The sequence below is a fragment of the Lagenorhynchus albirostris genome, chromosome 2 (genome assembly GCF_949774975.1).
Source record: "Lagenorhynchus albirostris chromosome 2, mLagAlb1.1, whole genome shotgun sequence".
Classification (NCBI taxonomy): Eukaryota; Metazoa; Chordata; class Mammalia; order Artiodactyla; family Delphinidae; genus Lagenorhynchus; species Lagenorhynchus albirostris.
Genome location: NC_083096.1, coordinates 71,666,762 through 71,810,940, shown reverse-complemented (window position 1 = coordinate 71,810,940; position 144,179 = coordinate 71,666,762). Strand labels below are relative to the sequence as shown.

The 144,179-nt window shown below is 38.2% G+C and overlaps 2 protein-coding genes and 2 pseudogenes across 6 annotated transcripts; 1 reads left to right on the top strand and 3 right to left on the bottom strand.

The window, feature by feature from the left end:
• Nucleotides 1-38,033: 38,033 nt before the first annotated feature.
• LOC132515442 (olfactory receptor 10Z1-like) lies at nucleotides 38,034-38,958 on the top strand. The gene is given in 3 exon segments (XM_060141860.1): nucleotides 38,034-38,517; nucleotides 38,520-38,612; nucleotides 38,615-38,958. Coding segments are annotated over 3 exon segments (921 nt in total).
• A 5,573-nt stretch (nucleotides 38,959-44,531) lies between these two features.
• On the bottom strand, nucleotides 44,532-110,529 carry SPTA1 (spectrin alpha, erythrocytic 1). 5 transcript variants are annotated; one of them, XM_060142275.1, is made up of 51 exons: nucleotides 110,293-110,529; nucleotides 109,093-109,218; nucleotides 107,282-107,422; nucleotides 106,042-106,188; nucleotides 104,133-104,266; nucleotides 103,429-103,573; nucleotides 100,712-100,866; nucleotides 99,631-99,766; nucleotides 99,428-99,529; nucleotides 97,804-97,941; nucleotides 97,098-97,208; nucleotides 95,693-95,770; nucleotides 95,392-95,547; nucleotides 93,848-94,052; nucleotides 92,210-92,391; nucleotides 87,049-87,292; nucleotides 85,647-85,769; nucleotides 83,841-84,058; nucleotides 82,923-83,015; nucleotides 81,070-81,207; nucleotides 79,698-79,849; nucleotides 78,875-79,061; nucleotides 77,620-77,721; nucleotides 73,130-73,221; nucleotides 72,095-72,239; nucleotides 70,387-70,568; nucleotides 68,318-68,417; nucleotides 68,006-68,203; nucleotides 67,003-67,146; nucleotides 66,364-66,467; nucleotides 65,753-65,915; nucleotides 65,359-65,490; nucleotides 64,708-64,845; nucleotides 64,418-64,522; nucleotides 63,159-63,367; nucleotides 61,862-61,982; nucleotides 61,139-61,260; nucleotides 60,511-60,643; nucleotides 59,892-59,999; nucleotides 58,975-59,137; nucleotides 58,291-58,367; nucleotides 55,532-55,741; nucleotides 52,874-53,170; nucleotides 51,934-52,046; nucleotides 50,764-50,781; nucleotides 50,243-50,294; nucleotides 47,661-47,848; nucleotides 46,715-46,768; nucleotides 46,183-46,329; nucleotides 45,254-45,398; nucleotides 44,532-44,715 (listed from the first exon to the last, which is right to left on the bottom strand). In XM_060142275.1, exons 1-51 carry the CDS (start codon nucleotides 110,527-110,529, stop codon nucleotides 44,590-44,592), a joined length of 7,236 nt encoding a protein of 2,411 aa, XP_059998258.1. In that variant the 3' UTR covers nucleotides 44,532-44,589. The 5 variants fall into 5 exon arrangements, with proteins under 5 accessions (XP_059998258.1, XP_059998259.1, XP_059998256.1 ...); XM_060142276.1 differs by having other exon boundaries at nucleotides 58,975-59,142; nucleotides 59,897-59,999; XM_060142273.1 differs by having other exon boundaries at nucleotides 59,901-59,999.
• A 6,450-nt stretch (nucleotides 110,530-116,979) lies between these two features.
• On the bottom strand, nucleotides 116,980-125,317 carry LOC132515441 (olfactory receptor 6K2-like; annotated as a pseudogene).
• A 1,887-nt stretch (nucleotides 125,318-127,204) lies between these two features.
• On the bottom strand, nucleotides 127,205-128,170 carry LOC132515906 (olfactory receptor 6K2-like; annotated as a pseudogene).
• Nucleotides 128,171-144,179: the final 16,009 nt, after the last annotated feature.

Below are 144,179 nucleotides of genomic sequence, written 5' to 3'. Positions count from 1 at the left end.
GAATATTGAAGAATCCTTGCATTCCTGGGATAAACCCCACTTGATCATGGTGTATGATCCTTTGAATATACTGTTGGATTCTGTTAGTACTTTGTTGAGAATATTTGTATCTATATTCATCAGTGGTATTGGTTTGTAGTTGTTTTTTTGTGACATCTTTGTCTTGTTGTGGTATCAGGGTAAGGGTGGCCTTGTAGAATGAGTTTGGGAGTGTTCCTCCCTCTGCTATATTTTGGAAGAGTTTGAGAAGGACAGGTGTTAGCTCTTCTCTAAATGTTTGATAGAATTCGACTGTGAATCCATCTGGTCCTGGGCTTTTGCTTGTTGGAAGATTTTTAATCACAGTCTCAATTTCAGTGCTTGTGATTTGTCTGCTTATATTCTCTATTTCTTCCTGGTTCAGTCTCAGAAGGTTGTGCTTTTCTAAGAATTTGTCCATTTCTTCCAGGTTGTCCATTTTATTGGCAGATAGTTGCTTGCATTAATCCCTCATGATTCTTTGTATTTTTGCAGTGTCAGTTTTTACTTCTCCTTTTTCATTTCCAATTCTGTTGATTTGAGTCTTCTCCATTTTTTTCTTTGTGAGTCTGGCTCATGGTTTATCAATTTTGTTTATCTTCTCAAAGAACCAGCTTTTAGGTTTATTGATCTTTGCTATTGTTTCTTTCACTTCTTTTTCATTTATTTCTGATCTGATCTTTATGATTTCTTTTCTTCTGCTATCTTTGGGTTTCTTTTGTTCTTCTTTCTCTAACTGCTATGTGTGTAATGTTAGGTTGTTTTTTGAGATTTCTCTTGTTTCTTTAGGTTATAAGCTTCCCTCTTAGAACTGCCTTTGCTGCATCCTACAGATTTGGGGTCATTGTGTTTTCATTGTCATTTGTTTCTAGATATTTTTTGATTTCCTCAGTATTCTCTTGGTTATTTAGTAGCGTTCTGTTTAGCTTCCAGGGGTTTGTATTTTTTACAGTTTTTTCTTGTAATTTATATCTAGTCTCATAGTGTTGTCGTCACAAAAGATACTTGATATGATTTCAATTTTCTTAAATTTACCAATGCTTGATGTGTGACCCAAGCTATGATCTATCCTGGAGAATGTTCCATGAGCACTTGAGAAGACAATGTATTCTGTTGTTTTTGAATGGAATGTTCTATAAATATCAATTAAGTCCATCTTTTTTATTAATGTGTCACTTAAAGCTTGTGTTTCCTTATTTATTTTCATTTTGGATGATCTGTCCATTGGTGAAAGTGAGGTGTTAAACTCCCCTACTGCTTGTGTTGCTGTTGATTTCCCCTTTTATGGCTGTTAGCATTTGCCTTATGTATTGAGGTGCTCCTATGTTGGGTGCATAAATATTTACAATTGTTATACCTTCTTCTTGGATCGATCCCTTCATCCTTATGTAGTGTACTTCTTTGTCTCTCATAGTAATCTTTAAAGTCTATTTTGCCTGATATGAGTATTGCTACTCCAGCTTTTTTTTTTTTTTGCAGTACTCGGGCCTCTCACTGTGTGGCCTCTCCTGTTGCAGAGCACAGGCTCTGGACGCGCAGGATCAGCGGCCATGGCTCACGGGTCCAGCCTCTCCTTGGCATGTGGGATCTTCCTGGACCGGGGCACAAACCTGTATACCCTGCATCGGCAGGTGGACTCTCAATCACTGCGCCACCAGGGAAGCCCCTCCAGCTTTCTTTTGCTTTCAATTTGCATGGAATATCTTTTTCCATCCCCTCACTTTCAGTCTGTATGTGTCCCTAGGTCTGAAGCTGGTCTCTTGTAGACAGCATATATATGAGTCTTGTTTTTGTAACCATTCAGCCAGTCTATGTCTTTTGGTTGGAACATTTATTCCATTTATATTTAAGGTAATTATCAATATGTATGTTCTTATTATCATTTTCTTAATTGTTTTGGGTTTGTAATTGCAGGTCTTTTTCTTGTCTTGTGTTTCCTGCTTAGAGAAGTTCCTTTAGCATTTGTTGTAAAGCTCTTTTGGTGGTGCTGAATTCTCTTAGTGTCTATAAAGGTTTTAATTTCTACAACAAATCAGAATGAGATCCTTGCTGGGTAGAGCAATATTTGTCATAGGTTTTTCCCTTTCATCACGTATATATGTCCTACCACTCCCTTCTCGTTAGCAGAGTTTCTACTGAAAGATCAGTTGTTAACCTTATGGGGATTCCCTTGTATGTTATTTGTTGCTTTCCTTTGCTGCTTTTAATATTTTTCTTTGTATTTAATTTTCGATAGTTTGATTAATATGTGTCTTGGTGTGTTTCTCTTTGGATTTATCCTGTATGGGACTCTCTGCACTCCCTGGACTTGATTGACTATTTCCTTTCCCATGTTAGGGAAGTTTTCAACTATAATCTCTTCAAATATTTTCTCAGACCCTTTCTTTTTCTCTTCTTCTGGGAACCCTACAATTCGAATATTGGTGCATTTAATGTTGTCTCAGAAGTCTCCAAGACTGTCCTCAATTCTTTCAATTCTTTTTTCTTTATTCTGCTCTGTGGTAGTTATTTCCAGTATTTTATCTTCCAGGTCACTTATCCGTTCTTCTACCTCAGTTATTCTGCTATTGATTCCTTCTGGAGAAGTTTTACTTTCATTTATTGTGTTGTTCATCATTGTTTGCTGTGTCTTAATTCCTCTAGGTCCTTGTTAAACGTTTGTTTTATTTTCTCCATTCTATTTCCAAGATTTTGGATCATCTTTACTAACATTTCTCTGAATTCTTTTTCAGGTCGACTGCCTGTTTCCTCATCATTTGTTTGGTCTGATGGGTTTTTACCTTGCTCCTTCATCATCTGCATATTTTTCTGTGTTCTCATTTTGCTTAACTTACTCTTTTTGGGATCTCCTTTTCTCAGGCTGCAGTTTCATAGTTCCTATTGTTTTTGGTGTCTGCCCACAGTGGGTAAGGTTTGTTCAGTGGGTTGTGTAGGCTTCCTGGTGAAGGGGACTAATGCCTGTGTTCTGGTGGGTGGGACCAGATCATGTCTTTCTGGTGAGGCAAGGCTGTGTCTGGTGGTATGTTTTGAGATGTCTGTTAACTTAGTATGATTTTAGATGTACTCTCTGCTAATGAGTGAGGTTGTGTTCCTGTCTTGATAGTTGTTTGCTATGGGGAGTCTAGCACTGGATCTTGCTGGATGTTGGGTGGAACTGGGTGTTAGCATTGAGACAGAGATCTCAGGGAGAGTACTCGCCAATTGATATTAGGTGGGGCCAGGAGGTCTCTGTTGGTCCAATGTCCTGAACTTTGCTCTCTCACCTCAGAAGCTTTGGCCTGACATCAGCCCAGAGCACCAAGACCCTGTCAGCTACACAGCTCAGAAGAAAATTAGAATAAAAATAAATTATTAAAATAAAAAAGTAATAAAAAAGAGAAAAAAAGAAGAGAGCAACCAAGCCAATAAACAAATCCACCAATGATAACAAGTGCTAAAGACTTCTGAGCTGTGTAGCTGACAGGGTCTTGGTGCTCCGGGCTGATGTCAGGCCAAAGCTTCTAAAGACTATAATAAGATAAATGTAAAAATCAGTAACAAGTCAGTCACAGACAGCAAACCCCAAGTCTACAGTTGCTTCCAAAGTCCACTACCTCAATTTTGGGTTGATTTGTTGTCTATTCAGGTATTTCAGAGATGCAGGGTACCTCAGGTTACTTGTGGGGATTTAATCCACTGCTCCTGAGGCTGCACAGAGAAATTTCCCATTCTCTTCTTTGTTCACACAGCTCCTGGTGTTCAGCTTTTGTTTTGCCCCACCTCTGCTTGTAGGTTGCCCTCAGGCTACTTTCCCCACTGAGACAGGACACGGTTAAAGCAGCAGCTGATTAGGGGGCTCTGGCTCTCTCAGGCCACGGGGAGGGAGGGGTAAGGCAGTGATAATTGGAATGCGGGGTGAGCCTGTGGTGGCAGAGGCCAGCGAGATGTTGCAACAGCCTGAGGTGTGCGGTGTGTTCTCCCAGGGAAGTTGTCCCTGGATCACTGGAGCCTGGCAGTGGCGCGCTGCACAGGCTCCCAGGGTGAGGGTGAGGGGCGCATGTAGATAGTGACTTGTGCTTGCATACAGGATTTGGGTGGCTACATCCTTAGAGTTAATGTTTCATGCCTGTCTCTGCTGTCCGAGCTGATAGCTGTGGCTTGCACCTGTCTCTGGAGCTCATTTAGGTGGTGCTCTGCCTTCTGTTGGCAGACAGGGAAGGAATCCCCTATCCTCACGTACCCCAAAACAATGGTCTCTTGCCTCTTAGACAGGTCCAAATTTTTTCCCAGACTCCCTCCAGGCTAGCTGTGGTGCACTAGCTCCCTTCAGATTGTGTTCACACAGCCAATCCCAGTCCTCTCCCTGGGATCTGACCTATGAAGCCTGAGCCTCAGCTCCCAGCCCCCACCCACATTGGTGGGTGAGCAGACAAGCCTCTCAGGCTGGTGAGTGCTGGTCAGCAGTGATCCTCTGTGTGGGAATCTCTCTGATTTGCCCTCTGCACCCCTGTTGCTACGTTCTCCTCCATGGCTCCAAAGCTACCCCGCTGCCCATCCCCTGTTTCCACCAGTGATGGGTCTTGCTAGTGTGTGGAAACTTTTCTTCCTTCACAGCTCCCTCTCCAAGGTGCAGGTCCTGTCCCTATTCTTTTGTCTCTGTTTTTTCTTTTCCCTACCCAGGAACATGGGGAATTTCTTGCCTTTTGGGAAATCTGAGGTTTTCTTCAGCCTTCAGTAGGTGTTCTGTAGGAGTTGTTCCACATTTAGATTTCTTTTCTTGTACTTGTGGGGAGGAAGGTGATCTCCCCATCTTACTCCTCTGCTCTCTTAAAGGTCTCTCCCCAATTAAGGCGTTTAAGTTACTACATTTCTCTATAAGTACAGCATTGGTCATATCCATTATTTTGTTCTGTTGTTTTTTTCCTTCCTAACAGTTTTGTAATTGTTATTTATTGACCAAATATTTTTTTGTTATTTATTGCCAAATATTTATTTTTTTAATTTTTTTGCAGTATGCGGGCCTCTCACTGTTGTGGCCTCTCCCGTTGCAGAGCACAGGCTCCAGACGTGCAGGCTCAGCAGCCATGGCTCACGGGCCCAGCCGCTCCGCAGCATGTGGGATCTTCCTGGACCGGGGCACGAACCCTCGTCCCCTGCATCAGCAGGCAGACTCTCAACCACTGCACCACCAGAGAAGCCCCAAATATTTATTATTTACTATAGATATTTCCTTGCTGATACCTAAATAATTTCTGTTATTTATAGTTTTTTTTTGGTGTGTGCTAATGAGAGAATGATTTATATAAGTTCTACTTTTAGAATTTATTGGATTTCAATTTTTTGTTTCTTTCAAATTATTTCTTGCAAAGTATTTGCATTAAATTAATTTTCAGAGTGCATATTATTTTTTATTTTCTGTATATGGGACCCATCATGGTTTAATGGTACTGAATCCATATACTTCACTGCATATGCAAATTTTCTTTTTATTATATTTCTAGCAATATTTACTTACTAATTTTGTTATAGAATCTGCTTTTAAATTCTAAATAAATCTTTTGGAATTTAACATATATATTCTACCCCTAAATGCATCAAAATTACAGCAGGAGTATTAAAAACATAAAATCACTCACTAAGAAGTCAGACAAGAAAGGACAACACACAGGAGATATTAAAAATTTATAGAAGCAAAAAATTTATTCCAAGTAGAAGAGTGAGTGCTGAAAATAGAACAGCACAAGGTGGGAAATAAATGAAAAGCAACGAATTCAGAGCACAGAACATCCTCCTCTCAAGTGAGTTTCTCAGATGACACAAAATGAGTAAGATTGGTTTAATGTCTTCCTAAGGAACACAGCTTCTCAGACAGTGCTTCTTAAATCATCTGCCATGAAGGACCAGTTAGTTTTCTTTTTCCATTTGATCACAAGCCAATACTTCAGCAAAGTGCAATAAAAATGAATTGTTAGAAAAAAGAAATGAAAAACATAACTGTTCTATTCTTTGTTCCAAAAGATGTGTCCACTGATTAGATGTTTCAATAACACCAAATTATATAAAAGTTGCTTAATACTTACAATTTTTTTGTTTGTTTTTTTCCTTTTATTGAGGTATCTTGGATACAGTACTGTATAAATTTAATGTGTACAGCAAAATGATTTGGCTAACATATATCATGAAATGATTATCATATTAAGTTTAATGAGCATCCATCACCTCATATACATACAAAATTAAAGACAGAAAAAGTTTTTTCCTTGTGGTGAGAAATCTTAAGATTTACTTTCTTAACTTTCTGATATATCATACAGCAGTGTTAATTATATTTATCATGTTGTACATTAAGTCTCTGTTACTTATTATCTTATGACTTGACATTTGTAGCTTTTGACCACATTCAACCAATTCCCCCTCCTCCCACCCACCAACTCTGGTAACCACAAATATGATCTCTTTTTGTATGTGTTTGTTTGTTTTTTTAATTTTTAAAAATTATTTTATTTTATTTTTTTTGCGGTACACGGGCCTCTCACTGTTGTGGCCTCTCCCGTTGCAGAGCACAGGCTCTGGACGCACAGGCCCAGCGGCCATGGCTCACAGGACTAGCCGCTCCGTGGCATGTGGGATCCTCCCAGACCGGGGCATGAACCCGTGTCCCCTGCATCGGCAGGCGGACGCTCAACCACTGTGCCACCAGGGAAGCCCCTGTTTATTTGTTTTTGAAGTATAAATGACCTACCACACTATGTTAGTTACTGTTACACAACATAGTGATTCAATATTTCTAATAATTTCAAAATGATCACCACGATCATGTTGTATGACACCAATGATATTACACCATACAAAGATACTACATAAAAATTGACTATATTCCCTACACTGTACATTTTCCTACAAATTCCCAGAGGAAATGTAAAAAAATGCATAGAATAGAAAATATTATAATTAATATACTCATATAAAATATATTGCATCCATGAAAGTACAGTATATTATGTTCACATTTTATGGAAGTAAAATACACTGATAGGAAAGCCGACAAATCGTGATTGACATATTGATAAATTATCACAAAGTGAACATGCATGGGTCAAAAAATAGACTATTACAAACAAATACCTCATTACTCATTCACTCTTCTTCAACAGAAACAACACTCGTGCCTTCTAATATCATGCATTAGTATTTGCCTAGTTTAAAAGTTTATAACAATAGAATTCTAGAGAATGTATCCTCTAGAACTATTTTTATAGTTTTCTCCAGCTTTTTTTTCCCCCCTCTTCCTATCTGCTTTTTTTGTCATGGCCTTGTTCATCATGTTTATTCAGTCTTATTTTTCTACAGGTTTACACTTCATTTATAAAATGGTTTCCCTTTTTCTTTTTGAGACTTCTTCCATTTGGTACATTATAGTGATTCACAATTTTTATAGGTTATATTCCTTTTATTATTATCAATATTAAAAAATATTGGTTATATTCCCCGTATTGTACAATATATTCTTGTAGCTTAATTTATGCATAATAGTTTGTACCTCTGAATCCCCTACCCCTATATTGACCCTTTCCCTTTCTTCTCCCCACTGGTAACCACTAGTTTGTTCTCTATATCTGTGAGTCTACTTCTTTTTTGTTTTATTCACTAGTTTTTTGTATATTTTAGATTCCACATATGAATGATATCATGCAGTATTTGTCTTTATCTGCCTGACATTTCCGTTAACAGAATGCCCTCCATGTCCATCCATGTTGTTTTAAATGGCAAAATTATATATATATATACATAAAATGTATATATTATATGTATATATATATATTTTATACATATATATATACACCACATCTTTTTTTTCCCCATTCATCTGTTGATGGACATTAGGTTGCTTCTATAACTTGGCAATTCTGAATAATGCTGCTATGAATATTGGGGTGCATGTATCTTTTTGAATTAATGTTTTTGTTTTTTCCAGACATACACCCAGGAGTGGAATTCCTGGGTCATATGGCAGTTCTATTTTTAGTTTTTTGAGACACCTCCATACTGTTTTCTATAGTGGCTGCACCAACTTACATTCCCTGAAATGGTTTTACTTTCATTTCTAGCTGCTTCCTGATGTTCCTCTGTTTCCCAAACTTCTCTTTCTCTGACCACTCATAACTGAATTATTTTGAATTATGATCTTTGTTGTTATTTCACATATTCTATCACTTCTAAATTTCTTTTAGCTTATTTTGAAATATTTGGTTAGTTTTCACTAATTTTATGAGTATATCTTCCCGGCTTTTGCAGGTTGTGTTCCCCAGGAAGCACACACCGAGAGCCCTTGGCATGTAGGATGTTTATTAATAAACGCCTGGGATTAACACCTGTGGAATGAGGGGGATGTATTGGGCAGGGAGAGAAGCTAAGCTGAAGGCACTCCTAGTGTCAGCCTCAGCTGGACCGACAGCAAGCTCTGTAGAGGTATCCTGAGTTGGGCCAAGATGGCCAAGAATTTAAAAACCTGCATCAGTCAGTGTTCGGGTGTGGGCTGCTACAGGTAAGGGCAGTAATTTGGGTGAGGTGCCTATGTTACTTCCAAAAAGCCTGGAGAGGCAGACAGCTGAAGCCGGCCTACCCACAACACTGCCATCAGTTGGGGCAACAAGTCCTTTGTTTGCAGGAGAACCTGCACAGTGCATCTTAGTTTTCACTACAGAGGCACAGTTATTTCCTATAGGGATATTCTGCTGGTTTTTTTTTTTTTCTATAATAACTTTGAGTGGGATCTGAGCATGCTCTTTTTCTGGGTTCATGTTTCTGTGAGACTGATTTTCTTATACTCTTAGAAGGGGAGGGTGGTCTAGCACAGTATTCCTCGTTTTGTAACTGTAGGGCTCTCTCTTGTGTTGTCATTAGAATGTATGCAACTCTTAATTGGAGCATGTGCACTTTCCTTGTTTTGGCTGATGTTCTCAGATTGGCCAATTGATGTTTAAGCTATTGCCTTTGGACATTGTTTTTTGTCCTTGATGTTCTCCTGATATTAGGACTGCCGGAAAAATTGCTCTTTTCCTCTGCTTTCTCTTTCATGATTCTTAATACCATATTTTGAGTTCCTTGAGTATATTTTGTTGATTTGTTTTTGAGATGTTGCCTTGGGGGTCTTAATTTACCTTTTGCATTTACATTTTTCCTTATCTTACTTTTAAATTAAGGGATAATTTGTGTAAATAAAATTCAGATATTTTAAGCGTAAGTGATTTGTGAGATTTTACAAATACATTCACCCATTTAACCACCACGTCAATCAACAAATACAAGATTTTTGTCACCCACAAATTATTTTATGCCATTTCCTAGTTGACCTACCTCAACTAGTTCCCTACCTCAGGAAAACACAATATTTATTTCTTTTATCCAGCTTTATTGAGATATATTGGCAAATAGCATTGTGGAAGGTTAGGGTGTACAAAATGATGCAAAATGATTACCAGAATAAGGTTAGATAACATTACCATTATATCACATAATTATCTCTTTTTTTGTTGGTGAGAACATTTAAGATCTGCTCTCTTAGCAGCTTTGAATTATATAATACAGTATTGTTAACATAGTCACCATACTGTATATTAGATACCCAGAACCTATTCATCTTATAAATGGAAGCTTGTACCCTTTGATCAATATCTCCCCATTTCTCTCAACCCCAACCCCTGGCAACCATCTTTCTAGTCTGTATGTCTATGAGTTCAACTATTTTGGATTCCACATATAAGTGAGATCTTATAGTATTTGCCTTTCTGACTGACATATTTCACTTAACATAATGCCTTCAAGATCTATTCATATTGTTACAAAAAAGGCAGGATATCCTTCTTTTTTTAATAGATGAATAAAAAATAATTTTTACAATATATTTTATAGGGAACTAATATATATATATATACATATATTTACTTATAATTTTTTCTATCTTTAGCTCTTTTTTAATCTGTGGTATTTCTTGTGTCTTGTCTAAGAAACACTTTCCTAAACCAAGGTTAAAGAAACTTTCCCTTATACTTACTTCTAGAAGTTTAATAGCTTTAGCTTTTATGTATGCTGTGAGTTTAATTTGTTTATGTTTCATCTCTTAACCAAATACATTGAAGCATAATTAAATACAATAAGACACCCATTTAAAGTATACAGTTTGATGTGTTTTGAAGAGTCTGTACACCTGTGTAACCACCACCATGATCAGGATACAACACATATCCATCACCCTGAAATTTCCCTCATGCTCCCTCCCTATCAGTCCCCTATATCACCACCAGTCCCAGGAAACCAATGATTACTTTTTGTCACTAAAATTCTTTCACAGTACTAGAATTTCTTATGAATAGAATCACATAGTATCTACTTTTTGCTTTTTGGTTTCATTCACTGGATGTATTTTTGAAATTTATCCATGTTTGGTATGATGTAGTAGTTCATTCTTTTTGTTTCATTTTATAAATGCACTACACTCTGTCCAGGCACATGATGATTGACATTTAGTTTTTTCTCAATTTACAGGTATTAGGAATAGAGCTACACAAATATTTGTGTACATGCATTTACATAACTGTATGGAGATATTTTTCATTCTATTAAGCAAATATCTAAGTGTGGAATTATTGATTTATATAGTAAGCATATGTTAACTTTACAAGAGATTGCCAAACAATTAGGCAAAATAGTTTTGCTATCTTACACTCTCAGCAGCAATGTATGACGGTTACCAATTACTTGACATACTCAATAAAAATTTGCCAATCTTAATTCCATCCCTCAAGTAGATGCACAGTGGTGCTTAATTGTGGTTGGAATTTGAATTTCCTTGATGACTAAAGATGCTGAATATCTTTTTGTGTGTCAATTGGCCATCTCTGTAGTTTCTTTAGTTAAGTGCCTCTCAAATCTTTTATACATTTCCTAATTGGAATGTCTTTCCAGTTTTTAGATTGGATCATTTGTCTCTTTATTGATTTGTAAGGTCTTGTATTTTCTAGGTATAACTTTTTTGTTACATATATATTATGCAAATATCTTTAACATGCTGTGATTTGTTTTTATTTTTTTATCAGTGTCTTTTGAAGAGTGAAAATGTTTTTTTTTTAGTTTTGCTAAAGTACATTTTATTGACATTGACTTTTATAGTTCATGTGTTTTGTCTCATATTTAAGAAATATTTGCAAAACCTAAGCTCACTAAAATTTATCTAATGTTATTTTCAAGAAGTTAGCTCTTGCAGGCAGGATATAATATACTTCCAGTTGATTTTTTTATAGGGTGTGAGAAAAGTGCAAGGTTTTTTTTCCCCTATCCAAATGCATCATTGTTGGAAAGATTATCCTTTTGAAACTGCAGAACACATTTCGGGACTTAGTATATCATAGGTTCTGGTTCTTCTGTCTCCACACAGAAAGAATTCATTAAGAGGCAGAGTGACAGAGAAAAGAGGAAAGAGTTTATTAGTATAGGACACTTGTGAGAGCTACAAGCAGGTGGGCAAGGGAGTGCTGCCCCGAAAGCTTAGTGGGCTACATTTTTATAATCAAAGGAAAAGTGGATAGGGAAAGACCACCTTCTTCCTTATTCTTGAGTAGATGTCAATCTTCCATTATTAGCTCCTCCTCCACCTCAGGCAGGGGAGTTTTCTTGCCCTTATTTTGTCTCATTATTCTGTCCCTATCACTTTCACCATTGAATTGCCTTGGCAGCCTCATAGAACATTAATTGACTACATCAATGTGGATCTATTTCTGGACACCATATTTTGATCTGTTTGTCTACATTTATACAAAAAACAAACTGTCTATTTAAACGGAACTTTATAAATAAGTCTTGTATTTCCCTCTGGGTTCTGCTTTCTTGGTTCCTGGGGAAAGCTATCTATGAGAGGGTGATATATTTCAAAACTTGCTGGGAAGCCACCCTCTGGGGTCCTGGAGGAAGCCATCCATTCAAAGGTGCTTCAGTATGGAAATCTCTGGGAAATGCCTGTGGGGATGCTACTGCTGAAATTGAGAGGGAGTGCCACTGGGTGTGTCACATGATGCTAGTCTCCAGGCAGAAGCAAGCACACCAGAACGAGGTAGAGAACTGTCTTCTAACTCTGGAGTCCTTTTATCACCTTCTACTGACAAAGCTTAGTATAGTGTCAGCTGGCAAGGGAGAAATATTCCAGGATCCCAGTTAGAGCAATCAAAAGAAATTTGGAACTGAAATGCAATTACATTCTTAATTTTCACAGTCTACTTAGAGTTAATATTGTATGACTATACCTGAAATGTAAAAGCTTTGGAATTACATAGATCCACTTACCCCTATTCTATTCCTTATTCTAAAGTGTATTACATCTCTATACATTAAAAACCCATAAGAAAATGTAATAATTTTTGCTTTATTCATACATATTCTAAAGAAATGAAGAAAAAATAATCTTTTATGTTTACTCAAATATTTATGATTTTTTTAAACATCTTTACTGGGGTATAATTGCTTTACAATGGTGTGTTAGTTTCTGCCCCATAAAAAATTGAATCAGTTATACATATGCATATGTTCCCATATCTCTTCCCTCTTGCATCTCCCTCCCTCCCACCCTCCCTATCCCACCCCTCCAGGCGGTCACAAAACACCGAGCCAATATCCCTGTGCCATGCGGCTGCTTCCCACTAGCTATCTACCTTACGGTTGTTAGTGTGTATATGTCCATGACTCTCTCTCGCCCTTTCACAGCTCACCCTTCCGCCTCCCCATATCCTCAAGTCCGTTCTCCAGTAGGTCCATGTCTTTATTCCTGTCTTACCCCTAGGTTCTTCATGACATTTTTTTTCTTCTTAAATTCCATATATATGTGTTAGCATACGGTATTTGTCTCTCTCTTTCTGACTTACTTCACTCTGTATGACAGACTCTAGGTCTATCCACCTCATTACAAATAGCTCAATTTCGTTTCTTTTTATGGCTGAGTAATATTCCATTGTATATATGTGCCACATCTTCTTTATCCATTCATCCGATGATGGGCACTTAGGTTGTTTCCATCTCCAGGCTCTTGTAAATAGAGCTACAATGAACATTTTGGTACATAACTCTTTTTGAATTATGGGTTTCTCAGGGTATATGCCCAGTAGTGGGATTGCTGGGTCATATGGTAGTTCTATTTGTAGTTTTTTAAGGAACCTCCATACTGTTCTCCATAGTGGCTGAAACAATTCACATTCCCACCAGCAGAGCAAGAGTGTTCCCTTTTCTCCACACCCTCTCCAGCATTTATTGTTTCTAGATTTTTTGATGATGGCCATTCTGACTGGTGTGAGATATCTCATTGTAGTTTTGATTTGCAATTCTCTAATGATTAAGATGTTGAGCATTGTTTCATGTGTTTGTTGGCAGTCTGTATATCTTCTTTGGAGAAATGTCTATTTAGGTCTTCTGCCCATTTTTGGATTGGGTTGTTTGTTTTTTTGTTATTGAGCTGCATGAGCTGCTTGTAAATTTTGGAGATTAATCCTTTGTCAGTTGTTTCATTAGCAAATATTTTCTCCCATTCTGAGGGTTGTCTTTTGGTCTTGTTTATGGTTTCCTTTGCTGTGCAAAAGCTTTGAAGTTTCATTAGGTCCCATTTGTTGATTTTTGTTTTTATTTCCATTTCTCTGTGAATGGAAAGATCCACTAAAAGGATCTTGCTGTGATTTATGTCATAGAGTGTTCTGCCTATGTTTTCCTCTAAGAGTTTGATAGTTTCTGGCCTTACATTTAGGTCTTTAATCCATTTTCAGTTTATTTTTGTGTATGGTGTTAGGGAGTGATCTAATCTCATACTTTTACATGTATCTGTCCAGTTTTCCCAGCACCACTTATTGAAGAGGCTGTCCTTTCTCCATTGTACATTCCTGCCACCTTTATCAAAGATAAGGTGTCCATATGTGCATAGGTTTATCTCTGGGCTTTCTATCCTGTTCCATTGATCTATCTTTCTGTTTTTGTGCCAGTACCATACTGTCTTGATTACTGTAGCTTTGTAGTATAGTCTGAAGCCAGGGAGCCTGATTCCTCCAGCTCCTTTTTTCGTTCTCAAGATTGCTTTGGCTATTCGGGGTCTTTTGTGTTTCCATACAAATTGCAAAATTTTTTGTTCTAGTTCTGTGAAAAATGGTGGTAGTTTGATAGGGATTGCATTGAATCTCTAGATTGCTTTGGGTAGTAGAATCATTTTCACAATGTTGATTCTTCCAATCCAAGAATCATATCTCTCCATCTATTTGTATCATCTTTAATTTCTTTCATCTGTGTCTTATAATTTTCTGCATACAGGTCTTTTGTCTCCTTAGGTAGGTTTATTCCTAGATATTTTATTCTTTTTGTTGCAATGGTAAATGGGAGTGTTTTCTTGATTTCAATTTCAGATTTTTCATCATTAGTATATAGGAATGCCAGAGATTTCTGTCCATTAATTTTGTATCCTGCTACTTTACCAAATTCATTGATTAGCTCTAGGAGTTTTCTGGTAGCATCTTTAGGACTTTCTATATATAGTATCATGTCATCTGCAAAGAGTGACAGCTTTACTTCTTCTTTTCCGATTTGGATTCCTTTTATTTCCTTTTCTTCTCTGATTGCTGTGACTAAAACTTCCAAAACTATGTTGAATAAGAGTGGTGAGAGTGGGCATCCTTGTCTTGTTCCTGATCTTAGTGGAAGTGCTTTCAGTTTTTCACCATTGAGGATGATGTTGGCTGTGGGCTTGTCATATATGGCCTTTATTATGCTGAGGAAAGTTCCCTCTGTGCCTACTTTCTGCAGGGTTTTTATCATAAATGGTGTTGAATTTTGTCAAAAGCTTTCTCTGCATCTATTGAGATGATCATATGGTTTTTCTCCTTCAATTTGTTAATATGGTTTATCACATTGATAGATTTGCGCATATGGAAGAATCCTTGCATTCCTGGAATAAACCCCACTTGATCATGGTGTATGATCCTTTTAATGTGCTGTTGGATTCTGTTTGCTAGTATTTTGTTGAGGTTTTTTGCATCTATGTTCATCAGTGATATTGGCCTGTAGTTTTCTTTCTTTGTGACATCCTTTTCTGGTTTTGGTATCAAGGTGATGGTGGCCTCGTAGAAGGAATTTGGGAGTGTTCCTCCCTCTGCTATATTTTGGAAGAGTTTGAGAAGGAAAGGTGTTAGCTCTTCTCTAAATGTTTGATAGAATTCGCCTGTGAAGCCACCTGGTCCTGGGCTTTTGTTTGTTGGAAGATTTTTAATCACAGTTTCAATTTCAGTGCTTGTGATTGGTCGGTTCATATTTTCTATTTCTTCCTGATTCAGTCTTGGCAGGTTGTGCATTTCTAAGAATTTGTCCATTTCTTCCAGATTGTCCATTTTATTGCCATAGAGTTGCTTGTAGTAATCTCTCATGATCTTTTTTATTTCTGCAGTGTCAGTTGTTACTTCTCCTTTTTCATTTCTAATTCTATTGATTTGAGTCTTCTCCCTTTTTTTCTTGATGAGTCTGGCTAGTGGTTTATCTATTTTGTTTATCTTCTCTAAGAACCAGCTTTTAGTTTTATTGCTCTTTGCTATTGTTTCCTTCATTTCTTTTTCATTTATTTCTGAGCTGATTTTTATGATTTCTTTCCTTCTGCTAGCTTTGGGGTTTTTTTGTTCTTCTTTCTCTAATTGCTTTAGGTGCAAGGTTAGGTTGTTTATTCGAGATGTTTCCTGCTTCTTAAGGTGGGCTTGTATTGCTCTAAACTTCCCCCTTAGAACTGCTTTTGCTGCATCCCATAGGTTTTGGGTCGTTGTGTCTCCATTGTCATTTGTTTCTAGGTATTTTTTTATTTCCTCTTTGATTTCTTCAGTGATCACTTCATTATTAAGTAGTGTATTGTTTAGCCTCCATGTGTTTGTATTTTTTACAGATCTTTTCCTGTAATTGATATCTAGTCTCATGGCGTTGTGGTCAGAAAAGATACTTGATATAATTTCAATTTTCTTAAATTTACCAAGGCTTGATTTGTGACCCAAGATATGATCTATCCTGGAGAATGTTCCATGAGCACTTGAGAAAAATGTGTATTCTGTTATTTTTGGATGGAGTGTCCTATAAATATCAATTAAGTCCATCTTGTTTAATGTATCATTTAAAGCTTGTGTTTCCTTATTTATTTTCATTTTGGATGATCTGTCCATTGGTGAAAGTGGGGTGTTAAAGTCCCCTACTATGAATGTGTTACTGTTGATTTCCCCTTTTATGGCTGTTAGTATTTGCCTTATGTATTGAGGTGCTCCTATGTTGGGTGTATAAATATTTACAATTGTTATATCTCCTTCTTGGATCGATCCCTTGATCATTATGTAGTGTCCTTCTTTGTCTCTTCTAATAGTCTTTGTTTTAAAGTCTATTTTGTCTGATATGAGAATTGCTACTCCAGCTTTCTTTTGGTTTCCATTTGCATGAAATACCTTTTTCCATCCCCTTACTTTCAGTCTGTATGTGTCTCTAGGTCTGAAGTGGGTCTCTTGTAGACAGCATATATACGGGTCTTGTTTTTGTATCCATTCAGCCAATCTGTGTCTTTTGGTGGGAGCATTTAGTACATTTACATTTAAGGTAACTATCGATATGTATGTTCCTATTCCTATTTTCTAAATTGTTTTGGGTTCGTTATTATAGGTCTTTTCCTTCTCTTGTGTTTCTTGTCTAGAGAAGTTCCTTTAACATTTGTTGTAAAGCTGGTTTGGTGGTGCTGATCTCTCTCAGCTTTTGCTTGCCTGTAAAGGTTTTAATTTCTCCATCAAGTCTGAATGAGATCCTTGCTGGGTAGAGTAGTCTTGGTTGCAGGTTTTTCTCCTTCATCACTTTCAGTATGTCCTGCCACTCCCTTCTGGCTTGTAGGGTTTCTGCTGAGAGATCAGCTGTTAACCTTATGGGGATTCCCTTGTGTGTTATTTGTTGTTTTTCCCTTGCTGCTTTTAATATGCTTTCTTTGTATTTAATTTTTGACAGTTTGATTAATATGTGTCTTGGCGTATTTCTCCTTGGATCTATCCTGTATGGGACTCTCTGTGCTTCCTGAACTTGATTAACTATTTCCTTTCCCATATTAGGGAAGTTTTCAACTATAATCTCTTCAAATATTTTCTCAGTCCCTTTCTTTTTCTCTTCTTCTTCTGGAACCCCTATAATTCGAATGTTGGTGCGTTTAATATTGTCCCAGAGGTCTCTGAGACTGTCCTCAGTTCTTTTCATTCTTTTTTCTTTATTCTGCTCTGCAGTAGTTATTTCCACTATCTTATCTTCCAGGTCACTTATCCGTTCTTCTGCCTCAGTTATTCTGCTATTGATCCCATCTAGAGTACTTTTAATTTCATTTATTGTGTTGTTCATCGTTGCTTGTTTCATCTTTATTTCTTCTAGGTCCTTGTTAACTGTTTTTTGCATTTTGCCCATTCTATTTCCAAGATTTTGGATCATCCTTACTATCATTATTCTGAATTCTTTTTCAGGTAGACTGCCTATCTCCTCTTCATTTGTTACGTCTGGTGCATTTTTATCTTGCTCCTTTATCTGCTGTGTGCTTTTCTGTCTTCTCATTTTGCTTATCTTACTGTGTTTGGGGTCTCCTTTTTGCAGGCTGCAGGTTCGTAGTTCCCGCTGTTTTTGATGTGTGTCTCCAGTGGCTAAGGTTGGTTCAGTGGGTTGTGTAGGCTTCCTGGTGGAGGGGACTAGTGCCTGTGTTGTGGTGGATGAGGCTGGATCTTGTCTCTCTAGTGGGCAGGTTCATGTCTGGTGGTGTGTTTTGGGGTGTCTGTGGCCTTATTATGATTTTAGGCAGCCTCTCTGCTAATGGGTGGGGTTGTGTTCCTGTTTTGCTAGTTGTTTGGCATAGGTTGTCCAGCACTGTAGCTTGCTGGTCGTTGAGTGAAGCTGGGTGCTGGTGTTAAGATGGAGGTCTCTGGGAGATTTTCGCCGTTTGATATTATGTGGAGCTGGGAGGTCTCTTGTTGACCAGTGTCCTGAAGTTGGCTCTCCCACCTCAGAGGCAGAGCCCTGACTCCTGGCTGGAGCACCAAGAGCCTTTCATCCACACGGCTCAGAATAAAAGGAAGAAAAAGTAGACAGAATTAGTAGAAGTATGAAGAAAGAAAGAAGGAAAGGAGGGAAGGAAGGAAGGAAGGAAGAAAGAAAGAAAGAAGCAAAGAAGGAAAGAAAGGAGGGAGGGAGGGAGGAAGGAAGGAAGGAGAGAAAGAAGGAAAAAAGACAGAAAGAAAGAAGATACAGTAAAATAAAATAAAGTATAATAAAGTTATTGAATTAAAAAATACTTATTTAGGAAAAAAAAAGGGATGGATAGAACCTTAGGACAAATGTTGGAAGCAAAGCTATACAGACAAAATCTGACACAGAAGCATACACATACACCCTCACAAAAAGAGGTAAAGGGGAAAAAATCATAAATCTTGCTCTCAAAGACCACCTCCTCAATTTGGGATGATTCGTTGTCTAAAGGAGGGAAGGAAGGAAGGAAGGAAGGAAGGAAAGAAAGAAAGAAGGAAAGAAAGAAAGAAAGAAAGAAAGAAAGAAAGAAAGAAAGAAAGAAAGAAGGTAAAGTATAATAAAGTTATTAAAATTAAAATTAATTTTAAGAAAAAAAATTAAAAAAAAAAAGATGGACGGATAGAAACCTAGGACAAATGGTGGAAGCAAAACTATACAGACAAGATCTCACACAGAAGCATACACATACACATTCACAAAAAGAGGTAAAGGGGAAAAAATCATAGATCTTGCTCTCGAAGCCCACTTCCTCAATTTGGGATGACTCGTTGTCTCTTCATGTATTCCACAGATGCAGGGTACATCAAGTTGATTGTGGAGCTTTAATCCGCTGCTTCTGAGGCTGCTGGGAGAGATTTCCCTTTCTCTTCTTTGTTCTCACAGCTCACAGGGACTCAGCTTTGGATTTGGCCTTGCCTCTGCGTGTAGGTCACTGGAGGGCGTCTGTTCTTTGCTCAGACAGGACGGGGTTAAAGGAGCCGCTGATTCGGGGGCTCTGGCGCAATCAGGCCGGGGGGGAGGGAGGGGCACTGCGTGCAGGGCAGGCCTGCGGCGGCAGAGGCCTGCGTGACGTTGGACCAGCCTGAGGCGCACCGTGCGTTCTCCCGGGGAAGTTGTCCCTGGATCCCGGGAACCTGGCAGTGGCAGGCTGCACAGGCTCCGCGGAAGAGGGGTGTGGATAGTGACCTGTGCCCGCACACAGGCCGCTTGGTGGCGGCAGCAGCAGCCTTAGCGTCTCCCGCCCGTCTCTGGGGTCCGTGCTTTTAGCCGCGGCTCGCGCCCGTCTCTGGGGTCCGCGCTTTTAGCCGCGGCTCGCTCCCGTCTCTGGGGTTCGCGCTTTTAGCCGCGGCTCGCGCCCGTCTCTGGAGTTCCTTTAAGCAGCGCTCTTAAACCCCTCTCCTCGCGCACCAGGAAACAAAGAGGGAAGAAAAAGTCTCATTCCTCATCGGCAGGTGCAGACTTTTCCCCCGGACTCCCTCCTGGCTAGCCGTGGTGCACTAACCCCTTCAGGCTATGTTCAAGCCGCCAACCCCAGTCCTCTCCCTGCGCTCCTTCCGAAACCGAAACCCGAGCCTCAGCTCGCAGACCCGCCCGCCCCGGCGGTGAGCAGACAAGCCTCTCAGGCTGGTGAGTGCCCGTCGGTACCAATCCTCTGTGCGGGAATCTCCCCGCTTTGCCCTTCGCACGCGTTGCTGTGCACTCCTCCTCGGCTTCGAAGCTACCCCCCCGCCTCCCACAGTCTCCTCCCGCTAAGGGGCTTCCTAGTGTGTGGAAACTTTTCCTCCTTCACAGCTCCCTCCCACTGGTGCAGGTGCCATCCCTATTCTTTTGTCTCTGTTTTTTCTTTTTTTCTTTTGCCCTACCCAGGTACGTGGGGAGTTTCTTGCCTTTTGGGAGGTCTGAGGTCTTCTGCCAGCCTTCAGTAGGTGTTCTGTAGGAGTTGTTCCACATGTAGATGTATTTCTGGTGTATCTGTGGGGAAGAAGGTGATCTCTGCGTCTTAATCTTCCGCCATCTTCAAGGTCCCCCCCAAATATTTATGATTTTAATGCTCATCATTTCTTCTTGATGATAGGTTTTTAATGTCTATACTTATTCATAGTATCCTGAATGTAAAAATGAGGTTTTGGAGCAAGGATAGATTATTATTATTTACAGCAATAACTGAATATGTTTCTACTGACCTAATCCTTCTGAGGTTATGTGATGAGAACCAGATGTCAGCCTACATATATGAGGGTCTGCACTATATAATAGAAATCCTGAAATTAGAAAGCTGGAGCCTATGTATGAATTGAATTGTTGTTAACCTCTCCCATTGAAATATAAACACATAATTATGGGAAGATAAATCTCTCACTAATTATTTAGCTATATGTTAGGTTTCAAAACTTGTCATTTAAGCTAGATCTCAGGTTTCTTTACTCAGAAAACCTAACTAAGAGGAAAAATAAGAATGTTCACTTTATGACACCTAACAATTTGCATTTCTGTCTAGTATAATTTCCCTTTTCTTGAATAATTTCCTTTAGTATTTCAGATAACACAGATCTGTTTATGACAAATTCTCTTTGTTTTTTAACTATATAAAGCTGTCTTTATTTTGCTTTTAACCTCGAAGAATATTTTTAGTGGAAATATAATCCTGAATCGGTATTTTTATTAATTATTTTTCTTTCATCATGTTTAGGATTGTGTTCCACAGTTCTCTTGCCCCCGCGTTTTCTGGTGAGAGCCAGCATTAATTTGACTCCTATTTCACTCCTTGTATGATGCTTGTCCTTCATCTTTTTTTCTTTCTTTTGTACTTTCAAGATTTTCTTTTATCCTTTCTTTTAAGCAGTTTGACTATAATGTGCCTAGGCATGATTTTCTTCATATTTATCCTGCTTGAGATTTGTTGGGATTCTTGAATCTATAAATTCATGTCTTTAAGAAAATTTGTGAAATTTTTGACCATTATTGTTTTCAAACAATTTTTCTGCCTTATTATCTAGCTCATTCCTTTCTAGAACTCCAATTACATGTGTGTTACACCATTTAACATAGTTTTCCAGGTGCTTGAGGTTGTTTGCATTTTTTTCATTGTTTTCCCATCTTCTTCACATTGGATTCCTTCTTCTGATCTATCTTCACATTCACTGTTTCTTTACTCTGTTATCTCCATTCTTCTGCTAATCTCATCCAATAAATTTTCTTTTTCCAGATAATGTATTTCAGTTCTATCATTTTCTTTTGTTGTTGTTTTTTTGTGGTTTCTATTTCTCTTCTAAAATTTCTTATATGCTTATAAGAAAGCACATTTTCCTTTACACCATTGGACATAGATATCAGAGCAGTTTTAAAATCTTAGTCTACTAACTTCAAAATTGAATTATATATAATTAGATCTACCCTGACTGCTTTATTTCTTGAGAATGGCCATGTACTCCTGGCTCTTTTTTTTTTTTTTTTGCGGTACGCGGGCCTCTCACTGTTGTGGCCTCTCCTGTTGCCGAGCACAGGCTCTGGACGTGCAGGCTCAGCGGCCATGGCTCATGGGCCCAGCCGCTCCGTGGCATGTGGGATCTTCCTGGACAGGGGCACGAACCTGTGTCCCCTGCATCGGCAGGCATATTCTCAACCACTGCGCCACCAGGGAAGCCCTCCTGGCTCTTTTTATGTGAAATAATTTTGGATTTAAACTACAATCTGGTGAATACTATGTTGTAACAACTGTTATATTAAGCTGACAATCATTGGTCTTTTTAGTTTTAGCAGGTAAATAGCTTGGTTGGACCAAAACTAAAAAATTTTTCCCTTGGGTAGTAGTTCAAATCTCTGTTTCTTTCTTTTTTTTTGCGGTACGCAGGCCTCTCACTGTTGTGGCCTCTTCTGTTGTGGAGCACAGGCTCTGGACGCGCAGGCTCAGCAGCCATGGCTCACGGGACTAGCCGCTCCATGGCATGTGGGATCCTCCCGGACCGGGGCACAAACCTGTGTCCACTGCGTTGGCAGGCGGACTCTCAACCACTGCGCCACCAGGGAAGCCCTCTGTTTATTTCTTTTGTACTTCTGGACTGCTTTGAGTCTTTCCACACATGTGTGCTTCAGGAGTCAACCAGAAATTTGGGCAAAATATATACAGAGGTTTTGAAATTATCTCTCTGGCTCTGTCTTTCCAGGATTTGCTCCTCCCCTTCCAGCAGTTCTAGTTACCCCAGACTCTATTTTCTGGTTCTTCATGCCAGGAAGTCTGTTGGTTTTCATTTTAAATTTTAAGCTTTTCACAAACAGTGGTGGCTGTGGTCTTCATTCAAACAAAAACTCTATCAAAGAGAAATCATCCTGTGTATTTACCTTCTTCCAAGTGTTGAATGCATTCTAGATCTGCCTGCTTTTATTTATTTTAAATTTTTAATTTTATTTTATTTATTCATTTTTTTGGGCTGTGTTTTGTCTTCATTGCTGTGTTCAGGCTTTCTTTAGTTGAGGCGAGCGGGAGTTACTCTTCATTGCAGTGCACGGGCTTCTCACTGCGGTGACTTCTCTTGTCATGGAGCACGGACTCTAGGCGTTCGGGCTTCAGTAGTTGTGGGGTGCGGGCTTAGTAGTTGTGGCTCACGAGCTCTAGAGCGCAGGCTCAGTAGTTGTGGCACACGGGCTTAGTTGCTCCGTGGCATGTGGGATCTTCCTGAACCAGGGCTCAAACCCGTGTGCCCTGCACTGGCAGGTGGATTCTTAACCACTGCACCACCAGGGAAGCCCCTGCCTGCTTCTATTCTATCTCCAGTGCGTTCAAATAGCTGCTGTTTTTGTTTTTTTCCAGAGTTTGTAGTTGTTATCTTTAAGATGTTTGACACACCTAGTACTTAACTCATTCAGACCAGAAGCAAAATTCCTACTTGCCTTTACCTTTATGAAAGTTACACCCCCAAATTTTAATAAAATATTTTATGCAATTTAAGTATTTTTCTTAATTCCTACTGAATCATTGATTCAGTTGAAAATTAATGCAGGAAATATAAAATTATATAGATGTCTTAAGAAGAAAATTTAATTTGAGAAATTGTGTGCCTACGAATTATTGGAAAGTTTGAAAGAATCAGAAGTCTGTCACTGGAATTATTGATTTAAGAGAACTTGACCAAGCTGAAATCTACAGGTCAAAGAAATGCTGCTGCTGCTGCTATAATATTTTTACTGTCTTCTCACAATACTCACAAAAGTAGGGAGCAGAAACTGAGTCTAACTCCTACAGTATACTCTCAGCACTCAGGTTCTTATTATTTTTGCTTCTCTATAAAAGCAAGATAAAAGAAAGTTGACCTCAGTTTTGCCTTCCATTTTACTACCATGAGGAAAACTGAGAAGAGAATGAAACTGAAATAGAGAAGAAAGAAGAGCTAAGAAAACAGATAAATTGAGGCTGTGGTGATGTCATAGCCTGTTATTCATAATTTGCAACTCATCATTTGATGTTCTGATGTTTGTTCAGATATGGGAGTGATGACATGGATTCCTTTTATCTACTGAGTCTAATATAACTTGAATTTTTTTCACTTTTTACAGTACAATAGACATAAATTATACAGGAACCATTTCAAGTGTATCAGTCAAGGGACAAACCCTACCTCCTCCATCCCTTGCCATATGTTGGGTGAAAAGTCCTGTGAAATCAATCATGCATTGCTCCAACTTCTATCTAGAAAGAATATTGATTAAATTCAAGATTTAGCTGTGTGAGACTGAAAATCTTTTGAATTGTATGGCTAAGAGTGGAGTTTTAAGAATTTCATCTTCATTTTTTCCCTGTTATTTGGATAAAGCCAGCTTATTGCAAAATAAATCTAGCACAAAGTGTGAAGCTAAGTAAGTGAAAGACAGAAAAACTATTCATTTATTCAACAAATATTTATTGAATACTTATTATGTATCAGGCAATATCCTAGAGATGAGCCTAAAAAAATTAGCAAAACAGGAAAAAATTTCCCATGGAGATGGAAAATAGAGATATAAATGAAAAAAATATAATTTAAATGCACATAAAATTGTGATATATGTTAAAGAGAAAAAGTAAATTATAGATGAGGATGTTTTTCAGAGGTTGACTGAGTTGCTGAGTCAAGACTCAGCATAATGTTGTAATGCAAGTCTCTGAATTGAGCGATATCTGATGAGATTTGTCTTGAACTTCCCAGTGATTTAAGCTAATAGATTTTCTTTCCTTATGCTGGATTGTATTGTGCTTCATTCACAATAAAATCAAAGCTACTGATTAACACACGACAGTCTTCTTTTTATAATTTTTAAGATTTCTTCTTTACACTTTTCCATTTCCATTTCTATCTATCACTTATGTGCAGAGTATGCTTTGTGTATTGGTCTTGGTTCTCCAGAGAAACACAAAGAACAGAATGTATTCATATACATTCTATTCACAGGAATTGGCTCATACAGTTATGGAGGTTATCTTAAGTCCACAATTGTTTCAAGAGGTGATTCTGAAATGCGACTAACTGCAGGATTTTTCAGATTTATTTCTGCTCCAATACCTTAGAGGTCTTTGAACAGATTTCTTTAAAGGCTTATGCAGCCCCAAGGCTGAGGACTTGGCCAGCACCCCGTGGGGAAATGTTTATTTGGGAAGATGCACTGAGAAGAACAGCTGTCCAAGAAATCCAGGAATTCAGCAGCTATTAGGAGGGACTGTTGTGCACATTTGAAAATTTCTGGAAGCAGCAGTATCTACTGTCATATCTCTGTTGGTAGCCTCTGAAAATGGTATAACTGGAAATAAAAAACTGAGTCAGTAATCATCTCACTTGGGAGTTTCTGCTGTTCTGAGAACAAATGCTGTGGACTGCCAACAGGTACTTCTCTGCCCGTAGCCACTGATGAGATCTGCAACAGAGTCAAAGGCAAGAAGACCTTGATGCTAAGATCCTGCAAGCCTTTCTGACCTCTCCCTGTGAGTCGCTCTTGACTCATGAAGGAGGGTAGAGAGGGTGAATTTTTCTTCATTATCTCACAGAAGAGGAAGAATAAAGATTTCTAGAAAATTTAAAGGTCTAGAAATTGTGTTGGCTGAGTCCAGCAACAGAGAGCTTGACTTTAACTTCATTTCAAATACAGGATATGAAAACTGTGTCACACAAATGTGGAACAGGCACTTAACTGTTTTTCCTTCAACCCCACAAACTCTCTCATATGCTTTTGGTCAGTCCAACAGAGAACTGCAGGAAAGAATGAGGATAATTAGGAGACTAGCCAAGCCCTCTAGGATGCTACTTAAGATTTTTTCACCTATTCCCTACCCTTGAGGCTGACATTTGATTGGAGGTCTTTTCATCTCCATCAAGCTAGGAAGAAGTAGAGTATCATCTCTGTGACCTGCACCTGAACAGTCCACAGCTTTCCTTCAGTCCTCAAACCTGTTCTTTGCCACTGTTCTTCAGGGTCTCAGTTTTGCTAGCTAAGATACCGCCCTTCCTCATCCCTCACACTATGCTCCTATGCCCCTATCCTTGGTGCAGAAACTGAATTTGTAGAGTTCAGATGAACTTATACTAAAAAGAAGAACTTTGCTTCTTCTTTTGCAATGATAAAGCAGGTTTTACTTGCCTTGATGAAGTCCAAGGAAGAAAAGGTCTTCTCCCTCACCTAGCAACCTTAGAAAATACAGCTGTGTGTTACCTCTTATAATATGCAACAGCCTTCAGTTTCTAATGAGCTACCAGGCAACCTGGGACTAATTGCCAATTAATTGCCAGTGTCAGTTTTCTCCTGTTCCCTTTTTAACTTATTGGACCTGTGAGATTTAGGATCCATGTTGTTTTCCGCATCCTCTTTACTCATTGAAAGGATTGGAACTGTGCCAAAAATAATGTTGCAATAATAGCTCCCTGGAGTTTTGATAAGTATAAATATAAACCAGCATGTTGGGGCTACAACTAATAGACAAAAGAAAAGTCCTTCAATGATACTTTAGGGGATACTTAGATTTCTCAGCAGAGAAGGTAAGAATACAGAGTTTGGGGGTATTGAGATGTCAGTAGTAGAAAGAAATAGAATTGAGTCATTTCAAAATAGAAATTATTGTAGTAATATTAATTTTTGACTCCTATTTGATTAGATTTCTAGGTTTCACTGACTTCTAATAGCTTTGTGCTAGGGAACTTAGAGAAATCAGCCCTGTTGGGTTATTTTATGTGAAAAATTGAGTAAAGTTAGTGTTTGAGTCTAGTGATATAGAAGTGCCAGTCACCAATGATAATTTTAGAAATGTTCTAATTATCCCATGAGCTTTAGTCTATCTATTAATGATGGTTAGAAAAGAGCATGTAGGGAGAGCAAGGCACAAATATATATGATAGACTTAGAAGGTGGAGGATAGTACACGGCTTTGGGGTGATAAACAGGGCACCACCAATGAACTGTGGTAGGCACAGGGATGGCTACAAACAAGCGTTATGAAATATACTCCCCAACCCCATGGAACTGACTCCCTTTCTATCGACCATCTCTGAAAGACTGATTTCTTTCGAAAGGTTTTCCTGAGTGATTGAAAAAGAAAGGACAGAAACTGCTAATTTCCTATCAAGAGTGAATTTTCTACATTTACTTCATTTAATGTCCATTCTCGAATGTCACATGAAACTATTCTCCGGTAAAAATGGTGTATTAGAAAAGTCTAATAAGCAATGAGGAAGTAAAATAAATGAATGCATAATTGAGTTATCTTTCCTTACATACCTTCTGCTGTTTTTAGACCTCACAATTGTAGCATTCTGTGGACAAATAATCTACTGCATAAGCCTCATAGACGGGAACTGAGGAGGTAAATAAATTACATTCCTCGGAATATCCTGGTGGTTTGTTTTGTTAGCCATCTAGTGATGCATTAAGGTATTTTGAAGAACCAGAGTAGTAGTCATAGTAATAATAATAATAATAATAAAAGCAATGGTAGGGACATTCATGAGAACTTGGGTCTGGTTAATGTTCTACAACTTCTTGGTTGTGTGACACGTTATTATGTAGGTAACATAATTATAAGTTTGCAGTATGATCTGGTAGGTTGTGAGCTGAATCTCTGTTCCCAGATTCTCCATACAAGGCTTAAAATTCCACCATCATTTTCATGAGCTTAGATAATGCCTTTTACAGCTGCCATCTTAAAAAAAAATAAAATATTTAGTCATCAATTAATTAAACAAATAGTTCTTAAGTAGCAATTTGTATTCACATGCTATGGGAAATACAAAGCTGCTCCCAAGGCATTTATACTCTGGTGTATGAAAAAGTAGAGGTTGGTACTTTCATGATACATTTCATACACAATAGAAAGTAGCTAAATAATTTAAGAGAAAGGAAAGTTGATATCACTCTTATCATTGGAGACCAGATTAGTCAGAAGTTGCAGCTTCTATTTGGGTGATCAAGAATGAATAGAAGTGAATAAAGGTTTTCCAGGTGAAGGGGAAAAGATGAGCAAAAGCACAGAGGTGAGTTGCAAGATGAGAAGACATAGTCTTTCCATTTGTTGAAGAATGCAAGGTGATTTACTATTATTTAAGAATGGTACTTTACTTAATGGCACTTTACTTATACTAAAATAGATATGTATTGGGGTGGGATGAATTGGGAGTTTGGGATTGACATATATACACTAATATGTATAAAATATATAACTAATAAGAACCTGCTGCATAGCACAGGGAACTCCACTTCACTGTACAGTAGAAACTAACACAACATTGTAAAACAACTATACCTCAATAAAAATAATTTTAAAAAATAAAAGTAGATATGGAGTAAATGGAAAAATAATTTAATTTATGAACAAATTAACACATTAATGAATAAATAATTTGATAGAAATAATGACTTGTCTACTCAGAGAACCTGTCAAATCTACCCATTAGCCTAATGGTCAGTATGCTCCATTCAGATAGAAAAATAAAACTGATACTTCTGCTTCTCTTGAAAGTGAGGGACCCTGAAGTGAAATCACATCAAAGATGGTCTAGATTTAGAAATATACCTCAAAAATGTAGGATTAGCAGTCAGCTGGTTTCTTCAATTGAGCTATTATACATTAGGTAAAAATGTTTCTTTTTGTATTCCATTTCTGTGCCTTATGTTTTCCAACTATTTGGTTGCTTTGATGTTTTTTATTACTTTACAAATTCAAATTTGATTTTAGTTGAATTAAAGCAGAAAAGATTTGCTCATCTTTTAGTAAGGAGTAATTGGAGGAGCTGAAACTCCTTGTGCAAGTTTGACATAATTCACACTCTAAAAGTTTGAGAGAATCTACTAGTGACACTACAGGACCTAGACATTCTTTAATGTGAAATATATTAATTAAAATTAAGTTTCTCCTTATGTCAGTTTTAGTATGTATTTTATGGAAAAATTTCCACTTTTTCCAAATTTTATGTGAATTCTCAAATCTATGTTCATAACATCATTCACAGAATTCTTTCATTATTAATGTCTGTATGACCTGAGAAACATTTAGATTTGCCATCCGCATGATTGTTTATTTGTGTCTTCTGTCTTTATTTCTTCATCAAGATCATCAAGGCAAACATAATTTATTAATATTTTCAATATTCCAAACTTTGGCTTTTTGAACCACTCTATTGAATACTATTATTTAATTAATTTTGGCTCTTATATTTTTATTTCTTTTCCTCACAATCCTTTTGTGCTTAGTTATTTCTTTACTATATTTTTGAGATGAATTTTTATCTTGTGAATTTGCAACCTATGAATGTTTCAAATATGGATTTTAAAGGCGGTATATTTCCATCCAAACACTGAAAAGCTGTATCCACAAGCTTTGACTTGTAGTATTTTCATTTTCTCCAGTACAAATCATTTTTTCTAATATCCATGGGATTTCTTGATTGATTCATTGTTTATTTAGAAGTGTGTTTCTTGACTTATAACCATATAGGTATATCCAGCTTCCACTTACTCCCAGTTACTTATTTTTAGGTTAATAATGGATGTGAAGTAGGCACCTAGCAATCACTGCCACAGTCACCATGTCAGATATATGCAGGTTAATTGGTGCAAATCCAAGTTCAGGAACTTGAGTCTAGACTTAATGTCATACCTACTACACTCACCATGAGCAGATAAATTGTTAATATTTACATACAACATTGTATGGTTTCCTTAGATTGAATAACCAGTTCTGAGGGGTGGAATACAAGCAGAAGAAACATTCTTTTTCACTGAGGCATTGACCACAGATGTAGAGGGAAAATATTCTGCCTACACATGTGTCACAAAATGTCAAAGGGAAGAAAATAGAGTCATGGCAAGAGGTAATTTTAATCAGTGTAAGTACATAATAATTTCCATCCATTATCTTACTTATCTTTATAACATCTCCATAATTAATATAGGTCAGAAATTATTCCAACAGTTTTCATATGTTTTATGTACTCCAATCCTCAGTACAGTAGTTGTATCCTTCATGAGAGGACATGTTAGCAGCAGAACTGAGAAAAGTATTCAGAAGAGCCCTTAGGCTTGTATGTTGGAATTTACAGAAAGACCACTTGCTATATATCTATGATATATAACCGCCAAAGTACTTCTTATTTTCTTCTGGGTAATATAAAAATTTGATGTTTTGTTTATCTGGTTTCCTTCATTACACATTGTATGTCTGCCAAAATTAATTCAAAACACCTTTTATTGTCATATCCATCAATAGCATGACATGATTTGTTTTTTAAACATTTGCTGTTTAATACATTCATCTTATAGAAAATGGAGATTATTTCTAGCCCTCATCATGGATTTCCCCAGTCATAAAACATTCAGGCTCTACTGTCTTGTTTACTTATTTAAATCAGTGTTCCAAAATATCCTATATATTCAGAAGCTAGCATCTGAGAGTCATTGAAAGACACCATCACGAACAGTGTTATTAAAAGCTTTTAAGAGTTGTTATGGCATGGAAATAAAACAGTATCAACTCTGATATGCACAAATATACAGCTGATGATTACTCCATAGTGTATCTCCTATCAGAAATGGTTTATGTTATGAGAAGCACAAACCAGTACCTCACAACATTACCTAGAAAAATTATTCAACTTTTACATCTCTAGATATTTTAAACCATCTCTTAGTGTAGTGGTCATAGGTGTTGATTTTTCCTTCCACAATCTTGCTTTTCCCACTTTATCTAAGATGCAGAACACCTAGTTGTTGATTGAAAGAAGCCTAAAATCTGCAGGGACAGATGTAGAAGTTGTTGGACAACTTCCTTAACATGCTAAGTAAATGCTTGTCAAGGCTTAGGTCCAAGACTCAGTCACTTGATTCCCATATGCCAGCCTCTGGATAAAGGCAAATGGTACAGATGTCACAGGGTAAATGCTTCACTGACTTCAGTGTACAATCAATCATGCAGTGATAATCCAAGATTATTCAAGGAATTTGTCTTTCCAAGTACCTTTCTGAAACCATTATTCATGTCTTTATTCCTGAGGCTGAAAATGAGAGGACTGAGGAAAGGAGTAATGATAGTGTAAGGGACTGCTATGAGTGTGTCATCTCCTCCTGATGCTTCTGGCTTCAGATAAACAATAGATGCAAAACCAAAGTGGATGTTGACCACTGTGAGGTGGGAAGCACAGGTAGAAAATGCCTTCTGCTTGCCCTCAGCTGATGGGATCTTGAGGACAGTGGAAAGAATGAAAACATAAGTGAGGATGATGAGCAGGAAGGTGCCCATCAAACCTGACACTGAGATCACTGTTACAATGAATTCTGTGAGGTCACTGTCTAGACAGGACAACCTCACAACTGCCCGCATATGACAGAAGTGTTTGACAAGGTTGGAGTCACAGAAAGAGCCTCTGAATATCAGTGTAGTCTCTATCACAGAGATAAAGAAGCCAGCAACCCAAGCAGAGGCCAGAAGTTTTCCACATACCATGTTGGTCATAAACAACGTATATCTGAGAGGGTTGCAGATGTCCAGGAAGCGATCTAATCTCTCAGGGACAGTGGAGCCTGATAGCTGATCTTTGGCTAAGAGATATGCAACTTGCCCTGAGCTCTGATTTTTCCTTCAGTGCTCTGCATAGACTCACATGAAAAAGGGCTTGTGGAACGGTGTTATAGATACAAGGGATTATTGTTGAGCAAACTCTTTCTTATTCTGTATTCATGTTAGTGTCCTACAGTGTCTGAGAAGAGTTATCATTGTTTGGGGGAAATAATGTTAGATTAGAACTCAAGTCACTTCTTCTCTGATCTTGGCTTTCTATGACTTCAAGGAAGTCACTTTCCCATCTTGGCTCTGTTGCTTAGTCTATAAAATAATATCCATCAAGCCACCCAACCTCAAGTTCTAACAGGCAACGTGTCTGTGTCCACATGTGTATTATGTGGCAGTGTTGTGTACGAGGTTGGTATGAATGTATGTGTGTTGTACATATCTACATAGGTATGTGGTGTCTGAAAATACATGCATTTACAATGTATGTGCACTGTAATGGTAATGTAATACTACCATTGATGTAATATTAATAGTAAATATGCAGTGCAGAGTTTTGGTTTTTGTTTGTTTGGTTGTTTTTTTTTATACTGCAGGTTCTTATTAGTCATCAATTTTATACACATCAGTGTATACATGTCAATCCCAATCGCCCAATCCACACGCCACCATCCCCACCTCACCGCATTTTTCCCCCCTTGGTGTCCATAGGTTTGTTCTCTACATCTGTGTCTCAACTTCTGCCCTGCAAACCGGTTCATCGGTACCATTTCTCTAGGTTCCACATACATGCATTAATATATGATATTTGTTTTTCTCTTTCTGACTTACTTCACTCTGTGTGACAGTCTCTAGGTCCATCCATGCCTCAACAAATGACTTAATCTCATTCCTTTTTATGGTTGAGTAATATTCCATTGTATATATGTACCACACCTTCTTTATCCATTCATCTGTCAATGGGCATTTAGGTTGCTTCCATGACCTGGCTGTTGTAAATAGTGCTGCAATGAACATTGGGGGGCATGTGTCTTTTTGAATTATGGTTTTCTATGGGTATATGCCCAGTAGTGGGATTGCTGGGTCATATGGTAATTCTATTTTTCGTTTTTTAAAGGAACCTCCATACTGTTCTCCATAGTGGCTGTATCAATTTATATTCCCACCAACAGGGCAAGAGGGTTCTCTTTTCTCCACACCCTTTCCAGCATTTGTTGTTTGTAGATTTTCTGATGATTCCCATTCTAAATGGTGTGAGGTGATACCTCATTGTAGTTTTGATTTGCATTTCTCTAATAATTAGTGATGTTGAGCAGCTTTTCATGTGCTTCTTAGCCATCTGTATGTCTTATTTGGAGAAATGTCTATTTGGGTCTTCTGCCCATTTTTGGATGGATTGGGTTGTTTGTTTCTTTAATATTGAACTGCATGAGCTGTTTATATATTTTGGAGATTAATCCTTTGTCTGTTGATTCATTTGCAAATATTTTCTCCCATTCTGAGGGTTGTCTTTTCATCTTGTTTATGGTTTCCATTGCTGTGCAAAAGTTTTGAAGTTTCATTAGGTCCCATTTGTTTATTTTTGTTTTTATTTCCATTACTCTAGGAGGTGGATCAAAAAAGATCTTGCTGTGATTTATGTCAAAGAGTCTTCTTCTTATGTTTTCCTCTAAGAGTTTTATAGTGTCTGGTCTTACATTTAGGTCTCGAATCCATTTTGCATTTATTTTTGTGTATGGTGTTAGGGAGTATTCTAATTTCATTCTTTTACATGTAGCTGTCCAGTTTTCCCAGCACCACTTATTGAAGAGACTGTCTTTTCTCCATTGTATATCTTTGCCTCCTTTGTCATTGATTAGTTGACCATAGGTGGGTGGGTTTTCTCTGGGCTTTCTATCTTGTTCCATTGATCTATGTTTCTGTTTTTGTGCTAGTACCATATTGTCATGATTACTGTAGCTTTGTAGTACAGTCTGAAGTCAGGGATTCTGATTCCTCCAGCTCCATTATCTTCCCTCAAGACTGCTTTGGCTATTCGGGGTCTTTTGTGTCTCCATACAAATTTTTAGATGATTTGTTCTAGTTCCGTAAAAAATGCCATTGGTAATTTGATAGGGATTGCATTGAATCTGTAGATTGCTTTGGGTAGTATAGTCATTTTCACAATATCGATTCTTCCCGTCCAAGAACATTTTATATCTCTCTATCTGTTGGTATCATCTTTAATTTCTTTCATCAGTGTCTTATAGTTTTCTGCATACAGGTCTTTTGTCTCCCTAGGTAGGTTTATTTTTAAGTATTTTATTCTTTTTGTTGCAATGGTAAATGGGAGTGTTTTCATGATTTCTCTTTCATATTTTTCATCATTAGTGTATAGGAATGCAAGAGACTTCTGTGTATTAATTTTGTACCCTGCAACTTTACCAAATTCATTGATTAGCTCTAGTAGTTTTCTGGTGGCATATTTAGGATTCTCTATGTATTGTATCATGTCATCTGCAAACAGCGACAGTTTTACTTCTTCTTTTCCAATTTTTATTCCTTTAATTTCTTTTTCTTCTCTGATTGCCAGGGCTAGGACTTCCAAAACTATGTTGCATAATAGAGGTGAGAGTGGACATCCTTGTCTCGTTCCTGATCTTAGAGGAAATGCTTTCAGTTTTTCACCATTGAGAATGATGTTTACTGTGGGTTTGTCATATATGGCCTTTATTATGTTGAGGTAGGTTCAACATAATATGCCCACTTTCTGGTGAGATTTTATCATAAAGTGGTGTTGAATTTTGTCAAAAGTTTGTTCTGCATCTATTGAGATGATCATATGGTTTTTGTTCTTCAGTTTGTTAATATGGTGTATCACATTGATTGATTTGCATATATTGAAGAATCCTTGCATGCCTGGGATAAATCCCACTTGATCATGGTGTATGATCCTTTTAATGTGTTATTGGATTCTGTTTGCTAGTATTTTCTTAAGGATTTTTGCAACTATATTCATCAGTGATATTGGCCTGTAATTTTCCCTTTTTGTAGTATCTTTGTCTAGTTTAGGTGTCAGGGTGATGGTGGCCTCATAGAATGAATTTGGGAGTGTTCCTCCCTCTGCAATGTTTTGGAAGAGTTTGAGAAGGATGAGTGTTAGCTCTTCTCTAAGTGTTTGGTAGAATTCACCTGTGAAGCCATCTGGTCCTGGACTTTTGTTTGTTGGAAGATTTTTAATCACAGTTTCAATTTCAATACTTGTGATTGATCTGTTCATATTTTCTGTTTCTTCCTGGTTCAGTCTTGGAAAGTTATGCCTTTCTAAGAATTTGTCCATTTCTTCCAGGTTGTCCATTTTATTGGCATAGAGTTGCTTGTAGTAGTCTCTTAGGATGCTTTGTATTTCTGCGGTGTCTGTTGTAACTTCTCCTTTTTCATTTCTAATTTTATTGATTTGAGTCCTCTCCCTCTTTTTCTTGATGAGTCTGGCTAATGGTTTATTGATTTTGTTTATCTTCTCAAAGAACCAGCTTTTAGTTTTATTGATCTTTACTATTGTTTTCTTTGTTTCTATTTCATTTATTTCTGCTCTGATCTTTATGATTTCTTTCCTTCTGCTAACATTGGGTTTTGTTTGTTCTTCTTTCTCTAGTTCCTTTAGGTGTATGGTTAGATTGTTTACTTGAGATTTTTCTCATTTCTTGGGGTAGGCTTGTATAGTTATAAACTTCCTCCTTAGAACTGCTTTTGCTGCATCCCATATGTTTTGGATTGTCGTGTTTTCATTGCCATTTGTCTCTAGGCATTTTTTGATTTCCTCTTTGATTTCTTCAGTGATCTCTTGGTTGTTTGGTAACGTATTGTTTAGCCTCCATGTGTTTGTGTTTTTTAAGTTTTTTCCCCTGTAATTCATTTCTAATCCCATAGCATTGTGGTCAGAAAAAATGCTTGATATGATTTCAATTTTCTTAAATTTACTGAGGATTTATTTGTGACCCAAGATGTGATCTGTCCTGGAGAATGTTCCGTGCACACTTAAGAGGAAAGTGTAATCTGCTGTTTGGGATAGAATGTCCTATAAATATCAATTAAATCTATCTGGTCTGTTGTGTCATTTAAAGCTTCTCTTTCCTTATTTATTTTCATTTTGGATGATCTGTCCATTGGTGCAAGTGAGGTGTTAAAGTCCCCCACTATTATTGTGTTACTGTTGATTTCCTCTTTTAGAGCTGTTAGCAGTTGCCTTATGTATTGAGGTGCCCCTATGTTGGGTGCACATATATTTATAATTGTTATATCTTCTTCTTGGATAGATATCTTGATCATTAGGTAGTCTCCTTCCTTGTCTCTTGTAACACTCTTTATTTTAAAGTCTATTTTATCTGATATGAGTATAGCTACTGAGCTTTCTTTTGATTTCCATTTGCATGGAATATATTTTTCCATCCCCTCACTTTCAGTCTGTATGTGTTCCTATGTCTGAAGTGGGTCTCTTGTAGACAGTGTATATATGGGTCTTGTTTTTGTATACATTCAGCAAGCCTGTGTCTTTTGGTTGGAGCATTTATTCCATTCATGTTTAAGGTAATTATCCATATGTATGTTCATATGACCATTTTCTTAATTGTTTTGGGTTTATTTTTGTAGATCCTCTCCTTCTCTTCTGTTTCCCACTTAGAGAAGTTCCTTTAGCATTTGTTGTAGAGCTGGTTTGGTGGTGCTGAATTCTCTTAGTTTTTGCTTGTCTGTAAAGCTTTTGATCTCTCCATGGAATCTGAATGAGATCCTTGCCAAGAAGAGGAATCTTGGTTGTAGGTTTTTCCCTTTCATCACTTTAAGTATATCATGCCACTCCCTTATGGCTTGTAGAGTTCCTGCTGAGAAATCAGCTGTTAACCTTATGGGAGTTCCCTTGTTTATTATTTGTCACTTTTCCCTTGCTGCTTTCAATAATTTTTATTTGTCTTTAATTTTTGCCAGTTTGATTACTATGTGCCTCAGTGTGTTTCTCCTTGGGTTTATCCTGTATGGGACTCACTGTGCTTCCTGGACTTGGGTAGCTATTTCCTTTCCCATGTTAGGGAAGTTTTCGACCATAATCTCTTCAAATATTTTCTCTGGTCCTCTCTCTCTCTTCTCCTTCTGGGACCCTTATAATGCAAATGTTGTTGTGTTTAATGTTGTCTCAGAGGTCTCCTAGGCTGTCTGCACTTCTTTTCATTCTTTTTTCTTTATCCTGTTCCGCAGCAGTGAATTCCACCATTCTGTCTTCCAGGTCACTTATCCCTTCTTCTGCCTCAGTTATTCTGCTATTAATTCCTTCTCGTGTAGTTTTCATTTCAATTATTGTATTGTTCATCTCTGTTTGTTTGTTCTTTAATTCTTCTAGGTCTTTGTTAAATATTTCTTGGATCTTCTCAATCTTTGCCTCCATTCTTTTTCCGAGGTCCTGGATCATCTTCATTATCATTATTCTGAATTCTTTTTCTGTAAGGTTGCCTATCTCCACTTCATTTAGTTGTTTTTCTGGGGTTTTATCTTGTTCCTTCATCCGGTACATAGCCCTCTGCCTTTTCATCTTTCTGTGAATGTGGTTTTTGTTCCCCAGGGTGCAGGATTGTAGTTCTTCTTGCTTCTACTGTCTGCCCTCTGGTGGATGAGGTTATCTAAGAGGCTTGTGCAAGTTTCCTGATGGCAGGGACTGGTGGTGGGTAGAGCTGGCTGTTGCTCTGGTGGGCAGAACTCAGTAAAACTTTAATCCACTTGTCTACTGATGGGTGGGGCTGGGTTCCCTCCCTTTTGCATGTTTGGCCTGATGCAACCCAACACTGGAGCCTACCTGGGCTCTTTGGTGGGGCTAATGGCAGACTGTGGGAGGGTTCATGCCAAGGAGTACTTCCCAGAACTTCTGCTGCCAGTGTCCTTATCCCCATGGTGAGCCACAGCCACACAGCCACCCCCCGCCTCTACAGGCGACCCTCCAACACTAGCAGGTAGGTCTGGCTCATTCTCGCCTGGGGTCACTGCTCCTTCCCCTGCGTCCTGATGCGCACAATACTTTGTGTGTGCCCTCAAAGAGTGGAGTCTCTGTTTCCCCCAGTCCTGTTGAAGTCCTGCAATCAATTCCCACTAGACTTCAAAGTCTGATTCTCTAGGAATTCCTCCTCCCATTGCCGGACCCCCAGGTTGGGAAGCCTGATGTGGGGCTCAGAACCTTCACTCCAGTGGGTGGACTTCTGTGGTATAAGTGTTCTCCAGTCTGTGAGTCACCCACCCAGCAGTTTTGGGATTGATTTTACTGTGATTGTACCCCTCCTACTGTCTCATTGTGGCTTCTCCTTTGTCTTTGGATGTGGGGTGTCTTTTTTGGTGAGTTCCAGTGTCTTCCTGTCGATGATTGTCCAGCAGCTAGTTGTGACTCTGGTGCTCTCGTAAGAGGGAGTGAACATGTCCTTCTACTCTGCCATATTGGTTTCTCCCCCTCTATTTAATTTTTAACAGGTCACTTTGGAATGGCTTTTCACTGTGTTTCCTGCTTTTCCACCATACTCCAGAACTCTACACTCCACAGGCCCTGCTTTCCATGTGCTGCCTCTCCCCTTCCCTGCAGACCCTAACCAGTGCAGAGTTTTGAATGTGTAAAATGTGCATAATTATGTGTGAGTGCTTTGTATGTGTATGCATGTATATATGTGCCTGCATATGTGTAGTCATGTATGTATGTGCACATATGTGCATATTGTGTATATTTGTAGTCATGTATGCACATATACACATGTGAGAATAGATCCATACACCCATGTGTCTAATAAGTGTATTTCTGAAGTTTATTGCTGTCTAAAAAAGAGTTTTCTTTTTGAGTTACAACAGGTACAAAGAAATGAGAATCCACCTCATTTTGCCTTCTAAAGAAACAAGGCATCTTCTGGCAAGGTGGAAAGAATCAAATCTATCAGGGATGTCACTCAGAATGGAGCAGACCAATGCAACCTTCTGCAGGGGCTTTGTATTCCTGGGCTCCTCTAGCTTTGGGGAACTGCAGCTCCTGCTCTTCGCATTGTTCCTCTCCCTGTATCTTTTCACCCTGATCAGCAATGTTTTTATTATCACAATCATCAGGCTTGACAGCCATCTGCACATCCCCATGTACCTCTTCCTTTCCTTCTTACCTTTCTCTGAGACCTGCTATACCTTGGGCATTATCCCTAGGATGCTTTCCAGCCTGGTCAGGGGTGGGCAGGCCAACTCCTATGGGGGCTGTGCTGTCCAAATGTTCTTCTCTGCTTCGTGGGTCTGTACCACCTGCTTCCTCCTGGCTGTCATGGGCTTTGACAGATATGTAGCCATCTGTGCCTCACTACACTATGCCAGCCGGGTTGGCACCTCCTTCTTGAGTGGGTATCTCTTTGGGCTGGGAATGATACTGGTCATTTTCCACCTCCCACTTGCAGCTCCCATGAGATCCAGCACTTTTTCTGTGACACACTGCCCGTGCTGAGCCTGGCCTGTGGAGATACAGGCCTGAGTGAGCTAGGGATCCTATCCTCAGCCTGTTGGTCCTCCTGGTCTCCTTCTCCTTCATCACTATCTCCTACACCTACATCCTGACAGCAATCCTGAGGATCCCCTCCAATGAGGGGAGGAAGAAGCCCTTCTCTACTTGCCCCTCACACCTCACAGTGGTCATTGTTCACTATGGCTGTGCCTCCTTCATGTACCTGAGACCAAAAGCCAGTTACCCTCTTGAGCGGGACCACCTTATTGCTGTCACCTATACTGTGGTGACTCCTCTCCTCAATCCCACTGTTTATAGTCTAAGAAATCGGGCTGTGCATACAGCCCTGAGAAATGCTTTCTGAGGGAGATTGCTGGGTAAAAGATGAAGGCTACCATAATGGGATAGTCTCCTCTATGTAGGCTGGACATACACCAGAAACACAGGCCACTGGGCCAGATATTCAGGGCTTTAGGCCAAAGCTACCCCACCTCCAATTCCCCAAGAGAGTCCCATCCTGTCTCTTGCATGCCCCCCCAGGGCTTCTGGGGAATGCAGATGCAGGGCTTCCTGCTCTGGTTACTGTGCTTAACTCTCACTGATCTCAGAATCTGAATTTTCACTTTCAGCCTCGCATACACCACACTTAGTTCCTGAATCCCAGTTCATTAAGAATTTTCTAACTGAGCTGAACAAGATGAGGGGAGTTTCAAGTGCCCAAGTTCAAAGCAGGGCTGGCCAGGGATACTGTAGAGATTTCTAAAATCATTACATAATTAGATTATCTGACCAATAATATTCTTCCAAGATCTGAAACTCAGTGACTATCAGGTTGGCAAATAAGTTTGAATGCTTTCCTAAATGAAGAGGTCAGTTATTATTATTTTTTCTCTCCCAAAAGGTGTCTTTAATCTTTTTATGTAGTTGTCTTTTTTATCTCTGGCTCATTATTACTTTGCCCTCTTCTTTTTAATTGGCTCTTCTAGTTGTGTAACTTCTATTTCAGAAAATAGATTTATTTCCTATTTTCCTCAATAATAGTTGTTGCTCTCTAATGGCCTCCTAATCTTGGGTGTGAGGACCTCTTCACTTGTGTCACTCCCTAGTATGGATACTACTCTTTAGAATCTATGGTGGAACTCTCTATCCTGCCTATTTTACTTTCCACTCACAATATGTCATGCATGGTACCAGACATTTCTAGGGATAAGAAAAGGTGGAATGAATTCACACAGTTGTCAGGAAGGAGTTTGAATACAGATTCTGCCACTTACAGTGTGACCCTGGGTAAGTTATTTAATCTTTCTCAGCTTCAAAGTCCTCACCTGTAAAATGGTTGTAACTTCATAGTTTTGTGTTCCTGACTAAACAGGGTCATACGTGCAAATAATTTAGTGCAATAACTGGATCATAATAATCTTCCAATAAATGTCAGCTGCTACTATTAATAATGTGCTAAGCAAAGTGATACTGGCTTTTAGTTTAGGGAGAGGTTATTCTCGGTAGAGGATCAGAGCAGATTTCATATCTAAGGTAGTACTTGAACTTGTTCCTAAAGAATGAGTAAATTTTGAATGCAGTAAGTGGAAATAAAGTACATATATTCTAAGAAGACAGAACAGAATAACTACAGTCTCAGTGGCAAGACAATATAGGCTTATTACAGTGTGGTGAGTTGTCCAGAGGGACAAAAATATCTCACAAATGATGGGTGAAGTTAACTTGGGTTAAGATTTCTTTGAGGAGAGCATTGTGAATACCTTGCTTCAGACTTGATGCTTTTGGTAGTGGAAGATAGGACACAGTATACCTTTGAGCAGAGAGTGGAATTGAATCTGGGGAAGTGATTTAGGAAGATTAATCCAGCAGCAGAGAGGATGATAAATCTCAGCAAGCAGAAAACAGAGCCAAGAAGGTCAGTAAGAAATCCATTGCCATCATTTAAAGAAAAGCAAAAAGACCTGAACAAGGATAGAGGTATTGGAAACTGAAAGAAATGGAAACATAAGAGATTCTGAAAATGTAGGACTCGTGTGATTCTTCAATGAGTTAAAAGTGGGACAAGACTTAAGAGAGAGGAAAGAACTTACATTGGGGGAATGTTTTTCAGATAGGAATCCATAATTTTCCATGCTCTCAGGGAAGAAACACATCCTCTAGGGAGAATTCAGTGGAAATCAAATTTGGCAGGAAGAAAGCTAGTCCAAGAGAAGAGAATAGGTTGTAGAGAAGTAGGAGATTTAGTTAAATGGCAGAAAGGACTTGGGTTAGGGGAGAAAAGCCATGTACTCTAGGCTCCTTTTCACTAGGTCTGGAAGTAATCTCCTCATTGCATTGAGGTATTTGAGCAAATTCATTTCCAAAATGTATTCAGTTCATCTAGCATAACATTCCCTAAATGCACACTCAGCAATGATGGGTAAAGATGTTCTAAAAATTGCTATGTAATACTCAAAGGTCAATCTACCTTCCAAATGTGGTAGTCTTAAGTATGAAAGGGTATTAAATCACGTGAGGGATCTTTCAGTATATGTTCCTGGGAGCCATCTCCATAGACCTTGGCACAATTGATCTGAGGTGACAGGCAGGAATAGTTTACAAAATGTGCCTAGGTGATTCAAATTCCCTCCCTTGATTACAAATATGGCCATGTGCTTAAAAAGAACAAATCCTCCTCCCAGGTATATACACACATATACACATAGCAAAGCAGAGGTCCCTCTGATGTGAACATGACCACATATGCCCAACTCATGGTTCTTTTTTTTTTTTTTTTTTGCGGTACGCGGGCCTCTCATTGCTGTGGCCTCTCCCGTTGCGGAGCACAGGCTCCGGACGCGCAGGCTCAGCGGCCATGGCTCACGGGCCCAGCCGCTCCGGGGCATGTGGGATCTTCCCGGACCGGCGCACGAACCCGTGTCCCCTGCATCGGCAGGCGGACCCTCAACAACTGCGCCACCAGGGAAGCGCCAACTCATGGTTCTTTAAAGAGACAATTAATTCCATAAAGCTCTAGAGTCAGATTTCCTGAGTTTAAAGCCTAGCTTTGCCACTTTTTAGATGTGTGATCTAGAGGAAGTTTATTAACATTTCTGTGCCTCCATTCTCAATGGCAAAATGAAATTTTAACAGTATCTATTTTGTAGGCCTTTTTGTGATGATTAAGATAAAATCTTTAGAACAGAGTCGGCCATACATGAAACACCCAATATGACCATATTTTATTATTTGGAGTTTCTAGGCAGTATCACTTTAGCCTGACATATTTGTTACCCAGTTCATGCTGGCAGAAGCCAGCGCCGGCAGTGTCCAGCATCTTATATTTCATGATATAACCAGCCAAAGAAGAGTAAAGTGCTGTTACCTGGCACAGTGTCTGACTGGAGAGTGTAGGAAGATGGACCTAGATCCAGAGACCCGAGAAGAGTAGGTACTGGGAAATGGATCAGGCTATAGGAAAAAAGAATCAGATGGCTTCCAGGCAAATGTTTAGCATCAGGGAAGCCCATAAAATGTAAAAGAGAGAGTTCTGTTAAGAGTGGAATAGTATTTGGGTCCCAACCAAGCAGTAGGAATCATAAAAGAAAAATCAAGAATGTAGCCACAGGGCTGGGTCCCAGAGGCAGGCTCCCCTCTATAAATTGTAAAGAAGAGAGTTACCAAGGAGCAGCAGGGATTCCAGTTCAAAGTAAGTAAACAGAAGGTCAAGAAAAGATCTGTTTGAAATATGAGGAACTTAACCCTGAGATCAAGAGGAAAATTTGATACAAGTTCTAATTGTTATAATATTATAAATTGAATATTTATAGTCCACAATTATGTATGATAATTCCCATTTTTTGCTTGCTTGGGGAATTTCTGTTGATTCTTTAGATAAATACTATCTTCTTTAGCTTCTATATTATTAATCTCTTTTTATGAGATGGTACTACTGGTCCTTTGCCTTAAAGACTCACCACATGCCTAATAATCTGATTTAGGATTTACAGATACTTGGCAGGGTTCAGGAGAAGAATAAAACCATAGTCACCTCTGCCTTTGGTTATTACAAACATACATTTTTAGATTTTCCGTATTCGGGCAGTGTGATATTAAATGATACTGATTTTTGATGGCCTACTGGGCTATGAATATTTTCAACTGTAATCATATTTGGTAACTCATAATTTGGTAACACAATTTAGACATTTATGAACATTTTTTGAAATACTTTTTTTTATTGTCATACTTCATAGTACCCAATCGTTTAAGCAAAAATCACTAGAAACACTTATACATTATTAGCAGCAAAGACAGCTTTATAATTTTAACCAAAATTTCTTTAAATGGCTCCTGTGACAGGATTTGTCCCTTAGCAAGGACTAATTTCTATACAAAGAATGGGATTGAGACTTGAAATGGTAACCAAGTGGCAATATACATGGATTGGGAGGTGGAGACTGTTCCTGCAGGATACAAAAACAGCTAGGCAGTTTCATACTGAGCAAAGAAATGAACTAAGTCTCCTCACAAGCAAATGACAGCATAAATTTTTACAAGTCAGAACAGAATGTCAGCATTCAAACCTGTTCAGATCAAACCTGGTCTGGAAATTATTTGGAAATAGCACCACCTCTTGTTTTTTTTTCTTTTCTTTTCTTTTTTCTTTTTGAGCTTTTTATTATTATTATTAGAGTATAATTGCTTTCCAATGCTGTGTTAGTTTCTGCTGTACAATAAAGTGACTCAGCTATATGTATACCTATATCCCCTCCCTCTTGGACTTCCTTCCCCCACATCCCACTCTTCTAGCTTACCACAGAGCACCGAGCTGAGCTCCCTGTGCTATACAGCAGGTTCCCACTAGCTATCTATTTTACACATGGTAGTGTATTTATGTCAAACCTAATCTCCTAATTCATCCCACCCTCCCCTTCCCCCTCTGTGTCCACATGTCCGTTCTCTACGTCTGTGTCTCTATTTCTGCCCTGCAAATAGGTTCATCTGTACCATTTTTCTAGATTCCACATATATGCGTTAATATACGATCTTCGTTTTTCTCTTTCTGACTTCACTCCGTGGAAGCAACCTAAATATCCATCAAAAGATGGCTGGATAAAGAAGATGTGGTACATATATATATATAAAGGAGTATTACTCAGCCATAAATAGGAACAAAATTGGGTCATTTGTTTTTTTCCTTAATTCTATAAAAATTCTACTGACTCTTAACAATAATAGGAGATAAAAGTAAATCAAAACAAAGATTCTTTTTATCACATTAAAATTTTGGAGAAAATTCAGGGACATACAGGACAAAAAGAAGACCTGCCATGCCCATATTTTGCTGTTCTGAGAGTAATAACATTCACTCTAATGGGGAAGTATGAAAAATGGACAGATTGAGAAGAAAATGTGTGCTGTGCTGGTCTTCTCTGTGTGATTCCATTTTATAGACTAAAATATTGGGGTTTCCTAGAATATCAAATATCTCCATTTTCAAATGTAAGAATTTAAACACATTTCAAGCTCAAGAAACACTGTAGTTTATTTTGGATCTTATGTATCTACTGCACCCAAGCATTTATTTACAGTGTAATTAGCTGCCTATATTTAGATGACAGTACAATTCTCAGAAATATAGAAACCCAATTGAGTCAGGAACATTTTACTTCATATTGTTCTATCAAAAAGAACTTTAAAAAATGTTTTTTTAAAGGAAATACTTTATTCTATAATCAGAAAAAACACAAAATAATAAGGATAGGTAGAACGCAACAAACGAAAAATAGAGACCTTGTTTAATACTCCTCAGCAGTGACTAGTTGCATATAAAATAAACCCATGGCCTCCTCTCCTCCAATTTTGTTAATGCCTTTATCTCCCAAGCCCAAGAATTTTTTCAGGTCCTGCAATAAATGTAAAACACACACACACACACACACACAACTATCTTTCCACCCTCTGTACTCGCCTGTCTCCTTCATCCCCCAATACTTCCCACAACATCAAGATTCTCTGACCCAGGAATAGCTGCTTATCACTTGCCAAAGTAGGAGCTGATGAAGCCAACATAATCATAGCCAGCAGGCTGGCTTCGGCCCCGTGGGTCCATGTATTGCTGCATATGTGAGGCACAGAATGACACTTGTTCTGGGGTTAGGGCCTGAAACATAAAAAAAAAAAAGAAATACAGTAATAAGGATTAAAAATAGCTGGCTATTTGGGGCTTCTAATATGCCCTAAACTCAGGAAGTGGAGAGACTTTGGAAGAAGAAGCCAGTCCTGGTCCTATCACGTGCTTTTCTTATAGAAAGAAATCTATAATTTCTAATGAATAAGACCAACTCATCTCTTCAACTTAGTTCTTATCCAAAGAGTCCCATCTCACTCTGACTGCACTATTTACACCATTCTCTAAATTTGGCTTATTAAATAAACAGGATAAATAAATAGCCTTAAAAACCAAGTAGCATGTTTGGGATTGACACTGATAGTCGTTAGAGGTTGACTGTAGGTTTTTGAGTTGTGTCAAGACAACATGAGTGATCAAAGCAAATGATATCCAGTGCATAACACTATCTGAGAAAAAGTCGGAGAGGGGAATGTGGTTGCCTATGGTTAGTAGGCAGCCAAGCCTGAGATGAGCAAAATGTTGATTATGATGAGAGTGTAATGAGAGTGGATGCAAACTGGAATCTGACCTGCTTCATGTCCTCTTTGGTAATATAGGCCTTGCCCTCTGCCAGGGCTTGGAAAGCATCCTCTAGTTCATCGCTGGACTTGATGTTCTCTGACTCCTTGACGATCAGGAAGTCGGTATAGTCGGTTTGTGAGATATAGCCCTTTCTGTTGGGAGAAATAGATCAGGAATTGTCCCCTCTCAAGACAAAGAGGAAGGCAGATCCCTTTCTCATCCTACTCAGTGTCTCAGAGACAGAGAGAAGCTGGATTCTCCAAGTGTCTGTCCCATCTCAGCTCTCTGAGACTATGGGGCTATTATCTCTATTTGACCCACATCCTCATGCCCTTACAGCCAAATAAACAGTTTCTTAAGTTCTAGCCTCTGTTTCCACATGGGTCAGTCAGCCTGACTCTCTAAGTAGAATTTGGGGATTTTCCACTAGCACCAGTCTCTAAGTATCTCAAGCTCTTCAAGTTGAGTTGAAGACCTCTATTTCTGATCTTCTTTGGTCCTTGGTGTAAGAAAGAATTGGTCTCTAATAGTAACGTAATCCCTCTATGACTCTGTCCCACCCTCACAAGCACACAACAACCCCATCCGCAGGAGCTGGCCTTTGAATGATCCACGTCTCGTTAAGATCTTACACAAGGGAAGGAATTATTCTCTCAAGTTCCTTTCTCAGAACCAGCTGAAATTCCTAGATCAAACATAAACCAGGAATTGAACAAATTGCAGAGCTGGTGCCTGAGTTGGAGTTAGTGCCATGAACTTCTGAGATAATCCTAAAAGGGCACCAAAAGCTGCTCAATTCATTTATGGTAGTCTGTATATTCCTACTCTCAATATGAATTAATTTCATATTTTATGGATTTTACTTTCTGTGCTTGCCCCCCACCCCTCCCCAAGCCTCATTCCCTGCTATGGTCTGGCCCTTGGTTTTCCTCCTACCTCCCTGGATCAACAGCATCCAGGAATTTCTCAAACTTGGGCTCAGGTTCACCTTCCTCCACCATGGGCAAGTAGTAATTGAGCCCTCTCAGGCAGGACCGGAAATCTTTGTGACTTAAGCGACCTGTCAAATTCTCATCAAAGTGCCTAAAGAATAAAAACATTTTATCAAGCTCAATAGGAATCAGATTAAAAAAGAAAAGAATAGTTATTTTTGTACTAGTTGGGGCTTTAGTAACATTCCATAAGTTTATCAGTTGAGTGGAGAGCTTGCCTGTGTATCCACACTTTTTTTTAAAACCTAACGGATGGAGGGAAATGAATAAAATGTTGAACATAAAGTAAAAGTATTTCCTAAAAGCAAGGAATCCCATAGACATACTAAAAGCCAAGACTTGAAGCTAAATAACATACCTACATCTTCATTTAAGATCCTACTAAATCACACTGAGGGAAAAAATAATAGTTACTTGGAAATTCATTCTGATTGTCTGGAAAACAAAGAACCAATCAACTATGAAGTTATACTCACCTGAAGGCTGTTTCAAACTCCTGTAGTGTCTCCTCACTCAGACCAGTGATGTCTCTGAAAGGAAAACCAAAAATTAACCCATGAAATAAACAGAGAAATATAAAAAGGCATGCCATAAGAATAAGAGAGGAATTTTAGTGACTATTATGCTAGTCAAGTGATCTAGTTCAGGGGTTGGCAAACTATGATCCATGGGCCAAATCCAGTCAGTCACTCACTTTTGTATAGTCAATGAACTAAGAATGGTTTTTACATGATTACAAATAATCAGAAGAAGAAGTCTGTTTCCTTAAACATTAAAAATGGTGAGAAATTCAAATTTCAGTGTCCATAAATAAAATTTTACTGGAACATGTCCATGCTCATTCATTTATGAATTATCAATAGATGTTTTCTCTTCACAGCATCAGGGTTGAGTAGTTAAACCAGAGGCTATATGTCTCACAAATTGTATGGTACTTATTATCAAGATCTTTACAGAAAAATTTGCCAATCTCTGATCCAGATAACTAATGCTGCCAAAAAAGCTATGGAGAACAAGGCTGCTCTGATATAATTAATTTATTTAGAAAAAAAATGAAAATTTTCTTTTCTGCTCTATACTTCGAATATTTATTTCATTCTAGACATTTCGGTGGGAATTTTACAAAAGGGAATGCTTTCTGAAGAGGTCATAGATGGTGAATAGACTCAGAGAAATGGATGGTGAGTAGACACAGGGGTTTGGGAGCACTGTGTCCCAGTTTATAATAGCCTCCTATAAAAAGAGAAATAGTCATTCTGTGGGTCAGTAAAGAGAGAGAATATCGGTTCTGGGGATAGTGAGTGTACTATCGCTGAAGCAACTCCTGTATACTGTACCCCAAACTTCAGTTCTTGGAGCTAAGTTTCTAATACCTAACACCACCCACACCCTTGCCCAGCCCTGGCCATGGGTTCTCAATACCTGGCTTGGATCTGTTCTTCCAGACTGTGTTGCCTTCTCATCCCAAGCTGGTAGAGCTGGTCCCACTGCTGAGCCAGCCCAATGGTGCTGTATTTAATGTCCAGGACCAGAGCCTCTTCTAAGTTTTCCCCCAGGTCTTCAATCTTGGTCAGCTTACGCTTCATTGCCTGGATCTCCTTCTGCTTCCTCTGGAAAAAGACAAAGAAGAGAGGCAGTCACCCAGAGTACCAGATCCAAACCTAGGGATGATACAGAAGGTAAGAAGCTGATAAGTTTAGACTTCCCTTCACTTCTCCTTTTCAATTATCTTCAGGAAATTTCCTGTCCTCTGTAAACAATGAACTACTCAGGAAAACCACCTCACTTATATTTGTATTCCTCGTTTATAAAGTGGTGGAAAGGTTAAATGACATGACTTCTATCATTCTGGTAATCTGTAATATATAAATCTAAGCATCAACAGTTATATACTGCAGATAAAGAAGGGTAGGATTTCCAGGATCCATGCTCCCAGTGATTTGCATCATGAATTATTTGTACTATTGATTGTGGTTGAGCTCTGAGGTCCACTTAAACTTCCCAGTGTTCACACTTCAGTCTCCTTCATTGGCTTGGACAGACTTCCACAAGACTCTTCTGTCATTCAGGCATATTATATGCCAAACATCTACATTTAGGTCCTGTTTTCTGAACAGGGGAATGTCTTTTCCTAAAGAGGGGAGGAGTGAATTGTTGTAATAAGAGGGGTAGTTGTGAAAACATATTAGATATTACAATGGTTTGTGGCCCTCCAAAAATCAATCCTGTCTGACAACATCTTTTTAGCATTAAGTTCTCTCATTAGGGATAAATTAGATTTAATTAGTTAAATTTTTATTCTGGTGGTGGGGGGAAAGAAAATAAGGTTAAGGTTAAAAACACTGTTCTAGCCAACTGCTTTTTTTTTGGCCATTTTATTTTATTTTTTTAAACATCTTTATTAGAGTATAATTGCTTTACAATGGTGTGTCAGTTTCTGCATTATAACAAAGTGAATCAGTTATACATTTACATATGTCCCCATATCTTTTCCCTCTTGCATCTCCTTCCCTCCCACCCTCCCTATCCCACCCCTCTAGGTGGTCACAAAGCACCGAGTTGATCTCCCTGTGCTATGCAGCTGCTTCCCACTAGTTATCTATTTACATTTGGTAGTGTATATATGTCCATGCCACTCTCTCACTTTGTACCAGCTTACCCTTCGCCCTCCCCATATCCTCAAGTCCATTCTCTAGTAGGTCTGAATCTTTATTCCCATCTTGCCCCTAGGTTCTTCTGACCATTTTCTTTCTTTCTTTTTTTTTTTAGATTCCGTATATATGTGTTAGCATATGGTATTTGTTTTTCTCTTTCTGACTTACTTCACTCTGTATGAGAGACTCTAGGTCCATCCACCTCACTACCTAAACTCAGTTTCCTTCCTCTTTATGGCTGAGTAATATCCCATTGTATATATGTGCCACATCTTCTATATCCATTCGTCTGTTGATGGACACTTAGATTGCTTCCATGTCCTGGCTATTGTAAATAAAGCTGCAATGAACATTTTGGTACATGACTCTTTGAATTATGGTTTTCTCAGGGTATATGCCCAGTAGTGGGATTTCTGGGTCATATGGTAGTTCTATTTGTAGTTTTTAAAGAACCTCCATACTGTTTTCCATAGTGGCTGTACCAATTCACATTTGCACCAGCAGTGCAAGAGGGTTCCCTTTTCTCCACACCCTCTCCAGAATTTCTTGTTTGTAGATTTTTTGATGATGGCCATTCTGACTGGTGTGAGGTGATACCTCATTGCAATTTTGATTTGCATTTCTCTAATGATTAATGATGTTGAGCATTCTTTCATGTGTTTGTTGTCAATCTGTATATCTTCTTTGGAGAAATGTCTATTAGGTCTTCTGCCCATTTTTGGATTGGGTTGTTTGTTTTTTTGATATTGAGCTGCATGAGTTGCTTGTATGTCTTGGAGATTAATCCTTTGTCAGTTGCTTCATCTGCAAATATTTCCCCCCATTCTGACAGTTGTCTTTTGGTCTTGTTTATGGTTTCCTTTGCTGTGCAAAAGCTTTTAAGTTTCATTAGGTCCCATTTGTTTATTTTTGTTTTTATTTCCATTTCTCTAGGAGGTGTAGCCCACTGCTTCACTCAATTATTAAGAGATAATCTAGATTCAATTTTATTTTCTTACCACATCAAATAATAACAGAAATTTGTCAATGTTACAAGTTGTAGGCCAGGAGCTTTTGCATTTGTTCCCTTACTTAATCATTAGAGTAAGTCTATAATGTAGCTATTATTGACTCCATTGTATAGATACAGAAATTGAAGTTGAGATTTAAGCAAACTGACATCCATGTCCATGAAGTGGTGGCCAAAGGTTAGAATGCAAATTGTTGGCAGGGTTGACACCAGAGACTTAGGCTTTTGACTTTTGGGCCAGGGGACTTACCTAAAAGAATCACCAGTTTCCTTTGAGTAGTTTTTCTTGCACTCTTTGTAATTCCAGCAATGTTTAGAGCTAATGAATGAACATTACTTACTTTATTTGCTTCCAGCTGGGATTCTAGAGTTCCTGTTTCTTTCAGCAAAGATCTAGTTAAGAACCAGAGGAATACATTACTTATAATATCAGAGGTCAGTATTTTACACAAACAGACCAACTCAAAACCCCTACACTTCTATAGTTCTTCCAAGTTATATAGCTTTTCTGAAATGAATCTTCACAATGCCAAATTTTCACAAGACCAAACCCTCTCTGTTTATTGGCAACAAATGAAAAGGAAAGTAAAGCTCTCCCAGTTCTTCTCTGCCTACGAGAAAGCTTCCATACTTCCCTCCTAGTTATTATTCTCAAATATACCCTTAACCTAATGTAGGCAAGACTTCACCTAGTGGGGTGTAGGGCCAGAATGATATACACTTTGCTTCTCTTTCTTACCCCACATTTTACTTAGGGACCATCAGATTGCAATGGGATGAAGATGCTTTAGTACTAAGGCCTCCTTAACTAATTCTTTCAGAATGATACAACAAAACAAACATGATAACATAAAATACTGACCCATCCAGAAAGTAATCCCTGGATATGGAGGTCCAGATCAGGAATCAGAAGAGAGAAAAGTGAAATCACATGTTAACATGGTTTACTTAAATGATCTTCTTTCTTCAGATTTATGATACATTCTAAATTCTTTGTACCTAGAAAGTATGAACCTGTTCCAGCCACTGTCCCCAAAATGTCCCCCACACTGAGAAGCTCAGAGCCTTCTGTGCATCTCTTTACTTTAGGATGAAGGGCTCAGGTGTCAGGTGATATGTTCAGTGTTGGGCACCTGCTGCCAGGGGAGGAGGGACCAAAACCAGAGGCAGAGGAGGGTGAGCTGTATATCCTCTGCCTTCCGTCAGATGTTTTATTTAGCCGTGATACAGAATTTCTTTTTGTTCATTTTCTGATTTATCCTTGTCAATGGGTTTGTAGGAACAGTAGCATGGATTGCCTAAAACAACACTTTAACTCCATAATGCTGACTCACCTGCTGAATATAGTCTACCACCTTTGACCATTTACTCATTTATTATACCCTCTAAGTCTCCTCTTTTCCAAGCCATTTGCCCCAGAAGATGCAAATGTTATTTTCATGTATAGAACATTTTGAATTTAATAAAAGCAATTAGCATATATTATCTCACTTGATTCTCTTCACTGTTTTAGTAGTCAAGCAACATAATAATTTCCTATGAAGTAGTCACAGTGTACTCTGCTCTGGTTGTGCCAATAAATACATATGTGACCTTGATCAAGTCAATTTATCTACTGAACTTCTTTCCACATTTGGAAACAGTGGTAATAGGATCAGCTCTGTACAATTTTCAAGGTTGCTCTGAAAGTTGAGATAATGGATCATAGAAATACTTTGTAAAGTACAAAGGGGAAGGCAAACATAAGGGACTGTTACTATTTTTGGACTGTAATTATAGGCGAGAGGGAAAAAAAGTATCAAGGAGAGAATACAGAATGGGCAACGAGATGAAATTCTCATTTCTCAATTTTGCAATGATTGATTTAGAGTACAGTCGATTCCAAATACAAAGCACAGACAGGATATGGTGATTTTAGGACAGCATAAATACTGTAAGAGTTCCCCTTCCTTCCCTCAGTTATGTATTTCATCCTTATAGTAAATGGAAAGTATAGTATAGGGATCATGAGTTTGGGGGTATCACAGCACACCTGGTCTGCACGATCCAATCAAGGAAGGCACTGGCATTCTGTTCAAATTCTTGGCACATCTCAAAGTTCTTGACCTGTCTTGACTCTTCCTTTTCCAGCTCCTGCTCCCTTTCCTAAAACCCCAAATCACAGATAGTAATGTGCACATTGCAGGCCTTTCTTTGAATAAAATAACTGTTTCTGAGTCTCACCTGCACATCTTCCCTCTTCCAAATCTCACCTATCTTCCAATACTATTGCCTGTGTGCTTACTTTTCTTCCAGCCCATCTCTTCTCATCTCAGAAATGTGAAAGAAGCTTATGTAACTTCCCATAAGTACTTACAGGTGTTACCAAGCCCAGTAACAAATAAACTAGTAACAAAGGCAAATCTTTCTTCAACTCAAATTTTTTCCAGTTGAAATTTCATCTAAATGAACATAAATGTAGCTTTAAAGGAAAAGATAATGAGTTGCCAAATGAAATTGGTGATTTTATAGTGAAATTTTTCTTTGTAAACTTTTAAAATACTTTCCATAGCTTCAGTAATGAGGATTACTATATACAGACAAAAATTAAACACAAACACATTAAAAAGGTACTTTTGGAGATGTGTATAAAATAGAGAATGCCTTGGAGTATATATACTGTAAAGATATATGCAAGCTTCATGAACTTCTCATAACCTATTTTTAGAGCCATCTCCTGGAGCTTGTGCTTGCTTCCTTGAATCACCACTCAACATCCAGATGCTTGAGACTCTAACCTATAGGGCATAGGGCTATGCCTGTTGTGAACATATTTCCAAATTTTTTCTTAGATTGTCTCAGTGCATGACTGCTGTCCCAATATGATTATTAATAGTGTTCCTTTCTTTCTCAAAAGTCCCCAAACTTGGATAATATATCAAGTGATCATGCTCACTATAGCCAAAGGAACTCTCTGCTCTGCCCCAAGCTACCTTGACGATGTCAGATAGGTGATTCCAGATCCTTTCTAGCACCTCCACTGTTAACCACGTATAGGGACTAGAGGACACATTTAAGGCCTTAATCTGCTGGTCTAGCTCTAGCAAATAGTTGAAGTCTCCTTGGGCCCTTGTCAAGGAGGCCAAGAAGTCCTCATGGTCCTTCTTCAGCTGCTGAATTGCATCCAGTGAGATACAGTGCACAGGCTCTGACAGGTCCTCCTCAGCATTCTCACACCAGTTGTTGAAAGCTGAAGCCTTGTGTGCAAATTCCATGAATAGATCCTCGGCCTAGAGAGGAAAAAAAAAGACACCTCCATCTTTTCTGATAAAGCTCGTCAGCAGAAAAGAAGACTGAGGATAAAAAAAATGACGGTCTTCAAATATTTTCAGGGCCAACACTCTAAGAAGGCAGAACTAAAACCAATGGAGACCATGTGATCAGATGGATGGACATGTAAATTCAAGGTACAAGCCCTGATCCTAGCATTTTCTCTTCTTCTTCCAACACTTACAAATGAAGTTGGATGACTTCTAGGATTATATTAGCTATAAGATTCCAAAAGTGGCTAGGGTAGATTGCAATGATAAGATTTCATGATTTCTTGTTCTGATGTCTGTGTTCCAAGTCTACTTGGCACATAGTAAACATGCACAAATAAGTGTTAAATGAATGAATGGATAATTGATTGAATAAAAAGTATCAATTTGTGGGATAGGCATTTCTTCTTTCTCTCCTCTGATCTTCTGCAGACCACACTTCTTTGATGTCTGTTTGCGTATACTGAGTACTCATCCTATCTTCCTTCTAAACCTTGTTCAAGGCTCATCTCATGCCTGAATCCCCTGCTTAAACCCATTTCCTACCCTCTAATCTGTATCCTTATCCATGCAATACTCTTTGGAGTTATTCATATGCTCTGAATGACTTTGAATTTCTAAATGAGAGAAATAGCATGGATTTTCCCAAACAGTAGGTAATAGAAAAGTTTTAGATACAAAATACATCACATAGGGACTTCCCTGTTGGCTTGGTGGTTAAGAACCTCCCTGTCAATGCAGGGGACACAGGTTTGAGCCCTGGTCCGGGAAGATCCCACATGCTGCAGAGCAACTAAGCCTGTGCGCCCCAGATACTGAGCCTGCACTCTAGAGCCTGCGAGCCACAACTACTGAAGCCCATGAACCTAGAGCTCATGCTCCACAACAAGAGAAGCCACCGCAATGAAAAGCCCGTGCACCACAACAAAGAGTAGCCCCCACTCGCCGCAACTAGAGAAAGCCCGTGCGCAGCAATGAAGACCCAACGCAGCCAAAAATAAATAAATAAATAAAGTTATAACAAAAATGGAAATAAAATACATCATATATTTTGGGTCAGCAGATTGTACTTTCAAAGAGAGTTACGTTATACAGATATGAAAATAAGTTTTCATCTCCAAACATAGGGGTTAAAGAGGAGAAAATTGACCCAAATGGAAGGAGATTGCAAAGGTATTACACCATTACACCTTCTCTGTATTCATTTCAGCAATCTATACACTAAAATAGACCAAACACAGAGAAAACTAATATTGCCTCTACCCAAGAAGGACATGAAAACCTATAAATAATGTCATATTATTTTCATAATATTATGTATCAACTGAATATTTTACAAAGATTTTAAAATCATAAAATAAAATAAAACTCTTTGCAGATTGAAAATTGAGTAAAATAGAATTAGAACGTGAAGTATCTTCTTATGTAGAATGTGTGTATGTACATATATGTGTGTGTGTGTGTGTGTGTGTATAGATATGGATATGCAGTTTTCCATTAATTGCTTTAACTTTTCACTTAAGATTAATTTCTGTAGGTTCCATGTCCTCCAATAGAGTAGAAATTAATTAAGGATCTGATTTTGTATTTGTGTGTTTTCTGATTCCTGTAACTCCCTACCTTAACTTGTTGCCAGGTACAATACTTCTTATGGTCTAGAAATACTCAGTAATTTCACTGACCATCTTGACTTCCTTTTACTATTAATATTTTTATCATCAACATCCAATACCTTAGCAGCCACCACTAGAAAAAACATTTTAAAACTTATATCCATGTAGAACATGGTGGTTTATATTGCATTTTCAGATCTATTATCTCTTTTAATAGTAATAACATAGAAATAGCTATGTTGGTGATATTACCTTATTTTATAAATAGAGAAATCAAGGTTCAGAAATGTTAAGTGACACAGGCAAGGTCCCCTAGCTAGGAAAGATGAGAACACAAGTTATACTTGTCTAATATTCCTTTTATTTGAGTTAGCAAAAAAGACAAGGATAACCTTGACTCCTACATGCCAGTATTAGTTCTTCCATACAGTAAGATCTTCTATCCCTTGTCTCACCTACCTGTTTCCATTATATGTACCTGGTTTCCATCATAAGTCAGATGGATAACTGATAAATCAGTCAAAAAAATACTCCCTATCAATCTAAAAAAATGAATTACTTCTTGCTCATAAGAATGTCTTCCTGATTCTTTGCAATGTACTCACTTAAATGTCTATAGTATTCAAACACGGTTTCCAGTATCTATTTCTGGATTTCATGGCTAAGGTACAGATAATTGAGGCCTAATGGTGGTTCACCTTTTTTTTTTATTTTTTACCTTCTGTAGGGGCAGCTGTTTTTTCAGCAATTCCTGTCTGTGGGCTTCAGAAGCTTCCAGCAGCTGTTCCCAGAGCCTCAGCAGGGCAGCATGGCGCTCCTTAATGGCTTCAGTCTGGCTGTGCTCAGCAGCCACCAGTTGGTCCTTCAGGTCAGTTATCTCAGACAGTCTCTCTTGCTGGAAGCTCTGCAGACTGGCATGCAGTGTGTCCTGAGAAAGACCCATAGAGAAGTTGTGAACAGAAAAATAATGCAGAGTCCAAGGGGTCATTCATACCTGGGTTCCACCAGATTGGACCTATACAAGAGTTTAGAGTGATGCCCAAGGAAAATGAAATAGGACTTAGAGACGTTTGTAAACATTTGGGATTGGAATTATAGTTAAATTCCAGTGTTTTAAATTGGATTTTAGATTAGTACAAAATTAATATGAAGGGAGTATTGGAGCATGATGTGATATTCCAAATCAAAACTAAATTCTTCTTAAGGCTCATATTCTAAGACTCTTTTATATCACTTATTAGATTTTGCATTCTAATTAGCACTAGACATTGTGGGAGTATGCAAACTAACAAAAGACCTTATACAGGTGCCAGTTATACAAATGATTGTGTGTGTGTGTATGTGTGTATGCAAATGATATCAGAATCACAAAATTCAGGATGTTCCACTTCCAGCTTTAACAGGGTGGTATGTATTTGACCAATTCTCCCTTTGAGAACAACTTTTAATGCTGGATAAAAGTACAAAAAATCAGCTGTTTGAAAGGGATCAGAATGTAACTCAGGTAGCTATAACTTGAGGGATCAAAATTCCAGGGAGAAGGAAATAGTAGCAAACTAAGAGTAATACTCTCTGTCACTTTCCCCTTTGAAGTATAAGCTGTACAGGGTGAGGTAGTGGAGGAAGCAGATGTTCAGATCTTTTGATCATCTCATGGAACTAAAGGGACAAAAATTGGAGTTCTGGGAAACTGGGGCATCCACGGTTTAAGAAAATCATGAAAAGGGAGCTGCAGAAAAGGAGGCTCAATAATCTCCCTGTATGTCCCCATCAGGGTATTTATAGATTCCTAAACACAAGTCCTAGAAGTCAAGCAGAAAACAGTAGCTAAGAATGTAGAATCTAAAATCTAAAGAATCTAAAATCTAAGAATTTTCTGCAGTCACACAGTGATCAGGACACATCAAGTAGGAGCAGACTTAGTGAAAGAGGTTTAGTTGAAACCTCTAAAGTCCCTAGGTTTAAGAGCAAACTGAAAAAGGCTAGTCCTCAGGAAAACTGAAATCACATCTTGAATCATTACTGAAAAAAGTGGGGTTGGATAGGGGATAGGGGAGGGGAGGTGTTAAATTATAGCTTTAAATAAAACTCATGAATTAATTACTTTAAATGTAAATGGATTTACTACTCCATTAAATTCATCAATAGATAATAAATCAAACTCATCTATATTATATTTATAAAAGATGCATCTAAGACATACAGACACTCTACACTTCTATGTTCATTGCAACATTATTCTCAGTAACCAAGATACAGAAGCAAACTAAGTGCCTGTCAACAGAACAATAGATAAAGAAGGTATGTGATATACACATGTGGAATATTATTCAGTCAGGAGGAAGAAGGAAATCTTGCTGTGTGCAACAACTTGGATGAAACTTGAGGGCATTATGCTAAGTGAAATAAGTGTCAGAGAGAAAGACAAATACTGTATAATGTTACTTACATGTGGAATCTAAAAAAGCCAAACTTAGAGAAACAGCCAAACTTAGAGTACATTGGTGGTTGCCAGGGGCTGGGAGGTGAAGGAAATGGGGAGAAATTGGTCAAAGGGAACAAACTTCCATTTATAAGATTAACAAGTGCTGGAGAGCTAATGCACAGCATGGTGATTATAGCTAATATTTCTGTATTATGTACTTTAAAGTTGTTAAGAGAGTAGATCTTAAATGTTCTCACCTTAAGAAAGAAATGGTAATTATGTCACAGGATGAAGGTGTTAGCTAATGCTACAGTGGTAACCATTTTACAATTTATAAATGTACCAAATCAACAACAAAAACAAAAAATATAAAGGCATAGAAATATTTTTAAAGGGTTGGAAATAGATATACATTGCAAATAGTAAACAAAAGAAAATTGGTATCGTATACTAATATATGAAAAAAAATTTAAGAAGTGTTAAAAAAAGTGTTATTGGAGAGAAAGAGAAACTTTTCATAATTAAAAGAATCAATTCATCAAGATTATTTCATAATTCTAAATGTCAACACAACTTTTAACCTAGCTTTAAAATATATAAAATAAAATATTTAAATAACATAAGTAACAAAATCTGATAGGTAATATAAATTATTGCAAAATACACATTCTTTTCAATTGTACAAAGACTATTCACCAAAAGAGTGAATAAAATTTTTTTTAAATTTAAAAAAATCAAGTAATATGAAATGAAGTTAAAAAATAATAAAGATATAAAAAGATATTAATGGAATATAGTACAAAGATACAACAGAGAAAAATTATATAGCCAAAAATTTGTTCTCTAATAAAAATGAACACCTATTGGCAAGACTGATGAGGGAGAGAAAACTAGCAAATTATCTCTATCACGAAGGAAAGGGGAACAATATTACAGGTCCTACAGACAATAAAACCACAAATTTAGGAATGAAATAATCCTGTGTGAAGCTTCTGTGTGATATGGGTCTTGGACTTCACGGGCATCTATCAACAAGGCAACCCTGCTCTCACCTGCTTTGCCAGGAGAGTGAGGAAGGCAGCGAGGTCTGCACCATTGCCATTGGTCTTCAGGCTTGTTTCTTTCTCAGCTGAAGAGCAAAGATAATTAATAAGAAGGGAAATAGAGTTGGTCTTGTACCAGCTGTGGTAAGGAAAAAAGGAATATTTACTATAGGCCACAAGAGAGCCTCCTGACTCTCAAAACAGATGATTCATTAGAATATGGGGGGTGTAGGGTCCAGTGAATTGTTTTTCTAGACTTATGCATGATAAAACTGACTGAAACAGAGCTGGAGCCAAGAGGACTTTTGAATGTTTCATAAGGAAAACTGCAGACTAGAGATAAATTATAAGTAAATCAAACACACAGTTTATTGCCTAGAATGTTTTGCCATGGCCCTATCTTGCTGAATATCACATGTGAAATCACCAGTTTCCAAAAAAAGATGTTCTCTGGAATTATAGTACTTAGTTATCCCCTCAGCATGTGTCTCTGTGTGTTTGTGTGTGTGTGGGGGGCATGTGTGTGTTTGCACGTGTGTGAATGTAATTGTAATTGTGTCCAGGCGGGATAGGAGTGAGTAATGAAGGGAGCATCTTTCTTCCCATGGTAAGCAACAGAGCCCCAGGATCCATTCTATAAATGGAATTATCGGCGTTTCTCAAACCTAAGACCCTGGCTCTCACACGTCATACCTATCCAGGCCTCAACCACATCAGCCTTCCAGTTGAACTGCTGAAAGTCATAATCATCTTCCAGTTGTAACTTCCAAGCAGCCATTGCCTTGGCCAGAGAAGGGGTCTTTTCTTTTAGAGCCTCTATCTTGGTAGAAATCTTCTCTTTATGCTGACTTTCCTCCTGTAACACCAAGGTCGAAAGGAGGAGAGACAGATATACTGATGAGTGTCCAGGGCCAGAAATGTGAATTCTTTAGTATTATTAAAAAGCTCTCATCTCTCCCATTCCAAATATATAGCTACTCTCTTCTAGATCTAGTGAAATTATTCTATTATTCACCTATAATAGAATAATATCTATTCCACCCAGATGATTATTTCTACCCCAGCATTTGGACAATCTTCTCATGTTTGTCCATATAAGTGTGATCTTCTTAGTTGGCATAAGCATCTCGAATGTACAGAGTCATCTCTGTTTAGCATTCTTTTGTATTCTTTAGGATTCAGCATTTAGATCACTGAGCCTCTGTTAAAACAGGCAGTTAAACAAAACAATTGTTCTCAAATTACAAAGAGGTTTCAGTGGGGTCCTCATCTCTAGAGGCATGCAAAGAAATTTCTTCACATTCTTAAAATACTCTATGACCAAAGCAAGTCACGTATAATATATTTTTAAAGTCCGTATTCTGCAGAGGATAAGAGTAAGAGTGTCAACAAATGATTTTTTTAAAAATCTAAAAAGTGTACCTATAAGAACTTGAAAAACAAAACTTCCAGAAAACAGAAATTGAATAAAAAATTATTTACTGAAAAATAACAAAAAGCCAGCTTAGAAGAGATTATCAATGGTCTATGTTTGATTTTAGCACTGCTCATGATTCTATATTTGGGCCAATCCCTTTTTGAAAATCCTGTTTTGACCCGGAACCCCTAGCGCAGTTCACCTTGCTCAGGATGTCTTCTCCTTGAGCACACACATTTTGCACTCGGATCTCATGGACTGCGAAGTCATTCTCCAAAGCTTCGAGTTTCTTTAGCAAGCTCTGTGTAAATGAGTCAGTGAGAATCAAAACTACCAAGACTAGACAATCTATCCCACTTACATTCTGATTCCTTTTGATGCCATTCACCAGGGATGATTCAACTCAATTGGCAGACTAGATGAGTGTCCCCTTACTCCTGCATAGCTCCACTAAATTCCTCTCCCCAAACTCTTCACTTGCCAGAAAGACAATCTTACCAGAAAAAGAGCCAAAGGAATACAAGTGACATTGTTTCTAACTTACCATGTGACCTTAGACTTTTCTGGATTTGGGAATGAGTGTTGATCAAGGTAGTACATAAGGATTGCCCCACATTGAAATTTACGTAATTCTAGGAAACATTCCATCTAGTGGAAAAATATTAAGTATCAAGAACATCGTATACTAAGAACTGACCTGAAAGTTTTCTTCTTCCACCAGAAGAAAGATTCTAATTTTACAGATGAAAATGTTGACTACTTAAGAAAAGATTCAAAGAGAAGAAAACTGATCCATTCAGCCTGTTACTCACCTGAGTAGCAGCCAAAGTGTCTCCAGAATTCCCTTGGGTAACCATAGCTTCCTTTTCACTGATCCAAGCTTCCTCCTCCTCAGCATTCGCCATGAATTCCAAGTATTCTAGGGACTCTCCCAACCGAATCCCTCTGTAAGAGGAAAGCAAACCCCAATAGATAAGAAAAAACTAGTAAGCAGTGGGAATGTAGCAGAGTGGAACTATCCTGTAAGATTTTAATTGGCTATAGGACTATATGGTTATAAGGGAGAAAAATATCCCTTCATTCTTTTATTACTAAGCACTGCATGTAATGTTAAAACTGGGGAGATGTATAAAGTAAAACGGGGATGTGGGGGATAACGTGGTATGAAGGATAACACATGGAGGGCAACAATGATAAAAGACAGCAGCTGCAAGTAAGCACAAGAATAGAGGTATATTCAGAACACAGAGGCAGTGTCATTTCTGCCTGGGGTACATGGGGAAAGCTTCATGGAAGACTTGGCATTTGAGCAGGCACTTAGAAATTAGACAGAGATTGGTAGCTGGGGAGAAATGCTGAGCAAGCACTTAAATGTCTTCTCCATACCAACCGAATACCTGCAATCCAAGAATAGAATTGGGCCTCATAGCCCCAACTCACCGAGCCTTGGTCAACTCTTTGAGCTGGTCCCAGTGTTGAACAAACTGATCCAGCCTCTCCCGGATCTCCTCTCGCCCCACGGCAGCCTTGTCTCCCAGCCTCTCTGCCATATCCAGCACATTCTGAAGAACACACCCCCTCCATGTCACATTACCCCGCAACCTCTCCCCATTTATCCACAGTTTCCTGGCAAAAAGTGTCTAGCCCTTCACACCCTCTGGCTCTTTTACAAACTGGAGGTACTCGAGGTGGTCCTGACAATCCTGGGAGAATGAAGGAAGCTGCAGTAAGATCTAGCAAGCTAAACGTCGCCAAGTATTCGAACAAATACCTTGACGTTTGCATGAGGCTACTTTCCAGGATCTGCTTTATGCATTATTCGTGGTCACAGGGTGACCCTGTTGCCAAGCCAAGACTCAGGGCTGTCCTCTTTCCATACGGCTCAGCTCAGGTACAGATTTTCCAGATGTCCCAAACTGTAACCTAATTGTCAGCAATTGTGCCCTGGAGTAAAAGTGCTCCTTCCATGGAAGAGCATGAGTTTCCATGCAGATTCTTCTATTCATAGGAGACAAAATGTGGAGGAGAACACTTGTGAACTCTACGACTAACTCTCTATGTGACCTTGGCATGCCACCTTCACGTTTTGTAGCCTCAAACCATTTATCCATAACATGGACTACTATTAGATTACCCCAGTCTTTTCAGGTTTCATATTCCTACCTGGATGATGGGTTCATGTGCCACCAACTCCCCTTCTAGACGTTTGTGCTTCTTCAGTAAGTTCTGAACCCCCTGCAGATCCCTCCCATAATCCTGGGATCGCACTCGTACCAACTTCTCCCTAAGACCAAGGAAAAAACAAAAAATATAGACTTTAGACATCTGAGGTCATCCTAAAATGAAGGTTTTCTAAGAGTGTGTGTTTGGCTGGGGGTGGGCTGGGGATAAATTCTGGAACACGGTGGTGTCATTAATCACAAAGTTAATTAGAGGCAGAGGCTTTCAGCAAAATATCTGACTGATGGCAATACAAGTTAAAATAACATGCTGATCTCTACCATATGCATAGCCGTAACAGCCTTCCCATTACTTCCTTTGCCTGTCTATGTGTGTATATTCTCCATAACTTACAGTAATGTTTCTCTTTCAAAAAATGTGAAAATTAGAGACACACATACCTACATATATACATATACAAACATATATGCATATATGACCTTTGTCATTTTTGTCTATTAATATCAGTAACTAATTTAGGTAAAATAGGTATAAAGAGGGACATTATAGGAATCATGGTCATTGGATAGGTTCTGAGCGTAAAATGTTTGTATATCACCATGAAGCATGGTAAAAGACATCGTAGACAAGATTATATCATCTTACTATTTCTAAAAAGGTTCAAAAATATCCTACTAGTTGCCCTATGCACATTTTTTCCCTCTAATTCATTGATTACAAGTAAGAATCAGCAGGTTTGTAGAAGAGGAACATGATGAGGCAGGGTGGAAGTAGGGCAAATAATTTAATTTCTAAGATTTTCCAATCACATTTTTTATAACAAAAGTAGAATTAGCAATAATACCATAGCAGGTACTATGTAACATTTTATGCCAGTGTCAAGTTCAGTGGCATATTACAATAGATACACAAGATACAGAAAGAATCATGACAAAGATCTCATCAGTCCGATAAGTTGTAAATGCTCAGCTGTCTCATTCAGAATGAGCATTACACATTCTTTCCAAAAAAAATATATACAGTTTCTTAATTTTCCTCCCAGAATGTATATGAACTGCTCCCCACTCCCTCCATGCCTGTCTCCCTCTGCCTGCGTACAGTGAAAAAATTTGGGAAAAATAAAACCAATGTTCATTTCAGGCTAAGGCAGACATGATTAAGAAATAATGCAAACTGCAAGAAGCAACTATGTATTTCATTTCAGCATCAAATAAGAACATGTTTGGTGGATTATCTATTTTCTTGGACTAGCCATGCAATGTGAGCTGGCAGTACATACTCTATCCAGAATTCCTCATTGTCTAGGTCCTGGAAGAACTGGAACAAGGCATAGGCCTCTTTCAGTTTCTCATGGTGTTCAGCTGCCAATTTCTGGACATTCAGGAAGCGCTCGTTGACATTATCCCTTTTCTCCACAATCTGGTCAGTATTGAAAGTCCCGCTGGAGATCAGATCTTCAGCCAACGTATTCAGGTCCTTGAGTGCATCCTAGAAAGCCCAAGTGTCCTCAGTGAATAGTATAGTATAGGTATTAAGTAGACCCTGGACTTTAACCACTACTAGTTCAAGTTCAAAGACTGGGTCAAATAGATCATTTTTGAAGATAATGAATTTGACCTTATGCTCTTTTAACTCAGTTTGGATAAGGGCAAGACCAGAGGCAATAATGGATAGCATGGCTACATTATTCGAACTATACATTTGGCCTTCTGATGTTTTCCCCTGTATTTTCTTCCTCTCCCGATATGGAAAATAAGACCTTGGTGAACAATGCTGTGTCTCCACAGAACTATCTTTTCACAGTGCAGAATATGACACAGATTGATGGATTGAAATATTCAAGAAGAAGCTACTCTATTGGTAATATTCTTAGGCTGATCCCACCCAGAACACAGCCTTCTTCTGTGTCTCTTTGCATTCTAAGTCTGCCGCCTAGTGATGTCACAGGGAATATCATCAAGTCCTGAAACTGAACTTAGAACCCTTTGACTTCTTGCCCTTTCTGTGGGTATCTGTGTTACCCAATAAAACCGATAATATAAAATGCTCCAGTGTGAAATGAGCACCTGTCTGAATGTTTATTACAGCTCTCAGGACACATCTATGCTTGATATTAGGATACAACTGGAATGCTCCATAGAATTTTCAGAGTGTATTTATAGTTCAACTCCACAGCATGTGTCCCCTATTTTTTTTTTCAGTTGTTCTGTAAAATAAAATTCTATTTTCTCTCAAAGACCAGATCAGATATTCAGCTTTGGAAGAGAGTGAGTTTATATACATAGGTCATTAAAAAGTAAACAAGATCATTTTTAGGATCTACTTCTTGGAGTCTTAGAATCTATTCAATATAATTTAATGAAAATAGGTTAATGGTTCTGAAGCCCATGGACTTGACCTGATTATAATGACTGATGGATGAGAACACTAAGTTCAGTTTTGCAAGCCTATGTTCTCAAATGGACTCCTAAGACAGGAGAAAGAAGTCACAAACATTTCCATTCTGGCCAGAGGAGTGGGATTCCAACACTACTTAACCTTTCGGGCCAACATCTCTGTTTCCAATAGCTGATGTTTCTTTAGCAAGTTTCCTGCTGAAGCCAAATCCCTGGCGTGATCTTTCATGGACAGCAGTGTCTCTGCCTGGGAATGGAAGGATAAACAAATAAAGCTGTCAGATGCAAGCTGTCTTTAAGGAGACCAAGATTAGCAAATACATCCCCCAACTTTTCCCAAGAAGAGTCAAGGAAATTGTTCATGCAAAAGTCTGTTTATCTGACAAGTATTTATTAAGATCCCATGCCCATACCATTTCCAGGTATAATTACCTCTGAGAGCCAGAACTCAAAGTCCCGGATGCCTGTGTTGAACCTCTGCTGGCGACTAGCTTCGTTGAGCTTCTGTCCTTTGTCAATTGTTCTCTCAAACAAGTAGTCCCAGTTTTTCTCCAACTCTTCTACTTGACCCTAGCCTCCCAAAATTGAGTGGTCATTATGGTGTCTAGGGTCCTGTGACAACTTGAAAGGATAACGTAGGGAGGCTCTGGAGTTAGGGTGTAGTCAAAATCTGCCAGTACTGGAATCTTATATATTGATATTTTAAATCAGTTATGCTGGTTTAAATCTGAGAAAGCAACGGGAGGTGTTAGAAGAAATTTTGAATAAAGGGTCATGGGCTGATTACGGAGGCTGATGCCTAAATATCAAAGCTCTTGGTAGTAGGGATAGAAAATATAAGGCAAGCATGATAACACATAGGAATTAAGTCTAAAGCTTTCTTGGAGGTCAAGGTACTGAGTATGATGGGAGTGATAAGGTCTGAGCATCACTATTTTCCTCCTCCTTTGTGCAAAAATCAAAGGGAAGACAATTAACTATGAAACATATTCCATATCCCTACACATGAAAACATTGAAAGAGTATAAAAGATTTCTCTTCGTGTGCCTTTGTAGCCCAAAACCCATTGTGAGCAGGACCTACCTTCATGGTCTCTTCATTGCCATCACATGCCCTCCTCTCAATCAGAGTGTTCCCCAAGGTGATGACTCCTTTCACCTGCTCAGCTCGGCCATAGACCTCATTTTCAAAGGTCTTGTGCTTCAGATATTTTCTCTGAAGGGAAAGCAGAAACTAAATTACCACCTAATTTAGGAAGCAAGATGAGATAAATTCTGTTTAAAAGGAAGAGTTAGCATTTCTATCATAACCAAGGTGATGATAACTTCTGAAGAACTCACTCCACATTAGACTCAGAAGTCCCTGAAGGCAGTGACAGTGCTCTGAACAGTAAGGAAGTGTTCAGTATCACAAGGCGACCATTCATCCAACAATCTGAGTATGTTGAAGTTTTCCAAGATTCTTATCTTGAACTTGCCTGAATGTTGGTGGGGTCTTTGTAAGATTCATCACAGGCTATGGGCAGCATCTCACTGATCCATTCTTCTTGGTCCTTGAGGTCATGGTAGAATTGTTTTAGGTCAGCATAGTCTCCAAGTTTCGTTCGCTCAGCAATCAGCTGTTCTTTGAGAGCCTTCCATCTGGAAGTCAGGGCTAGATTACTCTCTGTCCTCTACCCTTCCACCAAGCTTTGATGCCATATTCATGAATCTTCTTATTTGCTTACCTGCCCTTTCTTCTCTCATTATTTATATATTTCTATGTCATATATATAAACATAGTTATATATTATTTATTCATATATTTCCTTATGTATTACATATTATATTTATATTATTATATATTCATGTTATATATAACACAGTCTCATTATTTTCAGATATAAAATAAAGTGATTGTCAGGTAATTTCTAAGGTAACTTCCAAGTCTTTCATTTTATGAGTCTAGATCAGAACATTTCCCAAATTTTCAAGATAGTTTTAGGCATTTAGAAATGAGAACTCAGTGTTACCACCATCCTCAGTGTTAACAAAGAGGCCGCTTTGCTACAACTACCTATAACTCACAAAACAATTGCTCGGGCCTGACCTGTCTAGTACCCGTTGGCGCCGAGCAGCAATCTCTTCCTGGGCATAGTGGTCATCAGCTATGAGCTTCTCAGCAAAAAGTTCTAGTTCAGTGATCTTCTTTTCCTAGATAAAAGAAAGAGAAAAAGCCCAGATGCATGGAAATTAGGCCCTTCATGCAATCCCAGACTCCCTCCTAGAAAAGGTCGGTGATATCTTTGTGGCTTCACAAAGGGAAACAAAACCAAGGCCAAAAGGTAAATGCCTTATGGGGAGGTGGGTTTTAACTCAACAAGAGGAGAAACAATAATGATACTGAAATGAGCTACTTCCCATCTCAGTATGGTGCTGAGTTCCCTATAGAAGAGACACTTCCCATGGCCATTGTAGAAGATGATTCCCACATTGGATGGGATGTTAGGCAGTATATAAAATAGCTTCCAATTTTAAAAGTCAAGTTTTAAAAAGCTGGATTTAAAGTAAAAAGTCCAGTGTCCCATGCGACTTGGCTAAGACTAAGCCACCATGTGCCCTGCCTACTTCAGAGTTTTCTCTAAGAATCAAATGGGAATTAAAATAAGTATAAACCACAAACATGTGTAGAATTTCTGTTATTATTACTAATAGCTATTATTGGAGTTCTTATGTTAGTTGTTATTACCTGGGCAGTGATTGCTTTGTCCAAATCATCACGTTTCTTCATCAAGGCCTCCAGACTGTCTAAGGAACCCTTATCATCTGACCTTAGGTAATTCTCACGTACCACCATCCAGCTCTCAGCCTGATCACAGTTCCCTCGGAAAAACTATGGGGAATAAAGTTGAACGTATATGATATATTCATTCCAGGTGGACAGAGGAAATTATCTCCCCAGTCTCCTGTGATATTGATATAAGGGACCCTGTAAGGTGTGCCAATATTCTTCCAAGAAACATTTATACCATAAATCTTAGATATACTAGACCTTTTACTCTTCCCTGAAAACATGTTTTATGTTCTCATATAAGCTATACTCTCATATAAGTATATATGAGCTATATATCTCATATAAGCTATACTCCATCCTTGGAGTATAGGAAATACTCTCACTATTTCCCATATCCTATACATAAATACTGGCTGGTTATTTCTTTAGGACTCTGGTAAACACTATTTTTTAGGGTAACCTGTGACACTCTCACTCCCTTCCCTCAAAAGCGTTAATCACTCCATCTGCCATAATCTCAAAACACTCATGCATTTTATCAGTAATTATCTTACTGTATGAGAATGATCTGCCTACATGTCTAATTTCATTACTTTTAGGAAAGGGACACTATCTTACTAATCTTTGTGTTCCCAGGGCCCTGCACACAGTAGGTTCTCAATAAAACACAATCAATCAAACCCTCAATCAATCAATAAAGTATAATCACCCAATTTTATGCCCCCATGCCCTGGGACTGACCCCTATTTTGTTTGGCTTTTTTAACAGGAATAAGGAGTAAAGAACACCACAATGAACAGTCTACAGAGCAGGAAATACAATGTCAAATAATCAAGAGATGCCCTTATGCTTTCACCATGGAAGTCCAGTGAAATAAGCACCTGTATTAACCACATAAAATTGCATAGATGAAACAGAGTGCAGCTAATCCTGCCTAATGATTGGGAATTTTCAGTACCTGCAATTCAAGACACTGATCTAGCATCTTCTTGCGTTGTTCCCAAGCTTTCTCCAACTCATCTCTCTCTAGTTTGACAGCTTGAAGTTCTTCTTCAATTTTAGGGCTGGCACGGTGCCCACTGCTTATAAGATCTGTACCGAAGTCTTCTAAGGCTTGGAAGGTGGGAGCCTCGGCCTCCATTTCAGCAAGATGCTCCTGTGGCAACAAGGGGGCAGAGACTGTGGAGGCCAGTGACATCTCACCAAAGTTGTAAAATGAGGGAAGGTCGTGAGGTCATGTGATCAGGGACTACGGCTTTTGTAACCGTACCTGGTGTCGCTCTATCATGATCTCTGTGCCAGTTAAATCCTCAGCTAGCTCCTGGGATGATACCATGCCACCAATGCCACTGAGCCAATTCTGTTGGTCCCTAGAGAAAGAGACATATTGACAAGAGAACCTTGTAACTTGCTATAGAACTGTCCGTCCTTGGGCTTTTTCTCCTCTAGAAAACATTTCCATATCAGTATTTTCTATCAAGTTTATATACTTCACAAATTTTAGACTTGTTGTTTTCACTTTATAACTTAATAATAGCATTCCCTTGCCTTTGAAATTTTCTTCACTTATTATCTCTTTTGATTCTTGCAATAATTTTGTGTAGAATTCTGGGAATTCTTTTCTTTCCATTTTGGAGATGCAGAAGTTGGCCTAGAGAATGTAAGCAATTTGCCCATGTGCTAAAACTAAAAGCAGACATCTGGAGTAGAACCCAGACACTGGAATCCTGGACTGGTACATATTCCATTACTCCTAACAAGTCCTGTTCCTTTAAAGTGGATAGATCTTGGGTTTAAAGATCTATTTTAGTATAGAATCTGAGGGAAGGCATGTCTTTCTTCTTACTTTTATTCCCAATAGAATCCAGTACATGATTCTGTCCAACACATACACACACATAGCACCCCCACCCCCTACTCCTGTGCTATTGACTAAATCAGGGCCAGTTCCCACTCTTTTAGCAGTCAAGAAATTAGGCAAGGAGAGCTCAAGTCCATCTGCTCCAGATGGTAAATGTCAAATAATAATGCACTGACTTAAAAAACTATATATGATGGTCAGATTAAGCATCTCATGAAGAATGCCCTTGCTCTTGTTTGCTAAACAGGAATCAGTAGCTTTAGGACAAAATGGTCTCTTCTTTTGTAAACTTATTTATTCACTTATTTAAACAATTAAGTTTTATTGGGTGTTTACTACGCACCAAACATTGTGAAAGAGATATATTTGTGCCTTCCAGGAGCTCACACTTTATATTGAAAGAAGAAAAAAAAAAAAGCAAACAAAACATAGACACTAATACATGTTTTTAAAAAGTACTAAAAAGCAAGACTGTCCTAAAGAGATAAAATAAGGTGTTAGAGTTGCTCTGAGGGTGGGGATATTACTTTTGAAATATTGAAGAGTAAGACTTCATAAAGAGAAAGAGGCAGCATTTAACTTGGAATCTTAATTACAGGTAGAACCTATATATACAGAGATAGATGAGCATATATATGATTTGGGGGAAAGAGTATGGATGCTACTTATTTATACTGTATGAAAAACTATAGCTTTCCAGAGACCCTGAATTGGGGAGGGGTTTGCCAAGAGCAACTGCAATCATTTGCCAAAGTTGCCCCCTTTTTTCTTCAAAAGTGTTGCATTGCAAACTACTACTTCCTGAACCCTCAATTCTAAATGATCCTCTCAGCAGACTGATATGATGGGGCAGAATGTGAGAACTGTTCCACAGATAAAGTGCATATTTGCTAAAACGTGATAATGTCTAAAGTCTTTAGCAAGGCAGTGAAACTTCTCCAGGACTTAATTTTAACATTTCTGAGTTCATCTCTTGCTAGTTCTCCTTACCCCTGTAACATACAAAACCCAGGCTCTAGCTGTCCCCACATCATGGATATTCTGTACCTTTCTTATTCTCACACTTTTGTTTGCATAGTTCCATCTATTTGTTAGGATGTGTGTTTTGGGATGTATTATGTTCTACCATGGTTATCTGTATTCTTCTTTGCTTCTCCAGTAGACTACTCCCCCCCCATATCCTGTAATTCCTGCTATAGCACCCTATATATAGTATACACTCTATAGAAACTTACTTAATTGGCATAGATAATCTCACATTCCTTCAAACTGAAATATTTCAGTTTGAAGGAATTGGCTTGAAATATTGAAAATGAGAATTTTGTGCCTTACCGGAGGTACAATCTGGACCTAGAGGTACACTCCAAACCCAGCAGTGAAGAGCACCTGTACATAGACTGCTCCTAGATGCTCCACTCATGGGCCAGACTTGGAAATTGCCCACCCCACCTGGTGGAAGTCTGCCTCTGGAGCTTTACCTGGCCTGGCTGAGGAACAGGAAGAATTTTAGGTCCTCCTGTAGGTTCTCCTTACGTTCCTCCGTAAGCCCCAGCAGGTCATCCCAGGCCTGATTCAGCTCCAGTCGCTGCCTTTGCAGGTCATCGGTGGCATCTGGGTGGGACTCACTGAGCCGATCTGCTGTCTCCCCCAGTACAGCCACCTAGGAAGTCAAGAGCTCTGACAATCAGCCTGGAGTCGCACCTGAATCCTAACAAAGGAAGAGTTTCAAGCCCCGGTGGTGCTCCTTCCTCAAATAGACTTCAATGAGGTACAAGAACACCTTGCTACTTTATAAAATATTGTACATTTAAGAATAAGCCTTTGTAAAAATAAATAAATAAACAAACAAATAAATAAATATATAAGAAGGCTATCAGGCAGGGTGATTGACTTGGTTGGTGGCAAGTGTCTAATTTTTAATGTGAAAATCTTTTCAATGTAGACATTTTCTGTGCTTCTTTTTGCTTTACATGATAATGCAAGTTCTATGATGTCTCTGATTTTTCCAGAGTGTATTTGGCAAGCTCTAGAGTTCATTTTTTGGTCAGAGTAGGATTAATCTCCTTCAATCCCTTGCTAAGGAAACTCTGTACCATACTCAGGCATAGACCTGGCCATTTCCTATTTATCTGAGGCTGCTGACCTCCAACTAACATTGGTAAGTTCTGGCCTATTGGAACTCACTAAAGAGGTACTTAGATAGTAGGAAGTTCATTTACAAGTTCATTTATATTTTCCCTCAATGTAATTTGGTGCAACCACTGTGGAAAACAGTATGGAGGTTCCTCAGAAAACTAAAAATAGAATTACCCTATGATCCAGCAATCCCACCCCTGGGCATTTTTCCAGACAAATCTATATAATTCAAAAGATACTTGCACCCCTATGTTCACAGCAGCACCATTTACAATAGCCAAGACACGGAAACAAACTAAATGTCCATTGACAGATAAATGGATAAAGAAGATGTGGTATGTATATAAAGGAATATTACTCAGCCATAAAAAGGAATGAAATAATGCCCTTTGCAGCAACATGGATGCAACTAGGGATTATCATACTAAGTGAAGTAAGTCAGAAAGAGAAAGACAAATACCATATGACATCATTTATATGTGGAATCTAAAATATGACACAAATGAACCTATCTATGAAACAGAAACAGAATTATGGACATAGAGAACAGACTGGTGGTTGCCAAGGGGGAGGGGGTTGGGAGAGGAATGGAATGGGAGGTTGGGGTTAGCAGATGCAAGCTTTTCTATATAGAAAGGATAAACAATAAAGTCCTACTGTATAGCACAGAGAACTATATTCAATATCCTATGATAAACCATAATAGAAAAGAATATAATAAAAGAATGTATATATATATATATATATATGTATGTATAACTGAATTACTTTGCTGCACAGCAGTAGTTAACACAACATTGTAAATCAACTATAATTTTCAACAATTTAAAAAGTTTTCCCTCCATGTGAATGGTTCTGGGGCATGCCCTCTTAGTGGACTTGCCTTAGGGACAAGGTAAAATTATGAGTATGGAATAAGATAAAAGTACAAGTATGGAGTAGGATAAAACTATAAGAATAAGAGACTCGACAATAAAACCAAAGAAAAGGACATTAATAGGTATAAATATGAAGATGAACGTGTTAGAAAAGCTTAAAAGCACGTCTCACCTTTTCCTCCAGGGGTATGAGGTCTCTCTCAAAGCCCTCATGCTGTCGCTGAAGGGCCTGAACACTGAACAAGTCTGAGCCAGGGTCAGCAGCACTGAGGGCCTGGCACTTCTTCTCAATCTGTTCCTTGGTGTCATCTGCTTCTCTGGTACACGAGAGTGAAGAGTTTAAGAATAATAGGCATACTAGAGGCAGACTAGCTGAGTTCACAAAGAAGTCATCACTACCATCATCATCATCCTTTGTAATGTGTTAGAACTTAGGTGTACTTAATCTTTACAACAACTACTTGAGGCCTAGTTACTATTACCAGTCCCATTTACATATGAGAAAACTAAAGCTTAAGAGGCTAAGCAGAAAAAAAAAAAAAAAAAGAAGTTAACTATTGTTTCAAGGTTATACCACTGCCAAATGGTGGAGCCTAACTTTCAACCAGGTAGCCTGATGGCAAAGCTCCATGCTTAACTGTTATGTTTCATGATTTTCCATCTTAAGCCATTCTAAACAAGACCTGTCTGAATTTCAGTTTTCCCGTCTCTGAATATTCAAAAATACATTTATACACAGTAAAGGTGATTGGTTTTCATTAGTCTTGTTCATTCATTTGTTTGCTTAATTAGTTGTGTGTGTTTCTTAGTGTAGACACAGATATGGAAATCAAACATAAAAAAATTGTTGAATCAACAGTTAGAGTCAATGTGATGTTTCTTGCCCTCTACTGCCTACTTCTAGTTCAGAAATGTAATTACTTAAACCTCTTGTTTCAACTTCAATTTTCATTCACTATCATGAAAACATATAAAGACTGGTAATTATGTATGTACAAGGGCCCAAGCCTAGGTATTAGAAAATTGAAGTTGGTTGTCTGGGAGTAGTCTATGTGCCAAGTGAGGAATCTACTACTGAAGCACCTGATTTCTGATTTTCTCCAGGAAGAAGGGTTAAATTTATAGCTATGGATCTACTATACTAAGTAGAATTGGCAGTTCTTGAGTGGGTTCTAGAGTAGCATAGCTTTTCAGGTAAAATTCTTACCTGTGAAACATTTGGACAGCATGGGCACTGCCCAACAGCTGGCGCTGTTCCTCTGCCAGCCTCTGCAAGGACCTCCAGCGGGCATTCAACTCCTGAAAGAGGCAAACACAGACTTTAGCTAGGGAGCTAACTCAGACAGCTCAGTGGTTTCTAACGACTAGATGGTTGTGGCTAAAACTTCCAAAAGTATGTTGAATAATAGTGGTGAGAGTGGGTAACCTTGTCTTGTTCCTGATCTTAGTGGAAATGGTTTCACTTTTTCACCATTGAGGACGATGTTGGCTGTGGGTCTGTCATATATGGCCTTTATTATGTTGAGGAAAGTTACCTCTATGCCTACTTTCTGGAGGGCTTTTATCATAAATCGGTGTTGAATTTTGTCGAAAGCTTTCTCTGCATCTATTGAGATGATCATATGGTTTTTCTCCTTCAGTTTGTTAATATGATGTATCACGTTGATGGATTTGCATATATTAAAGAATCTTTGCATTCCTGGGATAAATCCCACTTGATCACAGTGTATGATCCTTTTAATGTGCTGTTGGATTCTGTTTGCTAGTATTTTGTTGAGGATTCTTGCATCTATGTTTATCAGTGATATTCGCCGGTAGTTTTCTTTCTTTGTGACATCCTTGTCTGGTTTTGGTATCAAGGTGATGGTGGCCTCATAGAAGGAGTTTGGGAGTGTTCCTCCCCCTGCTATTTTTTGTAGGAGTTTGAGAAGGATAGGTGTTAGCTCTTCTCTAAATGTTTGATGGAATTCGCCTGTGAAACCTTCTGGTCCTGGGCTTTTGTTGGTTGGAAGATTTTTAATCACAGTTTCAATGTCAGTGCTTGTGACTGGTCTGTTCATATTTTCTGCTTCTTCCTGGTTCAGTCTCGGAAGGTTGTGCATTTCTAAGAATTTGTCCATTTCTTTCAGGTTGTCCATTTTATTGGCACACAGTTGCTTGTAGTAATCTCTCATGATCCTTTGTATTTCTGCAGTGTCAGTTGTGACTTCTCCTTTTTCATTTCTAATTCAGTTGAGTTGAGTCTTCTCCTTTTTTTTCTTGATAAGTTTGGCTAATGGTTTATCAATTTTCTTTATCTTCTCAAAGAACCAGCTTTTAGTTTTATTGATCCTTGCTATCATTTCCTTCATTTCTTTTTCATTTATTTCTGATCTGATCTTTATGATTTCTTTCCTTCTGCTAACTTTGGGTTTCTTTTTTTTTTCTTTCTCTAATTGCTTTAGGTGTAAGGTTACATTGTTTATTTGAGATGTTTCTTGTTTCTTAAGGTAGGATTGTATTGCTATAAATTTCCCACTTAGAACTGCTTTTGCGGCATCACATAGGTTTTGGGTCGTTGTGTTTTCATTGTCATTTGTTTCTAGGTATTTTCTGATTTCCTCTTTAGCCACAGCAATCAGAGAAGAAAAAGAAAGAAAAGGAGTCCAAATTGGAAGAAGAAGAAGTAAAGTTGTCACTGTTTGCAGATGACATGATACTATACATAGAGAATCCTAAAGATGCTACCAGAAAACTACTAGAGTGAATCAATGAATTTGGCAAAGTACGAGGATACAAAATTAATGCACAGAAATCTCTTGGATTCCTATACACTAATGATGAAAAATCTGAAAGTGAAATTAAAAAAAACACTCCCATTTACCATTGCAACAAAAAGAATAAAATATCTAGGAATAAACCTACCTAAGGAGACAAAAAACCTGTATGGAGAAAATTATAAGACACTAATGAAAGAAATTAAAGATGATACAAACAGATGGAGAGATATACCATGTTCTTGGATTTGAAGAATCAACATTGTGAAAATGACTCTACTACCCAAAGCAATCTACAGATTCAATGCAATCCCTATCAAACTACCAGTGGCATTTTTCACAGAACTAGAACAAAAAATTTCACAATTTGTATGGAAACACAACAGACCCTGAATAGCCAAAACAATCTTGAGAAAGAAAAATGGAGCTGGAGGAATCAGGCTCCCTGACTTCAGACTATACTACAAATCTACAGTAATCAAGACAGTATGGTACTGGCACAGACACAGAAATATAGATCAATGGAACAGGATAGAAAGTCCAGAGATAAACCCATGCACATATGGTCACCTCATCTTTGATAAAGGGGACAAGAATATACAGTGGAGAAAAGACAGCCTCTTCAATAAGTGGTGCTGGGAAAACTGGACAGGTACATGTAAAAGCATGAAATTGGAACACTCCCTAACACCATACACAAAAATAAACTGAAAATGGATTAAAGACCTAAATGTAAGGCCAGAAACTATCAAACTCTTAGAGGAAAACATAGGCAGAACACTCTATGACATAAATCACAGCAACATCCTTTTTGACCCAACTCCTAGAGAAATGGAAATAAAAACAAAAATCAACAAATGGGACCTAATGAAACTTCAAAGCTTTTGCACAGCAAAGGAAACCATAAACAAGACCAAAAGACAACCCTCAGAATGGGGGGAAATATTAGCAAATGAAGCAACTGACAAAGGATTAATCTCCAAAACATACAAGCAACTCATGCAGCTCAATATCAAAAAAAAAAAAAAACCCAATCCAAAAATGGGCAGAAGACCTAACTAGACATTTCTCCAAAGAAGCTATACAGATTGCCTACAGACACATGAAAGAATGCTCAATGTCATTAATCATTAAAGAAATGCAAATTAAAAGTACAATGAGATATCATCTCACACCAGTCAGAATGGCCATCATTAAAATATCTACAAAGAAGAAATGCTGGAGAGGGTGTGGAGAAAAGGGAACACTCTTGCACTGTTGGTGGGAATGTAAATTGATACAGCCACTATGGAGAACAGTATGGAGGTTCCTTAAAAAAACTAAAAATAAAACTACCATACGTCCCAGCAATCCCACTACTGGGCATGTACCCTGAGAAAACCATAAATCAAAATGAGTCATGTACCAAAATGTTCATTGCAGCTCTATATTTACCGTAGCCAGTACACGGAAGCAACCTAAATGCCCATCGACAGGTGAATGGATAAAGAAGATGTGGTACATATATACAATGGAATATTACTCAGCCATAAAGAGGAATGAAACGGAATTATTTGTAGCGAGGTGGATTGACCTAGAGACTGTCATACAGAGTGAAGTAAATCAGAAAGAGAAAAACAAATACTGTATGCTAGCACATATATATGGAATCTAAAAAAGAAAAAAAAAAGGTCATGAAGAGCCAGGGGCAAGACGGGAATAAAGATGCAGACCTATTAGAGAATGGAGTTGAGGATACGGGGAGGGGAAGGGTAAGCTGGGACAAAGGGATAGAGTGGCATTGACATATATACACTACCAAACATAAAATAGATAACTAGTTGGAAGTGGCCACATAGCACAGGGAGATCAGCTTGATGGTTTGTGACCACCTAGAGGGGTGGGGTAGGGAGGGTGGGAGGGAGGGAGATCCAAGAGGGAAGAGATATGGGGACATACGTATATGTATAACTGATTTGCTTTGTTATAAAGCAGAAACTAACACACCATTGTAAAGGAATTATACCCCAGTAAAGATGTTTAAAAAAAGACTAGATGGGGCTTAAACCCTGGTTGTTTTCATCTTATCTCCTTTACAAAATGCACAGGTTTCTTTCTTTCTTGGATAGCTTGAACTTGGGTCTCATCTATGCCACTGTAGCTAAGAAAGGAATTAGTTTTCTTCCGAAACTGATGTTCTAGGGTGGAACAATGAACCTTAGAGCAGCAATTGCTATTGGCTGCCACAGAGATACATTACAACCTCTGAAAAGTGAGTGGAAAGTGTTGCCTTGGTAGTTAGAAGGTATTACTTTTCTCTGTGAGAAATATAATACCATTCTGCATCTTGAAATGACTAAACCAGGTAGCTTCTTAGAGCCCTATTTTACTGTAGAGAGTAAGCAAATTGTTCCTATGCACTTTCCTTCTCACTCTTACCCCAGGTCAATTACCACAAAAGGAGGCAGAGAATTCATCCTCACTGGTTTATGACGACTCAGAGAACTGGACTAGACATTCTATTAATTCATTACATCTCTTATGGAACCACAAGTCCAAATCTGAGTCAGGTCTAGAATGCCTTCTCCCCCATCTCTACTACCTATATTCTTCTTTCATCAGATTTTACCAGAGTATCTCCTCCAGTAAACTTTCTTGATTAACCACTTAGCACTGTCATAGCTCCTTTATCTGCCTTTTCTTTGTATTCATGCATTTGATCACTGAATTTCTTGGGGCGATGGGGGGTGTGTGTGGCAATTTATAGATTTCAGATCAGTTAAAATGGATACATGGCTGGACTATCTGAACTATTTCCTTTGACCTTTCCTGTAGTTAGCTCCATACTGCCATTACCTTCTGCATGTTCTAGTTGATCTTCAGGATATGAAATTAAGCATTTTAAAATGAAATGAAGATTCCCCAAACCTGGTAATGAGAAGAAAGAAGGAGCCATAGTTACCTGCTGTATTTGAGCTCCTTCTGGTGTCAGAAGCTCTTCAAATTGAAGATCATCAGCCACCTTGTTGATATCCCTCAGCCGAGGCTCATTGGTCTTCAAATCCTAGGTGGGAAAATGTATCCAAAGCAGTATAAATCCCCTTCTCAAGAATCTTTCATACTTACCTGCTCATCTTTGCCCCGACTTGGCTACAGGTTAAAACGTATTGCTAACCACATTTGCAGTACACGGCAAACTGCCTTCCTCCAGTCTGCCACAAAGAAGAGTACCTTTAAACTCCCTGATACCCAGTGGCTATCAAAAACATGACAAGAGAGCTGTTATTTATATGGATTATGGAGCACATTAATTTTCCTAGATTTCTCCCTGGATTAAATTATACCATCAAAGGGGTCTATACCTGAGCCACATAATGTTCTTTCTACCAATACAAATTCCTTCACTTTTTGTAGAATTTCATTGTCTGAGTTGCAATTTGCTTATATTAAGATGTTGTAGCAGCTCTAGGGAACTCATCACCACGTCTATGGTGATGACATTGCTTATTTCACTATGCAATGGCCTTTTAATGAGTTTTCTCATGGAAGTCTCATTCTTGGTATTGTTTTATAAATTGTACCCTTTTTTTTCCCCTTTCCTTTCTTTCACTTCTCTCTGTCTCCATATGTACTTTATCTTTATCTATCGATTGATTGATAGCTTTGTATAGCTTTGTATTCCATGTGTAAGGAAAGTACCATATGGAAAAGAAAGAAGGAAGTAGTTTATACTAATTGCTAGTTAAAATAATAGAATGGATCTGAGAGAATAAAGGAGAATGGAAAGGTTTTAGGTAGGCAGAAAATTAGAAATTGTCTGGTTGTAAAGTCAGGTTGTTCTTCCCACCTTTCCATCCAAACTTCTGTCCCATAATTAGACCTTGCAAGAGTCTCACAACACCCCATCTCAACCTGGGAAGCAGGAACAAAAGACAGTATAGGACAAGTTGTAAAGATTCTGGGGGACCAGCACTTCCAGTAGGATGTGGGAGTGGCAGGAAATGCAGGCTGCAAAGTCAGGGTGACTAGTTTCCTCTGCATTTTCCTTCCACTTGTAATACCCAGAGAAATATTTGAAATGTGGAAGTCTCAGTAGTTTGGGGGAGGATATTTAGCAAATATGAAATTAAGGAGTTACTAAGGAGGAGATATGGGGTAAAAGGAAAGGATGATAACCCTCGTAAAGCTGTCTAGAGGAGTTGGTTCTTCTTTCTCACCATTTGGAACTCATCAAACTTTTTCTGCAGCTCCCAAACATCATCTAATTCCACCCCGCTGTTTTCTGCCTTTTTCTCTCGGATCCAGTCCAGCATGTCTCCTGCCTCATAGGCCAGCAAAAACTCATTGTAACGTTGCAATAGATGACGTCTGCGTTGTTCTGCCCGATCCAGGAGAGAAAGGTACCTGGGTGGAGAAACAAAGAGAATGGGAAATGTGGAATAAGAGATGGAGAAAACACAGAAGAGTAGAAGCAGGGTGAGAAAGGGGAAGAATGAAAGGGACAAAAATGAGAGGGAGGAAAAAATCAAAAGAAAACAGTAAAGAGAAGAGGAAATAAAGATGGAAGGAAAATAGCATTGAGAAGAGAGAGAAAAAAGTGTTCCATTTAAAAACAATAAAAATGTCAATGTTCCAACAGTATGACTGTCAATACGCCTTCCTCATTCTATAGAAGTGAAAATCTCACATTCCTATTGACAACTGGATATGAAGTAGCCTGGCATAGTAAACAAAGTTCACACAGAAGTCAGAAGACCTTTTGATAACCTTGAAAGAGTGAAAGATTGCCAGGCAGGGAGTCAGAATACGTGACCCTAATATGTGTCTGACCCCTGGCACTTGACTTAATGGTTCTGGGGTTCCCTTTCCTCATTTAAAAAGTAAAGGGTTTGAATTACCCTAAGTTAACTTTCAGCTCTTAAAATCTGTGAATTTGCAAAGCATCCTTAATCTAACAGATATAGAATCGTAAGACGTGTTTTTGACCAATCTGGAATGTTTGGCCAAACACTGTTCTGTTCTCCAGCCTTCAGAACTTACTGGTTTTCAATCTGTTCCTGACGCTGGGTGATGTTGCCTGGTTCTTCTCGCCTCCGTTGCGGGAGCATAGGAAACTCATCACGGGCAAGTTTCCTGACGTAGACAGCTGGCACAAAGCCCTGCTGATCATCAGCTTCCACTTTCCACCAGTCCTAAAGGGAGAGAAAATCCCCATTTCTTCCTTAGTTCTTGGAAAAGCCACATATAGGAGAAGTTTTAACCCTCATAACTAAGTCTCTAGGCAAAGGGACAGGCTGATGGCCAGAAGAAGCAAACCATTGCTTATGGGTAGCATATAATGTTTATATATTACAAAGAACATACATCAGAAGTTGCAGGAAGTGCAGAGATAAGCCTCTTAAATCAAGGAATCTGATATTTGATGTTAGATCCTTAACTTTGATGAGGTTTTCAAAAACTGACAGCCATTCTCTTCATGATGGGGCATTTTGTCCACTAGGAATTCACAAAAAACCCATAGGGCCAGGACTGAACTGGGCTTTTTGTGGGTGAAGCACCTGTATATGACAATATTGTATAATAACTTCTCACCATCCCTCTCCCAGAGCCCCTAAAAATTGTGTGTTGCCCTGAAATTCACCTATGCAAATGCTTTATGCTTAAGTATGACCTTGATCTCCACAGGAGGGTTGCTATACTAACTGCTCTGGAGTTAACATCCTCAGAGAATAATGTGGTGAAATGAAGAAGACTGAGCAAAGAGAAAAGAGGACTGGAACACAGCTTATTTGATAATAAAATTCTTGCTTCTCTAAAAAAATTACTTGGCCTCAGAGTAACAAATCCCAAGCTCTCTTTTTTCTTCTCAATCATTTTTGGAGATTAATGAAGCATTAGAATATAAAAATATTTCTCATGCTCTTATGAGAAATATATTTAAAATCCTAGACAATACTTTGTCAGTATTCTCACAGTCATAAGGGCTAAAGAAAATCTAAGTTGGCAAAAGACTTCTCCTTGAACAGGCTCCTCTTAACACCAGCCATTTTTGTTCCATTACTAGGAACACTGGGTCAGAAGAGCAAGGAAAGATGAGAAGAAAGAGGCAGTTTAATTCTGTAAACATATTACAGAATTGTCACTCATGGCTTACATGTCTTTGGGCTAGTTACTTAAGCTCGTTGAGTCCTCACTTTGTTAACTGTAAAATTGGTATTATAATCTCAAAAGATATGTACAGGATCCTACACAGCAACTGAAGGAAAGATACTGCTCAATAAATTATGGTTATTTAAGAGAGAGAGAAATAGAAAAATATTGGCTGGTTAAAATATGGGTATCTGGCAGGGTTGGGAGAGTTGACTGCAAGAGCCACCCTGTTGATGGGGAGAAAGGTAGAAGGGAAAGTCACCTTGTTGATGGAACTGAGCAGTGTTAAGATATCATCTTTCTTCATGGTGACTTCTCGGGGGCTGCGGGCCTGGAAGTCATATAAGGCCACAACCCTCTCTTCTCGAGCAGCTTCCTCCACGGGTGCAGCCTGTTGTTGCTGAACAAAAACAGTAAACAGAACAAGCCAGTCACCCATAGGAAAGATTTCCCTGTACAGCCTACCCATGGTGGGCCATCCCTGCACCTTGCAGGAGAGAGGAGCCCCTGGCTGAAATCTCTTACATGGCTGCCAGTAACAGAGCTATTGCAATATGCCATCTTCAGAGATATCGTTCCATCCTAACACTTCTCAGGGGACAGGTGGGCTGGGAAATATGAACACAGAGTGAGGAAGTAAGAATGTAAGTTTTCAAAAACATATTAAATGCTCTAAACTACCAGTTCTTAAGCAGGCAATAAAGGATTGTATGCATCCATGTTCCAGAAAAGTTTTTGAGAAAGTGAGAGACCCACTGTCTCTCATCACCTTCTCCATTCCCTGGGTCTTTAAAGCATTTTGTCAAACAACCGTGGACTTTCTTTTTTAGAGATGAGTGATCTACAGCACAGGAAAGGCCACAGAATTTTAAAAATTGAGAACATAAACTGAGATCAAATATCTTGTCTCTCTCTCCTTTTTAACCTGTCCTCTAAGGTATGGTCTTCTCTGATTTTCATTTTTCCCAAATATCATATCTCTGAGAGAATGAACAAAATATAATCCCTCTTCATAAGCAATGGCCCACACCTTCTTCAGATTGGAGCTGAAGATGTACTTCCCCTTACATATCCTTCTGATTTTGTATCCTTTAAGTACTGCTTCCTCATAACTTACAATTCATAAATCCACCTGTTTTTGTGTAGGCACCCACTGTGCAGAGCTTGAGGAAGGCACAGCACCAAAGCTCTGTAAATATATATTGACTTGACAGAGTGAGTCTATGTCTTTTCTACTCCCAGTGTATGGATTCAGAGCCCCTCATAAGACAGAATTTCTTGAATGTGAGAAGTGTGTCTCTGTTGCTTCCACTATACTAGGAGATACCCATATCATTTAGTTGATTGCAGCTCCCATCACTCTTCAGGACACTTATTTTCACCTTGCAGTCTAGCCATTCTCACATTCTCAGTCCTTTGCATTTCCCATTTCCCAAATACACTTGATTATTTTGTGCTTCAGTGCATTTGCTCTCGTAGCTTATTCACTAGAAGAGCCCTTCTTCTCATTATCTGCATAGTAAACTACCCTTAAAAAAAATAAACTGGTTTGCCTCAGCTATGAAGATTTTCCTATCCTCCAGCACTCTCATTTCAAAAGAATGAAACACTCCTTTCTTTGAGATTCTTTTTCCTGTTCATATATCTATTATATGCAATTATTTGTTAAAATTTATGACCTAATAGACTGTAATTTTCCTTCAAGTCAGGATTATTTTTTATTCATGCTTGCACATGGTAGACATTTAATAAGTGTCAGTATAAAAAAAACTAAGAGAGGGAGGAAATAAATCAGGAGGGAATATAAGAGGAGAGATGCAAATAAAAGAAATAGGAAAAGACAGAGAATGAAAGTATAAAATGAAAAAGGAAAGCAAAAAAATAATATACCAGTGAATAAATGATAATACTTACTGAGAAATTCTTATAAACTAAATCTCTGTAGGTGCTACAAAGATGCCACAGCGCCTGTCTAAAGATCACAGGACTTATTATTTTCTATTGCAGTTGCTTCCTGGACCATGTAAAGTAAAAACTGGTAAGAAAGAGAATCTCCTAATTCCTTTTCCTCTGTGGTGGAGAATGTGATTCTTGTCATACCTAAGTCCTTCTTACCTGGCAAGCTTCTGCCTGATCCCGAAGAGCTTGCATACTGTTTCCAAAAGCCTTCAGATCCACTAGAAAGGCCTCATGCTTCTTTAGAAGAGCCTGAATTTGTTGATGGGAAGATCATCAGAAGCAAATACAGGAAGAACACTAAGCATCCCTGGGGAGTGTTTCAACTATTGTTTTGTGTTATACTTATTGTCCTAATTCCTGGTAAGAGACGCTTTCCACATATAATAAATTTTTTAACTCTAAATTTGCAAGTATCAAGAAAATAAGAGTTAAATGAACAACAATATCAATATATTTGCTTTAATCAAAATAAAGTCAAATTGCACAAGTGTTTTCTCAATGCACATCACAGCTGAAAGAGGATACTGCTGAAAACATTGCTTTGTAGGATTAAATATTGGCATAACTTTAGATGCCCATGTCAAGTATTTCTAGTGCATAGGGTTTGTGAAATACTATACTGGCTGACCATAGGACAATAAGCAAAACAAAGAAATGGATATAAAGGGTAATTATGACCTTAGAAGTTCTTCTTGCCCCAACGTGTCTGTCTGCCTGGCTTTATTACAATAAAGTAATTAAGTATGTGTTAAAACTATGGTTGGTTTGTGAAATCCCAAGCTCAGTCTGGGAAATTTAGGATGGGACCAAGACAGGCATAGATGTCTGGTCATGCCTTTTTGGGCTTAGATAATCTCTAAGAACTATGGCTCTCTGTGGGGTTAGGAAAATGTGGTGTATCTTTTGGGATTTCTGTTAACTCAGGTTATCCCAGCAGATGAAGGCCAAAGGTTATCACTCTGGAAACTCCGAAAAATCTGAGAAAACCTGTAGTTGTCACACAATCTAATCAGGTTCTAATTTGGTACTAATTTGGTGAGTACTAGACAGTATCCTTCCCTGTGCCCACCTTACCCCAGCTGCTTCTTCATCAGCCCCATAGTTAGTGTTGTCTACTATAGGTTCCCTCTCTCTAATCCATGCTTCTGCTTCATGCAGGTCAGCTAGATATTGCTGGAACTGGACATTGGCTTCAAGATCATTCTGCCGTCTAGCAGCTCGAGCCTGGAGAGATTCCATATTCTCATTCAAACTCTTGACCCTAGAGGCCACATCTTCTGCAGCAAAGTGTCCTATAGAGTAGTTATAGAAAAGGAGAATTTTACCCTCATTAATATCCACTATACTTTAATCCTTTTGGTGAGCTGGGAGAGAGAAAGGGAGCCATGAGAATGACGCTGCATGTAGTCAATGTGACATTTCACCTAAGTTCCTGGGAACTGGGATGTCATAAGTGAGATTAAGCATCAATAGATGCTAATGGGGGATAGGGTATATGTGTGGTGGTGAATTGGGTGGTACAATCTCTGATATACAGACTGAAAACAAAATAGCTATGTGTGGGTACTGCTCAGAGTTCCAAAAATGTGTATTCTCTAGCTTAAGCAAAAAATTCAGCAGATTTTCATTTCTTTTTTTTTAATATCAATGAATTAAAATTCATTCTTAGGATTGTGTTAAGTATGTTTTTTAGAATTTGGTGAACACCTCCACAGATAAACCAAGAAGATACAGTGAAGTGTCAGCCAAAATCAACCAGCAGATTTTCATTTTTACCCATAAAAGATTTATTACTGCAGGAATTGTTCTCCCATCCTAAACAACTAGAAAACAAGACACAGTGTAAGAAACAATGATTTTCAGAAGATAGGCAGAGGAGTGTGACTCCTGAGAGAAGGGAAAGAAACGAGCTATGCCTTATGACTGCCACAGTTTATGCCTGGGGCAGTCTGTAGACTGCAGTGCTGGGAGGACTAGCCCAGATAGAACTAGCAATCACACCATTCTGAGGAGACAGAGATCAGAGTTGGGGGAAGACAAGACAGCTAGAGCTTGTGGAGCAGAGTACTGAGAAGGGTGCTGTACTGGGGATGGAGTTTTGGGGATACACATAGAGGTCCCATGAAGTATGTGACTGATTACTCCTTTGCACACATGTGTCAGTAAACTCTTCAAGGGTAAGAAAAAGAAGACTGGAAAGCAGTAGGCCAAAAAACTCCTAAGGTCACATAGGGCTGTGAATAATTAAAATTAGCTCCCACCAAAGTGGAAAGATATTATAATACATGAGGTAGTATCCTCAGAAGGGTTATACCTTAGTAGTGAACTAGTCTCTAAATTAGTTCCAGAATAAAAACGTCCCTGGAAGAACCATAAGAATGCAGATCCAAGAAGCTCAACGATTGCAAAGCTAAAGAAACAAAGACCACTACACCAAGTTATACTGTAATCAAATTGGCGCAAATTGGTGAAAACCAGTGATAAAAGAGTCAGAGGGAAGAAAGACCTTACCTACAAAGGAGCAAAGATAGTAATGAGAGAAGACTTCTCACCAGAAACTCTGCAAGTCAGAAGACAGTGCAGCAGCATCTTTAAAATGCTCAGAGAAAGACAATATCAGCCAAGAATTTTATATCCAGTGAAAATGTGTTTCAAAAATGAAAGCAAAAGGAAGTCTTTTAGACCAAAACAAAAGCCCAGAGAATTTATTATTAGCAGGATTTCACTACAGGAAATGTTAGAGGAACTTCGTGTAGAAGGAAAATTATACAGGTAAAAGTATCAAAGTAGATAAAGGAATGAAGCCCTAAAATTGAAAAAAAAACTTCTCATAAATCTGGCACAGTGATGACAGGTCAATTCAATCTGAATCATACATACCTTCCTCTACCATTTTGTTTCCCCTCTCTGTTATCACTTGGATGCGTGGCTCATGGCTGGCAATATTAGCCTGGATGACTTGGTGTCTGTTCAGAAGATTCTTGGAGGAAATCAGGTCCTTGCCTAGAGATAAAAATAATTTCAAGGTCGTTGTTGTAGTACACAGAATAATAAGAAGCTACTGTACTTCTTTTTAACTCTTGGACCTACAAGTTCTTCCCAGTGAAGTTCATTAAGTGGGCTTCCTAAAATTTATGCTGTTTGTCTGAATTAACTCTGCTCAGCTTTGTTCTTCCCCTTGCCTCTTTGTACTAAGAAAATGCATTATTCTACAAAAGACAATGAATAAATCACTCTTCTCTTTGGATGATAAGTAGAAAGGCACGTAACTCTTCAGCTCAAACTTCCAATAATTTCGTGCAACCAATTTTCTTTCAACATACTGTGGTATAAAAAGCAGGATCTTCTACTTGCTTATTTTTATGGATGCCAGAAAATTATTAAGTCCTCTAAACTAAAAATAACTGTTTTGTAGTTTTCTTTGTAAAGATTAGACATAACTTACAAAAAGTGCCTCACTCGTTGGTTAACACTAACAAGCACATAATAAATACTATGTACCGTTAATTTCCTGCTTCTAAAGTCCCCAGTTCCAGCTGTCTACTTCATCCTCCCTGTCTCCCGTCCACACCTCAACTCTCTTTCCTCCAAAATTTTCTTCCATATAGTTCACACTAAATGTCTCCAGAAACCCTCTATGCCTGTCTCTCCCTCAAAGAGATCTTTTCTGTTCTAGGATATTTTCCCAGACTAGCCCCTCTGTTGTCATATGGTCCAGCCTCTCACAGATGTACCCAATACATGTATATTAAGTTTGCATTATATTTATGTGCACTTTTTTCTGTATTTCAATGCAAGTGTCCTGGCACTAACAATGGTGGACTGACTGATTCCAAAGGAAAGGAAATTATGTACTTTATCTGCTGCTTCACCCCTTTTATCCTTGTAATAGCTCATACATATCCTTGTGATAGCTCCCCTTATAAAAGGGAGTCACTGACAAAATAAACAAAAACACTTGTGACCTCAAACGCTAACCATGACCGCTCAGCCAAGGACCTTGGCAATAACTTAGAGCAAGTAGCAAAATGATGGTTACTTTAGCTCTTCCCAGAGGCCTTAAATTCATGGCATTTTTCATGTCTGGTTTTAGGAGGAAAACTTCTCAGGATGAATTATTAAAAAATCTTTATTTTTTGGAAAGCAGGAAAAATGTTCAAGAGTCTAAGGAGAAAGACCTGAGGGCAAACTTTGCTACTGGATCCCAGATCCCTCAAACTATCTGCAGACCTTGGTCTTCTCCTTATGGCTCTGCCTGCTCGGGCTGTACGGCTCTACTAACCAAGGTAGGTGGAAGCTGCAGAAGGTTCAGTCTCTTGGATCCAGGCCTCCTCATCCTCTGTGTCTCTGCAGATCTGGTGCAGGAGGAGAAGGTCAATGAGCTTATTCTTCCGGTTGGCCAGTTGCTTTTTCAGGTCTTCAAACCGAGACACCAGGGACTCCTGCCTGGCCCGTACGTCCCCAGCATTGGGATGGCCTATTTCTTCAATATATGCTGCCAGGTCTGCGAGGGTGTCCACCTGATCCTGAGGAAGAAATAGAATCGGTGTCAGAAAATCCCATCATTCAGTAGAAAAGGATGAGAGTTTGGTATCTGGCATGGAGGGCAGGATGGGGGGTGGGTGGTGATGAGGAGACTCAGCTCTATACGTACTCATGTTTAAACTTCTAATCAAATCAGTGAAATAGAGTGGGAAAGTTTGCTACACTAAGAACCAATTCTTCAAGCTAAAGGCTGTTTATAAGAAAGTAGTTCTGAAACCACGTGTTAGAAAGGACAAAATATGTGTAGAATGTGCCAAAGAAATCAGGGAAACCAGAACTACAAAGGCTTGCTTCTTTGGGAGTAGTGATAAATTGAGGCCCCAAAGAAAAGAGCAGGAGGCTTCTTCTATCTCAGTTCCCTTTCCAGCCTCTTTCTCACCCTTTAAAATGAGCTGGAACTGTAAATAACAAGGAAATTTCTGAGGCTTACGTTTGTTGCGTAACAGGAACCATGCCTATGAGATGAAATGTGACGTTACAGAAACAAATGTCCGAACCTCAGAAAGAAAAATTAAAAGGCCTTTCTTTGGCCACTAACTAGTTGTATGAATTTAAGTAAATAATGGTCCCCATTTGGGTCATATCTGAGAAAGGAGGAAAATAGAAACAGAAGTTTGAAGGATCTTCCTAGAAATAAAATTTTAATCGTATTACTATATGGTAAAATACATACGAGAGATTCGTTTCATCTTTATTAATGAGGTCAACTGTAACTGGTCTAGCAAGAGCACAGAACACAAGATTTTTGTTTGTCTGCTTGTTTCATTTTGTTGTTGGAATGGGGGTGGTGGTGATAAGAGAAGTTCTTCAAAAAATGGATGAGCAGCAGGTATTGGTTTTACTTATTCTATTTTGCCATCCAGTGTTCAACCTACACAGGGTTTGATCTACCTCTTCTTAATTTGGAACAAACCATTGATCATCAATAGCTTCTTAAAATGTATACTCACTTCTCCATAAAGAAATAAAGGCGCCACAAAGAGTTAAAATTAAAATCTCCTACTAGCCAACGGTTCTCATCTCTTAGGACATTTTAACTTTGAAAAACATCATTGTGTAATAGAGTGATTTTCAAACATCATAATTGTTATCATGATTATGGTTCCACTGTACTAGTTGAAAGCTAATGTAGTGCAAGAGGCTTCAGACTAAAGAGATAGACTTGGCTGCTCCTCAATTGCCATTTTATCCAGCTCTTCACCTGTTTTCATAATAGTTTCCTCATCGATATAATAAGGACTTTGGGCTAGAGAATATTCATGATCTTTTCCAGCTTTAATAGTCCGTAGCTAAAATTTTTTTTTGCAAGCATGATATCTTAGCCGCTACTCCAACTAGGAGTGTAACCAAGGGGAATCCTATGGGGCCTTCCCGGGACAGATCCCTCTCATACCCTCTGTTTTAGCTGCTCTTTGAAGTTACCAGGTAATAGTATCTGATGCATATTTCCTGACTTCTTCAGATGCTAATACCAGCACCAAATGGAAGAAATTAACTAGAATACTTGATGAAAATGAGCACATAGCCCCCAGACCTTCTGGAACTGAAGGATTAATAATGTTAACTGCCATGTTAGCTCAGCATCAACCAATCAGAGAATTGTGCATGAGCTGATCACATACCCCCACGATGCCCCCTCCCTCTCCTGGCCTTTAAAAATACTTTGCTACTCAAAATGGATTAAAGACCTAAATGTAAGGCCAGACGCTATCAAACTCTTAGAGGAAAACATAGGCAGAACACTCTATGACATAAATCACAGCAACATCCTTTCTGACCCATCTCCTAGAGAAATGGAAATAAAAACAAAAATAAACAAATGGGACCTAGTGAAACTTCAAAGCTTTTGCACAGCAAAGGAAACCATAAACAAGACCAAAAGACAACCCTCAGAATGGGAGAAAATATTTGCAAATGAAGCAACTGACAAAGGATTAATCTCCAAAATTTACAAGCAGCTCAATAACAAAAAAACAAACAACCCAATCCAAAAATAGGCAGAAGACCTAAATAGACATTTCTCCAAAGAAGATATATAGATTGCCAACAAACACATGAAAGAATGCTCAACATCATTAATCATTAGAGAAATGCAAATCAAAACTACAATGAGATATCATTTCACACTGATCAGAATGGCCATCATCAAAAAATCTAGAAACCATAAATGCTGGAGAGGGTGTGGAGAAAAGGGAACACTCTTGCACTGTTGGTGGGAATGTAAATTGATACAGCCACTATGGAGAACAATATAGAGGTTCCTTAAAAAACTAAAAATAGAACTACCATATGACCCAGCAATCTCACTACTGGGCATGTACCCTGAGAAAACCATAATTCAAAAAGAGTCATGTACCAAAATGTACATTGCAGCTCTATTTACAATAGCCAGGACATGGAAGCAACCTAAGTGTCCATCATCGGATGAATGGATAAAGAAGATGTGGCACATATATACAATGGAATATTACTCAGCCATAAAAAGAAACGAAATTGAGATATTTGTAGTGAGGTGGATGGACCTAGAGTCTGTCATACAGAGTGAAGCCAGAAAGCGAAAAACAAATACTGTATGCTAACACATATATATGGAATCTAAGAAAAAAAAAGTCATGAAAAACCTAGGGGTAAGACAGGAATAAAGACACAGATGTACTAAAGAATGGACTTGAGGATATGGGGAGGGGGAAGGGTAAGCTGTGACAAAGTGAGAGAGTGGCATGGACATATATACACTACCGAACATAAAATAGATAGCTAGTGGGAAGCAGCCACATAGCACAGGGAAATCAGCTCGGTGGTTTGTGACCACCTAGAGGGGTGGGATAGGGAGGGTGGGAGGGAGGGACACACAAGAGGGAAGAGACATGGGAACATATGTATATGTATAACTGATTCACTTTGTTATAAAGCAGAAACTAACACACCATTGTAAAGCAATTATACTCCAATAAAGATGTAAAAAAAAAATGCTTTGCTGAAACCCTTCGGGGAGTTCTGGTTTTTTGGGGCTCAAGCCCCAAAAGGAGATAGATGGTCCCCCAGGCTGGACAGTTTCTCCCCTGTGGACAGATACTCCAAAATAGCAGGAGAGAGGAGTTGAACCCTGCCTAGGTAAGAGCTAAAAAAACACATATTCCTCATTCTTGAAGTCAAGGAGACCTTCCAAACTACACATGTGCAGAAAGGCTCCCTGAAAATAGAAAGGAAGAGGGCGCCACCCCATAGTAGGTGATGTCAACCTACCCATAGGTTGCTAAAATCCATCTTGGCTAAGAGATGTGCATGCACACAAGGGAGAACACTGAGATATACCAAATATAGACTCAGAACCAGAAAAAGCAAGATGATTAGCCAAAGGAAACCCGGAAGAAATGCCCCATATAAGTGATTCAAACTATCACGAGGGCGTGACTCTCTCTCTGAGCCCACCTGTGTGTCTATCCACACATACTCATTTTCCTCCTAATAAACACTTCACTTGTTTCACTACTTTCCGTCTCTCTGTGGAAATTCATTTCTACACAGCTGATGGGCCAGGGCCTTGTCACTGGCCACTGGTCCCTGGTTGTCTAGTGGCTAGGATTCAGTGCTCTCACTGCCTCAGTCCGACCTCAACATCTCTCCGGGAACCGAAACCTTGCTGCAAGCTGCTACAGGCTGAGACCATCTGAAATCAAAGCCACCCATTCTTGCATGGCCCTGCAATCAACCTTTCTCTTCTCCAAACTCCGAGATTTCAGTTTGTTGGGCCTCACTGTGTGTTGGGCACAAGAGCTTGTGTTCCATAACAGGAGAACAAATTCCTGGGGGTTGAAATTCCAAACTAGGGTCAAATACTCCTACTTATTACATGTTTACACATGCTGTTCCTCTTCTTTGTATGTTTTTAGTTACTTTTCACCAAATCTTTTCTTTTCCCTTCTTTGAAAATCTGTTCCAAACTCTCTTCCTCCATGTAGATTTCAAAGCTATCTTTATATGGTTTTCCTAACTCCAGCCTTTTACTTCAAACTCCATTAAGCCATACCTAGAGCTATGTAAGTGACTGGGTTTGCTTTGTTTATTTCTATTTTCTGTAGATTATTCTGTCTTTTCCTTTTAACCAAGAGTTACCAAAGAGCAGACATCATAAAAGTGTATTGTAACAGGAAAAATCAGTGGGACTTTGTAGGGAAGAGCAGAATAATTTTTAAATACAAGCTAGGATTCCTGGGACGAGAGATTGAGTCAGCTAAAAGTGGATTTCTGCTGAGTTCTCCAGAAACTCACATACAGTATCGATACTCTAGAAACGTATTGGATAAATTTATTTAAACTAACAGTCTGGTGGGATTTCAGTGGGTAACTCTGAAGCTAAGAGCCTAGACATCTGCTTCTTAGTCCTGGCCCTGCTATTAATTTTCTCTGTGACATTAGGGAAGTTACTTCACTTCTCTGGGTTTCAATTTTCTTAAGAAAAATATAATGGTACGATTAAAAATATTTTCAAACTTTGAGTTGCAGGATGCCAGAATAGAAAGAGGAAATTTTATAAAAACTTTTATTTTACAGGTGAGGATACAGAGGTGTGAAAAGGTGAAAATATACACCAAATATCACAGAACTAGTAAGTGATAAGGCTATATATAAAACCCAGGTTTTTGGATTGAGAGTACAGTGTTATATTTAGAAGAGTTAATAAAGTCTTACATCAGCCATGGGGTTCTGAAAAAAGACACAAGGCACCCAGGAGAAAGGCTGAATTAAAGGAAATATTGGAAAGAGGTAGTTGACCAACTACCTTTGGTTTCCTGCTCTCTCTCTGTTTTTTTTAAACGATAATTACTTATGATCAGTGTGCTCAGAACATATACAGGTGAGTTGGCCTATAATTGGCCAAAGAGCTAGCAACATACCTGACGAGCAGCCATGGCAGACTCCAGGAGGCCGTGTTTCCTGAGCAGATTCTGTATATCAGCCAGACCTTTCCCATAATCCTCAGACCTAGCCTGCCATTCCACCTCCTCCAGCCAGTGCTTCAGGTCTTCTGCATTATTTTCAAATTGCAGCTGCTTGTTAGCTTCATATAACTGAGTCCCTAGGAAAAGACAGCAAGTATAAGATAACTGATAACTGTCATAACTGATCCTCATTATATGCTAATACATGTTACATCAATTTAAGGAGCAATATAATATTTTGAACCTCCAGTGGGAAAAAGTATAACTGTCTCACATGTGATTATATAAGAACTTATCATAAATTTGTAGAATTCAGATGGTATTTGTTTTTGAAGATAGTAGTGTTCGCAAAACAAAGATAAACGAGTTGTTCATTTCTTGTTGAGGTATAGTGCTGCTATGTTAGATTTTAACTATCTTGGGTATTTTCATGTCACTTGTTACTCTCTATTGAGACCTCCTTTTCAAAGGGATTCAAACACAAACACTGCGTTTTCTGAGAGAAGTATAAAACTTGGGGTTGGCTCAGTTTGAAATTTTGAAGTGTCTTTTCCTAAATATCTTTCTCAGAACTTTGCTAGGCTCCTCTCTTAGTGCCTCTCCTTCATCACCAACCACGCCTTACAATTTTTTCTTCCAGAGAATATCTTGATTATCCACATTGTTCTCAGCTAAATTCTTTATTCTATGATCTTATAGCAATTATTTGTGTTATTTCTGTGAAGCAATTACTATGATGTAGAGTAGCAGCTACTTATTGTTACAATCAAGTTGAATTTTTTTTTCCTAAACCAAAAATCAGGATGACATCCGACAAAATCAGTATAATGTATCTTTTCTATAACCAGGGCAGAGTCATGTCTATAGATGATGTTTATAACAAGGGGGATATGGACAGAGAAACTTCATTATTGGTGTTAATCATGGCAATTGATTAATTTTCCAAAATAAAAGATGAAGTTAAATTTAAGTAGAGGCTCTTCAAGCAGACATGGGAATTTTCTAAGAGCTTACAGCAAAACCTGAACATGCTCAGATAGGTAAAATAAGTCATCAAGCCCTATTCATAAGAATAAAATATCATGGGAACATCATATGGGGCACCAACAATATTTTAATGTCTAATTTTATACCCTGGGTCAGAAAACCTTGTTTCATCTATAGAACCAAAATATGTATAATATAATTTAAGGACACTAGTTTTAGGTGCATAGCCAATACTGAATTCATGGTATCTGAATATTTATTCAAAAGGAAGAAAAAAGTGAAGAAAACAAAAGTAATTTCAGTTGAAAAGACTTACCTACATGAAGAAAACATAAAATTGTGTTAATATATAGTGTGATATATTAATCACACTAATATATAGTGTGATTATATTAATATATAGTGTGATATATTATCACACTAATATATAGTGTGATAAATTTAGGTTAGATTTTAAAATTTCTTGACCAATACAGGAATACACAGGGAAACAAATGAGTAGCATCCCTTCTTATAGAAGTCACTAGGTAAACTCAAGGTGGTAAAGATGAAGAAGGTGGGTTTCAGAATTTAGGAATTTGTTTTCAACAAGACTCTGCTTCTAACCTTTCTGTGCTGTAGCCTCCAGCAATTCCGCCCAGAGTTTGGCAACTTCACTCAAACGAGCATCCACACTTTCAGAGGCATAATGGTTGCTCTCAATCATCTCCTGGCCAGTTTTCTGTATGTTATTGAGCTGGATCTCATTAGCTGCCAATTCTTCTTCAAAGACTTGCTGTTTTTGAACCTGGCTCTTCAAGTTCTGTGTATCCTGAGACAAAATGAAAACAATTAAGGAAAACCATTCCTTGAAGAATGAGGGGCAGACATTCTGAGGACAGGAATTTCTTTTCACTATAAATCTAACTGAAGTAAGAAGAGGATATACGGCAGAACTGTCCTAGTCCAAGTATAGAGGCAGAAGAGGCTTAGGAAACTGTGTGACCAATCCCTCCTCTATACAAATGACAGACGTGGCTAATCAACCCCTGAATTTATTTCTGTTGAGTCTGGATATAGTCTGAAGACCATTTTAAATACGACACCCCATGCAAGCACTAACAATCTATCAGAGCTGTCATGAAAGATGGAGATTATTTTCCATTCCTGTCCTAGTATATGAAACATCCATCCTTTTGTCCCACATACAGAAGATCTGTTTACCCTGCATACACTGGAACCATAACTCCTCAGGAGAACACAAGCACATAGTGCTGAGTTTTACAGAATGAAATGTACAGATTAGATGCTCAAAGTTCTATAAAAAAAAGTGAGAACAAAAGCATCAGAGGTACACATTTAAGACTAAATGATATCTAGAAAGTAAATACTGTGAATAGATATTGGCCTAGAAATCAAGAGACTAATTCTAGCCCTGATTATAAATGCAAAAATTTGTGAGTATATATGTGTGTGCATAATAGTTTATATTGTGAGTGAAAAATATGTGTTTTACACAAGCAGAAGGTAAAGAAACCTATGTATAGCTCAGAGATAATTCAGAATATTTTCAAAGTCATACAAACTAAGAAAGGAGAGGGAGAGAATTCAAGCCCAGTTTTTACCTTCTCCCAAAAGAATTCATGCTTCTACCCCTTATGTTAAACTGCATTCTAAACATTGATTCTTGGCTAACCTTGGGTAACTCACTTCACAATTCAGATCCTTGGTTTCTTCATCTGTAAAATAAGGAGTTGTTCCTTTCCAGCTACAAAATCACATAAGTCTATATTATATCAAACCATTAGGTTACTTTTGAGTTCCGGATAGCTTGAATGTACATTATGATTAGACACAACATTTTCCTACTATAAGCGTGCAGAGGGCAACAGAGGGCTAAATAAGGAGAGTTCCTCCTTTTCTCCGTTCTGTTAAGGACCACTGGAAATTGTGCCAGAGAAAAGGGGTGATGGGCAACAGGGTGTAGGAAAACCAGAAACTTGATGTACAGTCTTGGAGGAGTCATTGCCCTTCTCTGAGTATCTGTCTCTCCATCTATAAAATGAGGCTCACCAGCTGAACGCTATTGTCCTTTCAGTTCCAAGACTAATCCCATGAAATTCAGTCCCAATGAGTATGTCCAGGGTCTGTAGTTTGCAAATCCTGCCTACCTTGTAATCTTCATCATCTGCCAACTTTTTCTTCTTGTTGATCCAGTTCTTTAGGTCATCTGAGTCCTGATACAGTTGCTGCAGAAGCAATGAATCCTCCAGCAATCTGCGTCGAGTGGCAGCCCTTTCACGTAAAGCATTCTGTCGGGCCAACAGCTGCAAAAAACATAAACAAACTCACTGTCAGCAAAATCAAATATGGATACATGAGATTCACTGCCCACCAAGGTTATCATGCTCTAACACTTTCCCTGATCCCGTGCATAAGCAGGCAGAGGCACATAGGGGACCTTGGACATACCCCATCCCGGATAGCAGCAATGTTCTCTGAATCATAATGGTCATTATCAATCAGTTTGGTTGCAGTCTTGTCTAAGGTCTGGAAAAAGAAAAAAAAAGGAGTGGTTTTCCCTCAGTGGCCACTGAGTAAGTGGCCACAGTTTGGCTAACTGTTTAAAAAGGAAGCATGACAATGTCGGAAGTAGACAAGTTTCAGGGTCAGAAGATCTAGGTCCTACTTCTGACTTCTGTTATAAATTGTATCTCAAAATGTATTGTATCTCAGGCAGGTTAATTACCTTCTCTATGTCACAATTTTTTTTAATCTAGTTTACAGTAAATGAATCCTGATGTCACTACGAGGTGAATATCTGATCTAGTCTTAAATTTTTAAGAGGAAGCATTATTGATATAGTCACATCCAGTGCCACCAGTCTCTATCATCTATCTATCTATTCATCCTTCCATCCATCATATATCATATATCCTTTTATCTACATCTATATCTATAGCTACATGGGGAATGGAGTCACAAATTACAGACATGAATTTTTACTCATATTCATTCATGATTCCCAAAATTGCTAGGGCTTAGGATGGATTAATTGATTGGGAATAAGAAAATGATCTAAAATAAACAATAGCATTTTATGAACTGTAATTTATTTTACACAGTTAGCTTTTACCAGTGAAAATCAGCTTAACAAGCATATGGACTGGGAATGACCATATTAAGCTCTGTACTGACTGAAGATTAACAGAGAAGACTTGGAATTTTGTTTTTAGTGTGGTTGTTGCTGCTGGTGGTGGTATACATGCACACGTACAAGGTTAAAGTCAGCACTGTCCTAGGGAACATACAGTAGATTGGACAAATAAAGTCTTCCTCACACTTCTCTGAGACTTGCTTATGTATGACATAATGACATAAGACATTTTCTGGGACATTGTACCTACAGTTCACAAGAAGACTACAGTAGCATTAAATGAGAAACACATAGATGAAGGTATACAGGAAAAAATAGATACTACTTAGATATCTAGATATTACTAAAGAAAACCAAATGGAGATATTATCAGAGGGGAAAAACTATAAAAAGTAAATAATACATTCAAACTTCTAAGTTATGATTCTATGTTGGATATGGATCCAATAGTTTCTACTTATACTGCAGAAAAAATAAGACAATCATGCACTTCATCGGAAAATATAAATGTCTCAAAATCTTTAAAACTTTCTAAATATGTTTTGTGGAATACAAATGTATTGATAAAATATGGGTATGATTATTTTTCTGGATGTTTTCTCTTTAAAGAACAACCCTCATGTTATGTCTGATAGTTATGAGTGATTCTAAGGATTGGTATTATATGAGATGATATGTACAAACATGAACCCAATACCCAAACCAGGGCCCATTTCTTACTGTGATCTTCTCCTCCTGGGCAGTAAAGGCTTCCTCAAAGTCATCATGCTTCTGAAGAAGGGCTTCAACACTGCCCAAGGAGTTTCCCAAGTCCTCATTTTCCAGGAAGGCCTATAGAAGACAGAAAGATACATCCCAGCTGTACCTCACTGGTGGGAAACATTCCCTTTGGAATATCTCTGAGAAAGGAGTAAGGAAGGAGGTGAGGGGAATAGAGAGCAAGGTGGGAATTAGCACAAAGTAGGAGAGGAGATAGAGGCTAACATTTAGCAGCAGGAGGTTCAGAGTCCCTTCCCAATCTTCTCATACAACTTTATCACTTTTGTCTCTGTGTCTGAACCAACCAATCTAGGCACTATTCTGAGATCTCAAATACTCAAGAGGACCACTCACCTCCTCCAGGAAATCTCTCGTTAACCCTGCCTGACTCATTACATTTTCTCTTGCTGAACTCTTAACAACTGGATATTCATTTCACCTCATGTTCAGTAGAGCTTAAAGACTCTCTGCTTTGTATTTAGGTATTTTTCTGTGCGTTTGTCCATGAGGGAATTTCAAGAGTCTCACAGAGAGGGCCAATCTTTTCTCCTCCTTGTGGCTCACCCTCCAGTTCCCAGGTGAACTGAAGTGGTTGTAAGGGTGTTGATAGTAGTAAATAAGGAGAAGGAGAAATGGCTTCTGGACACTTTCTGAGCCCCTTTGTTACCTCTTGTCTACTCATCCAACTGTCCACTTGCTCACTGTCACGGTAGAAGAGGTGTAGTTCCAGGCACTGCTCATACTGCTGCCAACGCTTGTCCCACAGTTCCAGCAGAGCATCCCAATGGGAGGTAAGTACTGCCATCTTTGGAAAGGAAGAGATAATGTGCCAGGAAGATACTAATTAATTTATTTTATCCTATATTCACTGAGCATCTAATAAATGCAAGGCTTTTTGAAGGATACAAAAATGAATAGGAAATGGGATTTTCTCTTAAGGCTGCAACATCTAAGTGAATCACTGTAGTATAGGAAAAATGGGATAAATACCATAACAGAGGTACACCACACTTAATATGTATAAATAAAGAAGGAAAGATTAATTCAGATTTGAAGAAGCAGGGAGTAGGAGTATAGAAAGTATTGTATCAAACAAAGATTTGAAGGGCAGGGAGGTGTGGATCGGGATTGTAGGAGGACATAATACCACAAGCAAGTAATTACTCCAAGTAATCATTAGATTATACGAAGTGCTCCAGAGAAAAGTGCAGTGTCTAAAAAAGATAAACATTTAATGAAATTCAAATTTATAGGGCACTTAAATGATCAGATTGAGAAGTTTGCATTCTATTCCAAAAGCAAATAAGAACCATCACGGTGAAAGTGACATTCTCAAACTCATAAAAGCCTTTGTTTCTGCCCAAGCATGTGCCCAAGAAATTCCAGCTTATTAAAACAGCTGTTGTGTTAACTCCATTAAAAAGACAGTAACAATTCTCAGAATCCCAGGATAATAGGTAAGTTTTCAAGGATTTAGGGTCTCACTATTCCTTTGGCAGGAAATAGTTAAAAATAAAAATCCATAGTATAATTTTCCCATAGAGTTCTTGATGAACTGAAAATATGGTCATCTCAACCTTCATCATATAGCACTCGGGGCTGTGCTTGGAATCTAATGATATGAAAAGAGCCTGCAAATCTTATTTCAGTTATCATCCCAAGGAGTTCCTGTGACTCTGTGACTGGAGTAAAATGTCTCAGGGATCAGGAGGTTTACGTGAGCCCTTGGGATCTAGGAGGTTAGGATGATGGCAAATCTTAATCTTCATTCAGTGGAATTCTGAGTGTTTAAAGCTTTCCTGTTGCTTAATGGAGATTTGAGAAACACAGATATAGGAAAATCAGTTTGATTTGAGGTTGTATAGAGGAGAGAAGAAAGGGATCCATGTGCCAGGAACCATGCTAGGTACCTTAGGGAACCCAAAGATGAATAAGGTGCAGTCCTCAAAGAATTCACAATCTAGAGATGAGCATGGGAAAGTGATAAAACAGAGCACATGTGACAAGGCAAGATGGTATGGAGGCTTCAAATTAGGTAGAAGGTAGGTGATGAAATTAGTTAGGTTGATGAAGTAATGTTTCAGAGGTGAGGGAGCACACATCAAGTCCTGAGAACTTCAAATGCCTCAAATTAGCTAAAGCAACATATGAAGAAAGCAGGGTGATATTTGAGCCCACATTAAGATGTTTATACGTCTTCTGTCCTCTTTCAGAGATTGTCATATTAGTATGAGATTAAGTGAAGGCTTAATATGTATCAAAATTTCACAAATTCTGTTAAACTAGATTACCTTATCCATGACTTCATCAGATGCTTCATGACTGGCATCCAGCAGGGCTTGACCAGTCTCATTAGCAGATTGAAATCGGTCATCATAAGAGTCAATCTCATGCTGTGGTCATGAGACAAAATGTTTTAAAATGCAGCAAGAAACCTTCTGGCATTGTTGGAAACCGCCCTCTTCCTCCTACTGGGGAGGCCTTTCCTCTCTACCTTATGCTGCTGATGCCTGTCCAGTAGGGCTTCCCCACCAGTCACATCTGTGGGCAGCTCATCAGCATTGATCAAAGCAGTCTTCTCCTTCATCCAGCCTGAGAGCTCATCATAGTCAGATAAGAACCGCTGGTACCTGAGGGAAAGGTAAGGGAAAAGACAGGAAGGAGGAACCAGATACAAATGGACTTTGAACAAAGAGTCAGGGTTGGGTTGGGCTAAGATGTACAACATGTGCCTTGCCCTAATCCTACACCTTCCATTCCTCTGATGTACTTCCTATTCCTTTAGCAGTGCAGGTTGTAAATCCTTCACTCCAGGTTGTATATTCCTAGGGCAGATGTGTCATTGTGTGATGAAGCACTTGGACTTGACATCTCCAACATCACAAAGTCACATCCCAGATGCACTTGAAGTAGAATAAAGTACTCACAAGGAGGCCAATAAATAAGGACATAACATAACCAACAGGAAGCCTAAGGGACGACTAGAGTTAGGGTTAGGAGCCCTCATGTATTTTAGTTCACCCTTCACCATACCAGTAAAAACAAAAACTACAAAAAAAGATTACCTATTCAAAAAAATCAAAAGCTCACCAGTTCATTTTAAATCATATCAATAAGATAAACACTATTTTCTGGTGATTTTATAACTAATCATAAAAATTAACTACTGAAATGTTGTCCAGATTTTTTGTAAGCTGACCTACATTCCAGAAATAATTCTAGATTTATTTTGTGTTCTTCAGCTTGGAAATTAATTCCAGTTCCTTAGCTAAGGCCAGGATTTTAACATGTTTCTTCAGCTAATTTTTCAGTTCCATGGACCACTTCATAGCTTCTTACAACTGTACAAACAGAGGAAGACAGGAAGGGTACAGGTGAAAGGAGATGTCACGCTGAGGATTATATCAGCCTTCAAAGGACTTCTCCTGACAAATAAAAATTTCTTTTGCCTCTACTGAGCAGGCAGGAGGGCTGGGTCACTCATTATTTTACTCCTTTCACTCTTTTATTTCTGCTTTTGATGTTATACTTTGACCTAGAGATAGGTAAAGCAGTAGAGAAGAAGGATTTCTCACCTATAAGAAGCCTGCAGCTTTTCATATCTGCTGGTAGCCAAGGTGCGAATGTGCCCCCAGTTGGAGACCAGATCCTCTTTCATCTGCTGGATCTGCGCTGCATCTGAAGGATGGGAAAGCTTCAACTTGTCTGCTTTGGCACATAACTCCTTCACCTTTGGGATAAAAAAGAAACCTAGTATGTGAAGGTAGTCAACCGTATGGTGATGGATGGCAACTTTGTAGTATATACGGATGTCTAATTATAATGCTGTACATCTGAAACTTATATAATTAAAAAAAAAAGATAAAGAAACACAGTGGGAAATCCGAGCATTCTGGTCCTCTTGGCAAAGTTTTATGGGAAGAATGTAACATAATAATCATAAGAATTAGAATAATTTATTAGTGCTTTTATATTGATATATTTATATTAATATACTCATGTAACTATATTAACAATAATAATTTACTGATTACATTTTGTCTCTCGTTGTGCTAAGCACTTCATATGCATTTTCTTGTTTTATAGTCTTCCTTTAATAATACTGTGAGGTAAAACTATTCTTGCTCTCCTTGTATGTGAAAACTGAGAGGTTGAGTATTTTATTTGCCCAAGGTCATTGAGCTAGTCAATGTCAGAAGCAATGTTTAGACATACATCTGTCCTTCATTACCCTCTATACTAACTCCATAAACATTATTGTGGGAACCAGAAAGACATTTCTGCCAAGGAAAATTGCTGCCAAGAAAATTTCAGTAATGTCAGGCCTTTTTGAGCACAATTCTTGAGGAGCAGGCTTACTAGGGCAAATTCCACATGTTACCATTAGTTCTTCTACTATACCCAACTATAATTAGGTGTTGTCCGGGATTTGAGATTTCATTATCATTATTCATTAAATCATGGTATTTTATCATCCACAATTAGAAAAAAAAAAGACCAAAGAGAAAAAATGAGGAAGAACAAAAGAAGTAGAATGGTGAAATCATTTTCAGAAACGACCCATGCACAGAGCTATGATTAAAGCATAGCAAGTAGGGATCTTCCTGTGGGCTGACTCCACTGTAGAAGCTCAGGCGTAATAAGTTTAAGTTATAGTTAAACTGTGACGGGAAGAAGTAAGAATGGGAATCATTCAAGAAAACAGGCTTGCTCCAATTTCTAGTGTGTCTATACCTACTGTAGGGTAGGTTTTCCTACCGGGGTTTTCCAATTTCCAGAAGAAAACCCAAAGGTGGGTTATTAATGTGTTGTTGTTGTTGTTTTAACATCTTTTTTGGAGTATAATTACTTTACAATGGTGTGTTAGTTTCTGCTTTATAACAAAGTGAATCGGCTATACATATACATATATCACCATATCTCCTCCCTCTTGCATCTCCCTATCCCACCCTTCTAGGTGGTCACATAGCACCGAGCTGATCTCCCTGTGCTATGCAGCTGCTTCCCACTAGCTGTCTATTTTACATTTGGTAGTATATATAAGTCCATGCCACTCTCTCACTTTGCCCCAGCTTATCCTTCCCCACCCCGTGTCCTCAAGTCCATTCTCTACGTCTGCATCTTTATTCTTGTCCTGCCCCTAGGTTCTTCAGAACCATTTTTTGTTGTTGTTATTGTTTTTTTTAGATTCCATATATATGTGTTAGCATACGGTATTTGTTTTTCTCTTCCTGACTTACTTCATTCTATATGACAGACTCTAGGTCCATCCACCTCACTACAGATAACTCAATTTCATTTCTTTTTATGGCTGAGTAATATTCCATTGTATATATGTGCCACATCATCTTTATCCATTCATCTGTCAGTGGAGACTTAGGTTGCTTCCACGTCCAGGCTATTGTAAATAGTGCTGCAATGAACATTGTAGTACATGACTCTTTTTGAATTATGGTTTTCTCAGGGTATATGCCCAGTAGTGGGATTGCTGGGTCGTATGGTAGTTCTATTTTTAGTTTTTTAAGGAACCTCCATACTGTTCTCCGTAGTGGTTGTATCAATTTACATTCCCATCAACAGTGTGAGAGGGTTCCCTTTTCTCCACACCCTCTCCAGCATTTATTGTTTGTAGACTATTTGATGACGGCCATTCTGACTGGTGTGAGGTGATACCTCATTGCAATTTTGATTTGCATTTCTCTAATGATTAGTGATGTTGAGCATCCCTTCATGTGTTTGTTGGCCATCTGTATATTTTCTTTGGAGAAATGTCTCTTTAGGTCTTCTGCCCACTTTAGGATTGGGTTGTTTGCTTTTTTGATATTCAGCTGCATGAGCTAGTAATGTGTTTTAAGTGTCTGAGTTTATTATAAAAGGGGAAGAAGAAACTTACTCCCTTTTTGACTGAGTGAAGGACAAGAAGAAACAAGGTTCAGCTCCAACAGGAGAAAGTATAGTTAGATAAAAGAAAAGACTCTCTGGCCATGGGGTACTGAGCGAGATTAGGAAACCATTCTTGAAGCTATCTATTTTGGTTTAAATTATGAAATAAATTACAAAAAGCTTGAGCGTATATAAAACATATATGTATATTTAAATAAAAATAATTAAATAAATTAAGAGATATCCAAGATTCATGTACAAGTTATAAACTAGAATAAGGAGGTATATTCAAGTGGCACAAAATTTCTCCTTCATTGAAATAGTGAATTTACTGTGTCCTATGGAGACGAGATGAATACCAAATGCCTTTTCTAGCTCAAGGGATTAGCCATTCCTCCAACAGGCTTACCTTGTCATTCATGACTGCAAGGTTCCTCTCAAGGGTCTTGTGACTGTGAAACAGTGCCTCAGAGCTCACAAGGTCTTTGCCATAGTCTTCAGAGGTGACTTGAGGCTCCTTCTCTTTAATCCACTGGATGGCTTCAGTCACGTCCCTGTCAGACATCTCCATGAGCTCCAGCAAAGGAAGAAGGCAGGCATTTCAGGGCAAACAGCACACAGCAAGGACCAGTCTAGCTCACTCAGTCAGAAATTACCCTATCTTCACCCACACTAGCAAAAAACATAATGTAAAATGTTCTTTACTGCTTTTAATGGTTTCCATTGAGAGTTAAGAGACTTGGGCATCCTGACAACTGAACCTCCAAATATACTTCCTATACCTGGGTCAGCTCTTCACGAATGTCCTTCTTCCCAACTTCACCCTCCATTCCCTTCCGGTTCTTAACCTGCTTTTCTTGCCTCTGCAGAGCTTCCATCACTAATTTACCAGTGCTATTTGTATTGCTTTAAGCTCCATTAGACACATACTTGGCTATAGAGTGGGTCACAATTTTCTTAACTACTCTCTCCCTTGTTGTCTTTAAAGGCAAGCACATGAGTTTCTTTTTTTAGAGGTATTGGCCACTAATTGCTAACAGTAGACAGAGGCTAACACAAATAACAAGCATGGTGCTATTGCAGTTTCCTACAGTTCAGTGGTGAGATTCCTACCTTTTGAATCGCTGGAGGTCTGCAGCACTGGACAGCATTTTCTGTCGTTGGACAGCCAGACCATGGAGCCGCTCCCAGGCTGCATTCACTTCCTCCTGCTTTGACTGAATCAAGGGCAGCTCAGGATGCTTTTCCTGTGGGAGAAAGTCAATGATGGACTAATGCAAAAAATCATTTAAACACTTCTTATTTCACACTTCACTTTATCCCTGCTCTCTAACTCTTACTTGATCCACCTCACCAAAATCTAGAAAATCAAACCGCCAGATATTTTGCCCACAGCTCCAGACTAGCCTACTAACACAGGCTTGCCCAACCTCATTATTTTCAGAACTCCATCATGTTGATGCCTGCTAACTCCCTTCAAGATCCTGGAAACCAAGGAAAAGAAGAGAAAATTCCTTTTGTGAAATCTGACTTAATTTTTCAAAACTCTAATACTGTGGGTCTTGGTTCTTTTGGGGTCCTGATACCTTTGAGAAGCTAATGAGAGCTATTTCCCTCTTTGCAGAATTATACAGACATGCAGATAAACTTAATTTTGCAGAAAACTCCATGCATTTTTGCAAACTAACTGAAGCAATGAGATTTATGAATACTAGATTAAGCTAGCAGCATCAGCCCATTTTGATACTTGGCAATTTTGAGTAGTTCCCAAATACCTGTCTCCCTACTCCTCCTATCCCTGTTTATTCCCATTTCCATTTCTATTTTGAAGCCTCATCAGACTGAATTTTCTACTTCTCCTTCCTTGCTTATAAATAGAAATGATATTCTATGAGCCCCAGCACTTAGGCATCAAGAGGCCTTTCAGCTTCTGTTCTTACCTTCTTGGAACACATAAAAAAAGCATGATCTACTGAAAGATGAGAGAGCATATGGAGAAAACCTTCATTTTCCTTGCTAAATCTCCATACATGGGAGCAAGGCCATTTTAGACACTCCACCCCAACTGACTCATTGTATAACTGCAGTGACTTAAGAATACCAGGTGATATCAGCAGAATAACGCAGCTGAGTCACTGAATCATGAATCAGTGAATCTGATTCACTGAAAAAAATAGGTTGTTTGTTGTTTTCAGTTTTGTGGTAGTTTGGTAGATAGTAATAGATAACTTAAAAATCTCCACAATAAGAAAAAGGTGATAGAGGGAGAAAATTTGGGACTGTTGGAAATGTGGCCTGGAAAAAAATTGAGAAATATGTTATTTTCCCCTACTCCAGTACCCGTTCATCCTGAAATCTTGGTTCTATTAACACAGAAACATTATTCCCATTATAAAGCTGCAGTGATAATGAAACCTTAAATGGAAAAGCACGATAGCCAACTGTTAGAATTTCTAATTCCTTCATGTACATATAAAATCAGACTGACTTCCCAGTTCTCACATATGTTAGGATTATTTATTCACACACTGAGTTTTTACATGCCCAGAAATTAAAAACTTATTTAACCACTTTCTTAAGAAAATGAAGATAAATCTGCCTCCTTTTCCCTTCCCCCCAAAACACAAAAAAATTAGTTTAATTATATCATGTATATTATGATAGCCCACCATTATTTTATATTCTTTGCCACTTTATTCTGGTTCTTCTTCATGAAGAAAGAGTGCTTCATAAACTTGAGAAATCAATGTACTGCATGGTGCAGGAGTAACCCCCTTGTGGATTGAATTCCTTTATGTAAACACACATACACTCACTCACTCTCATCTCCATTTCCGTGGACTGGCAAGGGATACATTCAGAAAGGAGAGGAAACTGCTCTGGGCATGTTGCTCCAGGGACAGGCATACCTCTGCTTTCTCACAATGTCCTATATCTTTCATGTCCCATCTACTAATGGCCAGAGAGTCTTCTTGAAGATCAGACCCTTTCCCTGGCTTGGCTCTCTTGTTCCCCACCTCACCTCAGCACACTCATTGGCATATTGGTTCACTCCATTCAACCTCTCCTTTCGAGCTGCCAGATCTGCTTGGAAATCTTCAAACTTCTTATGCAGAACCTCTGTGCGCTCCCAGTCCTCACCCAGCTCCACTGATGTCACTATAGCCTCCTGTAGACAGAGAAAACTCTGGTAAGTCACCCGTAAACATTTAGGAATTCCTGCAGTTCAAATGCCCAAAACCCTTGCTCACATTCCCAGGATAGTTCAGAAGGAGATACTGGTGGAACTTGGGAGAACCCTTCAGGAAAGAGCCAGAAGCAGCAGTATATTTCCTGAGGTGGCGTTCTGGCCCAGGGAACAGTGTTCTTTGGGGTAATTCTTTGGAGAGACCGGGAACATTGTTGGCAAAAGCCCCTGGGAACACCCTTTTGTGTATTGGAACCTGAAAAATAAATTCATCCTCGTTCTACTCAATTCAACAAACTGAGCATTTACAAAAGTATTGTGCGGGCTTCCCTGGTGGTGCAGTGGTTGAGAATCTGCCTGCCAGTGCAGGGGACACAGGTTCGAGCCCTGGTCTGGGAGGATCCCACATGCCGCAGAGCAACTAGGCCCGTGAGCCACAACTACTGAGCCTGCGCATCTGGAGCCTGTGCTCCACAACAAGAGAGGCCGCGACAGTGAGAGGCCCGCACACCGCAACGAGGAGTGGCCCCCACTCGCCGCAACTAGAGAAAGCCCGCGCACAGAAACGAAGACCCAACACAGCCAAATACAAATAAATTAAAAAAAAAAAAAGTATTGTGCTAGGCACTTGCTTGTGTAAATGTTCGGTCCTAACCACAGGATTATTCTTTAAGTATGTAGAAAATAAAAACCTCCCTAGTTATAGGTACTGAGAGACAAAGAATTAGGGAAAGAACTGCAATGCTCTAAGCTGGACACAGAGTAAGAGCAAAAATCTAGGAGTGAAGGCTCATGGAAGGTAGAATGGGGACAATCCTAGATCATCTTTCAATGCAGTTTGTGTGTAAGACTTGCCTTCTTCATATTCAGATTCATACATTTAGACTTATCCCCCTACAGTGTTAACTACCTCCAGAATACCCCTAAATCTTTGCCAACATTCCTCTTTCTTCCAAGGAACTAAGCCCAGAAAGAGACATCCTAACTTCTTTATGAAAGGCCTGCATTAAATTGCTATGGGATGTCTGGGGCAGATGGATGGGAAGTCCTATATGCATACTGTTTGGTCCTATACCTTGTCTCCAATCCACTCTAAGATGTCAGCACACTCCTGTAAGTACTGCTGAAGCTTCAGGGCCCGCAGCAGCAGGGTGCCTTTCTCTTGAGTCAGCTCCAGAAGCAGGTCCCACAGGTGGCTGAGTTCCTCCAGAAGGACCTATGGGGAAAGTAAAACAACTCAGGCATAGTACCTGCTGTGGAGCAGCAGGTATAGACTCAGAGACCTGTGCAGAGAGGGACCTGGATAAAAATACCTCCTCCCATTCACTCGTGCATTAATTGATCAACAAATATTTAAAGGAGGAAATAGGACATGTATGTGAATAGCAATTAAACCATATGATCTTCCATAATAGAAAAAAATGAATAATGTTTTGGTGTTTTAGAGGATGAAGTGATTACAGACAATAAGACAGGATAGAATAAGAATTCATGAAAGAGTGCTCATTTGAATTGGACCTTGAGGGATAGGTAGAATTTTGATAGGTAGACAATGGGCAGAGGGTGTTCAAAGTACTGAAAAAGACATAGAAAAAACTTAGCATGGACTGTTTGTCAGAAAGGATAAGAGTTACAATGTTTTTCTGACTTATAAAGGAAATAGTGGCACCAAAGCAATGAGAATTTAAGAGAAAAAAAAAAAAGAGTATATAGTTGAGGGCTCTAATGCCAAGTTAGCTTAGAAGACCAGATTTTACATATACTGTAAAATTGAAGGTGTCATATATGTTATGCCTTCAAGATTCTTGTATTTTTCAACTACTTCATGGTCCTAAGGTAACATGTAGCATGTAGACCACATTTATCTCTGAATCCTGCCATGGTACAGACTGATATAGCCCCAGTGATTCTGATAGACGTGAAGATGTTTTAAACATTTCTCAAATATTTTAATTAATGTAAGGGATTGGTTTTTGTATAAATTATACAAAGTGATTTCTATTTTATGACAATAAATAAAATTTGAGATTTTCTTGTTAGAGTCTTCTTTCTAATAAGGTTTATTCTGGTTAATGTCTGTATCGCCTGACCATGTTTTGTTGACAGTAAAGCAAACTAGAATTTGTACGCTAAATATGGAACTACAGCCCTAATTTTTAAATACAACACAAATTTTTTTTGAAATTTTTAAAATATTTAAACAGTAAAAAAAGTTCACTTGTACAAAAAAGAACCTGAATTGACTGTATCAACACAAACTTGCTGGAAGAGTATATGAATTAAGTCAGAAAAAAAGCTGATACATTAGTAGTGGGTTCCATAGTTGTGGTGATCTTCAGTCTTCAGGGTTTAGGGAAGACAAAGGATTTTAGGAGGTTTTTTTTCCCCAAAATGAACAGATGAGAGGGTTTGGAGAACTACAATAGTAGTCATAGTATGTGGGCTGTGAAGGGAAAGAGGCATCATAGACAAAGGGAGAAAGATTTTGGAGAAGATTCAAAGAAAGAGCATCCCTTGTTTAGAGAGTTTAAGGGACAAGGACTCTGAGGCTAGAAGAATTAAGTAGAAAGGACATTTCAGAAAACCAGTTCATCTGGGTTGAAGTGGGTTTGATCTTGAGCCACCTATACTGTGGTGGCATACGCAGGAATGTGATGTTATTTGATGACAGCTTCGTATCATAGCTTTCTCCCCACTCCAAGGAACACTAGGACATCCCATCATTTTTCCTGCCCTAACCCAAGTAAAAGATATAAGGAAGTACCATGGTTCCAAGCCAGTTATATCAAGGTTTATTCCTGTTGTAATCAATTAAAACTCTGATAACATAATCAACATGATAACTTAATTAGAAACATCTCTCACAGAGTCCTGCCATAAATTTACCTTGGTGTCCTCATGGGCAAAATGCCCCTCAGGAAATCGAATTTTCCTGGTTTCTTCCAGCTCAGGAATGACCCTCGATTTTGCTTGCACCTCTGCTTCAAAGGATTCATGCTTCTGATATTTCCCCTGAAGATTAGAAATCAGAGTTTATGGCTAATGCAGCCTGGTCTCTCTGGAAGGGAGGTTCTTTTATTCCTCTTCTTTCTTGCAGTCAAAACTACTTGTTTCCCAACCTAGATTAAGTGATAACTTATGACCATACCTGGAGGAGTCCTATCCTAAAAGAAGCGGTGGTGGCACCACTGCACTTAGGGTTTCAAAGGGTCCTAGGCTCAATGTCCAGGACCATAGTGGAAGTTTTTTTCCAGCCCCCACTGCCTTTGGGGAATTTCCAGTAAATATTATTTTAAATTCTCAATTGCCTTCTGTGGAAATGAAATAATGTAACAGAGTTTTTCCTCTTCAGAAAAGAGGAACTAAATGTTACTGAAAGTAGTGAACAATGAGGAAGATGATCATGGCAACAATGGCTTTTTTTTTAATTGAGAGGTTTTTGCATGCCAGATTATGTTTTTGCTGTCATATATAAATTGATCCATTTAGTAGATAACACTTTGTTCTTGTTCCAGGTGCTTCCTCTCCAATATCCATTGCACATTTTAGGCATGCAAGCCTTTCTTCTGATCCTGACTGTGCCTCTTTCTATAACATTGTACAAGTAGGAGTGGGAGCTTCCACCAAAGCTCTCCACCTGACTCCTCTCATTCAAACTTAACAAGAGGCATGAATAGCCATTTGGTAAAAACCCTGGTTAAATCACATCTTTCTGAGGAGAGCGAAGAGCAATTGTTTCAGAAACATTGATGTCTCTTCACCTCAATTCCATCCTTAATGTCACAAAATATTGAAATCACATAGTGTGTCATAAATTCTTTGAATTCTCAGTGTTTTGCCCATGGGTTAACTTCAGAATGAGTTTATAAAATATTATCTAGAATGAGTTTCCTTTGTAAATAAGACATTGAGGCTTAAGGAGTTGAAGACATGTGCTATTTAAAGACAGAATTAAGTCCCCAAAGTCTAATCTTTCTGTTATATCATCCCTCTACAGTTTCCCAGATGTACACCTACATTATGGAAATGTTTCCCTCCCTAGAGATCTTAGAGTCAACTCTGGGGAAGTCAATGAAACTAAATGACCTGTATGTTAGTTGGGTCTTCATAGCTTTTATCGCCTGCAATCTTGATTTTCTCCAAGATCCATTTCTCGAGGTCATCTGCATCTCGTATGAAAACCTGGTAGTAATAGGAATCTTCAAGCTTCTGACCCCTCTCAGCAACCAGTTCCTTGAACCTCCGGTACCGGGTCAACACCTCCTGACGCCTCTCCTGGATCTCTTCTGCTGTTTCCAGCACTTTTGGCCCACCACTCTCCATAGCCTACAAGTTAAAAAGCTTCTACATATTGCTGGTTCTCAGATCTCTAGTATACTGTCCTTTTATATGTCTCAAGGCATTTACTCATATTGGACTTATGTTCAGATATCTTTAAGCCTATAAAAGCCTGTTTTTAGAAAGACGGTAGTACATTTATATAATTTTAACCATATACAGCTACAACCTAGGCTAATAATTCTTGATCATTCAGAACACTTTTTCAACTTTTCACATAAGTATGTGCTAACATTAATAAATTTAATAAACTTAATAAAGTTTGATAAATGCTTATTATTGGACTAATAATCGAAGACAAGTTTAAATTAGCAAAATCACAGAGTTTCAGATTGATAAAAAAGAAATATAATTTTATTGCTTTCAAAGGCTGAAGAGGTGTTAACATGTACTGATAATGATGAACTTAGTTTAATGAATAAATAAAAATGGCTTGCAATTAACTTGATGAATGATATACCCCAAAGTTTGAAAAGGTTGAATTCTTCTTACATAAAAATATAGCTAATATATTGTTTACTCTTTTTATTTGCTTTATTTATAAACACTACAAATCAAAAGTTTGGCACATTTGCAACCTAATTATCACAAATTTCAAATTATTAGCATCTTGGTAAATGGCTTTTGCTATATAAAACATTGTATTACTATCAAACAACATAAAATATTATTTTCCTATAGTGGAATCCAACCTATTTCTGACAACATCCAGTAAAATCTCCATAGGGTCCATCTTCATTCTTCTGGATATAAGCACAGTTTTCCTAGCTTACCACAATGAAAACATTCAATATAAAGTTTAAATTTTAGTCTCCTTCTGCTATACATAATTGCTATTCTGTGGATGGCCTTTACAAGTTTGGCTATAGAATTAAATCCTTCTATGGAGACTCAAACCTTTACTGTGTGTTACTTTGCTCCAAGTTACTAGGTTGTTCTCCATGTGAACCCATAGAAACAGGTCATTGCTAGATTTTGGTGCTGTATACTGGAAAGCTCAAGGTCATTGTTTAAAGTGAGACATTCATAAAAAGAGTTAAAATTAAACTTCTTTACCTCTTAAGAATCAAGAAACAATTCTTGTTGATCCTGTCAAAGATAGTACAGAAAAGTCAAAGGAGACAGCTTTCCTAGTTATATTGGTGACAAATTGTACTGTAAAGAATTCTGTACTCACGGTTTCCTTTGGAAAGTGTTACGCTTTTCCTAAAGGTCAAGAACCTGTCAAAATAAAATGTATCCAAAAGACAGAGAGAGAGAGAGAGAGAGACAAAGGGAGAGAAAGAGAAACAATTCACATGTAGTTGTCTAGTCTAATTCAGATAGAGATGAGAGAAACGTTACATAAGTGGCAAGACAAAGAAAAAAAACAGCCCTTCACTTGGGCCAGAATCCCGCCAGCTACAATCTACATTATCTTCAGGAGACAGATTCAGCTGAGGCAGATGCTAACTTTCACAGATGCTGGGTGACTCAGCGGCTTGTGGGACTATGGCTCTCAAAGTTTCTCAACCGGACTTTATAAAAAATGAAAGTAAAAATTTTAGATGAAAAATTAGAAAAAAACTCAGTTATAGATGTAAGATAGAGTCAGTGTTATGATGGTGTTTTGTTTCTTTGATTAGTTTTAAATTTTATATCTGAGAATTGTAAATCAGGAAGGAATTCTGGGATGCCCATTCTTCACACTCTGTGAAGAATTACAAGAACTCAGGGCATACATATGTTCTTGTTCTAACCTATCTCTAGGAAATGCAAATCAACGACTCCATCAAAACCCAACTACAGATTTTTAGCAGCCTTTAAGCAACAATACATCCTATTTTTTGCTGTAGAACCTTTGTTAAAATAGAAAATTTTACTCTTTGCCTCACATATTGGGTTTTTAAAAGTCTGATTTAGCCTTACCCTTAATCATTTAAATAAACAGAACAAAGGAAGTAAGATATACGCTTTTTTATTTGTATTTTGTGAAACAAAAATTAGGATACTTCATTTGACAAACTAATGAAGTCATAAAATATTTGAAAATTGGACAGAGTTTTAAACTGTAGGATAAAAGTCATCCTAATCTATGTATTATTTTTAATGGAGAGAAAAGAAACAGAAATCCTTCTCCAAACATATAGTTTGTAAAGGCAACTTTACAAAAATGAAACAAACCAAAGAAAATAGTGGGATGGTTTCAGAGCCTCCTAAAAAACAGTGGGTCTATCCATGCCAAACTTCATTCCAATACAAATCCAATTTGAATAATCTAGCTTTCACGGTCTACTAGGGTAGATCAAGGTTCTACATTTCTAGTTTCTTTTCTTCCTGGATCATCTCACCCAATGAAATTGAGAGAGCTTTAAATTCTCTTCTTGAAAGTATAATATTTACTTTTTCACATACTTTCTTTATATTAAAATCAAATTTGGGTGCTAAAGGCATGAACACAAGTCTTAGAGAATGCATTATATCACATGAACCAGGGAAACTCTGACTGGAGTTGGTTAGGGAGGAAATATATTTTTAATCTTTATCCAAGAGATAAGAATCAATTCGAATCTACCGTGTCTTATTTATATATTGACATGATTAATTTACATTAATTTCTACTCTTTAGAAGATTCTGTGAAGCAGATATTATCAACCTCATTTTTATATGAGAAAACAAAAGTAGTCTCTGAGAGGTAGTCTCATCCCATGGTTGTTTGGTTTGTAATTATTTAAACAAAGGATAAAATCCATGTGAGTGTGACCATCATGCCCCTCATCTGTTTTAGTCAATCTTCTCTTAGTCCACCAATATTTCTGGTTGACTTATTCCAGGATCTTCTCACCAAGAGTGTCAACCATGTGATAGCATTGTAACCAAAGAAATATTAGGACCCAATTAGCAGGATTGGTCATCATGAAATAGAATAAAAGTGGACCAGAACAATAGTCATTAGAGCAGGTATCAATGTGAAAGTGCACAGGAGACAAGGAAGAGAATTTATACATCAAGACAGAAGTGTTCTTTGAGTTTTCAGTTTGCACCCAAGAGAGATTCATGCTAATAGTTTCTGTGCCAACACCCTGGCTGCCACTCTGGCTGCTGCTGACTTTAAATTCAGTCCCACCCTATCTTCTCATTCCCTTTAGATTGACAGAGTTTATTCAGTCTCTGAGCATGTTTACCATTATTAGTACAAGTATCAGGGTGTCTCCTTGGGATTGATGGAAGGGTATGATGAAAAACTCTTAAACCCTGGTAGCTTAACACTTGGACCTCTGACCTTCTTGCCACTAATATAGTTTTCCAAGAATGTTTATTGGCTCTGAGGACATGGAGGCCTTGAGTACAGGGGACACAGGTAAAGAATGTATGAGAGACACTGTGGATATTTAGAATCATGTAGAATCTTTAAAATTGCATGTAGCCATGTACATAAATGAGTGCTAAGAGGTTACAGGGAAAGCGTGAGCTGATGACAGACAGCTTCATTAAAGAGAAGTCTTATATTCAGTTTTACAGGGTGGGAGTAATTTGGAGAGCTGTTTTATTTGATCATGGTTATCAGCTCTGGGCAGAACTGTACTTCACACACTAGTTTTATCAGCACTGCCCAGCTTGCCTGAGTCTCTTCTCAGTTATCAGATCTTCTTTTCCTGGACTCAGAAACTCCAAGAGATGCTTTATATGCCCAAATTCTAAAGTCTCCCCAATTTGCAACACTAAAATTCATATGCTTACTGTGGATATTTTGGAGTTCAACTTTCTCGGCCCATTCACCAACAAGGAAAAATATGTTAACTTTAACGTAAAACTAAGTTTTCCCATGAAATAGAAGTCATCATTATTTTATTTTTAAAATTTTATTTTTGTTTCTCTAGAGTTAGTTCTCATTTTAAAAGGTCTCAAATGGGGCTTCCCTGGTGGCGCAGTGGTTGGGGGTCCGCCTGCCGATGCAGGGGACATGGGTTCGTGCCCTGGTCCGGGAGGTTCCCACATGCCGCGGAGTGGCTGGGCCCGTGAGCCATGGCCGCTGGGCCTGCGCGTCCAGGGCCTGTGCTCCGCGGCGGGAGAGGCCACATCGGTGAGGGGCCTGCGTACCGCAAAAAAAAAAAAAAAAAAAAAAAAAAAAGGTCTCAAATGGTTGTCTCCTAAATGGGTTAAAATATTAAATATTGTCATTCAGAAAAATAGAAAAACCTTTTTGCAGTGAACTGTATCCACTTTAACTCATCTTTTCGGGTCCTCTAAAGTTATTTGTCCCTTAACTCTATAAGGAAAATTACGTAATTAAAGTTTACAATCCTATAATAAAAAATAAAACTCGTTTTTTCCCCTTACCATTATCTTCTCTCACTCTCCCTTACTTATTTTATTATTTTTCTGTTTTATTTATTTGGTATTACTGCATTGAATAAGAAAAAACAAAACCCATGATGTCTCCTTTAACAACAAACTATGTAATTATAATTGAAAAAGACATTGGGATAATGGAAAGTGCATTGGATTTGAAACAGAAACCATCTAATCTGAAGACTTAATTCTACCGTTTTATAATCAGATGAATATTGGAAATTTGCTTAAATTTTATTAAGTATATAATGGGAATAGTAATGACAAGGCTACTTATTCCAGAGAATTTTTATATGACTTAATTTAGATGGTTGATTAAAAAGCACTTTATTTAAATATACACAAAAAAAGAACTTTTATTGTTATGAATAATGCCAAGCACATATATTTCATTTACTTCAAGTCATCTATTTTGTTCTGAATCAGAAATCTAGAGTGCTTATCTTTTAAAGAATGATTTGCAATGTATCATTAGAAAATCTTATGTAAAATTGCTGAATGTTTCCATCCAGTAATAATTATCTCTGCAACCTTTAAGGAAACCACATAAACTTAAATCTTTACAAACTTTATAAAAATAGCATTTTTGGTGACATGGTCCTACTCAGGGAAGAAAGAGCACAACCAAAAAAATTATTTCTTATTAGAATAAAGGAAAGTAGGAGCCAGGACTAAACATTATTTCCTTTATAACCATGACTAAACTATGAAGTTTAATTCTTATATTTAAGGGATTAGATTCCCAAGATATCAATAAAATCCTATTAAACATGTAAATAAAGGCCAGTCATTGAAATTTAAGTGGATTATCTGTGACATTTCTTCATTTAACTATTAAAAATTACTCTAAGTGTAAATACACTATGTATCTTATCTTTATTCATTATCGCTGGCCCCCCTGCCATCCTCTGTTGAATGTGTGAATAGCCTGAGTTTTCTATAACATAACTTTTTTATAAATTATAATTTTGTCAGGAGACAAAGAATGCCTCTGTTTATTTACTCTTTTAGTGAAGCATTATTGAGCATTTCTCTGGGCAAAGAATTCTAACAGGCATGGGGAATATAGAGATGAACAAAATAAGATACCTACTTTCAAAGAGTTCACAAACTAGAGGGCTCACAGAAGACATGCAAACCATGACACAGGATAGAATAAAAACCATACTAAGTAGAAGCTCAAGAAGTGTGTTACAGAAACACAAAACAAAGAATGTTTCTTTCTTGTTTCAGCTAACTATAGCAGGAGATATTTTGCCAAATCTGGCTCCCTGTGCACCAATGCCAAATAAAAATACAGAGACAGAGAACTGGAAGATAAGAAATAGAGAGGCTTTTTATTTTCTTTGCCAGGCAAAGGGAAGACACAGTAGGCTAACGCCTCAAGAACTGTGCCCCCCTCCTTGAAGAATTGGAAAAGATTTTATATGTGGGGCTCATGGTCTGGGGTAGGTTGATAAGGATCAAAGTAGTGAAGGTCTTGCATTTCTTTTCTTCTGCAAATTCCTGGCCAAAGCTGGCATCAGGCAGCTCAGCAACCTGCTCTGTTGTCACTGAAGTTATAGGTCGTGACTTTCTTTCTGAAATGAGGAGTGCTACAAGAGAGTTGTAAGGGAAGAAGAAATGCCAAGTGCAAAGGGTAATTCATATGGAGTCAGAGAATAATCAGTTTTGTGAAGAACAAGTCTAGCTACAAGTGTTTGTTAGTAGTAACAGCTAAAGAATAACCAAGATTGCTTAATTCTTTCAGGCCTGTTTATGTTGTTTCCCCAGCCTGTTCATTGTTTCCTTATTTTCCTTGTTTATCAGAAAAGTCTCATTTCTATTTTTGCTGCAACAGTGTCAGGACAGAGGTAGAATTTTATGAGTCCTTCTGGATTCAAAGAATAAACGACGGGACTGTGTGAGTCTTCACCCCCATTTTCTTTGTATTCTATGATTAATCAACCTCTGAGGACATTTCCTAAGTGAACAGAGATTGGATGGATAAATGTCCCACTTAGAGTCAATGCACAGAAAAAATAAACACAACAGCAACACACTGAAAACATAAATACAGATACTGGCATAAATATACTTTGTTAATGGGTATGTCTTTTGTCTTATTTGATAGTAGATCGGCATGTGTGCACTTTTATTGCTTCCTTGATCTCTTTACTCCTTAGACTAGATAATTGAGTTAAAGGATGGCCATAACACTGCAAAGAGTGGGCTAATGGCTGTGCCCCAGGAAAAGGAATCCTTAGTAGAGAAGCACAGGGATATAAAGGCTACATTTCCAAAAAAATATCAAGAAAATAGCAAGGTGGGAAGCATATGTAGAAAAGGCCTTTGGTTTCAGCCAACAGAGCAGATAATGTAGGATTACTGCAATGATACAAACATAACCCAAAACTACAAGCAGTATAGCCGTGATGATCTCCACAGCATGTACAATTTCTACAACCTTGATTAAAATAATCTATCAGTGTTCATGCATGTCAGATTCAGGATGAGATCAAAGTTGCAAAAGATATTTTGAATTTGGACCACAAAATAATAGTGTAGATATTCAAGCAATCTCAGGAAGTGACATGAGGAAGCCACAGAAGCAACAGCCTACAGTCAGCTGAGTGTAGGGCTGAGGTTTTATGATTGTGGGGTAATAAAAGGGGTTGAAGATGGCCAGGTATCTGTCCTTAGCCATGGTGGTGAGCTTGCAAATCTCAGAAATGACAAGAGAGTAAAATAAATACATATTCAGGAGGCAGTTAGTCAGAGAAATGGTCTTCTGTTCACTGACTTGATTGGAGAGTATCTTGTGGATGATGGTTGTAGTATACCAGATCTCCAGGAAGGACAGGACACTAATGAGGAAATACATAGGAGTGTGGAGGTGGGAATCCAGTTTGATGAAAAAGAAGACCATAAGGGTCCCAGTGATGATGAACAGGTAAATTAAGAGCAAGAGATAAAAATAAGAGTTCATCTTCCTGCAAATGAAAAAAAAATCCAGTGAATATGAATTCAATCACTGCTGTCTGATTTTTACTTAAAATCTTCTCAATGTGGGGCAGAAAAAAAAATAGAAAAAAGGAAGTAGTAATTGGATAATCAATTCATTCATTTATTATATTTTTATTTGTTCATTCAAGTATTTGGTCAGAGCTTACTATGTCCCATATGCTGTGTAATATGGTCGAATGAGAGGGATCACTTAAAAAGAACCAATATTCCAAATGCATATATTGCTGTATTTCTCCTAGCTAGCCACACCATAAGATTCAGCTTATATAGGCAATTGCCTCTGTTATCCAAGGACACAACTTTATATTTAGCAGAATTGTCCCTTTTATATTTCCTTCACTTCTTTCATCTATATCAGCCCCTCTCCTGTTCAGAATAAAGAATAAATCAGGGTTCAGCTCAAATAATACTTCCCATGAATTATTCTAGTTAGATTAAATTTTTCTCTCTGTGGTACTCCCATAGCAATTAATTTTGCACTTTCTATATCATGGCTAATAATACAATATCTTGTCTGCTTCTCCAATTCCTTTTTATACTCTATTTTAATCAGATGTTTTACACTAATAAGTGCTCAGTAAACATGTGTGAATGTGGGGAGGCAGGCTTGTCTACCAGCACACTTAAGCAGTCATGGCTCCAACACAATAGAAAGGCATACACAGCCCACATATAGGAGACATCCTCGTACGCTGTTGGTGAGACTGTAAATTGGTGCAACTACTATGGAAAACAGTACGGAGATTTCTCAAAAAATTCAGAATAGAACTAGTACATGACCCAGCTATTCCACTCCTGGCTATTTAACCAAAGAGCACAAAAACTCTAATTTGAAAATATATTTGCACCCCTACATTCATGGCAGCATTATCTACAATAGCCAAGATACGGAAGCAACCTGTGTCCATTGATGCACAAAGGGATAAAGAAGATGTGATACACACACACAATGGATTATTAGTCAGCCATAAAAAAAAACGAAATCCTGCCATTTGCAGCAACATGAAGGAAACTTGGAAGTGTTATGCTAAATGAAATGAGTCAGATGGATAAAGACAAATAATACATGATTTCACTCATATATGGAATCTTAAAAAAACAAACACAGAAAACAGATTAGTGGTTAGCAGAGGGGAAGACTAAACTCTAATTGGGTTAGTTGGGGAGAGGGTAAAATGGTGATGGATGGTAAGTAGACTTGTGGCGGTGATCTCTTTGTAGCATATACAGATGTTGAATTATAAAGCTTTCCACTTGAAACTTACATAATAAAAATATATGAATGGAAATGAATTTTATTGAAAGTGGAGAGGTAAGTAGCATATGGCTGAGCAAGTTGAATTCACAACTATGGCAATTTTGACCTGAATTTTGAAAAAGGAGAAAAAGTTTGTCATCTCCCTTTTTCCTGTAGATGAGTACAATAAATTCAGTTCTTCTCAGTGGGCATGTCCTATGTGGAGCAAACAAATAACATGGAGGAAGAAAATGATATATGTAATTGGAGTTGGAAAGAGTGTTTGACTACTTGATCTCCAATACTTTTTGGAAGAAGATAGGGAATAAATATATAAATGAAACAAATGCCTTATCCCACTTAATGGAACTTTCATTCTTCCAGTTCTTTAGACCAAATTCTTTGGAGTCAAGCTTGTCTCCTCTCTCACGCCCCATATTCAATCAGTAAGCAAATCAATTAGTGATACCTTCACAATATTTCTAGAACCAACTACTTTTTTTTAAATTACAACTTCTTTATTATATAGAGTTTTAGTAATTTCTTATTGGACAACAGATAACATTCTAAAGAAAGAAACAATATAAATTATATTCCTCTCCTCAAGAATAGACCTAATATAACTGCTTTAGGAGTCTCTTCACTTTGCATAACAGATATCCTAAAAGTTTATTGTGATATGATTTGACATCTCTGGATGTTTTGGGCAGAAATTATTTCAAACAGAACAAGAGAGAAGTCACCTTGTCCACTGAAAGTCCTGGGGATGTCACAAAAGCACCCCTGGTACTGTTGGAGAGAGTCCCCTATAGTCTTGAGATATTATAGTAGTTTTTGAGTCATGAATTTAGGGACTCGGGTTTTAGGAGCTGAGGCAATGCCAAGGGCCCCATGATGCCTGGTGATATTTGAAGGAATCTGATTCTTAGGATTCAGATGTAATGACCAAATGGACTTCTCATTCTAATTGTCAAAAGGAGGCCAAATTGCTGAATTGCTCTCTTGCTAGTACAGAGAAAAGGACACTGCAGTGTATAATGGAACTCCACCAGGTTAGAAGGCTTTGTATGTAGCCTATTTTAATGTCGGGTTTAATCCTGGGTTTAAAAACAAAACTCATAAAAATACATTGATTTCATTTACCATCTTCTCTCTTTTAAAACTACTACCCATAGGTATACGACTTAATATTTGGAAATGGCAGGCCACAGGATTCATCCTTTTTATTTAAAATTGTGTGTGTGTGTGTGTGTGTGTGTGTGTGTGTGTGTGTGGAGGTGTGTTTATTTTTTTGCATATAACCTATGCACTTCCTCCCATATACTTTATTTTTTATTGGAGTATAATTGCTTTACAATGTAGTGTTAGTTTCTGTTGTATAACAAAGTGAATCAGCTATACGTATACATATATCCCCATATCCCCTCCCTTTTGAGCCTCCCTCCCACTCTCCCTATCCCATCCCTCTAGATAGTCACACAGTACTGAGCTGATCTCCCTGTGCTATCGAGCTGCTTCTCACTAGCTATCTATTTTAGATTTGGTAGTGTATATATGTCAATGCTACTCTCTCACTTCTCTTTTACTTCACTATGTATGACAAACTCTAGGTCTATCCACCTCACTACAAATAACTCAGTTTTGTTTCTTTTTATGTCTGAGTAATATTCCATTGTATATATGTGCCACATCTTCCTTATCCATTCATCTGTCGATGGACATTTAAGTTGCTTGCACGTCCTGGCTATTGTAAATAGTGCTGCAATGAACATTGCGGTACATGACTCTTTTTTTTTTTTTTTTTTTTGCGGTACGCAGGCCTCTCACTGTTGTAGCCTCTCCCGTTGCGGAGCACAGACTCCGGACGCGCAGGCTCAGCGGCCATGGCTCATGGGCCCAGCCGCTCCGCAACATGTGGGATCTTCCCAGACCAGGGCACGAACCCGTGTCCCGTGCATCGGCAGGCGGACTCTCAACCACTGCGCCACCAGGGAAGCCCCATGACTCTTTTTGAATTACAGTTTTTTCAGGGTATATGCCCAGTAGTGGGATTGCTGGGTCATATGGTAGTTCTAGTTTTAGTTTTTTAAGGAACCTCCATACTGTTCTCCAGAGTGGCTGTATCAATTTACATTCCCACCAACAGTGCAAGAGGGTTCCCTTTTCTCCATACCCTCTCCAGCGTTTATTGTTTCTAGATTTTTTGTTGATGGCCATTCTGACTGGTGTGAGGTGATACCACATTGTGGTTTTGATTTGCATTTCTCTAATGATTAATGATGTTGAGCAGCTTTTCATGTGCTTCTTGGCCATCTGTATATGTTCTTTGGAGAAATGTCTATTTAGATCTTCTGCCCATTTTTGGATTGAGTTGTTTGTTTTTTTGATATTGAGCTGCATGAGCTACTTGTAAATTTTGGAGATTAATCCTTTGTCAGTTGCTTCATTTGCAAATATTTTCTCCCATTCTGAGGGTTGTCTTTCAATCTTGTTTATGGTTTCCTTTGCTGTGTAAAAGTTTTTAAGTTTCATTAGGTCCCATTTGTTTTTTTTTTTTGTTTGTTTTTATTTCCATTTCTTCAGGAGGTGGGTCAAAAATGATCTTGCTGTGATTTATGTCATAGAGTGTTCTGCCTATGTTTTCCTCTAAGAGTTTTATAGTGTTTGGTCTTACATTTAGGTCTTTAATCCATTTTGAGTTTATTTTTGTGTATGGTGTTAAGGAGTGTTCTAATTTCATTCTTCCATTTTTCCCAGCACCACTTATTGAAGAGGCTGTCTTTTCTCCATTGTATGTTGTTGCCTCCTTTAGAACCAACTACTTCTTAGAACATTCATACTGCAACCCTGGCCCAAGCCATCAACTCTTGCCTGGATTTTGCATAACCTCCAAGAGTGTCTGCTTTTCTCGTTGCCCTCTTTCAGTCTATCCTCAGCCTCAAACTAAGATAAATCTTATTAAAAGGTAAATGAAATAGTTTTACTTCTCTGCCGAAAACCCTCCAATGGGTCCCACTTTACTCCAAATGAAAAGCAAAAGCCTTTACAATGGTCTTTTAGTTCTTATGTAATCCGGCCCAAGAAACCTTTTTCTGACTTCATCATCTATGTCTCCACCCCCACCCCAATCACTCTATCCACGTGCCACCTGGAATGCCCTTACATTAAAGCCTTTGCACTTCCATGCCCTCTACCTAGAACATTCTTCCTTGAAATATTCACATGCCTAGAACTTATTTTCTTGTACTTCTTTTGGCCATAATTCAAATAATACTTGCTGAGAGATGCCATTCCTGATTACCTTACTTAAAATTAATCACATTCCAGCCCCAAAACTCCTTATTCGCTAACCGTATCTTATTGTTTTTTCTCCCTACCATCTCTTACTATCATTTAAAATATAATTGCATTTTATTTAGATTATTGTCCACCATCCTTTCATATATAGACTCTGTGAGTACGAGGATTTTTTTCCTGTTTTTAAAATAGTTTTATATGTAATGCCTAGAACAGCAATTGGTACAGAGTTGGCATGTAATTCCCTCTTTAGAATTATATGATATATACCGTTTCTATTCCTCTCAGGTTGCTGTTACATACAGAGCAAGTTTCTTGAAATACTTAAGACAGAGATAGTTCAAAGTCCCTATGGCTGATGGAAAAGATATAATTAGGTAACCATACTCATATTACAGAGGAAAAGTGGTGAAAGTGTTAATTGTGTCAGGCTATGAATATGTGCAAATGAATAGGTTAGAATAGTGATGGGAGGAGAAATTCTGAACTTATAAGTAAAATATCTAAGAAATTGTTTCCTAGCTGTATAATGATCAACATTTTAAAACTTTCAGCCTGCAATTAAGTTTTAGATTGTTCATACCTACTTGCCCTAAGGTAAATGAATTTAAAAGAGTAACAAACACTCTCTTTTTCTAGGAATCTAGATGCTCTGTTTCAATAGACAAACCTCTGAAAATCTATTATTGAAACTGCAGGAAAGTTAACAAGAGCAAAATAATGTCAGCAATGGAACGGTAACTCATAGCATCTCCTCCTTTTTGCACCCTTCATAGATGTGACAGTACAGAAAATCAGAAGTCATGAAGCAATTCAATAGTTATTTATTAAGGCCATTATTATGTAGAGCCCAGTGCTAGGCACAGGGAACAATGCACATATGAACCAATGACACAGTGCTTCAAGTCGGATGTATTAATGATAATTCAAGGTAGAAAGCAAGCAGTGTCATAAGAGTGGTACAGATAAAGTACAATGAAACTTCAGAGAAGTTACTGCCCATTGTCTCTGGAGTCCGAGTGTTGGGATTCCTGTCCTTGTTTGGCTACTTTTATGGGTAAATTACTTACCTGCTCTTTGTCTCAGTATTTTCAACTGCAAATTAGAAATGATGAGATGACTCATATTGTAAGTATTAAATAAAGTAAGAGATGTGAAACACTATGTGCTCGGCACATAGAGAAAATAAATTGCTAGTTATAATCAAAATAATTATTTATTCTCATTTGTTAAAGGGATGAATAAGTTAAAATATGCTTATTAGGAGAGTTTAAGAACAGCACAGTCAGTAATGCTGAGACAATACTATTAAGTATTGCTGTGGTGAGAAAAACATGGCAGTTTGAAGTCTGGACTCATTTTTGAGTCTATCATTAGCCAACTATGTGAACATAAAAAGTCTGTTTGCTTCAATTTTTTTTCTTTTCTTGATCTGCATAATGGATGTGATAATATCAACTGCATGAGTTTGTTATGAGGAGTAAGTGAGTTAATCCAGTGAAAACTTGGCTTATATGCCATAGTTCTTATTAAAACCAGCCTCAAGTCCTCAAGCCCATGTTTGTTTGTACCAAAAACTCTTCCTAAATTAAAAGCAAGTAGAGTTCTAAAGGTATATAAATAAAGATTAAAAAATAAAGGTAAGTATATGATAAATATTTTTCATGTCTCAGAACAAATACAATTTCTCTTTGCAATTTTTCTTGATTTTCCAACACAGTTACTACTTCTGCTATGATTTTATGGATTTTGTTGTTATTACTTTTTATATTGTACTTTTATGGGCCTCTCCAATTCTTTAGTGGAAACTCTTTTAGGTAGAAGTTCTATGTTTGTCCAGAATTTACCACACTGCTTGACATGTAAAATTTGCTCAGTAATGAATTGTTCAATATGTTCATGCAGATAAGGTTTCTGACATTTAAAAAATGATGGAAAGTAGTTAACAGTGAACATAAATATCCATCTTCAGATTACATGCTTCATTAGTTATGAAGGATTTTCAGTAAGTGATTATATATTCTTTCATTCATTTATTTATGTATTTAATATAATCTCCCCAAAATATCATAAAAATATAATAAGCAGGCTGGTGAGGTGGAAAGCAGTGTGAGAGAACTCACTTCTCAACCCTCAGCAATGTGAATTTTAAAAATCACTGTGAGACGTTCCACCAGTAGGTTAGCGCCGTGATCTCCCCTCTGAATGGTGTCCTTACTTTTGATCATCAGACACTGCCATACGCTGTTTCTTTTCCTTTTGCTTTTCTCTGTTTGGAATCTTCTTTATTCAACACACATGAACACACCCACGCATGAACAGATACACAGTTTAGCTAGGAAAATTACATTCACAATTTGGAGTGAGGGCGTATTTAATCTTAGAACGTTTTTAAGCAGCGTAGTAAAGCAATAAGATCTAAGTTTTAAGAAATAAAGTAGTCTCAGTTGGGAGAGAAGATAGAAGGTGAGAAAGTACGGATGTAAAAAGTTAGTTTCAGCTATATACATTTTTAGGGACAATGATAAATTTTGAGGGACAAGGAAAGTGATAAATAAATTTTATATTTTAAGGCAGGACAAGAACTTTTCAGCATAAAATTCTCTCTGTGTGTCCATTTGGGCCTCCTCTCTCTCTCCTTAATGTGCAGTGTGCATCTGCATTACACATCAAAAAGAACTTCTCAAAGATGGGAGTGTCTGCTGGACCATAAAGATCGTTTTGTTTTGTTTTGTTTTCCTTTCTTCTGACCCTAGCAATGTAACTTCTTTAAAAAATATATTGTTCTTTCCCAACTCTGTAGGGAGTCATGATGACTTGATGCTTGTTTTGTAACTGCTTACCTGGACTATGTATCCTTGTTGAACTTTATGTAAAATATCAATGCCATTTTGATGCATGATACTTTGTCTCAAAAATGTATCTGACTGTGCCTTTGACTTCTAACAGGAGGAACAGTTCTCAGAGCTTTCTGAGAGCCTGTCTCCCTGGTTACAATTCTCAGTTTGGCTCAAATAAAGTTCCTTTTATTCTTCTTAACTTGATTGTTAATTGGACTTTTATTGAGAAATTGATTATATACTACAAAATCTTAAAGCAGACAAAACATAAGAAAACTGTGTAACCCTTTCATATGGAGATTTATGTAAATCAATTCTGTAACAATATTGCACTGAGAAAAGTACTGTTAAAATAATTAATCTATCAGTAATTTCATTCCTCATGTTTTATGAAAAACATTAAAAATATATACACTATTTAAACCCAGTTACATTTCTCGTATCCCTTTTCCCCTCTTCCCTTATTTTCTTACACTAAGTATACTTTCTGAAGACATTCCTTTACCAAGACCTCTCCACCCACAACCTATGTTTTTTCTCACATCTTCTCTCTTCTCTATCTGAATTCTTTATTGGATACCATTATCCTCTTCTTATAAGACATTTCCCTTTACTTCTGTCTCTGCATCTGACTTTTAAGTATCATAAGACTTAAGGGTGAGGATGAGGGCATGGCTATGGCACACTAGTGGGAAAGTGAGGCTGACTACCATAGGATTCCTGTAGGTGGGCTAGGGAAGAGTAAAAATCTACTAACATTTGCATAGTAATCAGCTTTATTATTGCATCCCCATGAGGCGTGAGCCTTGGAGAAAAGCACCTTTTATGAAGCATGTATAAAGAGAAGAATCCACAAGAGAAAGAGTCCTCAAACAAAATAAGATTAAAAAAAATAAAGAGTCCAGCATCCTGAAATACAAGGGAGAAGAGGTTGAAAGGGAAGCATTGTTGTCCAATATGGTTGATCAGTTGTCTGGGACAATCAGAATGCAGCATGGTGATATTGGTTTATTTACTCAGTAGATATTTATTGATATTATTGCTTAATTAATAAGTACAATACATTTGATTACAGTGAAACCAAGGATTACATTTTTCAATTTATCATGAAAAAATATTGATTAGCTAATGAATGGGTTAGTTTTATTACTTTACTTTTTTTTAGAGCCAAGGTTTTTGTTTGTTCATTTATTGTACTTAAAATATTCTTCAGTGACCTTCTTGGCCTGAGATTCTTTGCCATAGTCCTTAACTACCACAGAACTGCAACCAACCCTTTTATGGGGTTTCTCTCTCTGTCAGTTTTAAAGAGGCCTATCCATTCTCCTCATTTCTAGTGGTCACTGATATTAATGAAGTTGATTTGGGGTTCAGCAAAACAGTCTCCACTAACTTGACACACACAGGCTCAATACAGGTAGACACAGGGCTTAGTGCCTGTTATTGACACAGACATGGAATTAATATTGTGTAGTACTGACAAGATATAAATCATACAAGGGATTCATAATAGAATTTGCTGAAAAACATCTAGACTGCTATTTATCAATACATGAATACTCAATTAGAAATTAGGGTTATTCTTCAAGTATATCCATTGTGGATACCATGGAGAGAACTTAGTCTTATGAAGATGGTTTTCAATTACCATATCTTACAAACAGAAGTCTTGACTCTGTTAAAATTAGTAAATTTTTACCCAGATTATTTCCACAAATTAAATTTACCTTGAATAAATTGAGTGGCAGAAAACTTAATCAAAAAAGTCAGATCCAAAATATGTCAAATTGAATAAAGTTTGAAATAAACTATTGAGTTCAGTTATTAGTGAATTTTTTTTATTGGTGACTTTTGGGAGACCAGTTTCAACAAAAGGCTGTTAGGAAAAGATGTATTGCAGGGAGTTGAGGATTAGAGGGCTCCAACAGTTATATAGACTCCCAACTACTAGATCTTACTTGAGGTCCCTGGTCTTATGAAAAATGATGTTAGCTTGACTTATGTGCTTTTTTATAGCTTCCTCTATCTCTTTATTCCTCAGACAGTTAATGAGGTTAAAAAAAGGGAGACAAAACTACAAAGGCCAGAGCAATGGTTATATCCCAGAATAAGAAGTAGGTGGCAGAGAAGTGTAGGTACATGAGAGCCACACTGCCAAAGAAAACCAGAAAGACAGTGAGGTGGGAGACGTATGTGGAAAATTCCTTGCAATGACCCTCAGCTGAACAAATACATAGAATTACAGCCACAATACCAACATAGGACATGAAAATGAGCATCACACCTGTAATGATCTCCACTGCATGGACAACATCCACTGCCTGAATCATGATGATGTCTTGTGTGTCTAGGCAGGCCAGGCTTGGCACTGGGAGGAAGTCACAAAAGATATGCTCAAGGTGATTAGAGCCACAAAATAGCAGTGTGGAGATCCAGGCAGTCTCAGTGAGGGGCATGATAAAGCCACAAATACAGCAGCTTAAAGTCAGCTGGGCACATAGCTTAGGGGTTATGACAGTGGGATAATGAAGAGGGCTGCAGATGGCCAGGTAGCAGTCAAAAGCCATAGCTGTCAAGAGACAAAACCTCACTCATGCCTGTGGAATGGAAGAAATACATCTGCAGGAGACAACCACTTAAGGAAATACTCTTGTCACTAAGCAGGCAAGACAGCACCTTTGGTATGGTAGCTGTGGTTTACCAGATCTCCAGGAAAGAAAGGGCACTAATAAAGTACATGGGAGTGTGGAGGTGAGTATTCAGCTGGACCACTGTGATGATGACTAGGTTTCCAACAACAATGAAAGCATAAATGAAGAGCAGTAGAACAAAACAGATGACAGGATCTCCCCAGGAATAAGGTAAAGCTGAGAAGATAAACTCCTGAGCAGTGGTTTAATTGGGGCTCTCCATCTCCAGGTGAGAAATGAGGATTTCAATTCCTACTGCACTCAAGCCTTCTAGGAGATGCTTACTATTGGACATAGAGTGAGTACACTTACCAAATGACAGCATCTGAATAAATCCCTGTATTGGGGCTATAGAAGAAGAAGGAATATTCCATATTCCATAGATGCTTACAACTAAAATTGGAGTATGGAAAAAAAAATACAGTCAGAAAACACAGCCAGTATTTTAGACCAATGATTCTCAAAATTCAGCATGCATCAGGATCACTTGGAGGGCTTGTTAAAACTGAGATTACGGGTCCCCATCCTGAGAGTTTCTAATTCAGTAGGTCTGGGGTAGGGTCAAAGAATTTTCATTTCTACCGGATTTCCAGGCAATGCTGTCTGCTGATCAGAGGACCATATTTTAAAACCACTGCGTTTAGACAAAGAAAGAACTAGATGAGGTAGTGAAAGAATAGCAAGGTGATGTTTTTGCCCATATTCAAGTCTTATTGATTTTCTAACAATCTCCCCATAACTGTTTCAAAATTCTTCCTTATAAACTCTCAGTTCCTCATCTGATTCTTGGCATATGATTTAATTGAACATTTTAATGATGAAGACAGACATCATTAATAAATTCCAACCTCTTCCTCCTTTTTCTGCCTCTAAATAACACATCCTCTCTTTCTTCTCTCTTTTCCTTTTCCATCTTCTAGGAAAATGGATCTGAAATGTATTTTGTACCAGAAGCCTTTAGTCAAATTAAATAATTGATGGAAACTGACTATGTCAAGCAAAAAATGCAAAGCTTTTCTAGTATAATTATATTGGGTGGTTGGGTGGAGAGAGAGAGCTGTAGTGTTCTGTAGAATACAGTTTAAATACAACACATTTTAATATATTGTCCTATTCATTTATCTCCTGTTCAGAACCATTTGTTTTACTTTCTTTAATGATTTCCTCTCTTCTGCTATCAAATATGCACAAATCTTATCTTGAGAGGAAAGTCCTATCTCTATTCAGACTATTTCTCTCCTTTGTGTCAACATCATTATTTCCTATCATGTTAATACGTATTTACTGTCTTCATTCCCTCCTGAATCCCTTTGAATCAATTATCTTTCAACTTTCCATATCTCTTTTCTTAAATTATACCAATGACTTTCTGATTGAAAATTCAATGGCCTCCCTCTGTCTTTGTTGCCACTAACCTTTGAAGGTTAATCACCCAATCCTTGGAAGTCTTTCTTTCTTTTGCCTATTCCACACTACATTATACAGGTTTACCTCATTGGCTATTCTGTCTTCCACCTCCTAAGTTTATGGAAATAACACAAAATTCTATCTTTGTTCTTTGTTTCTCATTCCATCTTCCCTTCTTCAGAGACAACTCATTTATTCAAGTTTATTGATAAGCTCCTTAGTTTTTCAACTCTCATTAACTAATGTGACTCCAGAATTCCTTGTTTTGTATCTCAGTCCTGAGCCCCACATTTTCTTCAGGACTCTCCCACTTAGATGAATCACCTTGACCCAAAGTTGCCACCTCCACCTGTTATAGAGTGAATTGGGTCCTTCCCCCAAAATTCATATGTTGAAATTCTAACCCTGATACCTCAAAATGTGACTGTATTCAGAGATAGGGCCTGTAGAGAGAGAATTAAATTAAAATGAGGTTATTAGGTTGGGCCCTAATCTGATATGACCAGTGTCATAAGAAGAGGAAATTTGGACACAGTTTCAGAAGGAGGCTCATAGGAAAATTCAAGGAAAGGCAGCCATCTACAAGCCAAGGAGAAAGTCCTTGGAAGACATCAACTCTGTCAAAACCTTGATCTCAGACTTCTAGCTTCCAGAACTATGAGAAAATAAATTCTTGTTCAAGCCATTCAGTCTGATACTTTGTTATCAGCCCTAGTAAATTAACACACCATCCTTACCCCCAACACTCAACCAATTTCCCTTGCTGATTTTCTTATTTTTGTTCTTCTAGATACCAACTTTACATATTTTTGCAGCTATTGTCCCATCATGTCTCAAACCTAGTTAATCATCAAAGTCTGCTTAACTTTTTTTTTGCTGTATTACCAATATCTTTTATTTCCATTGTCTTACCCCTAATTTAATGTCTAGTCATAATGTCTACACTATTGTAATGGGTTTCCAAATGCTTCTGGTCTTACTTTTCTCATACAAGCTTCCATTCCCTCAAGATTAATCTTGCTAGAGCATCAGTTTACTCATGTGACTCCCCTTCCACACCTGTACTTAAGTTTTACATTCTCATCATTTTCTTCCTCTAAATTGTTCCTTCTTTAAAAAGGAAACAATCTCAAATCCTCTAGGATAACACTTTTCTAATCACTGAGATAGGAAAAAAATAAGCTCCCTTTTTGCCTGTCATTGATTAATAACCTTGTGTTGTGTGTGCATTAGGAAAGGGCACTTTATTAATGGTCTATTGTTTATATTAGCTATAGATATACTTGTTCATTGATTATGTGATTAAGTCTCATCAAACTCCCAACTACATCGTCTTTCTTTAATATTGCACTGAAACGATTTTTTGTTATTTCAGCAGAAAACAAAGCCATCTTATCTACTGTTGCTGTAAAAATTATTCATTACCAATCCAGTTTAGTAAACCTGTTATTAATCCAAACATGTCACTTTCATTTTCTGGTCTCTGAATATTCCTGAAAGAAATCTTTCCTGCCTGAAATATCCTCTTGTTCTTTCCAAGCTCTGCCTCCTTTATATATTTTTTTGAATTTTATTTATTTTTTTATACAGCAGGTTCTTATTAGTTATCCATTTTATACATATTAGTGTATATATGTCAATCCCAGTCTCCCAATCTGCCTCCTTTTTAAACTAGCCAAATTCTACATATGTCTTTTCTAGTTTTAAAAAGCTAATCCCGGGCTTCCCTGGTGGTGCAGTGGTTGGGAGTCCGCCTGCCGATGCAGGGGACACGGGTTCGTGCCCCAGTCCGGGAAGATCCCACATGCCGCAGAGTGGCTGGGCCTGTGAGCCATGGCCGCTGAGCCTACGTATCCAGAGCCTGTGCTCCGCAACGGGAGAGGCCACAACAGTGAGAGGCCCGCATACCACCAAAAAAAAAAAAAAAAAAGGCTAATCCCACGTCTCTAATCACTCTATTTCCTGTAATATTTATATATCTATATATCTTTTCCTCTTAAGATAATTTTCCCTTTTAAGTGTTCTTGAGTTTTCGTATGCATATCTGATCTTTCCCATAAGTCTTGATGTCCTCAGTAATAGTCACCACATCTTGTGACTATGGTCCTATGAACTAAACTGGTCTACTAGTTCAAGAAAGTGCCCCTGAGCAGACCCAGATCTAATTCCCTATTCTATTGAAGAGATGTGGCCTAGCCAAAGAAAAGGTAAGGAAAATCGAAACCAAAAAGAAAAACTATTAGACTTTCCCCAGTGAACACTCTATCTTTATCCAAAGCGCAGTAAAGTCTAGTACAATTGTCAATGACGTTAATGCCTAACAGTGAACTGGAAATCTCACTTGATTACTGAAACACTGATTCCTAAAACATTTCAGAAATCAATCACAATGCTCATTTGTTGTTTTAAAGCCATCCCATGAGTTTGACCCCTTTGTATCCCACCCATTTCTTGGGAAATTTAGTAACTGAAATCATTTTTCTTTGTACTAACTTGCCTTATAACAATCTTTCCTGATTTCTCCTTGCCCAGACGTCCCAACAGTTACTCACAGTATCTATATTCATACTAGGGCTGCCTATTGTCACGTGTGAGTATTTTTCTTTCTCTGGATATCTACCATTCCCCAAAATTAGTTAATTTACTGACCTTGTTGCTGTTGGGTTCCAAAGTTGGAAGAAACATGGGTGAAGACTCTATCTTTCTCTACCCTGATGTGGTCAACCAAGTAAAGCTACTGAGACAAGAGACAAGCATCTTTTTCTCTTCTGCTATGTTTCTACCCTGAGCTCTCCATCTAAACAATATTTCCTTCATCAGTCAGTGATTAAAAAGATCTGACTTTCCTGTAGAGCTCTCTCCATCTCCCACACACCTTTGTGTGGACAAGTATATCTTTTTTTTTTTTACATCTTTCTTGGAGTATAATTGCTTTACAATGGTGTGTTAGTTTCTGCTTTATAACAAAGTGAATCAGTTATACATATACATATGTTCCCATATCACTTCCCTCTTGCGTCTCCCTCCCTCCCACCTTCCCTATCCCACTCCTCCAGGCAGTCACAAAACACGAAGTTGATCTCCCTGTGCTATGCAGCTGCTTCCCACTAGCTATCTACCTTAGGTTTGGTAATGTATATATGTCCATGCCACTCTCTCGCTTTGTCACAGCTTACCCTACCCCCCTCCTCATATCCTCAAGTCCATTCTCTAGTAGGTCTGTGTCTTTATTCCTGTCTTACCCCTAGGTTCTTCATGACATTATTTTTTTCTTAAATTCCATATATATGTGTTAGCATACGGTATTTGTCTTTCTCTTTCTAACTTACTTCACTCTGTATGACAGACTCTAGGTCTATCCACCTCATTACAAAGAGTTCAATTTCATTTCTTTTTATGGCTGAGTAATATTCCATTGTATATATGTGCCACATCTTCTTTATCCTTTCATCCGATGATGGACACTTAGGTTGTTTCCATCTCTGGGCTATTGTAAATACAGCTGCAATGAATATTTTGGTACATGACTCTTTTTGAATTATGGTTTTCTCAGGGTATATGCCCAGTAGTGGGATTGCTGGGTCATACAGTAGTTCTATTTGTAGTTTTTTAAGGAACCTCCATACTCTTCTCCATAGTGGCTGTATCAATTTACATTCCCAACAACAGTGCAAGAGGGTTCCCTTTTTTCCACACCTTCTCCAGCATTTATTGTTTCTAGATTTTTTGATGAATGGCCATTCTGACTGGTGTGAGGTGATACCTCATTGTAGTTTTGATTTGCATTTCTCTAACGATTAATGATGTTGAGCATTCTTTCATGTGTTTGTTGGCAGTCTGTATATCTTCTTTGGAGAAATGTCTATTTAGGTCTTCTGCCCATTTTTGGATTGGGTTGTTTGTTTTCTTGTTATTGAGCTGCATGAGCTACTTGTAAATTTTGGAGATTAACCCTTTGTCAGTTGCTTCATTTGCAAATATTTTCTCCCATTCCGAGGGCTGTCTTTTGGTCTTGTTTATGGTTTCCTTTGCTGTACAAAAGCTTTGAACTTTCATTAGGTCCCATTTGTTTATTTTTGTTTTTATTTCCATTTCTCTAGGAGGTGGCTCAAAAAGGATCTTGCTGTGCTTTATGTCATAGAGTGTTCTGCCTATGTTTTCCTCTAATAGTTTGAAAGTTTCTGGCCTTACATTTAGGTCTTTAATCCATTTTGAGCTTATTTTTGTGTATGGTGTTAGGGAGTGGTCTAATCTCATACTTTTATATGTAGCTGTCCAGTTTTGCCAGCACAACTTATTGAAGAGTCTGTCTTTTCTCCACGGTACATTCCTGACTCCTTTATCAAAGATAAGGTGACCATATGTGCGTGGGTTTATCTCTGGGCTTTCTATCCTGTTCCATTGATCTTTCTTTCTGTTTTTGTGCCAGTACCATACTGTCTTGATTAATGTAGCTTTGTAGTATAGTCTGAAGTTAGGGAGCCTGAGTCCTCCAGCTTCATATTTCATTCTCAAGATTGCTTTGGCTATTCGAGGTCTTTTGTGTTTCCATACAAATTGTGAAACTTTTGTTCTAGTTCTGTGAAAAATGCCACTGGTAGTTTGATAGGGATTGCATTGAATCTGTAGATTGCTTTGGGTAGTAGAGTCATTTTCACAATGTTGATTCTTCCAATCCAAGAACATGGTACATCTCTCCATCTATTTGTATCATCTTTAATTTCTTTCATCAGTGTCTTATAATTTTCTGCATTTTTGTCTCCTTAGGTAGGTTTATTCCTAGATATTTTATTCTTTTTGTTGCAATGGTAAATGAGAGTGTTTTCTTGATTTCATTTTCAGATTTTTCATCATTAGTGTATAGGAATACCAGAGATTTCTGTGCATTAATTTTGTATCCTGCTACTTTACTAAATTCATTGATTAGCTCTAGTAGTTTTCTGGTAGCATCTTTAGGATTTTCTATGTATAGTATCATGTCATCTGCAACAGTGCCAGCTTTGCTTCTTCTTTTCCGATTTGGATTCCTTTTATTTCCTTTTATTCTCTGATTGCTGTGGCTAAAACTTCCAAAACAAGGTTGAATAATAGTGGTGAGAGTGGGTAACCTTGTCTTGTTCCTGATCTTAGTGGAAATGTTTTCGGTTTATCACCATTGAGTCCAATGTTGGCTATGGGTTTGTCATATATGGCCTTTATTATGTTGAGGAAAGTTCCCTCTATGCCTACTTTCTGCAGGGTTTTTATCATAAATGGGTGTTGAATTTTGTCAAAAGCTTTCTCTGCATCTATTGAGATGATCATATGGTTTTTCTCCTTCAATTTGTTAATATGGTTTATCACATTGTTTGATTTGCATATATTGAAGAATCCTTGCAGTTCTGGAATAAACCCCACTTGATCAAGGTGCATGATCCTTTTAATGTGCTGTTGGATTCTGCTTGCTAGTATTTTGTTGAGGATTTTTGCATCTATGTTTATCAGTGATATTGGCCTGTAGTTTTCTTCTTTGTGACATCCTTGTCTGGTTTTGGTATCAAGCTGATGGTGGCCTCATAGAATGAGTTTGGGAGTGTTCCTCCCTCTGCTATATTTTGGAAGAGTTTGAGAAGGATAGCTCTTCTCTAAATGTTCGATAGAATTCGCCTGTGAAGCCATCTGATCCTGGGTTTTTGTTTGTTGCAAGATTTTTAATCACAGCTTCATTTTCAGTGCTTGTGATTGATCTGTTCATATTTTCTATTTCTTCCTGAATCAGTCTTGGCAGGCTGTGCTTTTCTAAGAATTTGTCCATTTCTTCCCAGTTGTCCATTTTATTGGCATAGAATTGTTTTTTGTAATCTCTAATGATCTTTTGTATTTCTGCAGTGTCAGTTGTTACTTCTCCTTTTTCATTTCTAATTCTATTGATTTGAGTATTCTCCCTTTAGTTCTTGATGAGTCTGGCTAATGGTTTATCAATTGTGTTTATCTTCTCAAATAACAGGCTTTTAGTTTTATTGATCTTTGCTATCATTTAATTTCTTTTTCATTTATTTCTGATCTGATTTTTATGATTTCTTTCCTTCTGCTAACTTTGGGGTTTTTTGTTCTTCTTTCTCTAATTGCTGTAAGTGCAAGTTTAGGTTGTTTATTCGAGATGTTTCCTGTTTCTTAAGGTAGGATTTTATTGCTATAAAATTCCCTCTTAGAACTGCTTTTGCTGCATCCCACAGGATTTGGGTCGTCATGTCTCCATTTTCATTTGTTTGTAGGTATTTTTAATTTCCTCTTTGATTTTTCTTCAGTGATCACTTCGTTATTAAGTAGTGTATTGCTTAGCCTCCATGTGTTTGTTTTTTTTAAAGATCTTTTCCTGTAATTGATATCTAGTCGCATAGCATTGTTGTTGGAAAAGATACTTGATACAGTTTTAATTTTCTTAAATTTACCAAGGCTTGATTTGTGACCCAAGATATGATCTATCCTGGAGAATGTTCCATGAGCACTTGAGAAACTTGCTGGGCATTGAGTGAAGCTGGGTGCTGGTGTTGAGATGGATATCTCTGGGAGATTTTCGCCGTTTTGATGTTATGTGTAGCTGGGAGGTCTCTTGTGGACCAGTGTCCTGAAGTTGGCTCTCCCACCTCAGAGGCACAGCACTGACTCCTGTCTGCAGCACCAAGAGCCTTTCATCCACACGGCTCAGAATAAAAGGGAGAAAAAGTAGAAAGAAAGAGTTAGTAGAAGTAGAAAGAAGGAAAGAATGAAAGAAAGAAAGAAAGAAAGAAAGATAGGAGGGAGGGAGGGAGGGAGGCAGGGAGGAAGGAAGGAAGGAAGGAGGGAAGGAAGGAAAAAAGAAAGAAAGAAAGAAGATAAAGTAAAATATAATAAAGTAAGATAAAATATAATAAGGTTATTAAAATAAAAAAATAATTATTAAGAAAAAAATTTTTCTTTTTTTAAAAGAAGAAAAAAAAATCCGGACGGATAGAACCTTAGGACAAATGGTGGAAGCAAAGCTATACAGACAAAGTCTCACACAGAAGCATCCACATACACACTCACAAAAAAGGAAAAGGGGAAAAAATAATAAATTTTGCTCTCAAAGTCCACCTCCTCAATTTGAGATGATTCGTTGTCTATTCATGTATTCCACAGATGCAGGGTACATCAAGTTGATTGTGGAGCTTTAATCCGCTGCTTCTGAGGCTGCTGGGAGAGATTTCCCTTTCTCTTCTTTGTTCCCACAGCTCCCAGCAGCTCAGCTTTGGATTTGGCCCCGCCTCTGCTTGTAGGTCGCCGGAGGGCGTCTGTTCTTCGCTCAGATAGGTCGGTGTTAAAGCAGCTGCTGATTCGGGGGCTCTGGCTCACTCAGGCTGGGGGGAGGGAGGGGCACGGAGTGCGGGGCAAGCCTGCGGCGGCAGAAGCCGGCATGACATTGCAGCAGCCTGAGGTGCGCCATGCGTTCTCCCGGGGAAGTTGTCCCTGGATCCCGGGACCCTGGCAGTGGCGGGCCGCACAGTCTCCCCAGAAGGGAGGTGCGGAGAGTGACCTGTGCTCGCACACAGGGTTCTTGGTGGCGGCAGCAGCAGCGTTAGCGTCTCATGCCCATCTCTGGGTTCCGCACTTTTAGCCAAGGCTTGGACCAGTCTCTGGAGCTCCTTTAAGCGGCGCTCTTAATCCCCTCTCCTCGCGCACTAGGAAACAAAAAGGAAAGAAAAAGTCTCTTGCCTCTTTGGCAGGTCCAGACTTTTCCCTGGACTCCCTCCCGGCTATCCGTGGTGCACTAACCCCCTGCAGGCTGTGTTCACGCCACCAACCCCAGTCCTCTCCCTGCGCTCTGACCGAAGCCCAAGCCTCAGCTCCCAGACCCACCCACCCCGGCAGGTGAGCAGACAAGCCTCTCGGGCTGGTGAGTGCTGGTTGGCACCAATCTTCTGTGTGGGAATCTCTCCGCTTTTCCCTCCGCACCCCTGTTGCTGCACTCTCCTCCGCGGTCCCGAAGTTCCCGCCTCCGCCACCCGCAGTCTCCGCCCGCGAAGGGGCTTCTAGTGTGTGGAAACCTTTCCTCCTTCACAGCTCCCTCCCACTGGTGCAGGTCCCATCCCTATCCTTTTGTCTCTGTTTTTTCTTTTTTCTTCTGCCCTACCCAGGTACGTGGGGAGTTTCTTGCCTTTGGGGAGGTCTAAGGTCTTCTGGCAGCGTTCAGTAGGTGTTCTGTAGGAGTTTTTCCACGTGTAGATGTATTTCTGGTGTATCTGTGGGGAGGAAGGTGATCTCCGCTTCTTATTCTTCTGCCATCTTCCCCTCCTGACACGTCTTCTTAGGAGGCTTCTGGTATCTGCTAGACATATGGCATTGACCTGGTGGGGACTCTACACTGAGGAATTTGAGTGATATTCTGTAATAATACTTGAGATGATGGGAGGTCACATAGGTTTTTCCAGGCATTTTTTCCCATATTAAGAGTTCTCTCGCTTCCCACTTATCTCATTTCCCGTTTAGCTTATCTCATTATAACAATGAAGCGTTGCACATTCTAGAAAAACACTGATCCTCTGGAAGTGTTGAGAGCCTGACAAATCACTTTGTATCTCTATGATGGCCCTAACCATCAACCACTTGGCCGCTAAGAATCACAAAAAGGTCACAATTATTTTTTCCATTTCTTTCGTCCATCTTTAAAAATTTCAACTGCACAGTATGGATTTAAGAGCATTGTTCTGACTTCCTCTTATTTGGGCCAATAATGTGTGTGCTTTCTGCTGCTGAAACTCAGCTTCTGTTCGCTGGTGCCAAATAGAAACACAGAGACAGAGTTTTGGTTGAAGTAGAAAAGAGTAGCTTTTATTGCTTTGTCAAACAAAGGGGACTACAGTGGGCTAATGCTCTCAAGACTGTGTGACCCACTGATTTATCTTCCTACTTAAACAAAAGAATTTTTGAGTAGTAAGGAGTTTTATAGTGTTTAAGGAGCAGGGTATGATCAGCTCTTGGAAAATTCTCAGACTGGTTGACATCAAGGTGAAGTTTCAAGCATCATCAACCTTCTGGTTTCAACCTGTCTAGGGTCTATGTTATTATGGTCAGCAGTTTTCATCTGGAAGGCGTCTGCTCCCTGTAAAAACAACTTAGGAATGTGTGTCAGGCCTTTATCTATATCTTTCAGGGAACTGGGAGTTTGGTGATTCTGCTGTGTGGTGGATTTATAGTCTAAATAGCTACCAGTTTGTTCAGCCCAATAGCTATTGTTTATTTCTACATCTTCACATTTCCTGATCATTAACTCTTTTTTTCTTTTATGGTAGAGAGATTTTTTATTTATTTTGTTTTTACATCTTTATTGGAGTATAATTGCTTTACAATGTTGTGTTAGTTTCTGTTGTTCAACAAAGTGAACCAGCTATATGTATACATATATCCCCATATCCTCTCTCTCTTGCGCCTCCCTCCCACCCTCCCTATCCCACCCCCCTAGGTCATCACAAGGCACCGAGCTGATCTCCCTGTGCTATGCAGCAGTTTCCCACTAGCCATCCACTTTACATTTGGTAGTATATATATATGTCAATGTTTCTCTCTCAGTTCGTCCCAGCCTCCCCTTCCCCCACTGCATCCTCAAGTCTGTTCTGTATGTCTGTGTCTTTATTCCTGCCCTGCCACTAGGTCCATCAGTACCATTTTTCTAGATTCCATATATATGCATTAACATACAGCATTTGTTTTTCTCTTTCTTACTTACTTCACTCTGTATGACAGACTCTAGGTCCATCCACCTCACTACAAGTAACTCAATTTTGTTCCTTTTTATGGCTGAGTAATATTCCATTGTATATATGTACCACATCTTCTTTGTTCATTCCTCTGTTGATGAACACTTAGGTTGCTTCTATGTCCTGGTTATTGTAAATAGAGCTGCAATGAATATTGTGGTACACGACTCTTTTTGAATTATGGTTATCTCAGGGTATATGCCCAGTAGTGGGATTGCTGGGTCATATAGTAGTTCTATTTTTCATATTTTAAGGAACTTCCATACTGTTCTCCATAGTGGCTGTATCAATTTACATTCCCACCAACAGTGTAGGAGGGTTACCTTTTCTCCAAACCCTCACCAGCATTTATGTTTCTAGTTTTTTCAATGATGGCCATTCTGACTGGTGTGTGGTGATACCTCATTGTGGTTTTGATTTGCATTTCTCTAATGATTAGAGAGGTTGAGCATCTTTTCATGTGTTTGTTGACAATCTGTATGTCTTCTTTGGAGAAATGTCTATTTAGGACTTCAACCCATTTTTGGATTGGGTTGTTTGTTGTTTTGATATTGAGTTGCATGAGCTGCTTGTATATTTTGGAGATTGATCCTTTGTCAGTTGCTTTGTTTGCAAATATTTTCTCCCATTCTGAGGGTTGTTTTTCATCCTGTTTATGGTTTCTTTTGTTGTGCAAAAGCTTTTAAGTTTTATTAGGACCCATTTGTTTTTTTTATTTTTGTTTTTAGTTCCATTACTCTAGGAGGTGAATGATCATTAACTCTTGAGTCAGCCTTTTACTTCAAAAAGCGAGGACATTGGAGCTTGCATATGGTTTAATTTCTGCTGCAGAAACAGCCGAAGAGTTTCTAGTAACAGGAGAAGGAAATGTCCTGACTCATGGTCGTTCCTGTCACGTGTCCTCTATCTCCTGGTCTGTGGATTGGGACCCTCTGAAGTACCTAAAGTCCCTCTCTCCCCTTTACATTTAGATCATACAACACGTCCACATAAGCAGCACTAAAGTCTGTAATGGAAATGCATGAAAACCTACTGGTTATTGTGGTGCTCTTGCCAAATCCTCCTTGATTTTCCCTGACTTACTCCTGCATATTCAGATTTTTTTTAATTTTTAATCTAGACTTCAACTGTCTACTCCACAAACCTAGTTTGAATTAACTCAATCAGTTTTATTCTCCCTTCAGGTGACCTCAAATCATCTACTAAATGTACCAGGTCTTTGGGATCATTTTTCATTTCATGGTCTCATCCTATTTACAGATCAGATAGTGGGCTAACACAATATTATCTACTGATTGATTTCATTTATTTGACATCTCAGGATTATTTTTCAAATTGTTTCCATTGTACTATATGGGAAAAATGTGGAAAAAATATTTATTAAGTCCTCAACCCTTCTAGAAGCTCATTGCTCTTCCAGAATTTGAAGGATTCGTTGCAGTGATGATATGAGCCCATTACTCACTTGTAATTCTGTGAATAATTCTGAAAGGCAAGTGTAATCATGAAAGTGTATCATAGAAGTAGTGGATCCTTGTCATAGGCAAGAGGATAACAAGGGCAAAATTTATTTCCAAATACTCTAGGAAGAAATTACATGTAAATAATAATTTTATGCCTCTGGTATGTCAACTATAAATAACTATGTAAATATTTCACATAGTATTGAAACTAGAGGCAACATTACAGGCAATTTTTCTCCATCCAGGAAGTACAGTCAAGTATTGGTAGTGATAGATGCTTCTAACCAAGATCTGCCACTATACAGACTGCCAACAAACACATGAAAGAATGCTCAACATCATTAATCATTAGAGAAATGCAAATCAAAACTACAGTGAGATATCATCTCACACCAGTCAGAATGGCCATCATCAAAAAATCTAGAAACAATAAATGCTGGAGAGGATGTGGAGAAAAGGGAACACTCTTGCACTGCTGGTGGGAATGTGAATTGGTTCAGCCACTATGGAGAACAGTATGGAGGTTCCTTAAAAAACTACAAATAGAACTACCATATGACCCAGCAATCCCACTACTGGGCATATACCCTGAGAAAACCAAAATTCAATAAGAGTCATGTACCAAAATGTTCTAAATGATCTAAATAGACATTTCTCCAAAGAAGATATACAGATTGCCAATAAACACATGAAAGGATGGTCAACATCACTAATCATTAGAGAATTTTAAATCAAAACTGCAATGATGTATCACCTCACACCAGTCAGAAGGGCCATCAACAAAAAATCTACAAACAATAAATGCTGGAGAGGATGTGGAGAAAAGGGAACCCTCTTGTACTGTTGGTGGGAATGTAAATTGATACAGCCACTATGGAGAACAGTATGGAGGTTCCTTAAAAAACTAAAAATAGAACTACCATATGACCCAGAAATCCCACTACTGGGCATATACCATGAGAAAACCATAATTCAAAAAGAGACATATACCACAATGGTCATTGCAGCACTATTTACAATAGCTAGAACCTGGAAGCAACCTAAGTGTCCATCAACAGATGAATGGATAAAGAAGATGTGGCACATATATACAATGGAATATTACTCCGCCATAAAAAGAAACAAAATTGAGTTATTTGTACTGAGGTGGATGGGCCTAGAGTCTGTCATACAGAGTGAAGTAAGTCAGAAAAAGAAAAACAAATACCATATGCTAGCACATATATATGGAATCTTAAAAAAAAAACTAACACACCACTGTAAAGCAATTATACTCCAATAAAGATGTTAAGAATAATATATAGTTCTGATCAACCTAGGGGCAGGACAGGAATAAAGATGCAGACATAGAGAATGGACTTGAGGACAATGGGAGGGGAAGGGTAAGCTGGGAGGAAGTGAGAGAGTAGCACTGACATATATATACTATGAAATGTAAAAGAAATAGCTAGTGGCAAGCAGCTGCATTGCACAGTGAGATCAGTTTGGTGCTTTGTGAACACATAGAGCAGTGGGATGGGGAGGGTGGGAGGGAAGTGCAAGAGGGAGGGGATAAGGGGATATATGTATACATACAGCTGATTCAGTTTGTTATGCTGCAGAAACTAATACAAGATTGTAAAGCAATTATACTCCAATAAAGATGTTAAAGAATATTTTTATATAGAAAAAACTAAAATAAATTAACCTCCTCAACCTCAAGAGCTGTAGAGCGGATGTTTTAAAACTGAAATAAATTTAAACTGTTTTTATTTTCAAGATGCTGTCACAATCCTGTTTCAAGTTCCCTTTAACCTTGTAGCTTCTGAAAAATGGATTACTTCATATAAACATGTTTGCCTTCTAGGTTATTTTTATATTTATACTCATGATCTTTATTCTAAGTGCCTCTTGTTATAAATACAAAATTACTACAGTTGAGTGATAAACTAGATTATTTGACTTGGGAGTCCAATAAGTAAGGTGGGAGTCCAATAAGTAAGGTGGGAGTCCAATAAACTATATTATTTGACTTGGGAGTCCAATAAGTAAGGTGGGGTGAAAGAGCTGTGCTTAAAAGAAGAAAATAGAAGACAGAGTTAGTATGAGGTGACTTATTAGAAGGGAGAAATAATAATATATTTTGACTCTGAGCCTCTGGGAACTAGCCCTGTGTGACTGCTTCTGGTCTAGGCTAGCACCAAGAGCCCTGGAGAGGGAACCTGCTGACTCTGCCTCCAGGAGCTTAAGGCTAAACTCTTCTGTCCTGGCTTTAGTGTAGAGGAACTGATAGGGAGAATCTGTCCTTCTGAATAATTCAAGCCAAAATTAACCTTGGATAAGAAGGCCATGGTCTTTACCCTAGTTTTGAGCTTTCAATATGTATATATATATATATTCATTGAGCCCATTAAATTAAGCCTAAAATATTATCAATTGTCTAGGTAACTGATCAGTTAACTAGAATTGTAAACAATCCAATTGTTCCTCACTTAGGGAATGAATAAACAAACTCTGGTAGGTCCACACATTGAATTCTACACAGCAATATAAAGAATAAACTGATACACACAACTATATGAATGAATCCTAAACCACAATGCTAAGTGCCAAAAGCCAGACTCAAATTGCTATATATATTTAAATTTCCATTTTAGGAAACTCTGGAAAAGTGAAAAGTTTAAGTTAAGAAACTATATTAGTGGCTGCAGGGAGCTTGGATTGGAGGAAGAATTAACAATAAAGTGGCATGAAGGAAATTCTTGTTATGATGGAATTGTTCTAATTATTCAGAACGTGATCTTGCCTTTCTGTCCCTTATTGTTCTCATCAGGAGGGTAAAAAGTACACCATCAAGCCTCTAGAGCTATTATAAGATTAAGTGACACAAAATAATTGCAAAACACCAGATACCAAATATGCAATCAGGAAATACACTGTAAGGGAATTATATTCAATATCCTGTAATAAAACAAAATGGAAAAGAATATGAAAAAGAATATATTTATATGTATAACTGAATCACTTTTCTGTACAGTGGAAACAATACATTATAATGTTACAAGGTTGTAAATCAACTATATTTCTATAAAATAAAAAAAAATACACTGTAAAATCAGTGTTAGATATTTACTTTCTGTCATTGTACCCTAAAGTAAATGAATTATTCTTCAGTGTTTGCCTAATGCAAGTCTTTGCCTGGAGCAACTTTCTCATAGGATCCACATATATGAGGACCAGGAAATATATCTGGAGAGCTACTAACCTGTTGGTACCTGAGTAAATAAGTGGAACCAGCTATTTCACGTCAGACAGGGCTAGAATTACTTCCCACATATACTAGAGACTTCATGCAAATCACCAGAAGCTACCTTATATGGTACACAAATTACCCAGTTATGGCCCCTCCAGGAGATCAATTCTGAAAAGATATCATTGTTTTGGACTAAAGCAACTCCACCCTAGGATAAGGGTTGGCAATTGAAGCATAGACTGGATTTCAGCTGGTCTGGCTTCCTCTTGGGTTTCTTTGAGCAGGGCACAGCTTGTTCAACCTGTCATTCTTTTTTTTAAAATAAAAGACAATTTTATTTTCTTTAACACAACTCCATAGAAAAAGTGGGTACCA

Bases quoted from the DNA above. Each gene is read 5' to 3' on its own strand.
- SPTA1 (XM_060142272.1), bottom strand. From the start codon at position 110,529: ATGGAGAGTGGTGGGCCAAAAGTGCTGGAAACAGCAGAAGAGATCCAG. The intron at 107,423-109,092 runs GTAAATTTATGG...CTTTCCCCATAG, and splicing joins TTGCCCATGAGGACACCAAG to GTCCTTCTGGAGGAACTCAG. The intron at 97,209-97,803 runs GTAACAAAGGGG...TGTCTTCTATAG, and splicing joins GTTGGATGAGTAGACAAGAG to GCCTTCCTGGAAAATGAGGA.